General features: G+C 39.6%; 6 protein-coding genes across 6 annotated transcripts in view; 4 read left to right on the top strand and 2 right to left on the bottom strand.

Annotated features, from left to right (window-relative positions):
* The first annotated feature begins 10,010 nt into the window (after nucleotides 1-10,010).
* On the top strand, nucleotides 10,011-57,456 carry LOC108604408 (protein turtle homolog B). The gene is made up of 16 exons (XM_017993875.1): nucleotides 10,011-10,333; nucleotides 26,315-26,438; nucleotides 26,515-26,638; nucleotides 26,737-26,821; nucleotides 27,281-27,391; nucleotides 33,535-33,735; nucleotides 36,297-36,448; nucleotides 36,505-36,649; nucleotides 40,637-40,767; nucleotides 44,960-45,119; nucleotides 46,726-46,934; nucleotides 50,217-50,379; nucleotides 53,303-53,524; nucleotides 54,407-54,712; nucleotides 55,489-55,658; nucleotides 55,767-57,456. The coding sequence occupies exons 1-16, from the start codon at nucleotides 10,219-10,221 to the stop codon at nucleotides 56,634-56,636; spliced, it is 3,288 nt and encodes a 1,095-aa protein (XP_017849364.1). The 5' UTR covers nucleotides 10,011-10,218; the 3' UTR covers nucleotides 56,637-57,456.
* Nucleotides 57,457-108,766: 51,310 nt separating this feature from the next.
* LOC108602537 (succinate dehydrogenase cytochrome b560 subunit, mitochondrial) lies at nucleotides 108,767-109,678 on the top strand. Its single transcript, XM_017990669.1, has 2 exons — nucleotides 108,767-108,857; nucleotides 108,913-109,678. The coding sequence occupies exons 1-2, from the start codon at nucleotides 108,847-108,849 to the stop codon at nucleotides 109,556-109,558; spliced, it is 657 nt and encodes a 218-aa protein (XP_017846158.1). The 5' UTR covers nucleotides 108,767-108,846; the 3' UTR covers nucleotides 109,559-109,678.
* Nucleotides 109,679-117,864: 8,186 nt separating this feature from the next.
* LOC108602049 (UDP-glucuronosyltransferase 2B13) lies at nucleotides 117,865-119,563 on the bottom strand. The gene is made up of 2 exons (XM_017990060.1): nucleotides 119,318-119,563; nucleotides 117,865-119,266 (listed from the first exon to the last, which is right to left on the bottom strand). Exons 1-2 carry the CDS (start codon nucleotides 119,550-119,552, stop codon nucleotides 117,948-117,950), a joined length of 1,554 nt encoding a protein of 517 aa, XP_017845549.1. The 5' UTR covers nucleotides 119,553-119,563; the 3' UTR covers nucleotides 117,865-117,947.
* Nucleotides 119,564-124,058: 4,495 nt separating this feature from the next.
* Nucleotides 124,059-126,604, top strand: LOC108604816 (probable aconitate hydratase, mitochondrial). The gene has a single exon (XM_017994424.2). The coding sequence runs from the start codon at nucleotides 124,150-124,152 to the stop codon at nucleotides 126,526-126,528; it is 2,379 nt and encodes a 792-aa protein (XP_017849913.1). The 5' UTR covers nucleotides 124,059-124,149; the 3' UTR covers nucleotides 126,529-126,604.
* Nucleotides 126,605-143,438: 16,834 nt separating this feature from the next.
* LOC108602016 lies at nucleotides 143,439-144,103 on the top strand. Its single transcript, XM_033293919.1, has 3 exons — nucleotides 143,439-143,682; nucleotides 143,737-144,019; nucleotides 144,097-144,103. The coding sequence occupies exons 1-3, from the start codon at nucleotides 143,439-143,441 to the stop codon at nucleotides 144,101-144,103; spliced, it is 534 nt and encodes a 177-aa protein (XP_033149810.1).
* A 21-nt stretch (nucleotides 144,104-144,124) lies between these two features.
* LOC117134835 (UDP-glucuronosyltransferase 2B10-like) overlaps nucleotides 144,125-144,179 on the bottom strand; it is a 6,405-nt gene continuing 6,350 nt past the window's right edge. The window contains exon 3 of the mRNA XM_033293920.1: nucleotides 144,125-144,179. This exon is cut by the window's right edge and continues 36 nt beyond it. Within this exon, the coding sequence (XP_033149811.1) occupies nucleotides 144,125-144,179 (55 nt within the window).

Consider the following 144,179-nt stretch of genomic DNA (forward strand, 5'->3'; position numbering starts at 1 on the left):
CACACACCTGCGCATGCATATCGCCAGCTAAATCTGCCGTGTGCTCCATTTTTCGTGCACAAAGACAAAAGCCGAACAATGTGAACGCCTGAACTGGGCGAACGTCGAGTGCAAAGCACCCAAAAAAAAAAAAAAAAACACAAAAAAAGCAGCAAAACGTACACACAAAAATAAAAGCAGCGAACTTGTCGCTGCCAGGCAATTGCAAAAAGCGCCTGACAGTCAAATGGAGCAATGCGCTCTGCACTGGGCTGGCGGCTGTTGTGCTGCAGCTTATGACGAGCGAGCGAGGGCGTTTTAGATAGCGCTTGATATGTCACGCTGGGCTTTGAGGGCGGCGGCACTTTAAGTCTGCGCGCCAATCACGTCTGAAAGTCTAAAGTGACTTTAGGCCAGGCTTCAGCTGCTGCTGCTGCTGTTTGTTAGTACCGCCGCTATCAGAGCCAAAGCCAAAGCATTTAACCGGCGGGCACTTGTGCAGCTTTTGACACATGACAAGCGCAACAATGTGTGGTGTGTGTGTGTGTGTGTGTGAGGCGCTCATTAGGCCTTTGTGACGTCACGACGAAGTATTTAAAGTAGCATAATTCCAATTTAATGCGTAAAACTTTGCCTAATTGCAAAATCAATGCGCCGAAATCATATTTCAAAGCACTAATTAGACAAAGTTTGCCACGCTCAAAGCATATTGAGCAATTTTTAATTAGAAATTTCATCAGAATCTTACGCGCGCTTCAATATTAAGTTACTTGCCAATTAAGCGACTGCTCACATAAATAATAAATAGTTAAATGAGTGCTATAGCTCAGAGTATATATTGTGTATATCTGTTAACAAAAGCGTGCGCTCACATTTATTGGCAAATAAAAATCGATTTTGTTTCTGCTGCAAATAAACCAAAGCAGTGTCTTCTACCAGACACAGACAGCAAGCTAATAAAACGAAAGAGTAAACGGCAGCATGTCAGACACATAGACAGCCAGACAGACAGCAAAAGAAATGTTATATAGTACTGGAAAGTAAGCTGCGAACCTTGTGCAAATGTTGATATTTGATGTTGCGTTAAAGCGACTTGTGTCCTCTCTTTGTGATGCCGGCAAAGCAGCCACTTGGCTTTAGATGATTGTCAGCAGTTAACGTAATGCTTCAAGTGCTTTTTCTATAATATATATACACAAATTGTGACGCTAAGCTGTATATTTATGTACAAATGTGTGTGTGCACAAATCAATAATCGTTGTGTTAAATAATTATGCTAATTAGTGTGATTTCGGTTTTGTTAACTGGCGTAACTAATTGACGAAAATGTGAACAGACATTTAAATTTATTGCCTACGCTAAAATGCAGATGGCCTAACAGTCAATTAATGGTAATTTACCATATTAACTAACATAGCATTAGGGCTAAAAGCTTTGCGTTGTATGCAAAATTGAAACTTTTCACAACAGTAAAGTGTCGGAAATTGAAAACTAAATCGTACTGCTTTGGTATCAACATATTTAACAGACAGTCAGACGCTTAGACATACAAAACTGGGTCAGTTGACTAAGACTTTAGAAAGTCGGATATGTCTTATGCATCCGGTTACAAACATTTGCAGAAACTGTTATTATTACAAGTAAACATAGCTTAAGGTATTATTTATAAAAGTTAAAACACAGATTATTTTAAATTGACAAATATTTTATTTATTTAATGCCAAATATGGACAGTCGACGATAAAAGAAAACGATTACAAAAAATATTTAAAATTAACTTTAAAAATTATTTAAAATGATGTTTTTTGATTTGATATTGTGCAACAAATTAAGCTAAGTTGAACTTTTATATTTATTTATTTTTTAATAAGCCTAATTAATTATAGAAAATATACTATAGTAACTAAAGGTGCTAAGGCCATCGACTCGACTACTTAATATGCTAATATTGTCTAAGAATTTGACTAGCAGTTTTACATTATTGTGAGAAAATGAGGTGAGAAGAGAGGTGGGCAGGTATCCAGTATGTCTTCTAATGTTAATGCACCTCGCATTTGGGCCATCTTGGCTTTGATTTTCCTTTTAGCAGCTGCTCGGCTTTATTTATAGCTAAAGCCTTTGAATAGTATGAAAGAATCGAAACTATTCGACTGACTTATATAAACTTTTGTTATTTTATGCAGTATATAATTTGTAATATCATTAAAGTTAGGAGTTAATATTTAGCTTTAAGTCAGATATTGCAGCTAATTGTAAGTTAGAGCAATGAAATTTATGCTTAAATTTTAAATATTTTATGAAATCTTTTTCTTTTATCTTCGACTGTTCATAGTTGACATTAAATAAATAAATAAATAAACAAATTCAATAAATATGCGTACATTGCTCTTTTAATATTAATTTCTTTATTTTAATATTGTGCAGCTGAAGCAACAAATTTTAATTGTCCGCTTGAGCGTTAAATAATGCGCATTGCCTTCAATAAAAACGAAGCTGCTTAACAAATAGCAATAAACGAATAAAGAGCTTGGCCTTATTGCGCTATTTGGGCCGCTGTCATTATTAAACCAAAGCCTTGTTTGGGGTATTGCAAATTCTGGCGAAATCATCAAAGTGCAGCAACATATTGAAACATGGCAAGCGTTTGTCGTGTCAATGGGTGGGGAGGTAAACCACCGAAAGTTGCGCCCATAAATGGATGCTGCTGTGTATCTTGTTTTACTGCATGTGTATGTGTGTGTGTGTGTGTGCTGTGGTTTGTCTTTGTGCGCGAGCGCTTGGCAAAAATTGAGTCAACAAGCGCGTATTCAGTTTCAAAGGCTTATGAACTGCTCTGGGCTGTACTTTGGCAGTTGCCACACCTACAAAGCGCCACACATTGTTGCGCAGCAGCAGCGAACAGCGACGCTGTGTGTGTGTGTGTGTGTGGGGCAGGTAAACAGTTGGCACAAAAACAAGCTACGCAGCGTGTTTGCGCAAAAAGGGGCGTGGCCATAGCAGTGCGCTGCACGTATTATAAATCAAAGTCACGGCAGCAGCCACAGCCACAGCTACAGCCACAGCCTATGCAAAATTAGTTGCGTAAATCCCAACACGAGAAAGCTTTTGACTCTTTCAGCGCCAAACGTGCAACAGCCGAAAAAAAAAAGCCGAGCGAAAAAATTGAAAGAAAACAAATGAACATAACTAAGCGGCTGCCAAGTGGAATGAAACTGAAAGCAGCTTAAACGCCAGTTACAGGCGAGTGTGTGCAATAAACCAACACTAACGCGCTCACAGACACACACACACATACACATACGTGTCAGCTGTCGCCACGTCTTTTGGGAAATTAAAGCGTGTGTGGGGCAAAAAGTGCCAGTGCCATGTTAATTTTCATTAAAATTATATTAACTTGTAACATGGCTGGCTGGCTCAGCAGCCACAAACACACGAACAAAAACGCCATAGCCCCGCCTGGCGAGCAACATTTTTAGTGTCCTTGCAAGTTTGGCGCACATGTGTGTGTGTCCTGTGGGACACTTAAAATATTTAAATGCGCAAAATAATAAATTAGCAATTTTCCAAAAACTAAACGCAACGCCAGAAAGTTTCTGCCACTTGGTAATATTTTGACATTATCTGTTGGGTTAACCCAACCAACCGTTGACCCATGTTGCTGTCCACGTAGCTGACACATCGCGTCGCATCTAAGCGAGCCGCACAACTGGGTCACCGGGGCAATTATTCCGCTGGCAATTAGTAAATAATAAAACCATTAGTTAAATAAGCTATGCCAATAGCTAGGGATGGCTGCACATATATTTAATATTAAGCATATATATTATATGTTTAAGCTATAAATCGTAGCGTAAAGTAAACACTTATGGCTGACAGTTCTATGGCTTTAATAATGTTCGAGGTGTTTGTTTGATGGCGTTGACGAACGTGCACTTTATGAGTAAAGTTGTTGGCTTGGCTGGCTGGCTGGCTGGCCATTTATTATGCTCGCACATAAACAATATTTTATTTAACATTATTGTCGGCATAAGTAGATGTGCTGAAAGAGACTATAAAAATTGTCAGCTTCACATGTGGCTGCGTCTCTCTCTCTCTCTCGCGCTGCCTACAGGCCTGAGAGCTGTGAATTATTTCACGCTTTGCTTTATTATAAAACACTTTTATGTTTATGTCTTCATATAACCAAACATTTTGAGCGTCGCTTTACACACACACACAGACAGCCGCACACAGTTTCCGTTTCCGCTGCGCCATTGTTTCTTGCCTTGACTTTGCCTTGTGCTGCTTTTTTTCATTGCACATCCCACTTGTGCTGTAAACATAAATTTGACGTAGCCAATACACACACACACACACACACACACACGCAGAATTTTGTGGCAACTGCGTGACAATAAAACGCATAATAATAATAACAGCAGCAGCAGCAGCAGTCGCAAAACGTATAAACAAAATCAATGACCAGAAGCTGTAGCGTAATACTGAAGAGCGTGAGTTATGCGACACAGACAGTCAGACAGTCAGTCAGTCAGACAGACTGACAGTTAATGAGTAAAGTGGCGCTGGCCATAAAAATGTGCATCAGTTAATTAAAACCAAACATTTTCAATTATAAAAGCGTGAGTTGTCCCCTTTGCTGTGCTGACGTAACAGCTGTGCGCTTAACAACACTAGAAGACGCATACACATACAAACATGTGTGTGTATGCAGAGATTTAAACAAAACAAACGGCGTTCACGTTTCGTTGCGCACATTTTTCTTGTTATTGCAGAGAAGTAAAAAAAGTGCAGCATACTTATGTGGGCGTTGACAGCAGCTGCTGTTTGACATAGGTGTGTGTGTGTGTGTGTTTGGTGTTGTTAATGTGTGCGCCTGCAATGCCAAGAGTTATTGTCATTGCAGCTGTTGCGGCGGCTGCTGTTGTTATTGTTTTTATTATAGTTGTTTTCACAGCAGGATGTCAACAGACAACAGGCAGGCCTCATGAATATATTAAAAACAAAAATACACACACACACACACGCACACACTTAATGTGCTCGTTGTGGCATTAAAACAGCAGTCGTATAATGTATATTTAAAACATAATTATCAGCATGCTTCAACAGTTGCCAAATTATATAGCGCAGTCTATTTTCAACTGCTCGAACAATCAATCAAGGCAAATGATTAACACGCTTAGCTCGTGTCCATTTTAATTAGACGCTCGCTTAGATTAATGAATGTTAAGACAAAGCCATAACTAGGTCACAGCCTGTACACGTGCATGTCCAAAACAGTAAATTAGTCATTGCCAAAATACTCATAATTATCAGCAGCTTTATTATTTGGCCAAAATGTCTGCCAAGTTAAATTTGGCTATGCCTATTATATATAATAACTGCACGTAAATAGCGTCTAAGTGCGCGCTTGGATAAACTCTCAGACTTGCGCGCGTTCCTTAGATACTTTGCCGCTGTCTCTGTGTGTGTGTCGCAGGCGGCGACAAATTATGGACAAATTATGTCGACCTGGAAATGAGCAGCGGCCATGAAGCTGCCACTGCTGCTGGCTCTAGGCTCATTATATGCCCTAACAAATATGCCGCCGCCCTTGTCGCCACCCCAGTCCACAAATACAGTTTATGCCACCCTCGCCACACTGTTTGTCGTCTGTTTGGCTTTGGCTTTGGTCTGTGCTATATTTAAACCGCAGGAAGTCAGCACCAGGACTTTGCTGAGCCGGCTGGTTAGTCGTTGCTTTTTTTTTTGCCTGCACTATGATCACATATGGCTCGCATGTGTCTGTGTGTGTGCTGGCATTTTTTTTCGCAGCGCGACTTCCGCTCGTTTGTCGCTATTTTCATAATGCGACTCGCTTTGCTGGCGGCCAGTTGCCCGTTGCCGTTGCCGTTGTTATTGCTCTTTTGCTCTGCACTGTCCGCCTCTTTTTTCCAAACTGTTACGTTTTTAATTTAACAACATGGCAGAAATATTTAGGTCGCTCCACTGCCCATGTGGCCCCCCATTTGTTATCGTGCTCAATATTAAAAATGCAAGTTGAAATACATTTCTTGGCAAAAAGCAACACACACAAAAAAAACTTTTTGAACGCAAATATTTTATTGTGGTTGTTGCTGTTGCTGCTGCTGTGTGTGGGGTGTGGTCCATTCGTACATTTTTCTGTTACTTATTTAGTAAAGCTCACTAAAGCGTGCAGTCCAAATGAATAGTAAAAGGCAAAAAGTAGGCAGCTCTTGGCAACGGATAAGCCTTGTCGGCATTTTGCCGGAAATTGAGGCAGCAGCATCAGCAGCAGCAGCAGCAGCAGCAGCAGAGAAACAAAATGAAATTGTTTCAACTGCAGCTGCAGGTGGAAAATTTGCAGCTGAGCTTATACGTTACGCTACGTTACGTTACGTATAGTTGTTGTTGTTGTTGTAGTTCGTAAGTTTCGGGGGGTTAAATGCTTAAGCTGAGTACATGGCGTTGGGGCGTTGTAAATATAAAGCATAAAATATTTAACAGACAGGCTTTTAAAATATAAAAGTATAAAATGCAACTGCAGTTTAAAGTGTTTTTGTGCATGTTTAAGCTGTTGAAATAAAGTTTCGATGCAAATCAAAATGTATTTAACGCCACACAAACACACACACACACAGCAACAAAATCAAACGAATCGTATGACAAAACGAAACATTTGTCAGCTTCAAAAGCAAGTCAAGCGACTAAATTACCTGTATTTTCCACCGTGTGTATTTGACTTGCTTCGCATTTGCATATGCACATATGTGTGGGTGTGTGTGCTCGTGTGCATGTGTGTGTGTGTACTTATTGATTTTGCTCAACGCTGTGTGAGACAATTTTTCAAAACTTTTTTTTGCTTGCATTGCTAGTGAGCGCTCTGTACGTTGCTGACTTTGCTTTGTTATAAAACTCAACCGCAATTCATTTGAATTCAATTGTCAAGCGACTAACGACAAAGCAAAAGCTTGTTGAGGGTGCTTTCAAAAACATAACTGCATGGTTTATATGTGTGTGCCACAAACTGAAGCACTATGTGTCATTGTGGCATTGCATTATGCATTCAGCTAGCAAATTTAATGTGATTTACAATTTAGACAGCGCGCAGACAATGACAAACCTAAAGCGTCGCGTTCTGACCGCCAACCAAATGCTTGAGGGGTCACGAACTAAGTTTATTGTGCACATTTAAATGAAATTGCTGCGCTCAATTTATGCGCTAAACGCCACAAGGCATTCACTACCAACAGCAGCAGCAGCGACTTCAAAACGTGAAATAAAAAACTATCAAACAAACTGACAACAACAACAACACACACACACACACATACATACACCATTATCCAATTCAAACTCAGCGCTCCGACTCGACTTTAGCTGCTTTTTCATTTCAATTCGCAACGTTTGGTGCTGCTGCTGCTGCTTTTTTTTTTGCTGCTGCTGCCTGTATTATTGTTAGTATATGCATATAGCTAGTTCGTTGCAATAGTTTTATGAATATCGTTCCTTTTTTTGTGCCCTGTCTGCAATGTGTGCATATTGTTGGCATAATTGTATAGTTTTTGTTGCTATTGTATGGCTAAGTTGGTCGTTTACTTTTTGTTAGCCACTTGTGGCCTGTTTATTTAGGCTTGAATGGTATATACTACCTATGTAGCCAGCACTAGTTAGCTAGTAATAAAAAGTTGAACAAAATAATGCTTAGAGTGTGTTTTATAAACTAATTATGGCAACTTCAACTAAAGCACTTTTAAGCTTATCAAACTAACTGAAATTAAACGTGAATTAGCTAAGTGATTTGTAGAAAAAGTTGCTTAAAGATCGATTTAAGTAATTTTAATTGGTATTAGTTAGGCGCAAATTATATTTATAGAGAAAATTGAAAATTAATTTTAAAAATCGAAAAGGTCTCCAGTAATCTGAAGATTAAAACCAATTGCAATAAAAGAGAATTGGCTAAGAATTGTATAAAAATTTGATTTAAGATCGACTTAAGTCATTTCAATTATAGCATAATTTGAATTTCATTTAGCATAGCTAAAGCTCTAGGCAAAAATTTTATTGAACGCTCAATAAAATGATTTGTTTCTGTATATGTTGCCAAAAATTTGTTTAAAAATAAGCAATTTGGCAATTGAAAATTAATTTTCAAAATGGAAAAGGTTGCCAAGGGTCTTAGCATTAATCCAAAGCTTAAAACCAATTGTAATTATAAAACCACATACGTAGTCATATCAAGTATACGCAATCAGCTCAACGTATTGATTTCTATTACTTTATTCTATTATTTATAGTTAGCTTAGAATTAAATTATATTTAAAGCTTAGCGCGAAACTAGTTACTAATTACTAATTTGAGCTTAGTCATATCAAGTATACGCAATCAAGTCAACGTATTGATTTCTATGACTTTGCTATTTCTTTAAAATTAAATTATATTTAAAGCTTCGCTCGCTACTAGTTGCGTTGCATTTATATCATATCAAGTATACGTAATCAGTTCTGTGTATAGATTTCTATTAACTTGATGTTTCTTTAGAATTAATTTATATTTAAAGCTTCGCTCGAAACTAGTTGCTAATGCATTTGATGCCTTAGCTTATCTTTAATCATTTCTATGTATGCGCTCACTAACTAGAGGTATGCTTAATACAAAACAGCACTAGTTAGCAACTAACAACTACTTAGACGAACTTTGCGTGCTCTCCCCTACAATCTCTCTCAATAAACACTTGGCACAGCTCTTAATTACCCAATGCAAACTTAGTCAAGGCAAGGCAACTGCCATAGAGTCTCCTTGGGGACTGTCGATCTCAGCGCTAACCAACTTATGGGCGAACTATATACATGTGGGTGGCTGTGTCTGTGTGTGTGTGTGTTTATTTGCCACCTGCACTTGCAGTAGCTGCTGGTTGGGGATTTGGCTGCGGGGGCGCAGCTGTCATGCAAGTTTGTCAGCTTGTTCGACTGCGTGTTAAACAAAAACGTGGCGAAACTTTCAAGTCAAAGTTTTCATGACTCTTTTGTCAATTACCTTTAGTTAGCAAAAGCTGTCAGCCAGGCTAGCAAGCTTAATACACATACATACACACAATATGAAGCTATTGACATTTCGATTGCGTATGTCTGGCATAATTTTATACGGCGATGTTTACATGGCACGTGCTTTGCTCCTCGCACATAGTTGAACTACCGCAATTAATAGGCTGTGCCAAAAGTTTGGCAATTCATTTGTTCAACACATAGACAAACGCACATAGCGCAGCGCCACTTGTGTATAATTTACGAGACTTGTGTGTGTTTGTGTGCCGGACATAGCTAATCTATCATTATTGATTGGCAGCAAGTTTCGCTACGCTCTACGCGCATCGGCATTACATAATGGGGCAGGCAAATGAAAGGCCATTTATTTATGATCTAATCCCTAAGCGCTTAAGCGTTGCATGCACGCTTTTTAATTAACTAACTAACCCACACAAATATCTTTTGCTTTCTCTCTCTCTTTATAGCTGCGTCGCATTGCAAGATTTGCGCTGCATGGCGAAAGGATTTTAAATTAAATTTTCGTGTAGCTAATGGAAACAAGAAAGGAAACGGCAACACGTGCGCGCATTATTTTAAATATTTATAAACATACATGTGCACACTCACACATACGCATACCATACATACCATATTTATATATAAAATATAGTCAGAGCAGCCACTAAAGTTACTTTACTTGCCTCGTCAAATTCTATTAAAAATTCATCTTAATGGTTATGTGTTTTGACAAAAATGTAAACACAACTTGTACAAACATAAACAACAACAACAAGAGCAGCAGCGCAGCTGCTAAAAAATGGGCAAATGTTTGTAAATATTTAAATGAATTTATGTGCAGCGCAAAAGTTTTTAATTAAGTGAAAAAATTCAAATAAAAAAAATCAAGCAAAGCAACTGGAAAAAAAAGGAGTGAAGAAATTAAACAGCAAATTGTCACACATACACATGCGTACACATGCTTAAGCACACACACATGCATAAAGTCAGCAAATCATTTGTTTAGCAGTGTATGTGTGTGTGTGTGTGTGTGCATTTCAAATGATGTTGGCACAAAGCGAAGCAAATTTATTTGCATTTTTTATGCGCATACAGTAGCTTAACAAACTGTACACACAAACTCAGCTGCATATTGTGGCATCTATATATAAAGCGCGTGCCACACATCAAATAACATAAACCATTGGCAGCCAACATGAAACACTTACCACTAATAAGGATGCCGCTGCTTTGCTGCCTCATCATTGCTGCGCTGAGTCTGCGTCTGGCGTCGATTGAAGCTCATGAGCATAGCGATGGATTCAAACCAGGTGAGTTAACATTTTTTAAAAAGAATATATATAAGTAAGCTTTAAGTAATTGAGACAAGTTCGATTCGGCAAAAATTTAATTAAATATATATAAAGTTCACTCAAATGAAAAAGTGACTTGGAGCAACTTTTGCATTATTTGTTTTTATTATTTACTTGCCTTACGCCCCAAATAAGTTTTAGCTAAATATCTGACCTTGCTTTTTAATTTTTTAATCCTGTTTGCTCTTTTGTCTAACTGGCGTTCGCATTTAACATATTAATTTTAATTATGCAGCTCAAGCTCATAACATTTTTATTGCTCACTTAAAACTTTGCAAGTGTTGAGAGTTTCAGTTGCTAAGCTCTCTGCCAAAACTCGCTCAAAGACGCTCAAAGCATTAAAAGCTTTTTTAAAATATTCAGCAAAGATTGCAGGCGGCGCATTAAATTTCAGCAATTTTTCGTGGCTACGTATACGCAATATCTGTTTTCCATTGTTACAGGCCATGTTTTTGCATTCATAAATGATTTCTCAATTAAAAACAAAAAATGCTTTGCATTTTATTTATTTTACGCTGCCTGCCACTAAATTGTTGGTGGTTTTATTAAACGTAGCACTTAACTACGATTTTTATTGCGTGCAAAAGTTGAAGCGGCTTGTTGTTGTTTTTTTTTTTTTAATGGTTAACGCTTACAAATGCGGTAAATAAATTCTTTTTTTTGTGTCGCTGGCCTGCATAAATGAACAAAATGTTTTAAGCGGCATGCGAAAATGTTGAATTAATAAAATTACGCAATTTATACAACTTCATTGTAAAGTTTTTTTTTGTTTTTTTTTTTGGTTTTTTTGTGGTTGTAATTTTCAAAAGAGTCGACATGTGCGCATTGTTTGTTTATTGCTCTTGTTGTTGGCAGTCACAAATCCATAGCGTCACCTGCGCTCACCTGGCATTGAGCCACAGCCACGCCCTGTTTTTGTGGCGTCGACTCCCCAAGGTGGGCTACTTTACTCTGCTGGCCTGGCTGGCTGCTTAAAAAAATGCATAAATTTTCATTTTTATGTGTCTGCGTTGGACTTTACATTAGCTGCCGCTCATTGTTGTTGCTGTTGTTGTTGTAGCTACTGCTGATTATCCCCAGAGAGCTATATAAAAATTTGTTGATGTTGATCTCTTATTTTCGTTGCATGTATAAATTTATGGCATTCTGCTCAGCGTGTTCAAGCGTTTGGGAAATAAATTATGTGCGCACACACACACAAAAAATAATATGAACTGTAACTGTAACTAAAATGAAAACTTATTTATGTGTGTGTGTATGTGTGTGTGTGTGTGTGCTTGAAATGAATCATGATTAAACAATGGAGCGTGCAACACTTTAGCAAAGCTTTAATTTCATTAGTGCACACTTGAAGCTGCGACGCTTACATAATAATTAGTAAAATAAATTTTACCTAAATACACAAGCGACGCAACGGCAACGCAGCAACGGCAAAGAGTAAACACTAGCCAACGTTGCTGGCTGCAAAAACAAGCAGTGGCACATCCTTGTCCAAGGTGCATAGTATGGCCACGTCAAACGCACGTCCATGCTCCACTTAGACTTTGCTGCTTTAAGTCCTTGCTCGTGCTGCTGGCTGCTGATGCTGCTGCTTGTTGGAAAATTATTTTCCATCATTTTTCACGCAAAAAGCGCAAAATTTTAGCGTTGCCAAACACACACACACACATAGACCGCACACACAGTGAAACTCACCGTTAGAGACACAACGCTCTTGTCAACAGGCCACGCTCCGTGTTCATATCGCCTGTCGCTGCCTCTGTCTCTGTCTCTGTCTCTGTCTCTACCGCTGTCCGTGTCGCTGCTGCTGCTAACTGGCCAGTCAGCACAGCTTTGCAGCTGTGGGGGTCCTCGGCAGCTAGGACCTGCTCTAAATGAAATCTAATTAAAGCGTATGGTACGTGCAATTTGCATTGCAGTTGGTGTCGACGTTTTGACATTTTTAACATCGCAAGCTAAGCGTTTGCTCAAGCTTGCAATTAAGTATTACCAAGCTAAGAAATTGTTCAATTCAATATACAATATTTAAATAAATAGCATAGTTTAAGCGTAAAGAGAATCCAACATTATATGTGCAGCTACATTGAGAATTGTTGGGCTGTTTCTGTAGAATATTTATTTGAAATTAGTTTGAGCTTTTACTGACTTATGTATATTTGTTGAATTAAATAGTGCTAAAGCAGCTTTAAATCTAATATATAATGATTTAATAATTTAAGTTGCACAAATTGTTTCTTAACTGTCTGTTGCATTATTTAATGATTAGTTTTAAAATCATTTGTTTGTCTATTACGTTAATTATGCGAGTTCTTGAATATTATTTTTTAGTATATTGATAAACTTAGATTAGAAAAGATTAAGTTAGGTTAGACAAGCCTCTCAAATGGCAACACTGAGAGCTTGTTTGGTCTATTGTGAGTAAAGTTGATTCGATACATAAGGAATGAATTGCCTATGAATCGTTTCTAGCTTCAGTGTTTGCAAATATAATGAACTAAAGCTTATTCAAATTACTTTAGTTGGCAATTAAAAAATTTACATAAACCTTAAACAATTTTGCTGAATACCTTTGAGTGTGATGACAACTTTTAGATCTCAGAATGTTAATAGTATTTGTCTTGGTTAGTTGCGGCTGCACCACATCAATGACAACTGCTGTAATGTCTAATAAAACAAAGCACAATCTACAAAGAACAAAACCAAGTGAGAGTGCAAGCTGAAGCGAGAGGCGAGCGGCGAGCGGAGAGCGGCAGCACCTGAGGCAGCTGACATAACATGCGATTTCTAATTCAATTTCGGTGACAGCACATAAATAAAAGAAACATTTTCAAGTAGCAGCAGCAGCCAAAAGCAAAGCAAACGAACCAAAAACTGTAAAAGCAATTCCTTGACAAAATAAAAGGCGCACAAATGTCAGTTTTCCCAGGCCACAACAGCTACAACAAAATGTTGAATAGCTGTGAGCATGGCGACGAATCGTTTACCAATTTTCTGACTGCTGCAAATCAAACAAAAAAAAAAAAAAGAAAGGAAAACCAACAAATATATCTATGAGAGCAAGAAACAGAAGCAGCAGCAGCAGCTACGGCAGCAACCAAAAAACTTTTTAAATTAACTAAAAAAACACACACACACTCATACATATGTATAGAGTGAAAGAGACAGCGAGCTAGAGAGCGAGCGCAAGTGAGCGACACGTTGTTGCTGGTGTTGGCATTTGGTTTTGAGTATTTTAGAGAAAAGTGGAAAACTTTTAGTGGCATGTTTACAAAATAAACTTCATGTTGCGAGAACGGTCAGAAAAAAAATAAAGAAAAATTTTGATTGCGTTGAAACACACAAAAAAATATACAAGCAAAAACAAGTAAAAAATTATGATGATAAGCTATGTGAGCTTGCAAGTTGCTTTGGTGACTAAAACAGTGGGCAGTATTATTATTATTATTATTATTATATATGGCATAACAGTTTTGACGGCCAACAGCTGACACACATTTTTGCAGGTACACGGCGAAAAACTTTTTCGGCAACTTTTGTAGGCGAAAAAAAAAGTTTATACGTCGTTGTCGTCATTGTTGCTGCTGCTGCTGTTGTTACCATTTTTTGTGCTGACAGTTGGCAAACAAAGCATAATTTTTAATCTGAATCTGGGCATGCAAACATTGTTACATATGCCAGACACACAATCAACCAAAAACACACACACACACACACACATACATATAGAGGCAGCAGTCACACCTGTACGTGGCTTTTAGCCTGATTGTTGATACCAAGAGAGAGAGAGAGAGTGAACGAAAAAAAAATTATGTTTATTTGGCTTTGGCCACGAATTTCCAAAACAATTTTTGCAACTTTGCAAATTGCGCATACGCAGCGTGTGCTGTGCTTAACAGTCAGCTGTTAACAGACGCCAGCCGAACGTGACAATATCATCAGGCGTGCGATTTTTTAGAGCCATTGTCAGCGTTTGTTGATTTAGCGTTTTATAGTTTGCACGCATTTTCAGACAGTGCAGTGATATTCAATTAAAGCAGCTGCACAGCTGCAATTAAGTGTTGTTTAATATGTTAGTGTGCGTGTGTGTGTGTGTTAGACAACATTTATCGCAAGCATATTTGTGCAGTTGTTAAATATTTAAAGCTGTTGTAACAAACTTTGGCCTTGGGCTTGCATAGCCAACTGACAGTTATGGATTTACCGTATATACGTGTGTGTGTGTGTGTAACGGTTTATTAATATGTAGCGTTGTGTGTATTGTTTTTGTGCAACTGACATTTAATGACCACATACAACATGTTACGGTATTTAAAATTCAAGTTCATTGTATGCGCTGCATATTTAAATCGACGTCAGCTGTTGCTGACAGCCCAAAACAAAGTGAAGCGAAACCAGCCCCACTTGGCCCCTGTGTGTCTGTGTGTGTGTGTTTGTTATCAAAGTGCGCTCGGGCATGACAAATGGCAGCCCGGTTTGCCAAGCGGATACGGATGCTCTGCATTAATCAGGCAATACAATGTGCCAGTTCAAGTCGGCGTCAAAGTATTTGTTGTTCTGCAAATTTCTCAACACGAAATTAGTCGCCATAAACAAGGCTAACAAACAAGGCACGGCAACGGCAACGGCACATTCCGGCAGGAAGGATGGCGCTACTTGCACGTCTAATCGAAAGCAAATAAAATGCATTGCATACCTGCATACCATAAACTGTCACTTACCAGGACAGACAGACAGACAGACACAGACTGCATGCAATCCCAATTTCCAAGTTGCACTCGCTCTCACACTGTGGCTGTCTGCCAGTCAGCCTGCCTGCCTGTCTGTCTGTCTGTCTGTCATTGACATGCAAGCCAAGCCCTCGTTTCATATGCAACGTCACCTAACCAACAAACTATATGCACACCCTCAAGCTGCTGGCGGCGCGGCACTGAGCCTTGGGAGCAACTATTAGCCAACGTCGCTGTATGTTTTACCATAATTTGCCAGCAGTTTTAGCCTACAGGCTACTGACACTAGCATGCGCCATCGTTTGTCGTCTCTTATCGAACGACAGACAGACAGATAGACGGACGGACAGACGGACCGACACGCATGCAACGTTTTGGGTTTGCATGTTGCACACACGCTAAACTGCACTGAGCGACTAACCAACTGTCTGTGGCAATTATAAATGCAAAATGCAGCGCCGACTGCGACTGCAACTTGCCACATACAAATTAAAATTGTTTACGCAAGACATTAATGGCGTGTGCTTATTTATTGTTCGAAATAGTTACAAGAAATTGCTTTTAAGCGCTAACTAGGCGCTAGTCACAGACAATTGCAATTGGCAACAAGTTTTGTAAGCAGCTGACAATGTTTCGAATTGAATTTGAAATGCAATTGCAACGCGTTTTATTGATAAGTTGAGCGCAGTTGAAAGTTTTTAATTCATTAGCATGGACATGCAGACCCCAAAGTGCTTAGCTACACAACTATACACATACATACTCATATATGTTAAAATTGCTATAAAATACAGCAAGGGTAGCTACGTTTGAAAAAAAAAATAGCAACAAAACAACTCAAACAAACGAAAAATCCCAAGTAACGTTAACAAAAATAATTGAAAAGGTTTCATTGTGCGCACAATGCCACGTGTGTGGTACACACACATGCAAACGTATACAGGTATAGCACATAAATAACAAGGATCAGGCACTAATCCAATGGCAATGGCAAAGAGCGAGCTTTTGCTACGTATCCAGGCATTGGATTCACTTACATAGCAAAGGGGTAAGGACGGCAACATTCATTGTCAGCGAATGTGGCGCTTTAAATGCTTTGATTTCATTTTTCATTTTAGCAGCAGCACACACACACAATAAACAAACATGTATGTATGTGTGTGTTATAACAATTGCCAGTTGGCTGACTGTGCTCGCTGCTGGCTCAATTCAATCACAAGCTACTTACAGACAGCGCTATTACTCCACATTGCTGCTGTAATGAATTCGAGTGTGTTACACACACACACACACGTATAGCTTGGTATGTGTGTAAGCACACACCTTTGCTGTGTGGGGATTGAGCGACAGCTACGTAATGCGAGCGCTTTGCTATCTCCAAGTGCCGTCGCTGCCTTGCCAACCCCAAAGCGAAATAACGCATTTGGTGTTGTGGTAGAAATAAGCGGGATTAAGAGCGCTTAAAAGCAACTCTCTATGAGATTTTCATGCGCTCTATATATGCGTAAAAAGCAAAAAAATACAAATGACACTGAGCGCGACTCTGAGTCTGTGTGTTAGCTGATTATACAAATTAAACGAGTCTCGCTGCGCTGCTGCTCAACAGCTAGTAAATTTATTATAATATTAATTATTAACTAACGTTAGCGTAGGCGCCAAAAAAAGAGCTAAATGTTATATAAACTAACAAACTGTTAACATGCAAGGCATACAACATACTTAGGCTTGTTGCTTGTCAAGCGTAATTTAAGTGCGTTTTGCGCTTTAAAAAAAAATGCGCATTTAGTTGAGCAAGCGTTCGCTCGTTCGTTCGTTCTTTTGGCCTTGTGTGTGTTTCGTTCGTTCGCTTCGCTAGCAAAGTGATTTTGATTTTGCGCTGCCTACTTACCGGCGCTAATGCGTGCGAACGGCCTGCGGCAAAGCGTAGCAGCAGCAAACAACAAGCAAGCACAAATTGCCGTTTCGCGCTTCAGTTGAGCAGCTTAAAGCTTAAGTCAACATAACCAGCACGAGCGTTGCCTGCGACAAGGGCAACAACATTCCACGAAGCCTTTGTGTAAAGCTCAAGCTAAGCAAAAAAACAACCAAAATTGTTTAATTTTTTTTTTTTTTGCTGTTGCTTTGCGGCATCTTGAACATTTTTTTGGGCCGACTCTTAAAGTTGCACGCGCTTGTGTGCCAGCCAAAATTGCTTTCTGCCGCTATTGCTGCCGTTTTATTTTATTTATTTACTTGCTAACCACACACACACACACACACACACACACACACATATATATGCTTGTGCTGTTGCTGCAAAATGAGGCGTGGGGGACTTTAGTGGCGGCTTGCCTTTTTTTTTTGTTGCTGTTGCTACCTTGCCCGTTGGCTGATTGAATTTTCCAAGCGAGTAATTTTTAAATTGTACTTCGCTTGAAAGATAATTCAATTTTAGTGTACGGTTTCTATTACGGCAGCAGTTGCTTTAAGTTTTGCTAGACTAGGTTGCTCTAATATTAGCTTAGAATTATGAGTGAACAATGCTTGAACTGCAGTTGACCTACGCTATATGCTGAACAAGTTTATTAGTGGCTGCGCCTTAAACTTTAAGCTGAGCGCCTGAGCGCTGCAACTTGCTGCCGCCAGTTTAAGTTGCAACATGCCCTTATCAATGACAATCGTTAAATATCATGTTCAATGCTAAAATGCAGACCAGCAGCAACACACAAAATGCCACAATTTGTATGCATTATGCTTGCCTGCAGCTACAACTTGCAGCAAACACTTGCAACGTTGCTGCTGCTGCTGCTTCAAGCTAAGCCAAAAATGCCACAAAACATTTACCATATATCATGCATTTTTACGTACACTCTTAGCCACATTTAGAGCATGTAGAGCTGTCCAAGGGCACACTGCTCAGCTCACTGTGGCAACTTTCTGTGCGAAACTCGTAATTTACACATGTACGAGTGGCAGCCACACGACAATGGCAGCAACAGCAGCAGCAGCAGCAACTTGCTGTCCATGGCGCGTTTATCTGGCAAAAGCTATGTTTGCAACTAGAACTATAGCAAGTGAGAGAGTGAGCGCTCTAAGCTCTTTTGGCCCGCAACTCGTTACTCTGGCTAACTGTCATGTGTGTGTGGCCCACGCGGCGTATGCGTATCGTTATCCTGTTTTAAATTGTACACTACATTGCAGCTGCCATTTGTCTACTTGACAGCCAAGCAAGGCATCGAAATATTATTTATAAATTCAACAGATTTGCTTTGGCCTTAACAAATAGATTAAAGCAACATCGATTTTTTTTTTATTTTTGTTTGGCAGGAAGCACAAAATTCGACAAACAGACCACCATTATTTGTTATACCAACGACTTCCTGTCTGTGTGTGTGTGCGTGTGTGTAAGTGTATTGGTTAAGCTGTTTATAGTCTGTGTGTGTGTTTTTTTTTTTTCAATGTTTGCGGTTGTTGCTGCGGCGCTGAATTCTCCGAACAATTTACTTCTAAATTGATGAAATAAATTATACAACACACTTATTTGGTGTATTACAATTTCTCTTTGTGTGTTGTTTCGCTTAAATTTCAGTTGCTTTAATAATAGTAGGGCCATGCTTGAGCTAATCTTGTGTCACTTGCTTTGCAGTTATTGCAACTTGAGCAGCAACTTGCACTACCTGCTGCAGTTTCTTCTAAATTGCACTTGAATAAGCGAAGCCAACTTGTGCTTGGGCTTAAGCTCTGCCATTTTCTTTATGCTTTGCTGAGTTTTTGCTGCACATTTTCTTCAGCTGTGTGATAACTGTCTGCCATATATCTTGGGGCCATAAGTTTGCTGTCTTGGCCTGAACTTTGTCTATAGTATACGTATACATATTAATTTGGCCTTAGCTAAATACTCAGCAGACAGAGCCAGACAGAGTTTACCTAGCTCTTGTATACACACTTGTCGTCTTGTCTGCCCATTTTTATCAGTTGAATTTTTAATGATTTTCCTACATTTGCATGGGCACATCTTTTGTTGTCAGCCTCGCTCTCTCGCTTTGTTGGCAAACATTTTTCATGTCGCATACACTTTAAGCTGCCCATTATTAAAATACGACCTGATAACAATTTAGCTTCAAGCTGCAAGTCAAACACAAGAACAGACACATAGACATAGACATAGACCGGCATATTCTTGGCTGCTGCCTTGGCTGGTCATGTCCTTTTGGAGCGTTGAACTTGTCTTCGTATTATGCACAAGTTGGGTCTATTCCAGCTACTGCCGCGTTGGCAACTTTCAACTGCCATTTGATAACTGTCTGAGTGCCTTTTGCAAGGTCAGCTCGACTGAACCGCCACGCTACGAACACACACACACACACATAAGCGTGACGCTTAAATTATACTCACTGTTTTTTGTTTGCTGTTTTGCTTTTAGCTAACCGCAATTCTAGTTGCAACCAATTTGTATAAAAAACTAGAAATAACAATAAGCTTGGCTAGCATGTTCAATTAAAATGTTGCACGCGTCGTATGCGTTATATTTTTTGTGCTATTTTTAAATACCTGACAACCACAAACATCCAGCTGGCAGCTTAATTGACACACACACACAAACAACAAACGCTATGTGCAATAACAAAATTCCTTTTGAAATATTAATGAAATTAATTACGATGCATGCATAACGCGTCGATAGTGAAAAACATTTAAAACTCAGCTTAGACACACGTTTAACTGGAATGTCGAGCTAATATATTAACACCTCTGTGTGCTGGCGATTAATCAATTCACCACAAAATGTAACGAGCGCCGGCAGCTGCTGTGTGTGGGGTAAATGCCACAAATTCCTTTAAAAAATGGCCAACAGCTGTTGCCGTATTAGCCACACACACAGTCAGTCAGTAGAGCCATTGAAAGGGTGCTGCAGCTTGATGGAATCCCTTTGCAACTGCGAAATTGAAAAGGGACTAATGTTGAAATGTATGCCAGTTGTGCCAAAGTGGCCACCGACAGCAGCTGCTGTGGCTAAGCGCAAAATTAAGCAAATTAAAAGCCCCAACGAGCAGCAGCTGCATAGCTCATATGTGCCTGTCAGTCCGTCCGTCCATCTGTGTGTATGTGTGTGACCTAAGTCTTTATGTGCGGAAAAAAGCAACAGCAGCCACAGCTCAGGGTCAGCGCGCATACAAACAAAAATTTTCATTGAAAACTGTACGCTGGGCTGGTTATTTTCAGATTAATATCAAAGTGCTTAAAGTTCCATGCTACATTGCATGCCGTGTAAAAAAATCAGCGCATAAAAAACAGTTACAAAAACTGCAAAAAAATTAAGTTGCATACAAATAAAAATAGCAGCAAACTTGTACGTATACGTAATTTATTGAAAATATTATTTTAACATAATTTGTGCAGCTTTTTATTTGAATGTTGGGTATATATTTTATAATAATGATATTGCTAATTGAGTAAGTTGGAATTATTAAACAATAGCAGCAATATTTGTTAATAATTTCTAGCTTGCATTTTAACAATAAAATCAAAATTAGCTATGCATGAGTTTTGATTATTTATTTTAGGCATTGGCATGCAAAAATGTATTGCGCATAAAGTTAGCAATCTAATGTTATGTTTTTATTTGCTATTGTTCTTTAGTATGCTCACTTTGAGTGGGCGTGGTGTGGGCGTTAGTCGTTTAGCGCGCTTGGAGAGTTCTCGCGGGCAGTTGTTTAAAATTTATAGCACGCTCTTTGGTGAACTGCTAGGCTTGCACAATTGGGCAATTTGGAAAAGGCCAGACTGCCAAGCAAATGACAGTTTAAAGTGCGTGCCCACAACCAACACACACACACAGACACACACACACACATGCGCCATGTAGTTGTTGCTTGTTGCAGTTTGGGTAGGCAAAGTGCTTTGGGTGCATGTTTAATGGCATTTGTTGCTAATCAATGAATAATTTATGGGCCAAGGTTTTGCAGCCTGCTGGCTAAAAACCAATACAAACAACAGAGAGAGAGAGAGAGAGAGTGTATGTATGTGAGTGTGAGTGAGTGCGCTATATACATGAAGGGTGCTTGTTGTGCGTGTTGTACGTTGTGTAAAATCATGTTTTAAAGTATTTGACAGAAAATTTCAGTCCAGCTACTGCAACGTTGTTTGCTATTGTTGTTATTTTTCGTGTTATATTTTGGCGTCAGCTTACACCATAGCCCCCCCTGCTAAGCCCGCAGGCTTATTGTTGCTGTTGTGTCTCATTAAATATGCAATTTTTAATAGCGCAATTATAATTTGCATGTCGTAATAGTTTTTTTTTTTTGCTGTTGTTGTTCCCAGCGCCGCACGCCAAACAATACTTCTTATTTATGAGCAGTTTGAGTGCGCTGCTGGGGCTGGGCTTGGGCTGGGGCTGGGCTTGGGCTGGGGCTGGGCTTGGGCTGGGGCTGGGAAAGCGCAAAGGTGTACATTGTTGCTTATAAATATTTAACAGCGGCTACTTAAATTTTAAACTATGATTAGTTGCATACTTTATGTGCTCTTGCTAAATAATGTAAATGTTATTGATTGACTACGAATAGAAGAAGCAGCGACCCACATAATGTGCGACATAAAAATTTTCCAGCAATTAATCTTGATTAGAGCTTTTCAGCAGTTGCAATAAACACGGCAATAAGCATAACTAACCCAAAGTCAACAACAAAATGTTGGCCAAACTACAAAACACACATAAATTGGCCAACAAGACGCAATAGAGCAAAAACAAAAGCAAGACAACAGACAACAATGTGTGGCTGGCTGTTGTTGCTGCTGGTGTTGGCTAACTCACATGTGTAAGGCATTTAACCGTTAGATAAATGTTGACGAGGTCAATGGGCGCAAAGCGGAAGTTATGGCCACCCAGCCACACGTACATATAAAGTAGCTACCAGCCCAGTCAGCCAGCAACTGCGCTGCGCTAATGGCCTAAAGTTGCTGCTGTTGCTGCTGCTGTTGTTGCTACACGGCGCATTACGTGCCTAGCCAATAATCTCTGTCAACATCAATTTGCTTGGAGCCTGTGAGCAACTGAAACTAATTAAATGGTGTCCCATAAATTGCACATTAAAGCAAATTTATTGCACGCCCAAATCGAAATTATTGCCAAAGTCGCGAAACGTTTAATAAACTTGGCAAGCCCTCCAAAACTTGGCAATCGACAAAAACATACTTTACATTCGGAGCCAGATTGTTATTTATGCGACAGCTTATCAGTCTGCCTTGCCTTGGCTAATAGCGCAGCATAAACTTCAATTCCACACAAATAAAAACTCAAGCTCATGCTCATGCTCTCATACTCATGTGTACGCTAACTAGCAACCTTTATTCCGTTGTTGGAACTTTGGCGTTATGCGACTGATTTTTTGATGTTTGCTTGTTAAAGTTTTCCTTTTTTTTTTTTTTTGTTCGTCATTTGGCATTAGCACGGCTTTTGTTACCTCAACAACAATTTGTGCTAACGAGGTCCGTCAGCTACCAATACACAAGCAAAAGAAAACGTCGCACGTGCTGCTGGCTTCACTCATGCCTAATGTGAGTGTACACACAGCGAAAAACCCTTGGGACGCCACGTGTCATAGCAAAAGTTCTGGTGCAATTGATGTTTCATTCAAGCCAAAGCCAAAGCCAACTGCTAAGCCAAAAATAACTGCAGAGAGTTTCTGCTTTAGTTGTCACTAACATAGCCAGTTGGCTGTCAGTTTGCATATAACGCATACGTCATATGGGACTGGGATTAGTGCGCTAATTTGAATATCGCGACAAGTTGGAATGCTTATGTTTGGATTAGTTGTTTAAGAGTTAAAGCAGCGAGCTTAGAGTTAATTACTTAGTTGAAGCGAAAAGTTGAAGTGAAAGAGAGAGTTAAAGAGTTTTGTTGGGCCAAGGCCTTGTATTAATTTGATTTTTTATAATTTTAAGAATTTAGAAGTTTATTGTGTCACCCTAAAAGCAACTGTTATATTATATAATAGTACTGTAAGAGAACTCAATTAAATCGGTCGTGTTGTTAATATCACCGCCCATCCTCTAAAGAATCTCATGCCATTCAGGGAAACACTCCTGATCCTTCAAGTTTAATTGTGTTTATGTTATGTTAAGATTTAACTTTTATACCAACAATTGTAGTCGATCAGCTGATTAGCAGCGATATCTATAGGCTCTGCTCCAAATACACAAACCTTCGATTCTATCTTTTAACGCACTCGACTTCAAATTGCATAAAATCTTGTATTTGTGTTATAAGAAAGTCTGTAAGATAAACAAACCGTCACCACTTGTGAAAGAGAACATGAAAAAAGTGAATCGCTGCCTGCATATTTGTTAGGCATTTAAATTTGTAGCTATCAATGCAACATCAACTGCTCAACTTCGTTTGTTCTGGCTAAGCATATTTGCTTAACTGATGCGGTTTTTTCTTTTCATTCAAAGTTGTTGCAAAGCCCAACAGAGCAAAGACACACAACGTTAGACTGTGCGCCACATAAAATCGAGTTGTTAGCGCTGTTGCTGCTCAGAAAACATTGTCACGTGGTTTTTATATTTAGTTGGCAGCCAGCAGACAGCCAACAGGGACTGGAAGCAGCAGCAGCAGCAGCAGCAGCAGCATGTGACGTTGGCAATGGCCATATTGCTTACCTTAGTGCAGCTGCTGTTGCTAGTTTTGTTGCTGGTTACATTTTTCTTCAGCGCGCTATGCTCGGCACCCACAAGTCGAGGAGTCATTGCAATAAATTCCTAGCTACGTTTCGTGTTGCATTGTCAGGCTGCCATTGTAGCCAGCTCTCGCTCTCTCTATCTCTATCTCTATCTTTCTATATTTGTATGCATGTGTGCAATTGTTGTTGTTGCTGCTGTTGGTGTTGGCTTTGTTGTTAAGGAAATTGAAATAAATGTGTGTGTAAATGCGTCAAAATGAAGTTTTCAAAATGTTTGTGCCACTGACAAGTGTCAATTAGAAAATGTTCAATTACATTAAAGCAGACAACAATAAAAGCAACAGCAGCAACAGCAATGACAATAGCAAGTAATGCTTTGTTTGCTGCTAGCCACTACATAGAGCAACATTGTCATTGTCGTTGGCATTGTCATTGTAGCGTGCACAGCATGAAGATTAAGTCAGCAGACAGACACAGTCGTCGTCGTGCTAGAAAGAGATGGCTGCACATCTTGAGATAAATGTAATTAGTGGCTGTTTGAATTAGTTGTGAACAAAAGATGTGTAGCTTTTCTTAAATTGTCCAAGTGCGACTCAGCATAAATTATTAATGAAGCAAAGCAAAGGCAAAATAGTATCTCTAATCTTTTATGCAATTTAAGCTTTCAATTCAAAGTTTATTAAGCTGTAGCTATTAGTAAACGCAAACGCACTCACATTTAATTAGCTGTCTGACAAATAAACAAAATTTAAGGATTAGGCGCGCAGGCTGCTCTCTCTCAAGTGCTCAACTGTCTTTAGTCTTTCTCGTCTGTGTCAGGTGAAGCCAAAGCAATTAAGCGAATGATAAATCTATTCGTGCGCCGCACAAGAGCAGAGCTGAGCTTTAAATGTAATTGCTGTCTGCGGTCAGCAGGCCACAAAATCTACGCTATGCTGTGCTATGCAATTGCCGGTGTATGTATCTCCGCTCAACACGGCGTATGCGCAATCGTACTCTCAAACATATTTGTTGGCATCTATAATTTGCTCATTATTTGTATTGAGGGCTGCCTCGTCACCGCCCCGCGGCAACGTTTTATGCTTGCATTGCTCAACATTTGGCCCATCTGTTTGAGTTTTTGTTGTTGTTGTTGTTGTAACTTGGCTGCTTCGTTGGCTAACAACAAATTGAAGGGAAATGATTCCATTTCATGCTAGATTAAACATGTGTCCACATAATTTATCGATTATTTATCATGTGGTCGTCGCCTGTTCATCGCCCTTTTGTGGACAAAGTGACGCAGTGCCTTCCGGCTAGCTATATTACTCCGGCGTACTCTGCATGTATTTGTTTATGAGTCTGTGTGTGTGTGTGTAACTGCGTAGGCCTTTGCTGAAGCACACAAGTGCAAAATTAGAAACAAAAGCCATACCCAAGGCGCTTTTACGCTGCCTGCTTCACACATATGCACACATACGTACAGCTTATGCTGTTATTTTTATGTGTAGTTGTAGTTTGCTGTTTGCTTTTTTTTTTTGCTCTGCACTAAACTTTTTTGCTTGCTGTTTAGTATAGCGTACGCATTGCATTTTTACCACAGAGCGAGCAAACCCGCCGGAGCTGGCCAATGTGGAAAAAACATGAAAATAGCGGCCATTTTGTAATCCGCATGCGGCCGGGTAATCACCTCATTCAGCATCCCTCACGTGCGGCCGCTTTTGTCGGGCTTTTGTGGCACATTGCCGCATTATGTGGTCACCACTATGAACGCCTCACCCATCCCACTCCCTTTGCTAACTCTGCTGCTGTATTTTTTGCCGCCGCGCTGTATTTGTTTTACTTTACTGGTCAACTCTATGGTCAGCGATCGATATTTTAAAGCTTAGCCAAATGATGTGGCTACATCGAGGGCGCCACAATTGCCAGATTTGTCTGCTTTAGACGCATTAGGGCATAACTGTTTGCCACAGCCACATTCGTTATAAAGCTGCGCTACATGTTAGCTGCTAATTTAAATAAAATTTGTCGCATAAATATGCAGGGTTTGGTTATTACAAATATTATTTATTGCAGTGGCTTGCGTATTAGAAGCTTATGTTAAATTAAATTTATGTGTTCTTTAATATTGCTACACTTTAGTTTGTTTATATGGAGCAAGATCTTCACTGTCTCGCTCTACGTTAAGCTGCTGCCGCTCATGTTATGTTAAGTTGCTGCTTCTCATTTTATTTTCAGCTACAGCTGTTAAGCTACGGTTCTGTTCAGTTTGTTTACATCGATAAAGATCTTCACCCTCTCGCTCTATGTTAAGCTCCAGCTGCTCTTTTATGTTAAGTTGCTTCTGCTCAATCTATGTTAAGCTGCAGCTGTTAAGATCTTCATTGTCGTGCTCTATGTTAAGCTGCTGCCGCTCATGTTATGTTAAGCTGCTACTGTTAAGCCACAATTCTGTTAAACGCCCAACAGCCAGCTGCCAATTCTATGTTAAGCTGCTAGTGTTAAGCTCTCGCATTCTGTTAAACTTGCACATCTTAAACATTTATTAAATTTGCTTATTTGATTTGTTCTTGCAGATGGTGAAATCTTGCGCGTGCTTGTCAATAACTCGGCTCAAATCAAATGCGATGTGGGCTCCAGCTTGACCGATGACAAAGTGCTGCTGGTTGTCTGGTACAAAAACAATTTGCCCATTTATAGGTAAGCAGAAGCGCAAAGTCTAAGCGTCTAAGCGTCTTTCAACACATTTCAACATCAACCTCTCCTCAATTGACAGCTATGACACACGTGGCGCCCACGCGGGCACGCCCTCCCATTGGCGAGACGAGGAGGTGCTTGAGGATCGCGCTGTCTTTCGCACGCACAAGGAGCCGGCGGAATTGATTATAAATCCAGTTAAGGTAAGAGCCGCCGCCGCACACGCTATAATCAAAGCCAAAGTGTCAACACAATGCAGCACATTTTATAATTGGAATCATTCTGTCTGTTTGCTGAACAGGAAAAGGATGCGGGCAACTTTCGCTGTCGTGTGGACTTTAAGCTATCGCAGACAAGGAACAGCAATGTCAACTTGGAAGTAGTTGGTGCGTACAAATTGATTAGAGTTTATTTTTAACTACAGCATTAAAGCTTTATATGTTTGCTAATGCTTACATTTATATTTATTTAGCTTGGGCTCATTTACATATTCAAATATTGACTGCATGCTGGCACGTCAAAAATGTTCAAAAAGCAATTAACATTTGCTAATCGCTTAGAAATTTTACGTTTTTTTTTTGGCATGCCAGCTGCACACATAAATTAGCTGAAATGATTTTTCGGTCAGCCGCAAAAATTGTTAATTTATTATTACTAATTTTATGTTTTATATAGCAGCGATTCCCTTTGATGCTGCACAAATGCAATTTAAGCGCAAATTATTTCTGATTTGTGGCCAGTGTCAAACGCTGGGCTTTAAGCTCGAAATGCAGACATGGCTTTAGCCTTAGCTTTTAAGCTAATTGCTATACTAATCGGTTTATATTGTTATTGTGTTTTTACAGTCCCACCACAGCAGCCTGTCATTTATAATGAGCGGCGCTTGCGTATTGATTCGCGAGCGGGTCCCTATGAGGAGGGCGGCAGCTTGGAAGTCACCTGCGTCGTCTATGGCGGTAAGTGGAGCGTTTCTAGTTCAGCAAACTTTTACATTGGCTCGCTGGCTGTTTGGTTTATGCCTTGCAATCAGCAATTAAAGTTTACAAGAGTCGTTAAAAACATAAATTTCGTGCACACGAAACGTATCAGAAATTAAAATCGCGCTCAGTAGCGGAAAAACAATTGAAAGACTTTGGTGGGTGGTCAGAGAGATTCAAACAGGCAAACAATACGAGCGGCATAAATAACAAATAATAAATAAGCCAAATAAAGTTCAATTGTAAGCAATGGCAGCAAAAGTCAAAGCAACAACAGCAGCAGCAGCGGGTGCCCAATTGAAAGCAAATGCTAAGGAGCGGGCGCGCATACACAGAGAGCCAAAGTCAATTTCTCACAAAGGATTAAAAATTGCGGAGGACAACAGCAGCGCACAACAAAGTAAAGCTGGCTGGCTGACAAAAAAGTATAAAAGAAAGCAAATGCTAGTCAAGCCTTTTGAACATGCCGGCCAGCCCCAAACAATGGTTAAGCAAATAAAAATGGGGCCAAAAGGCAGTCAACAGGCAGTGACAACAGGGTCGAGCGTGTGTTTCTCTCTCTGTGTGTGTGTAACACTTAAGTCAATTGTTGATAATGAAACCAAAAACAAAACTAAAACGTGTGAAAAGAAAGCATTGTTTGGCATACAGAGCGAGAGCGAGAGAGAGAGAGAGTCGCAGGCCAAGCAACAATGGCTTGCACTTAAAGTAGTAAGTATGTCACACTCGCTAAAAACAACAGCAGCAGCAGCAACAAACAAAACAAAACAAAATAAAACAATCGCGTGCTTTAACGCTTCCCCACTCTGCTGGCTGCCGCGGAAGTGGAAACCACTTTGAATGGTTTGACATGTCAACGTTGACATAAAATAAATTACCAAGCAAAGAAATAAAATTGCACTCCAAAAACTGCTAACTCCAGCTAAACGGGTTAACTTGAACTGCAAACCACACACAGCGAAAGCGACGCTCGTTGTTTCACTCAAATCGTTCTTTTATTACGAGCTAGCAGCAATTAAATGTTGCTGTTGGGGTGGAAATGAAAATAGAAAATCGGTGACAAGCTCAAGCGTTTCTATTGTCATTGGTCATTGCTGTTGACAGCTGAAATGGGCTGTTGATGAATTTTGCATAAACAGAGTTTGATTCACTTACTTTACTCAATTTCACACAACGGCTGCTCGCCACACCTGCCAGCTATGCAATTAAATGCCCAAATTTGATGCCATTTCAAATGTTACAAGCGGCACTAAATTATGGCCAAATGTCTGGCATTAGACTCAGCGGGCAGCAATCGCCAGCGCAGCAGCCCCCACTCGACATGCAAACGCCATTACAATTTAACAAATTTGCTTTCTTTTTGTTTTTGCAATCAGCAAATATACATAAGTCAAAGTGTAGCTGTGCTGGCGCCTAAGGGTGTGCGAAATCGACAAAGCAGCACTAAATTTTATTGCTGCCAAAGCAGCTGCTGCTGCTACTGAAAACTGGCAACAGTTGCAAATGAGCGCGACACGCCAGCAGCAGCGTTTGCTAGCTCTAGGCTCAAAATAAAGTTATAAAGCCGCACAGTCTGTGGCGGTGCTAAAAATTAGCAAGCTCCAACCAAAAATATAATAACTATAAGGCATTGCCAAGCAATTGCGGAAAGGACACAAAGTCCTGCGCCACTGCTGCTGCTGCTTTTATGTGGGCTGGCTACTAATGCATGATATTTCGCTGTTGGCTGCTTTTCTTTTTATTTTGTGGCACGTCATGAATTTTACACGCGGTGGCTTTCACCTAAAACTGCGCAACAGCCAACAACAGTACGTGCTTTGCTATGTGTGTGTGTGTCTAACGGAAGTGCAGGCGTTTTCCGCTTTTGCCAAAGTGCATCGCTGACACAGTAAAAATATGTATTCTTCTTCTTTTTTGTTATTACTATATATATACAAGGTTGTTGTTGTTATTGTTGTGTCAGCTTGTGGGCTAGAAAATTGTGTGCATTTTATATTTTGTGCTCCACACAATTTCAGCACGGAAATGTAACAATACGTACGTAGTAGCTGAAGAAATTGTTTACCCCAAGGTAAAGGCATGAAAAAATGTTAGCTACTTAATAAAATGCATGCCAATAGCAAGTTGCAGGCCAGTCCACCTAGATGATGAGATAATTTAAGTTAAAGTGTTGAAAAATTATAATAAATGCTGTTGAGGGCTGTACAAAAGCTAATCAGAAATCAGCAGAGATTATGGAACAAGCTGCTTCTGAAATAACTCAAAGCAAATCGTAGTTGCGACTTTTTTTAGTGTAGTTAGTTAGAGCTAAAGGGCAGCAAGAAATCGGCAATTGATTTAAAAATATCTTAAATTATATTTCATACTTTAGTCTTCATCTTTTCTATTCTGTTTCTGTTACTTTTATTTAGAATTTACTAATTTACTCATTCACTCTTATGTTCTCAATTGAAAAAGAAATTAATCTATTCTCATTCTCATTACTTTAACAATTTAATTGCTTTAATGTCATTCAAATGCTAAAATTAGCTTCAACAGCTTTTGCTTGCTGTTGACTTTTTTTGATTTGAGCTTCAAACTTTTTTGAGCACTAAGCATAGGCGTAGTCAGTTAAAATGAAAACTCAACTAAAAGTATTGTCTACTCCTATAATATAAAACACTCTACGTCCATGGCTACAACAATTGCAGGCTCTACATAATTGTAGTACTTATTGTTTAGCCTTTCAACAACTGTACAGAAACAATTTGAAATGAATTGAAAGCTCAGCTTTAATAGAAAACGCATTTAAATTCATGCAACCTGGCTTGGCCCCCGAAGCGCGTGTCCTTAGCAGCCATTGTGTTTGCGTGTGTGTGTGTGTTTGTGTGTGGCAGACAGAGGGTCAAAGTGCTTGTAGTCGTCGTCGTCGGCACCCCCAACAAATGACAACATGGCAATTTAAGCAGAGATTGAATGCAAGTGGGTTCCTGTTTTTGTTTCCTGCTGTGCTGGCAGCTCTTAAAGTCAAGCAGAGCAGTCTTTAAATTTATTTTACAGCTTCCTCAATGCTCGTTTGCTCTGCACAAAAAGCCAAAAGCCAAACAGACACACACAAACAGACACAGAGCCAAGTAAATTTTTAGGGACACTTTTTGGCGTTTGCATTGCAAGGAGCAAGAGCAAGAACATAAAAAATATTTATGTTGCAGTGCATTTATGTAACTATCAGCAACAGCAGAAGCAGCAGCAGTTGGTGTGTTCAGCAAGTAGCAGTCGCTGCTTTTATCTTTTAAAGCACACACCTACACACACATGCAAACAAACTATTTTTTCTTGTTTGCCTACACTTGCACACTCAGTTTGTTGTTGTTGTTGCAGCAGATGCAAAAGATGCAAAGATATGCAAAACTAAACAAGCAAATATTTCAGCATTGCATAACTAAGGCACAACACGCATATGCATGTATGTGTAGCATATAATGTGCACTAAAACAGAAAAGAGTGAGGCGCGCGCAAATAGAACAATAAGCAACAAGAGTTGCCAGCAAACTCAGCCCCAGCCAGCCAAACTGTGTATAAAATTGCATAAGTGAGTGAAAGTATGCAGCGACTTTAAGTTTGCACTAAAGTAGGCAACAAAAAAAAGAAGCAAAACTGGCACGCATTTGTATGCGGCTGCTCATTAGAGCTAAAAGGGTTGGGCGGCTGCTTTGGGGCGTGACAAAGCAATGCTAATGTCGCTGTTGGCATAAAAACCCGCTTTGGGGCAAGAGCAAAAAAAGAAAAATAATGCAGCAGCCGAAGCTGCAAACAGTGACTTAGATACTTTAACAAAATTACAAACATTTAATTTTAAGAAATTTAAAAATTGCAATAAAGTATTCATAGCTTAATTATTGAAAAGTTTGAGAGTTAAAATAGCAATGCATTAATGTTGTGGCAAGCCAAGTGCTTGATACACTTTGATAAGCAGCTACGAATTTATATGTTAATATTAATATACATACTTACTTAAGCTGCTGTGTGCTGAGCTCAGCGATGTAAAAGATTAAAATCAATTCAAAATAAGCGTTCAAATTGAATTTAAAAAAAAATAATTTATTCAATATCAAAATAATTTTTTAAGAATGATTCTCCGCGTAATTTTAGTTGAGATTTGTAAAAAATGAATGCATTCAATAACATTTTAATTCAAGATAAATGAATCAATCTTTTACAACTCTGGCTGAGCTTAAAATTAATTTTTTGTAGGCGTAGAGACTGAATGATATTCAGCTATAAAGGCAAACTGCTTTGGAAATAAAAGTAGCTGGATAGTTCTTATTCCTCATATCGATAGGCAAACAGGGCTATTGTTTGGAGTTTACAATTAATTGTTGAGTTTACAATTAATTCTTTGTAGGCTTATTAATTATTTTTCGTTTTGTAATAGAGAGTGAATGATATTTAGATATAAATGCAAACTGCTTTGGAAATAAAAGTATCTGGATACTAATTTAGCTGCTAGTTCTTGATGCTTATATCGATAGACGAACATGGTTCAAATGCCTTAATTTGTCTTAGAGATTAAGTCTACTTTATGGCCTCATTCACATCTCGTGCTGCTTGCACCACTTTCATTTGCCATAAAAATCTCAAAGTGTATACAAAATGTAGAGCAAGCTGTGCTTTTGTTCTTACTATTTTTTTGCTGCTAAAAGTACACACATATGTTTGTCTAGAGTGCACAGGCATGTTGGCACCTACTGTTGACGCTGAGCAGAGCTCACAGCTTGCTGCATGGCTTTAAAGTGAAAGCAAGAGTTACGCTAAACAGAGCAAATGGCCAGCATGCAAGATATTGGGGTTGGGTTGGGGGTTGTTTTCTTGTCTGTGGCTTGAGGCAGGCTTGCAACAAATGTCTGCACGCTAATTAAAATTTTCGAAATGGCGCCGCGTGCACAAAGCATGAGGCAAATTAGTTAAATTTATGTGCGAATTGCACGCACATTGTTGGCTCGGCGCAGCTTGAATTGCTTTAAAGTGCTGTAAGCCGTTTGGGCAAACAAAACAAAAAGTTGCATTGCCAAATCAAATTTAGGTTATATAGACTGTGCATGTGTGTGTGTTAGAGTGTGTGTGTGTATTATTTTTAGGGCTTTATTTTTGCTCACTGACGGGCTAATAAATCACAGGCAACCATTAAGCCGCTTGCTACACATGCGCTAATCTACTCTCTCTCTCTCTCTCACTCTCTCTTTCTATTGTGGCAACCCAATATACACACACACATATGCTTGTCTAGGTATGTGTATGCATAGAGAACTGTTCACTTGAGTGTGTGAAATATTTTCATAAACAACATAAAACTCAACCAAATGGCAGTTATTAATCAAAGTAATGTGCGTTTAGTTCTATGTACTTGTTTCTATGTGTGTGTGCGCATTTTTCAAAGTCCTCAAATGCAGTTGTCGTTCGTTTAGTTTTACTAAATTTCCAGGTGGATTTAATGGCACTTGACTGGCTTGGCATAAAATAAAACAAAAGCTCAGCTCATCATATTTTGTATATAAATTGCAAGTAAAATAGAATTTATTTATATGGTGCGCATGATAGGCTACACTACAAAAAATGCCATAAGCTTAAGCTAAAGCTTAACAAAATAAAGTTCACTAATAATTATATAACATAGCACAAGCGCCGTATAATTAATTAAATAATAATTAAATATTTTTTGGCTTATGCTTTCGGTCAGTGTATAATGAAGCGTGTCCTACGCTGACTAGCCGCTGCTATTAAATTAATGTGCACTCATATACGGGACACAAAAGCTAATTTCAGTGCTTGATTAAGTTGAAGTCGTTAAGCATGGCCCAAGTGCCACACGCTGCGTATGAGTAATGTGTGTAGATTTAAGTGCCTAACTATGACGTCGCCTAACAAGCGTAACAGCGCCGCAAATTTAAGAACCACAAATTGTACAAATAATAAGCAGCCAAGTTGCTGAAATAAACTGTTATCGATTAAACAAATTATCATTGATTAAAATACCATAAATTGACCCAATTTATGCAGCGCTCATGTTTCATGCATGCGGCAAAACTTTTCTGTACACAAATTAAAGCAATTTAAAATCAATTCGTGTGACGTTTTCATTGCAGGCTCGCCACCGCCAACTGTTACTTGGCTCATGAATGGACAACTTCAGAATAGCGTTGTGGACTACACATACGACGGCGCCATCAACAGCAAGTTGGTGGTACGCAACTTGTCACGCATTCACCAGCATGCGGTCTACACGTGTCAGGCGAGCAATTTCCACAAGAAATACGTTGCCACCAATATAACCATTGAGCTCTACTGTGAGTATAACAAATTATAGTAGCGCACTTAGTTAGCTTTTAATATTTGGCGCTAAAATTCAACTATGCATAAAATTGAAATATTTTTAAATTGAGCTCAGTCCAACTGCAACTAAAAATATGGTGCTAAAAACGCTTTGGCAAACAGTTTATTTATTTATTTATTTTAGCATTTTTTGTTGACCCAACTCCTACGTTTTAAGCGTTGCGATAAAAGTTTTAACAAATAGCTGTGCAGATAAAACCCATGCACAACAGCAAGCAAACAAAAAATAAAAGCAGCGCAGCAGATATATATATATATATATATATATATGTATATATAATGAAAGAGCGCGCAACAAAAAAATGCTATAGATAATAAAATGGCTTATGCAAATATTACAAAATGCAATAGCAATAGCAACAATAGCAATGGGGCAATGGCATTTTATGCGTAACAACTGTACAATTTTGGTAGTGGCAACTGCAGCTGCTTTGGCTAACGTATGTTGCAGCCAAGTGAATTTTCAAACGGATTTATTATATAGCACATAGCTATACATTTTTTTATATGTGCTGCACTTTTTGTGTTTTAAGCAAATTGATTTCAATTGCAGCCAATTTGTGCGTCAGATTTAGCCAACTAACATTAATGCCATAAGCTTTGAATTTGTTGCCCAATTAAAAGTGTACTTTAAATTTAAAGCAGCTGTTATTGTTGACATTATTAAAACATTAAGGCTGTGCCTTCTATTAATAATAATTTCATGTAAAGTGCCGCAATTTTGCCAAAATAAATAAATGAAACTTTTTGGGCAAAAACAATTCCTAAACTCCTGTTGCTGTTGCAAGCGAGCGCGAGAGCTGAGGCTAAATATTATGCCCAAGGCGTTGCGCTAACAGCCAAAGATTGCTCATAGAATTTTATGGCACTTTCGCGCTTCTTTCAATGCCAAAGACAACGTAAGAAAAAAAATATATCTAAAGCAATTGCTGTCTATTTCTACTTAGGTCCCGCTGGCTAATAACAGTAAAAATGTTTTTTGCGACAACAGCTGGTGATGCGCATACTTGATATTATTGCTATTACACACACACACACACACAACGCTATTATGTGTGCATGTGTGGTGTAGCCTGTCAATAATAAAGGCCAAATTATTTTTGGCTATATTAAGTATTGGACATGCCATTGGCTTTTAGACACATGTTAATAAATTTGACATAGCTGTCACATTTACATATACAGCTGATAACAAACTGTAGCTGTGTGTGTGTGTGTGACTGTCAAGCGGCCTTCGTGCTTAGTTAGTACGAATTTTTTTTGTTGCGTGATCCAAAAACAATTTATTTATTTTTTTTCATTGTGCGTGTTGTTTTTTTTTTTAACACACACACACATTTGTATATTAAGTATGACCTTAATTAGGTAATTTTATGGCCACTAACAATTAGATTAATAATGTCACGACTCTGCAGACGCAGCTGGCTGGCATATCCATCACATTAGTGAACAATTCAAATGGCGCTCGACGCTATGCAAATGAAGACAGCGCATGTCATGTAATTACAGTTTAAAATATTCATCAAAATTAAATGCTTATTTACATATTTATATTAAATTAAACTGGCAGAAAAAATAATAATAATAATGCTAATTCGATTGCTGTAAACTGCACATTTTCTACCATTAAAATAAAATTTACAATACGCGCAATTGCGTTGCGCTGCGTATTTTAAATTAAAAAGAAATTGCATTTAAATAAACAAAAATATTATAATAAATATACGTTTTGCGCAAAATATTATGGCAAAATTTGCAAACAATGTGTAAACGCGATAATGAACCTGGCCACATTACGTGACCGTGTTTATATTTATTTTATACGCGTATTTGCCAAATATGCTTTATGCACTTAGCGTGGGTGGGTCGCGGGGTGGTTGGTGTGTTTTTAATTTGGCATGCAAACAATTTACAACCGCAATAAATATTAACAAGATTTCAAAACATTTATGCGTACATTCAACTATAAAATCTTTTTGTTATTGCCTGTCTATTTGTTAGCATTTGAATAATAAACACTCTGATAGCAGCAATTGCAAATTGTGCAATTATATGCTAAATAAGTTGCCAGCATTAATCAAAGTATGCAGTTTGCTAAACATTTTACATTTTTATTGCTATAATTTAATAAATTGCTAGTCTAGTTATTGATTTTGCAGCCCTATAAATATTTCAAGCTAACAAGCTGAGAAACGTTCAAAAGTTCAGCAGCTTGTGCAAAGTAAAAATTGTTGTTCAAATTAAAAGCGTAGCAACTATTTTTAAGCAGCCAATCATACAGCTGCGTTTGTTATTGTTTTTATTGCTGTTGTAGTTTATGGCAGGCAATGTGCATTGTAATTCGTTTCAATTAATTTTAATTGCATTGCCTGCCAATGCGCATAGCCAATGCGATTTTTCACACACAATTTGAATAAATACTGGGGGCAAAAAAAAACAGAATTTCTTTTTTGTTTCAATGACACATTAATTAACTTTAAATATTAATGCGGCCAATGCACATGTTTGCTTGCAGTGCGACCGCTGCTGGTCGAAATAAGCTTCAACAATCAGCCCATGTCGGCAGATCGCAAATACGAGATTGAGTGCCAGGCGATTGGATCGCGGCCGCCAGCCAAAATAACCTGGTGGATGGGTAATCTAGAGATGCATGGACATAGTCAGAAGGTAAGTTTACTTTATTGTCTTTGTATATTGCTATGCTAACCACATTTGCTTTAAAGGTCTCTGAGGATGGCAATGTCAGCACTTCTATTTTGACTATAACGCCCACAAGGGAGGATCATGGCAAGGCGCTATCCTGTCGTGCCACCAATGAACTAGTGCGCAATGGCATACGAGAGACAGCAATGAAACTGAATGTGTTCTGTAAGTAAACTTTAACAACATTTGCTAAAAGTAGAAAATATAAACAGCTTAACAGCTGCGTTCAGCTCTCCCACTCTTAAGTATCACACATTGGTTCTCTGTCTAATACTAAAATATTTATTTTTGTACATCAACAATCAGAGTTTTAGCAACCAAAGCTTGTTTTATACACCAGCAACCAAAGCCAAGCTTTGAACAAAATTATTAGTAAGCAAGGAATTAATTCTTCGAGTTAACTAACTTTGAAAGGCTGTAAGTCATCGAAAAAAAATCCGAGCTTGCTGTTCTACACCATTTTATGTAGGTGTGGTAAATATAATTCAAACAAGTATAAGCATATATGCTTTAAAAAATTATTTAGCAAAGTTATAAGCAAAACACTTGACAAACAAGACAATTTTCTGTGATTATTATTCATTGATAAGCTGTAGCTCAAGCAAATGGCGCTCGATTGCAGAATCTTATGCCTTGTTAGACTCGTGAGATGCATTTAAGCAAAACTGCATTCAAATTTGGAAATGTGAAGATGTTTGATAAAAATTTTATTGTTACCCCTTGCTTAAGTTTCAAAATTGCGACCAAATTTCACATACATAATGAAATACAAAAGATAATGATGCAACTTTGTTTTTGGTTTCATTACGAGCCTAAAACAGTGAAACATTCAATTAATCAAATGATATTTGAGCAAGTTATGAGTAAATAACAAATAATGCAAGCCTGATTTTTGTTTAATTTCAAATAATTCTCATTTCATTTTTATTGTTGTTCAAATCAGAATTATGTACAATAGCAAGCAAAGAGTGTATTGTATATTAGCAACCATTTATTATATAGATGTATCAATTGGCATATACATTTCATATATAGTAGAAGGATATAGATAACGACGCAAAGTAAACAGTCAATTCAGCAATTGTGATATGAAGAAGTCCAATTGAGAGACTCGCGTGTTGAGTTCAAAGCCAACTTAGCCTTCCGCACACTTTACACTGATCTGAAAGCACTTTAGCAACTTTAGCTGCGTTTGGTATTTACTTTGAAGCCGTAAATCTTTAAAAGTTCGTGTCATGCGATTGTCGATAGCATACAAATGTATGGGTCCTTGTGCTTGAGCTGTCCTTAGCCTGGAGCGCCGCTGTCACATAATTACACGCATGTTGAACATGCGCTTTGTTTTATATCGTGGCACACATAAACTAGCTGAGGAATACAAATCGCGCCAATGCCATAAACTGAGCCAAGCGCTTATCACCCGTGTAGCCCGAAATCGATACTGATTTGCATATAAATTTCATAGACATGGGAGGAAGGCGCGCTCAATTTGGGCGGCGCTCGGCTCGAATGTCAAACGTTTGCTTTATGGGCCAAGTCAACAATGTGCGCTCAAAGTTTGCTAATAAAAATTCTATATAAAATATTAAAAAATAAAATTGCAAAATGCGCTGCATATGGCTATATATAGTAAGCCAGCTATGTACTCAACGTATATTGACAAGCAGGCACTTTGACCCAACTCACACACACACACACACACTTAAGTTGCTCCTTTATGTTTCAATAGTCTCAAGAATTTTGTCGTTCGCGCTGCCGCTGTGCAAACAGTTGCCACGTCTATTATCTAGAAGCTTGCCGCATCGTTTTCCCGGTTGCCAAGCAAACTTTTACTCCTTTCAGCAGCAGCGCACAGCAGCAGTCGCTTTGTCTGTGTCTGTGTGTGTGTGTGTGTGTGCTCACAATTTTTTTCGCGTCGCTGTCTGATATAAAAAATTAGATAACAATTTCAATTTCCATGCTCATTTACATGTTTATAGCGTGCTTAAAATATCTTTCGCCGCATCTCTCCACCCTCTAAGCCAGGCTCGCTTCCTGTGATTTCCTTTTGCGCAAGATATTTTTGTGTCTTCTTTAAGCGCTGCGCTTGTTTGTGTGCAAAATTGAAAAACTGAGCGCTGCACTTGATGCTGCAAATGAGCAGACAGCCAATAATTGTCTCATTATTCTGCATTGTGCGACGAGCATCGTAAAAAAATTATCACAAAGCTCTCATCTCTCGCTTTGACCCGAAACGCATAAAACTAAGCAACAGATTTCATTTTACGCATAATCAAATGGCATTAAATGAATAGGAAGAGTCATATCCGTAATAAAAACAATGACGAGGCAAATAGCTCGCACCTTGATGTAAAAATAAATGTGCACAGTGAGAATTTTGTGCATAGAATATTCTATTTATTATTAGTAAGCTTCAAAGCTGCCAATTATTTTGCATTTTAATTTTAGCTCTTTAATTAAATTTGTGAAAATTTAATGCGCAGCGTATCTGCTTCATTAAAAATAAAAATAAGCAAGCGAAGATTCTGGTTTCCTTGTAATTATAAAATTTTGCAGCTGTATTTGCTGCACATTTTAATTATTAAATGTTTATCGAACTTGTTTTGTTGCACTACTTCTTTAACTACTTAGTTAATGCTTCTAAAATGTTGACTTTAGTATGTGCCAATGCATTGTCTAATGAAAAATGATTTCAACAGTTTGACAGTTGTGCAAGTTAATTGCTTTAACTTGCTGAATTTGAAAATAACGCAAGCTGTCACTATATTTTATGCTTACCACAGAGTTTAGAACAATACGCATTATAAGTGAAAATTATTGTGAGCAGCACTTGTGTCATTTGCAATTAATTTTATTTTTAAGCCAATTTCTGCTTGGCTTTGCCAGTTTGCCCGCTTTGTTACTGAAATACTTTCTCAGTTAATGTAATTTATATGGTCAGCAGTGAGCAGTGAGCAGCAGCAGCAGCAGAAGCTTATGGAATCAATTTAAGGGCTGCTAACGAGCAGTTGTTAAACTTTTCGCAGCACACACAATGACAGGCCTCAGACACTGAGTGTGAGAGAGAGAGAGGAGCATGAGTAGAAAGTCAGCATAAAGAGATACGAGCGCCAGTGCATCCGCTTGGTTTCGTTTCGTTTCTAGGGCTGCAACATAATGTGGCAGTGGCACTCAAAAGTCGTTACGTTAAGCTACCATTACGGGTTTCGGGTTTCGGGTTTGCTTTGGTTTGCTGTTGCATTCTTTTTTGTCTCCTTGCTCAACATAGATATAGGATACAGGGTGTGTATCTGTGTGTGTGTGTGTGTGTGTGTGTGTGTGCCATAAAATGCATTAGCCGAGCGAAGTTGACCAGCTTGGCCAGTGACAGTTATTACCACTTAAGCCCATCTAACCGCAACAGTGTGGCCTCTGCCAGCCACTTTTCAGTTTACAGTTAGCAGTTAACAGTTTACAGTTACACAGGCTGCAGTTTGGCTTTGAGCTTAAAGACATTGGTAATGAACTTGTTGAAGCGGCTTTAGCTTTAAGTTTGCCCAGCTTTTACTATATAAATTCAGCAAGTCTGTCACTCGCTGTGGAGCTTAAGGCAGACGATTTTCATTTTCATTAACAAGTCTTTGGGAAACAAGTGCCAAATCGGCTTAAAGAAACTTGCTTATACATAAAGCGTGGCAAAGAAAACAGTAAGCACATGCCAAGAACAAACTACAAAGCACACAATGCACAAAATAATAACAGAACAGAGAGAGAGACAGAGAGCGAGAGAGAGCGAAAGGCTAGCAAGGGGCTAAGAGCGCTGGCAAGACAGTCAAGAGTAGGAAGCGACACTAATCACAGATAAGCGCAGATTAACCCCATTTCTCTTCCTTTTTTTTTTTTTTGTGTGTGTGCTTTGCATTGTTTTGCCTTTTGCTACATTTTCTTTTGCACTAACGTTGCGCTAGAATCTAAAGTTTGACAACATAGCAAACAGCAACAAATTGCACTTAATAGGCAAGTCCAAGACCAAGACCAAGACTAGAGAACATAAGAAACTAAGCAATCCACACACAAACACAAGGCGTTAAGTTGAGAAGAAAAGCTGCAAATGCAAATACAGTTACTGATGAACACTTCCTTTGTATTTGGTATGTTATCTGTGTATTGCAGTTATACCCACCTTACAACTGGACCTGGGCTCAAATCTAAATCCCGAGGATATCGAGGAAGGCGATGATGTTTACTTCGAGTGCAAAGTGCATGCAAATCCAGCCGCTTACAAAGTTGTCTGGAAACACAATGTAAGTAATCCATATGTGTAGCTTTAACTTGACTTGCAATAAGCAAACTGTAAATCAATTTTAAATGTACGATTCAAGGTCGGCAGGCAAATGGCATGCTGATTTATTATGATGCCATCGAATTGACCTTCAAGTGCTCTTCAATAAGCGTAGCCAAGCGTAGTATATACTATATAAGTATGGCTGTAGTACTTCCGGCAATTCCCAAGGCATTCGCGTGCCTTTTGGTTAGGCCTGCAGCTTACTATGTATCTATATTAAGTAGTGGCTGCCACTAAATTATGATGAAAGTGGTATTAAGTGGTCATTTTTACTGAATTATTGGCCAATTATTTTAAGGCAATTGAGTCAAAGTGGTCAGCAGTGTGGCCTTAAGAGCACTTTCGGGTATAACGTGTAAAAGTTTAGAAGGCAAAATCATTTGCTTATTAGTTTTGCCAAGTAGCACGCTACACATACAAAACACAACGCTAAGAGCCAAACTTTTGGCCAGAGATAACAACAACAATGGCGATGGCAATGGCAACGGCAACGGCAACAACAATGGCAAGTAAATAAATGTTATTCTAGGCGCAAGGGCAAGAAACGAGTCAAGTGTATGAATAATATGAATGCTAATTGAATTTATTACAAGCAGCAACACACAATAAACCTGAACAACAATCGAGGCAAACGAAGACCACAACTTTTGCCAAATGATTATAATAAATAAACAACGTGCTCGTTGTTGTTGTTGTTGTTGTGGGCGGGGCCTAAAAAGTTTGTGCGGCTTAAGCAGCGCACAAAAGTAGGCAACACAAATGTACAAAGCACTTGACACACACACAGAACAAGAGGCAAGATGCTAATGAAGTGATTGGCATGAACAAGCGACAGCAGCTTAATGCTGCTCATAAAATGCTAAATACAAGCCCAGTTAAAGAGCTGCTGGCTGCCTTCAAGTGTTTGACAATCAATGGCATTCAATTGTTTTGACAAGCCCGAAAACTGAATGCTAAATGCAAATGAACTGAAAACAGACAACAGCAACTAGCAAATGGAAGTCAATAAATGCACACACACACACAGACACAGTCACTCAAAGCAAACTACACACAGAGTTAGTTAGCTTGACGCTCATTTGCCTTGGCGCAACGTCATAACAATAAAAGTTCATTGCAACTAAAAATAGAAACAAAAAAAAAGCAAAATAGATAATGAAATAGAGGAAATGAAATAAGCAGCAGACAGTCAAGTTAGGCACTGAGCATTAAGGAAAGCGTGTGAAAAAATTCGTACATACAATGGAGAGAGAGAGAGAGAGCGAGAGAGAATGCGAAAGGCAGTTAGTTAATGTGTCTTACATGGCGTATGCTTAATGAGTTCAAGGCTAAGCTAGTCAACTACATATGTATGCATAGTGTGTGGGCATTCATTAAAAGTCAATTGTTAATTGACAACACAGCCACAGCAGCTCTTAGCAACAAAAGCGAACGTAATTTAGCATTGCAAATCGAAATGCAATTAAAAGTCAAATTGAATTAAATAAACTTTTGTTGGCTTCGCACAATTATAAGCTAGATTAATTGTCTGCATTGTCTCTGTTGGCTTTAAATACATTGAAATTCGCCTAATTGCTGGCCTTCAGCTAGTGGCAGTCTTTGGCTCGTGCGTTTAAAACGTGCCACACACTCAACAAAAAGTTGAACATGCATTGCTAAGCATTGAGCATGAGACGACTTTTGTTATTGTCAGTTATTATTCAATTATACATGCTAGCAATTAACGACGAGCTGGCAAATTAAATTAACAATTAGTTTTATTAAACTTGCAGACAAATATACAAAAGTTCTATGTAACTGCGCGCGTGTGTGTATGCGCCTGTGTGTGTAGTAAACTTTTGCATGCTCATTAACAACAAAGAAGCGGTAGAAGTTAAACTTTGATGAAAGACGTTGCCAGAACGATCACAAACAGCAGCAAGAGGGTAAAAAGCAAATGAGTTTGAGACTTGCTTCCAGCAAAAGTTATTTAACTAACATATACGCATATTCATATGCGTCAGTGTGTGCGTGTGCGTGTGTGTGTGTGTGGCAGACCACAGAAATAGCAAACATAACTGGCAAATTTGATTACAGCTTCAAGTCAGCAGCAACTAGCAACCAAAAGTTTACATTGAAAACACTTAATTCCCCAAACTTCCGCAACAACTTTCATTGCAAATTTAATCACAAGCGTTCCTCACGCCCTGCTTGCTTGTTGTTTAGTTAAAATAAATGTAACAAATACCAAAGCAACACAAAATAAAAGAAAGCAAAGAAAAGACACCTATAACCGAGCATTAAGTAAATAGCCAACACTAATTGGGTATTTATAGCTGGGACAGCAGCAGCAGCAGCAGCAGCAACCCTGACAGCTGACAAACAAACATGTCAAGGTGCTTTAGACAGACAAACAAAATGGCTGCGCATAAAATGCGCCATTAGCATTGAGTGGGCGACGGCTGCCAAAAGGGTTGGCACTGCAGAGAGACTCTCTGCCGAGTTCTAAATACAAAACAGAATTTCAGCTGCGGAAAAGCTGCAGCGGATGTGCCTTCAACTATTGAAATAATCCAACGCCTACTGAACCAAAACCATTTCTCTTACTGTGTGTGTCAACCTTGAACTTTATTTACTTTTGTATGCTTGGCGACATTTTTATTTGTTTTATGGCAACAGCAACAACAACAACAACAACAACAACAACTGAGAGCAAAGCCAACAAGGCTGCTGATAAAAAAAAGAAAGGAAAGGAAACGCAAGCCAGCGGGTCGCTGAGCTCAGCAAATGGCTAGTAAACATTTTTGGGGCTATTTAAGTTAACCCAACTGGGAATTGAGCCAGCCAAATGGGGCGGCAAATTTCAAGGCCATGACTATTTGAATTACACGCATGTCGTCTTTAAAATATATAGCCTGTGTGCACAATAGATGCTGAGCAAACAGACAGACACTGTCAATAAATAAGCATACATTTCAATAGTTAAATATAAAGAGAGAAAGCGATAGAGAGTGAGAATTGACTAACTGACTGACAATAGCAGCTAGCGCACAAAAGCGAGCAACACTTTTTATCAAAGTGTGCGGCCCATGACGTTGCATTGTTTCTACTATTCCCAGTCAAACGCGTATGCGTATATTTATATTTGCACATATTCTCAAATGTATTTGCACTCTGTTGTTTATTGTTTGTACTTATACTTACACCCAGTATATTTATGCTAAGGTCACACAGCGGCATTGTTAGCGACACACACACACACAAAACACACTTGTTGTTGTTGCTGTTGTTGCTGTTTTGTTATTTTTGCTGTTTGGCAGTTTGACTTGCTGCCGACAATTTATATACATTTTTATTTATTTCAATGCCATTGCTTTTGTTATTGTTGCCGCTGGCTTTTGTTTGCGTGTACGGCCGCTGTGCTTGTTGTTGTAGCGAAAGGCAAAGTGCGAATTTGTTTTGTTGCTAAATGGCACAACACTCTGGGGAAATGCGTCAAAATCTTGTCGAGTGCCAACGCAGCACAGTGCAAAACGTAGACGCTCTCTCGCTCACTCGATAAGCTTAACTACGCGCTGGCCATTAGCTATTTCGTTAGATTTTACAACGCCTATGTGTGTGTGTGTGAAATTAAAGTAAATATGTTGAGATTTTGAAATGCCAAACACGTGCTAGCCGCTTGGCCCTCGGCGCTAATGAAGCAGCTGGCGTATGTGCTCGCGTTTATGAGTGCCAGGCAAGCCAATTTTATGCGCTAGACTTGTAATAAATGATGGTGTTGCTGACCTTGCGCACAGCCTGGCGAAGGTGTTGGCTTGCATAATAATCAAGCAGCTGCATAAATAAAACCGAAATTATTGCCTACTTGAGTGCCATAAAATAGAAATAAATCAGCTTTAAATAAACGATATACATAGCATAGAAGCTTGAGCTTAAACTGACTTTTAATAAGCTTAGCCACTTGCCAGCTGTCCACAAAGCTCAAAGCCGCTTATGCACTCTCGCTCTGATTCAACTTTGAATGCATTAATTGCTAAGCTCGTTGTTTGTATGAAGAACAAAACAAATGCTAATTAGTCCGTGTATTCAGCTGAGCTGCTGCTTGATGCCTAATTATATGTGGATTTGTTCATTTATTTTACCATTTGCCTTTGCTTTACTGTCATTTGCAGCATCAAATCATACAGCACAACCAGCGTGCGGGCGTCATCGTTAGCAGCGGCGACTTGGCGCTGCAGGGCGTCACACGTCATCAGGCCGGAAACTATACATGCACAGCCTCCAATGTGGAGGGTGATGGCGACTCCAACATCGTGGAGCTCAAAGTGATGTGTAAGTAGCTTAATCATTTACTTCAACAGCAGCAGCAGCAGCAACAACGCGGCGTATGCGCAACAATGAAAGCAGGCCAGCTTTAACAAAAACTTAAGCAGACCAACTGGCAACTTGCACTGCGTTTTGCAATATATTGCATGCCTGCTTTATTGCAGTGGCGGCCCCTTTTCGTTAAGAGCCTTTGACACACAAAAAATGGGCATTATTGAGTGGTCGAGTGCTCGTTTTATTGCGCATACGCCTGCGTTATTGTGCCAGCCGCTGCATTGTGCTCAACATCTTGCACTACTTTGGCTGCCAACTTTGATTTCTTGCAGCACACAAACACACAAAAGCTAACTGGCGAACAAAGCGCCGCACGTCGTTGCTTAGTTGAACATCTTTTGTTGTGAAAGTTTTCTTATTTGCCTATGGCATAAACGCATTTCCGTTGAAAACGTTTAACACACGCAAATTTACAATTGGCAAGGCTTAAGTTTTCGGCCTCTCTGTGCAACAATTGACAATCTTCTGCTCAATTTGCTGACCATGTTGTTGAGCTGTAAGTTGAACTAAGATTCCTGTTAATTATTTTGCTCCCTTTTCGAGCAATTTAGCACACACAATCTTTATACCCAACAGAACATTTCTTTTTTTGTATCATTGCTGTGCTTTCATTATTGTTGCTTTTATGCTTTTATTTCCTGTGTCATTTCCTTTTACTGGTTTTCCAACTGTGTATTTGTGTGACCAGCTTTTTCACAGCTTCAGCTGTTACCCGGGCTCGAGCTTTGCCTTTGTTTCAAGTCAAACTTCCGTTGCTTCGCTCGCACGTTCACTTTGTCAATATTGTTCGGTACTGTTCTGTTCTGTTTTTTTTTTGTCACTACACTACGCTGTGGCTGGGAAATTTGCTTACAGCGTGCTGTGGGCTTTAGCCATTGCTCATGCAACATCGAAACTTGTCAAATAGCACAATAAATTCAGCACTTTGCGTGCAGTTGCAGCTGCTTCAGCTACAGCTGACTGAAGACTTAGCCTGGGCCAAGGATTAGAAGAAATTGAATTTTCGTTGCTGATTCGCAGCGGCTAAACTTTTGCCCAAGTTTTTCTTTCACTTAACGTTTGGTCAGCTTACGTTTTTCTTGCTGTTGCTGTTGTTGTTGTTTGTTGGCATTGTTTCAATGCTGTTGCTGCTGCTGCTGCTGCATTTTTTTTGGCTGGAATTCTGTTTAGTTAGTTACTTGAATGGGCAACAAGGCAGCTTGCATGTGGCCAGGCAAGGATGCAAAAGGACTCTCAATGTTGGTTTTTGTTTATGCCTGTGCCCAGTGCTATGGGAAAGTTTTCTACTTTAGGATTTGAGTGCGGTTTTCTGTTCGACTCTTGGGCGTGGCGCATCGCATGCAAAGGCAAAAACAAGAACAAAAAGCGCACAGATCTGACTGCCAGTCGGCACTTCAACTGGGGGATTTGTGCACTCGAACTGGCGCTTTATTGCATTAAATTTGGCCAAGCAATGCGATTATTGATTTGGGCTGCCGAACAGCAAAATGCACTCGAAACATCAAAGTTTGCAACTGCTTACACTCAACTCTCTCACTTTTTCGCTCTCTCTTTGCAGATAAACCAATTTGCAGGCCCGATCAAAAGAAAATCTACGGCGTAGCACGCAGCGAATCTGCCGAAATCGTTTGCGAAGTTGATGCTTTTCCACCACCCGAAAACTTCAAGTGGTCCTTCAACAACACCGCCGAGACCTTTGATATGCCACAAAGCGGCTTTCGACCCCACTCCGCACAGGGCTCCACGCTCACCTATACGCCAGTTAAGGTAAGTACACAAGTCAATAGACAAATTACGCCAACTTTGATATTTGCGTGACGAGCGACGGAACGTTGAAGCTTCGTTGCATTATGAAAATGACAAACTACATGGCGTTAAATGCTAAACATACGTGTTGTCATTTGCTTGTATGCTAAGTGCTCTAGATTGGGATTGGGATTGGGAGTGTTTCGTTTGGGGCTTTTAAAGTGAAATTGTTATTGACACATTTGACATTTCGAACAAAGCCAGGTGGGAACCTCGGGCAACGAGCAGCGCTCTCTCTATTAAATGACAAAAATTTTAATTAATAGGCAGCAGTTTTGTTGCCTGTTTGGTGTTGCTGTTGCTATTGTGGCACGTGTGCGTGTCACGTAGTTAAACAAAATGTAAAACCAACAACGAGCGCTGAGTTGGGAGGGCAGACACAACGACGACAAAAAGTCAATTGCGGGGGGGTCTATGTATGTACATCGTGTTTTAAGGCCAGCAGGCAAGCAATTTTAATTAAAAATTCTATTAGCGCTGCTTTCTAATTAAAACCCAATGGCAAGCAAGCAAACCAGCAAGCAACAAAGGCCAGCATTTAGTTTGAAATTATTAAAGCAAATGCCATCGACTTTAATGGCAATCATCATAAAGCTTCGTTGGCCAAAAGCCACTGACTACACGCTGACTTTGCCGCTGTCTCTGTGTCTGTCTCTATGGCTGGCAATTGGCAAACATTTTGGCACAAATAGCCATTGTTATGGCCAAAGTCATCGATATGGCTGCCCATTGCGATTGCCATTTCGATTGCGATTGCAATTGCATTCTGATATTTGTGCTTAGCGCTGCTGGTGCTGCTGCTGCAGCTGCCCAGTCAATTGACCCACCAAATTGGCCATCAGCAAGCGTTTCGAATCAATGCGCAAAATTTGACTGCCAGCCATATGGGTATGCAATTCAGTTCAACTCGTTGCCGCTTGCTGTGTGCGCAAATGAGTTTGAGCATAAGCGCTTAACTTAGGTAGTCTAGCAGCTTAAGTTACAAAGGTTAGTGCAGCTTTGACTGTGTCTGTCTGTTTAATATGCTAGCAGCATTTCGTTTGAGGTCTTGACTGATTTGCGGCATCATCAGCAAGCTGAGCGTGAGCTCAGTTTTCAGTCATCAAAGAAAAATTCCGCTAGTCAAACGGCATTCAAATGAGTTCCGCTCACAAACAGGCACAGACTTGATTGCACACACACCCACACACACACACACTCACACACGTATATATGTATAAATCATTTAGCTCAATTGAATATGAAAAATGCCTTCCGTTCAGTTGTCATATATGCTGTTTCCGGCTTCCGCAGGCGCGCAGCTCAAGCGTAGACGTCGTCGTCGAATTTGTGCTTTGGGCTTTTTCTTTTTATGATTTTATGCCAAAAAAACTTTTCAAGGGCTATTGCTTGAGCCAACAGCTCATTAATTTTATTTTTTGCGCTGACATTTCCGACTGCCACAGCTTTCATTTTATAAGCATGTGTGCACAAGCATTTCCGCTGCCGCCGCCCCCACCACCCCAAAACGATGAGCATTTTATAAGCTTTAAAACTGTCAGGAGTAAATGCTCGAATTTTAATTAAAATATATAAACAATATTATTGTTTGCTGTCGGCGCTAGATTAGAATGCAATGTGTTATGTAAAGAAATTCGCTTGAGCCAGCAGCAAGCTGCAATAATATTTATGCTATGCAGCATAAGCACAAGCACAAAATAATAATAATAAATGCAATATGCAACACACAGAGCATTGTAAATTGAAAATGTAACCATAAATGTTGCATTTGTTTCGCCTTAAAAATGCACAAAATTTATAAGGCAAATGCCTTAGCCTGACAGTTGCAGTTTGCAGCACTCGAAAGTATGCAATGCCTTTTGTATATTTAACGACTTTTTGCTTTAGTGCAGTGGAAAATTTATTACGTAGCAGCGTTATTTAAAATGCCATGTACATCTACTATTATTGCTTACGGTCATGGTAGCACACACACACACACACACACATGCATGCATGCACATGCATATTTGGCTAGGTGTTGATGCACAGTGTTGTCAACTGCCAAGTTGCCACCTTTGTGACAAGCACTGTGCTAAATACAATATAAAACGTTATACATATTTTCATTTTCATAAATTTGACATAAATTTGCATAAATACTTGGCTAGCCTTTAAATAACTTTCTCTCTTGCGTTCTCTTGCGCTCTCTCTTTTGCCGCCTGTCACTGACAGCACAGCAACAATTTTCAACACTTTCTTTTGTGGCTTTTTAGTAGATTTTCAATTATAAAACTTACTGTGATAAACTTTAATAAGCAATTTATTTGAAACAGACATAAACTAATTCTTTTTGTCGTGCAAAACTTTTTAGTTGCTCTTACTTGGCTGCTTTCCAATTATAATGACAAGCGCAAGCGTTTGGGACACTCGTTTAAGGGTGAACTGGACTGATAAATAACTTGTAATTTGCGTTGACATTTTGTAGCGCTGGCAGCAAGTGATTTAAATTTTAAGTGAGCACAACTTGCTTGCTCATTAAGTCTGCTTATAAAGATATTCAGTCAGCGTTGCGTTGAGTAAATAGCCAGAGCAGCTGTCTAGGCAAAAGAAATCAATTGTGCCGCAGCGCACTTGACCGTAGCGCAGTTGGAGGATTTCATTAGCACAGCATTTGACAAGACGAATACACAAGGCGCAATAGTGGGAGGGGGGGGGCAGAGCATATGGCCGCCGCAGGCGTGGCCACTTATCAATTTATACAGCTTGGGGACGTAGCACAAACCAAGACATAGTAGCCTCAAGCCAAGCATGCATTAAAGCCATGTTAACATAGCACACACACACACATACACACCTAACAAATTTCGTAGACTTGAAGCAATCCGAAAGCAAACAGCAGCAGCCACAAAATGCTTCATTTGTTTTTAGTGCCAGATTGGGCAAAGTTTTTGTACAATAAATTCCAGACACACTTGGCTGGCTACATATGTGTGTGTGTGTGCGTGTGTGTGGGTAAAAGCTTGCTTATTGACAAGGAATTATATTAATGAAAGACCTATTGACAGCTGCGATCAATCAGCCTGCGTTGACAAGCATATTACGCATACGCCAGCGCAGCCAGCGCTCTTTAAATTTAATAAATTAACTGAGTGCTCTGTCTACTTGCTAATTTGTTATAATAATGCAGCGTACTTTTCTCGACTGTATTTAAGTCTTAAATAACGTTCGTGCTTACAATTATTTTTGATCGCTTCTTTGCAGGAAATGGACTTTGGCACTATCATGTGCTGGGCCGACAACAATGTGGGTCAGCAAAAGGAGCCGTGTGTATTTCATTTGATAGCTGCCGGCAAGCCGGAAGCGCCAACCAATTGCACCGTGGTCAATCAAACGTCCGATTCGCTGGAAGTCTACTGCATTGAAGGTGAGTACGAGTGAGGGAGCTTAAAATGTGAATCAGAATTGGCAGCCAATTTGCTGCTTTTATAATTGCTGATGAGCCAATCAATAAACGAAAAATGAACGACTACAAATAGATAGACATGCTGCTCTATATAAAAGTTGTGGCTACAACTTGAGAAATGTGCTGCATGGCTTGTCAAATGGCTGCAGCGAAGTTTCGGCTACGGCTACGGCTACGGCTACGGCTTCGGCTTCAGCTTGGGGGTTGCGCCTCAGCTCGTTGGTTGGGGGTAGGAAACTCGAAATCATGGTACATGTGTATTCGCAACTATACTGAGTTTCCTGCAGCGCTTTTCAGACTCATTTAAAATACATGAGCAACTTAAGTGCACTTTGGCAGTCAGCAATGCGAATGTACAATATATATATATATATGTATATGTATATGTGTATTGTATGTGAGTGCAACTTCCTTCGAGCTGCAGCCGAATAATAAAAATGCAATGAAAGCATAAAACTAGAAAGGAAACACGCCAACAGATAGCCCCATGCTGTCGCTCTCTTATAGAAATCTTGCCCGCCTGCTTGTTGTTGTTGTTTTCAACACCAAAAGCTCGCTCTTAGCCGAAAATTTACTTTAAATTGCGCCAGCATAAAATGATGAAGTGCCCAGCAACAGACTGACAGCAAAAAGTTAAGCACAAATTTGTGCACAGCACAAAATGTTTTGGCTTGTTATGCATGTTGCTGGCAGTTAAAGTAAAAGCAGCAGCAACTGAAAAAGGCATTGCAACTTTAAATACAAATTCAATTCGCATATTTTATGCGCTACGGAAATGCAAAAGATAGAGAGGCAGAACGCGCAAAACAGAAACAAGCAGCGCAAAATTGTTAACAGCAGCACTCTATGAGTTCAAAGTTTGCTTCACAGTCCACAAAGTTGCATATTAGAGAGTCTGTGTGCAAGAAATTGTCCTCGCAAATTGCAGGCGACTTGCAAGTTGTAACTGTTGAGTTTATGATGCATTTATGCAGCGCTTCAAATGCCCTCAAGTGCAAAGCGTAGCAGCAGCAACTTAAAACACAAAACACAAACACAAAACGAGGCAACATAACGAGGCGGCGGCTGCAGTAAGCGCAACAAAACGCGCATAATAACTGTATAGCTAATGGCAGCTAAGTTTATTGCGCAATACACTGCGTATGAGTAATGAGCTTATCGAATTATCTAAATTGATATTATATATATCAAATGAAGTTGCGCTGCTGCGTTTTAAAGACGCTTGCGTTACGTATACGCCTCGTTAGTGCTGATGCGCTCGTTGGCCATTTATTTTATATACAGTTTGCACCCCGCTACCACCCCCCCGGCTAATTTAGTGGCTGCACATTATTATCATAGTCATCAGCATCATTAAAACTTTAACGCAACTTGCTGAACGGCAGCAGCAGCAGCCAGGGCGATACTTTTTATATTGCACTTTACATTAAAGCAAATGACTGAGGAAATAAAGTAAGAACAAAAAGTAAACCCAATACACAGGCAGCGCTTGCTGTGTGTGTGTGTGTGTGTGTGTGTGCGTTTTTTTATAATAACTCAACTTAAGCTGCGGTCGCTGCACGTTTCGACTTTAATAAGCCAGCACGCAAGTTGGCCAACTTGCCTCAGCTCAGCTCAACTCAACGCGACGTGGCAAGGACGAAAGCTTGCTTCGAATTGAATTCAATGTTCGGCTGCCAGCAGCAGCAGCAGCAGCAACTTGCAGACAACTTGAGGGCACTAACCAGCTACCACCCCCCCGCTAACAATTCCCCAACCCATGCGCGCTCTGTCTCAGTACAAAGCAACGAGCAACGCAGGCAACTAACCAAACTCATCAAGCGTCGGTTTAATATAATAAAATTTCAGTTTATAACATTTTGTTGCCGCTGCTGCTGCTGCTGCTGCTGCTGTTGCTTTATTATTTTTACTCCACTTGCGCAATTTCCATTGTAGCCTGAGCCAAGTAAATAAAATTAACCCATTACAATGGAGTTGTTCTTGCCTTTGTTGATGCGTTGTTATTATTGCTGTGTTTGCCCGCTGCCATGACCGCCTCGATGCTGTGGCAAATTTCATTAGCTAAACGTTTTAAAGTGCGCACAAAATGCTCGCGCTAGTCGCTTCAGCTGGGCGATGGTGGCGACAACGACGACGACGATGCTGACGACCGACCCCTGGCCGCAAACAATGATGGCCACACACAAAGGCCTTTGAAGCAAAGGCGCAGCACATTCTTTTCTCGACTCCATTTCCGTGCAGCCTTTGTGCCCAGGCAGCGGCCAAACAAGCACAACAATGCCAGCTAAATTCATAGCAACATATAAAACATTTTGCAGCAACAACAACAACAATTGCTGCTGCTGCTGCTGCTGCTTGGACTTGGCTTCGAGTCCCTTGTCTCAAGTAGTTTGCGGGGCAGACCTTCAACCTTTTCAAGCGGCGCCTTTATTACAAAATATTTTAACATTTTTCGCAAGTGTTTTAAGCCGACTTTTGTGTCTAAAATGAAGTAGCTTTTGAGCAGCCAGCAACAACAGCAGCAACAGCAACAAGCATTTCGGCAAGAGGGCAGCACATTTGCAATTGACTCTGCGCTTAAGCGGCTACCAAAAGCCCAACTCAAGTGGCTGCCCAGTTCTTTTGTGGTGCTATTAAATGGCATTTAAAACGTTTACTTAGATTACCTTAAATATTTTGAGTGCAGCACTTGAAGTGAGCAGGCAAATGCTTAAATGCTAATTAAGTGTGTATCAATGAAGTCTGTGGCACACTCATAAATAAATCCACACGCTTTAGTCTAAGCAGCTGTCAATAGCAAGCACAAGTCTCAACTTCTATAGCCAATAAGCCGCAGTTCGTGACAACTTTGTGTATTGACATTTCGATTTCGTTCCTTTCGCAGGTTTCGATGGTGGCATGCGCCAGAGATTTCTCATGGAAATCTATGATCAGCAGAGCGGCATACTCCAGGCAAACATAACCGCCAAGTTTGCGGTGCTAAGTGTGACAGGCCTCGAGGCTGGACGCTATTTTCGCATGTATATCTATGCAATGAATGGACGTGGACGCAGCGAGGCGGTGGCCGTGGATGGCTACACGCTTAAAGCCGCTGAGAAGCAAACTGGTAAGTACTCTCGGCCACTAAGCCACATTTAATAATTGGCAGCGAGTCCGAGTCTCCGAGTTATGAATTTTTAATGCATTTTTATGAGGCGTGCGTGTTGGATGCTTTTTTATGAATTTTTTATGTTAATGTTTTTTTATTTTATTCTCATGCTACTTATCGAAAGCCAAACTCTAGCAAATTGCATAACTTTGCATGCCATTTGCTGTGTATACGCAAAGTCTTAACATTATTATTATGATGCCGTCTCAGAATTTAATTACGCTAAACTGCTCAATGAATTGTAAATTCCTCAAGTTGGCAGCAAAAGTTTGCCTTGCACTTGCCGCTAGCCCAAATCAAAATATGCAAGCACTCGGCTTGAGCATAAAAGAGAATTATATATAGAGAAAAATATATGTATGTGTGTATATAAAATGATTAGCATTAATGAATTGTCTTTAGTGGGGGTAACGAAAACGACGCGCAAAAGCAAATTGTAATACTAATTAGCTGAAGCAAAATGCCGTAAAGCAAAAGTTTAAAAAAGGTTTTCCTTTTGCGCCTTTCCGCCGCTAGATGGCAGACAGACACGTTTTGGGGCAAACAACTTGAGCTGCCGTTTTAATTTTTCATAAAGTCATACAAATGGCAAAGTAAATTGCCAAGTAGCGCACTTAATGCTCTGCAAATAAAATTATTATAAAATTTGTAAGCAGCATATGGCTGCTGCTTTAGTCTTGTAGCTGAGATGCTCACACTTTGTTTAGAGCTTAACAATCAGCTCAACATTTATGTTTGGCGCTGTCATTTTGCCTAATTGGGCATTAAAATAATATGAAATTTAATATAATTGGAATACACACTGAATTGTTAGTTTAATTTGTTTCTTTGTCTTTACAGTTGCATTGACCTCGTTCAAGGGCAGCGCACAGGGCGCCGGCAGCAACAACTTTGAGCTAACACCCATTTTGTCAATTGGCATATTTGTGGGCATACTGGTGGCTTTGGTCTGCATTGGCATTGGAACGATTGCTGCATTGAAGCTGCGCTCGCATAAGCATCAGCAGCAACAGAAATTTCAACATTCTAATGCAAAGTTCTCACGTCCGGGCAATTTGCAAATTAAGGATAAAATCTCATTGCCATTGAGTCACTCCGAGGAGATGTACGACGAGAAGAATCCCGATGTGGTGCCATACAGTGAGGGTAAGTCAACAGCCAGTCAGGCAGCCAACCAGCTGCAATTGCAATCATTGCGAATGGTGTTGCTGCTGCAGTTGGCTGATGCCTTAAGATGAATGCGTTGCAACAGCGCTATCTGTAATTTATGGACGTTAGCAAAAGGTTTAACGATAAGCAGGCAGTCAGCTCAACACACACACACACACACAACGCTCGCTGTGAGTTATCTGAAGTGCCAGCAATGGTTGCTAACTGCCCTCATTTTTCGTCGTGTTGCTGCTGAAATATTTAAATGACAGCTAATTGCTAACAGGCTGCCATTGCTGCTGCTGCTGCTGCTGCTGCATCCTTTTAACCATTGTCTGGCTTGTTTGCTTTATGTCTGCTGCTTGGCTTAAAGCGTGTGCACGCTCATTGCTTTAAGTTCATTTGGATTGCACGTTTTGCTTGATTAATGGCAATCAAGAAATCAGCAGCAGCTCTCCACACAGCTCAACAATTTAATCAATTTTCTTAACGTAAAGCAATTTCATGGCACAAGCAACAGCAACAGCAACAGCAAAAGCAAAAGCCAATATAAAGTACAAAAAAAAAACAACACAAGCAAAAATATGTGGAGAGAAAATTGAGCCAAAACTTGAGCGCACGAAAATCAGCAACAGAACAGATTTGAGGGCGCTGGCCAGTCCACAAAACTTTTGCCTTGCCAACAACAGCAACAGCAACAACGGCAGCAACAACAACAAGCTGAAACTTTTGACTAACCTTAACTATCTCGCTCTCGTTCTCGCTTTGCACAGTGGATGGCGAATATAAACAAAAATCAGCAACACAAACGCCATCGGGACATCTCTCAACAACCAGCGAAGCGGAAATCAGCTGCAAGCCTGGCGCCACAGCTAACGCTAACGTTGGCAGCGCTGTGGGCGCTGCCGGCAACGCAGACAGCGGCACCTATCAAAGTAGCAAGGTAAGTTACATTTACACAGCCGCAACTGTCAGCAAAAGTTTTACAGCCACAGCAGTCAGCCACCACTAATGCAACGAAACGAATCTTTCTCACTCTCTCACTCAACAGGACGATGAGCTGCACTATGCTGAGCTGGCGCTTAACAATCCCAATCCCAGCGGCAGCAGCAGCAGCGCCAAAAAGGCAGCACCAAGCAATGCTCAGCAGCTGCCACAGCAGGCGCTGCCACAGCAAGCAGCCGCCGCCATGAGCGGCACATTGCCACACGGCTCCAGCATGCGCAAAATGCTACCAAACCTGCCGGCAACGGCCACGCTGCAGCGCCACAAGCCAAATGCGGGCGGCATGCAGCATCCGCATCAGCATGCGCCGCCACCCACATACGATTATTTCGAGGAGCCAACGATATATGCACAAATAGATGCCTACAAGACACGCAGTGGCGTCGCTGCTGCTGCTGCTGGCATACAGGTGGACACTGGGGGAGTGGCTGGGGTCTTTGGGCCATGCATTTCATCGCCAGGATCACAGGGTACGCCATCGACAGTGTCGCCAGGCACGGTGCAGATGTATACGCTGCCTCCGCATCCGGGCGGCTATCACACTCTGCCGCACAATCATCAGCAGCACCAACAGCAGCAGCAGCAGCAGCAGCAACAGCTGCCGCACAGTCAGTCAAAGATGCCGCACAGCTCGGCTTCAATGATGCAAATGATGCAGCAACAGTTGCAGCATCATCCAACTGGCAACATGCCCATGCCGCCATCCTACCAGCAGCATCAACAGGCGCAGCAGCAGCAGCTGGCGCATGGCCAAATGCTCGTCTCGAGCAACAGCAGCGGCTTGGCCTCCACTGCCGCCGTTGCCAGTCCCAGCAGCTCGCTCTCCGGACTCTCCGCCGTGGGCAAGTCCTATTCGCGTGAGATTGTCACTGTGCGCACACCGCTCATGTATTCGCAGCAGGAGAGCTGCGTCTAAAGCTCCAACTGCAACTCCAACTCCAACTCCATTTGTAAATGTCTTTGCGCTCCTTGAGGTTTGTGTCTAGGCTAAGCATTGCCAAAAACGAATTGAACTGTTAAATCGCAAACTATTTTATGCAAACTTTGCCAGCAGCTAATTTCCATTTGAACTCAAGCACACACACAACTCTAATGCATGTTTATGAATGTCCTACAAGCTACTCCTAGCAATAAATGTATATTTTACAAACAGAAAACGCAGCCATAAATTTAACAAACTGTAACAAATTGCTAATCGATAATGATTAACATATATACATACACTCTGATATAAGCAGCAGCAGCAGAATTAATGAGATGCCGCATGCACAAAATATTCGCATGTATTTTGAATTTATTGTTTTTTCCATACGCAAGCCGCAAGTCTAGCGCATAGGCTTTAATTTCTGAACTTCAATTGGAAAATTAATGGCCAAGTGACTTGTACTTAGTAGCTGTCATTAATTAGCAAATAATATTTGTGAGTGTGTGCATGAATTTCCGTTGGACAAATCATTTTAAATATCATTATAGTGAATGGTTCCTTCCTTACAGTAAGTGTACGTGTTTTTATATACGCAGCAAATCATATGAAGCTATTTTATCAACTTTCTTTTGATGGAGCAAACTATTCAATTTCGAATTTGTAAATGTCTGTGTAAATTTCTTAAACAGCAGCGATAACTAAAAAAAATCACACAATTTATAGCAACTAAGCTCAATATGCGTATACAATTAAAAACATTTTAGCTGTAGCTCTTAAAAAACAGAAATCAAAGGCTCACACACAAATACAAATGACGACAAAAAAAAAAAAAAACGTGAAAAAATCTTCTTGGCAATTAAATGATATATAAATTAAAATTATGCAATTAAATATGTCAAAGCAAAAACAGTACACAATAAATACAAATGAAACATATATTAGCTGCAATTAGTTTAGCATGACTAAGTAGTAGATTTAGATATATACATATTTATCAAATTAATATGCACACATATGATTTTCAAATCAATGTGCGAAATTAATTGCGTATTTAAAAATAAAACTCGAAAGACTAAAATTGTTTTGTTTACAAATATCAAAACATTGTTAAGCTCTAATTAATGTGTAATTGCATTTATTGAAAATATATATTTAATTTCTTTTGTTTTCAATTTTTTAGATATATATACGTATCAACAAGAAAATATTCCATTACTAAATGTAAAGCACTCTGTAAATTATTGTTGCAACTTTAAATTTGTGTTAAATTTAATATAAATTAGCATAAAAACTCTTAACTCTATAGGCTAAATTGTATAAATTATGACGTTGGTAATTTTCAAAACTGTTTGTGCAAAAAATAAATTAAAATTACAATGCAAACGCAGTAGCATTAAGTAATTTATTATTAGCATCAATAAATGTATTTTAAACGTGATTTCTTCTTAAATAAATTTAGATGGAAATTGGAATGCGATCTACTATACAAAAAAAGCAAGAGCGTATGTAAGTTTAGCTAATGGATAATAAATTAATTTATATTTAATGTAAATTAACAAAGCATACCATTTAATGTTTATGAATATTAAGCTATGAATGTATGTATGTTATTTTAAGCACTCGAAATACAAAATGAAAAACCTAAACAACTGAATGAAATATGTCCCCCAAACCGAAATACAAGGAAACACACACAAAACAACGGCGAATAAAAACCAATTCAAAAGAAATAAATTCCAAACAAAAATAATGACTAAATGAAACGTTTTTTTATTAACGCATTTTTCTTAAGTTGCAAACATGACTTTGAGTGCTTAAGGACGCAGCCTTGCAACAACAAAAAGGCAGCACAAGCTATTGCAACAATTTGTCCATTTAGAGCCGCCATTTTGCAACAATTTTAATGCAGGCACACACACACACACATACAGATTGACAATGCAAGGTTGTGGCTGTGTGTGTGAGTTGCATTTGCCTCAAGGGCAGCAGCAGCAGCAGCCAAGCCAAGTAGCCTTTTCAAATTGTGCACTCAAATGGACACAACGAGGGCAGCAGCCAGCGACGACGACGACAACCCTCTATAACGTCTGCGTTACAGTCTGTGCAAACAGAGCGTATGAGCAATATGTACGTGTGTGTGTGTGTGCTCTAAGTGTGTGAGTGTCTATAAAATAGACAGGGCACAACATTTCTTACATATTGCGTTCGCCATTCAACATTTTACTTTTTGTTATTATTTCTTTTTTGCTTTTTGGGCAAACGTTTGCATGTGCAGTCAAGCATAGATCTAACGAAATGAAAAAGTAGAGAAGGCAGGCAGGGAGAGGCACACAACATCAACGAAAGATTTGTGGCTACAAAACCAGCACTGACAACGGTAATGGCAAATGGTCATGTTTGACAACTTCTATGCTGGAAACGACAATTTCGTCTGTCGTCCCTTCGAACTGTCAACCACATGCTCGTTGTGTAGCGCACTTGCAATCTTTGGCAAGTTTGCTGCTGTATGATGCGTTACTTTGTGTCGCTGCTTCAAAATTAAAATGCTTGTTAAATGACACATCTCAAACTGAAGAGAGCTGGCCCAGAGGCAGGCAACACACACACACACACACACACAATCATTTGAAGCAGCATGTTGATGTCTGTGCTCTGTGGTAATTTATGTGCCTGCCAAGAGGGCAGGCAGACTGTTTGTCAAATGAAAATTTCAAAAGCTGCATTTAATTAAGCGTGCAATTGAAATGCATTTGCAAAACAGACTTAAAAATGTTGCACACAGAGCGGCAATCAGTTTGCTTTAAACTGCAGCCCAACACACACTCACAAATATCAGTGCTGGCCCCGCCCGCCCGCATGGCAATCGGCCAGCGCATCAACCTGTCCATCAATGTCAGCGCGATGTATGGCCAACAGACTGGGCCTGGCCATTTGCTATGCAGCTGCAGCTTTATTTGTTTGTTGGCGGCCTCATGCATCAAATTCATGCACATTAATGCAAGCATATTAATAACATTTGACAGCGCCGCGCTAGCGGCAAAGAAATTGCTTGCAGCCAAATATGCTGCTTAATCTGTCAGCTTGTATGACAGGCTATTGCGCACCTGGCGTATGCGCAATATGTGTGTAATTACTAATGGGTGCTGCTGAGCTGGCTGTGTCATATCAACGCGCAAGTAAAACAATCTCATTAACATTACTTTTGAAATGCACACAGCAACTTTCAATCAATTTCCGCCAGCAGCAGCAGCAGCAGCAGCAGCACAAAGCGCAGCAGGCAAATCTCGAAGCAGCAGCAGCAGCAGCAGATTGTAGCCCCCCCGGAATGCACTCAGCGGCGAACACACACACACACAGCTATTGTTGCGCTTATTATTATTGTTGCCGTCGCTGTTGGATGTCAACGCTGCTCAAGTGATAGCATTGTTTTGCGCCATGGATGCAGCTGATGCTGCTACAAGATTCGCACGCTTTGAAGTAAACAAGCAATTTTGCAAAGCAGCAGCAGCAGGAAACCTCTGCAAAGCACCAACTCCCGCTGCAGCTGCAGCTGCATATGCATAGGCAAAAGACTGCTTGGCTGGCTCTGGCTTCTTGGCTTGATCCGAGTCGCACTACGGCCTCTTTGCTGTCAACTGTCAATGTACTCGACTCGACTCGACTCGACGACGACGACGCGTTGCTCCTTTTATTGCAATTTTCTATTTTTTCTATAGTCTCCTTACTTTTTTGCTTGCTTGTACGCTTTGTTTGCCAGCACTCGATGCTGTCGCCCCCAACAACAGCTATGAATTATTTTTTGCAGCTTTTGTTGTTGCTGTTGTTTGTGCATTGACAATGATGAGGACATCTTTGCCGTTGACAACAATGTCATCAACATAATCAGCAGCCATAAGGCTTTGCGCTGGAGCTCGAGCTCCGCCTTAAAGTCAGTGTGACGTACAAGCTGCATAATTAATATTACGCATACGTCAAGTGTGCTGTAGCAACATTTACAACATTTTACAAAACGCTGAGCTTTGCAGCAACGTAGCCGTAGCTTAAATGACAAATGTTTGCCAATAAATTACAGTTATGCATGCAATAAATATTCAAATAACATGGCCCAGGCTCCTTAAACTGGCCACAACTGCTAACTGATGATCTATTAGCCCAGCTCGCAGTGCTTAGTTCCAAGTTGCTTTTGTGCATCCGCTGCGTGTCTTATTAGTTTCAAACTAGAGACACACACTTGAGTTTTATTGTCGTGAGTTTAGCTCAATATGTTTGAGGCTACAAATTAGTTGAGCAAATAAATCAGCAAGTCGCATAGTTTTTGCTTGAATAATGAGCTTATTGCAGCTTGTGCTGCATCTTGAGTGCTTGGCACGTATAGTTATCGTTCTCTAATAAGCGTCGGCGACAGTTTTTGGACAATGCGAGCAACTATCATGGCAGCGGAACAAAAGTGCAAATCTAACTAAAAACTCGACAATAGCAATGAGGCAAAAGTATTTGAAAAACTTTGCGCTGCCGAAGCAGCAGAAAACTTTGCAGCAAAACATTTTATTGCACTCTACTGCAATGGTAACGGGCATATTACGTATACGCAGCAGCAGCAGCAGCAGAGACAACTGCGGGTGGCTGCTCCCAGGGCAAACGTAAAATATGAAATATATTTCAACTTTTGCGCCAAGAACAAAGCAAACACACACACACAGACACACAAATATGTGCAGCAAGGCAGCGCATGCTGCTTACGATGCGGCAAATATGCGGAAAGCAGCAGCAGCAACAATCCTTAAGCATCTGTGGCATGCAGCACAGCTCAAGAAAATTCCAGCTAAAAGGATACACACTACAGCAAAAAAAATAAATAGCGCAATTGAATGCTCAGGCTTTAGTTTTGCAGTTGAGCTTAAGCTGCAGCTTGACTTGAAGTCAGGTAATGGGCGGTACACATTTCAAGGCTAGTTGGCCAAATCAAGAATTATGTGTTTAACACTAATGCACGCACACGGACACGGACACGGCCTTGGCTGCAAGGCAAAAGTTGAATCAGCTGACAACACACACAGCTGTGACAATTGAAATTGCAATTGCTGCTGCTGCTGCTGGTGCTGCAATTTGCTTCAAGGACAAATGTCAAAAGCTCATTTTAGTTGAAAACACATTTTGGGCAGCATATTTATAAATGTTTGGCAGCGTTTGTTTGCTTTGCGTTTCACAGCTGATTGACTCACATTAAGCTGCGACTAAACCATGTGCGAATCTCATTTTCAACAATTTGTCTTTGCTCAAATGCAACCAACGATGTGCGCATAAATAAAGCAAATTTCGCAATTTGAAATCAATAATATGAAAACACGCTCAATACATTTGCGTACGTATTTCAATATTAAATTCTTTGCTTTAGCTGCTGCATTAGATTCAAATTCCGCTAGTGTTGCGGTTGGTTTGCTTACAGCCTGATTATCCTTTGTCTGACGCTGTGCAACGCGGCGTATATAACTAATGCCGCTGCGGCATGTAACAAGCAAATTGTTAATTAATTAGGCATTGTGCACTATGGCCTGGAATTTGTGGCAAACGCTGCAGTTCGCATATAGCCCAAGCAAGTCTTTGTAGTTTGCTATTCTCATTGTTGCCCTGCAATGTTTTATTTCTAAATAAAAAGGGAAAACGGCTTGATATGCAATCAAAAACTTTTTGTAAGTTTGAAATTAGTTGTCTTAGCTGTTTAGTGTTGTGTTCATAGCTTGGCTATATTATATACTTAGCATATTTATGATCAAGAATCAGATTTGATTGCGTTGAGTTAAAGTTGAAGCGCACTGCAATTCAAAAATCTTAAGTCGGCAATCAAATCTGTAATGGAAATTAGCTATAATTTTGTTAAAATAAAAAACAAACGCATTAATATTTAATTTAAAAATAATTATATTCATTTTGAATGTTTATTTTTAATTTGCATTGGGTACAACTAAACGACGTCGCAGTTAATGAAAGCGGAGAGCCAAGTTCAGTAAGATTCTCATTTGAAGACAGTAGCGAGCACCGCTCTCAATTGAAGTCAACAGTCAACCAACTCTTCTCTCAATTGAAGCAACAAACTGAGCTCAATTTGGTCGCTCTCAGCAGCTGCAACAGTCTCGCCTTCTACTGAGCGATTGAGCGATTTTCATAGCTAACAATACATCAAAAAGCAAAAACAAGCAGAGAAGAGATTTCAAATTAAAGTACAAAAAGCACAACCAAGCAGAGAACAGATCTAAAATTAAAATACAAATGCAGCCAAGCTGCGAATATAATTTTATTTAATAATTATTAACTAATTACATGCAATTTATAAACATTAACTAATCTCAATGCAGCTTTGTCTTTGTAAACGGATCATGCAACTACTTCGACTAAAACTGATGTACTCTTAGTACTGCGACAAGTACGTACACCCACACACACACACACATACACGCACGCTGATATTTATGAATGCCCAAGTGTCCAGAGCAGCGACAAAGCTAAAATACTTTGGCCTTGTTTGTTTGCTTAGTGCGGCTGCTGCTGCTGCTTGTGGCGTTGCTGTTGTTATTTTTACTCAAAGTCAACTCATTTCTTTTCATCTAATGCACGCCTGGGATCAATTTGCCATGTAAACAATTTATTGACTGTTTTGTTTAGTGCGCTTTTGGGATACTTGGCCGCTGAACTTTTCTCTCTCTCTGTGTGTGTGTGTGTGCGCCGAAGTAAACAAAAGCAAAGCAGCGCCGCTGCCAAAGCGTAACAAATTGTCTTTAAGTTGCGCTCTATGAATTTTTAAAGCGCGCAAAAAATTCATTAGCAAAAATTTTCGTGAAGCAAAGACGCGTTAATTAAGCAGCGCGCAGTGAACAGAGCGCGCACAGTTTGACCGCAATAGAAGCCTCCAATTAATTTTAATTACAGTATCGCGCCACAAGAAAAGAAAACCGAAGACGAAGAAGAAGAAGAAGACACAAAGCGATTAACAGCAAAGATGCAGCTAAGGCAGCAAACTGTTTGTATTTTCACACCTTTTGGCCAGCAAATGCGCTGTGAAGAAATAACAAGAACAACAAGAACAGGATTCTGACCACAACTTTTGCACACAGTTTGAGACTTGTGTATTTTGTTTTCTTTTTTTTTTGCGTATCTGTTTTTGCTCTATCTCTCTCTCAGAGGGCAGCTTGATATGCTAGCCTTCAGCAGATTGTCTTTGGATTTCTTTTCTACATTTGCTTACACTAATTATGACCCCAGGTGACTGGCAGGCTGACTGGCTGACTGGCTGGCTGGCTGGCAGGCTGTTTGCTCGGCATGGCAGTGTTGCATGTAATTAGTGATTAAATGACCGCCCAGAGGTCAACACAAGCGCTGGGGCGTTTCGCAGCACGCTCATTATCAAGTGGCTTTGCATTTACAGAACAGCTTGAGTGTTACGACTCGACATAGATGAGTTGACAGCCCAGGTAGCCAACAGGTTAAGCTCAGCTTACACATGTTTGCAATTGAGCAATTTGCCAGAAATTCAATACACACAGGCACAGTCAGTGGTATCAGTTGGCAAATCGCACATAATAAGCGACTGTGGCCTCAACGAGAACAGCTTGCTGATAAACAAAATCAGCAGCGTAGGGCATTTTAATTCATAAGCTGACATTTGTCAGCGTTGTTACTTGGCTGACTGAAATGAAAAAGATATTTCATGCTCATTTACATGAAATTTTCATTATGCGCCTTTGCTGCTCAAAACTTATGCATTGCAACAAGCGAAGAGACTGCGAGCGGGGAGAAATGAGCATTTGCGGATTTGACCAGCAGCAGAGAAAAGCCAACAACAAAATCACGTTCGTTTATCATCGCGTAGGAGTTTGCATAGTCCTCGTGCTTGACTATGATGTTGATGTTGATGAGCAGACAGACTGACGGCCAAGGACGCGCGCGCCAGGCGAGCGACTGAATGTGTGTGCGTGTATGTGTGGGACGTTGTGACTAACGAAACGACTGACGACAAAGCGTGTGACAGCATTTTGCATACGCTGATGAATCCATCATCTTTACTCAACGTCACATCATCAAATCCGCGGCGCTTAGTTTTACTTTTCGTTGCCAGCCAGCCAGTCAGGCAGGCAGCCTCCCTGGCTTTTGTGCATGGCAGCCCCGCATATATGCAAATAAAACTGCGCGCAGTCGAAGGCCATGCGGGCCACATCAGACACTCATCATTGGCAGGCAGGCAGCAGCAGCAGCAGCATCAACGTTGCTGGGCCTAGCTGGCGTTTTGATTTGCAGCTCACGCTGCCCAGATAGTTGTTTATGCGGCGTATACGTGATGCCGCTCCAAATGCATGCCTTTATTGTTAAACGCAGCGAAAAGACCCAGAGCAGCGCCCAACGCACAGCACAGTTTCCATTGTCCCATTGTCGTATTGCTGCGTCTATGTTGACAAAGTAGCCGGCAGTCGACTTTGCTTACGCGCGTGCCACGTACACGCCTTGGCACTTAAGGGGATTTGCTTAATTGAAATGAAAGTCGAACGAGCGCCCAAGAGCGCGCGCGCACGTTCGTTGCAAACGCATGTGGGTGGGCGTGGGTGGCTAGCAAATCAACAAACAACAAGCGAAAACAACAACGCATGCACTTTAGCTCAGCCCAAGGCTGGCCACAGTCTAATGCCGCACGTCTGTTGCTTGTTTTTATCACCTGTCTGGCCATTTGTTTAATTAGCCACGCGAAGGTCAAACAATGCTTTGTTTAAAATTGACTCATTATCAAAATTGGTTTCACATTACACCAACATATTGAAAAAGGAGCGCATTCCTAATATCCTTTGCTCAATAGCGTAGCTGAAAACAAAAGAGAAAATGAAAGTGAAGACATCAGAGAGAAGTCAGCTAAATGACTGAAAATTGAAACAGAAATTAAATCGGCTCTGCACAGAGCATTGAATGTTGAGTAGATAGCTCGTCAGTCAGCCAGACTGACTGACTGACAGTCACTGGTTGCTTGGTCAACTGGTCAGTGGAGTGTAGGCCAAAGTCAAAGGTCTTTAATTAAATTACTAGCATTGCCAGTCAAAAGCAACTTTGATCCCTTTTAACGTTCACTACGGTGCTCTCGCTCACTCGCATGTTCTCTCTCTCTCTCTCTTGCTTGCTGTTGCTCAGCATCTGCATTTGGTAAGTTTGTGAAGGACTTGAGTTTGTAATTTGTCTGCTATTCACTTTTCCAGAAAAGTTCTCCCGCCTCCTTTTTTTTTTTTTTTTTTTTTTTTTTTTTTCTGCCAAGGCAGACACACTTTTCATTACTTTTGCGTTTGCCCGTTTGCAGTTTGTTGGTTTTTGTTTTAACTTTTGCGAGGCTGCGTTTCATTTATGACAAACAAACTTTTTAAACTTCGACGAGTGACGTGTGGCCCAAGAAAAGTGCAAAGTGTAAGTGAAAGTCAAACGGCATAAATAAACAGGCACGAATGTCAGTCATAGAACGAACTGGCAACAACTGGCAAATGGAAGTGGGAAATGTAAATGTTAATGGACAATCAAAAGACAAATTAGAATGAATATGAAAACGTTGCGCGGCAGCGTTGGCAGCTAAACTTTTACCTTTGCCATTTCTTTCGTGCAAACGCTAATTGCAACGCTAATTAATAACCCACAATCTTGTAAGAGCAACCTGCGGCCGCTGCCACGTACTCATTTGCATAACTTCTTGGCTGGCGTAGTCTGTGCTATTTTTATGCCAAAGTTGCCTTTTGAAAAATATACTTACAGCAATTAAGCAGAAAATAAATTATGATGAAGTCAAGGCTGCAATTTCAATGAACTCAAATCGAAAAAGAATGTGAGAGCTGCGCATGTGTAAGTCGTAGAGCAGTGATGACCACAGGGCGTATGATTAACGCAGCAAAGCTGATTGCAGCATCAAACGAATAAGGCCAATAAGCAAGCAGCAAAAGCAATATTCGAAATGAACATTAGCCACAAAGCGAAGTTCTTTCAATCTACACACTGTTGACTTTGCTTGCGCCGTTGCACAAGCTGCAGTTAATACGCTACTATTAAAAGCTTGGCTTGGCTTAAATAATGTAACAGAAGTTTGTTGAATTGCATGCTTGAATTTAAGCGCTGTCCACTTCAAGCTTACAAAGAGAATTTAAATAAAAAACACACACACACTCGAACATATATAAAACGCACATAAATCGAAATCTGTCACAGAAAACATGCGCAACCAATAAATTTTCTTATCTCAATAGCAGCGACAAGCGTTAAGCAGAGAAAGCGCAGAGCAGCGCAGCGCAGCGCAGCGCAGCGCAGCGGGCAACGCGTTGCCTGCAATTGAACATGTTGCATATGCAATGCAGCAGCAACTCTTTCTTTATGTGCAGCTGTCTCTGTGTGTGTGTGTGTACTTAATGCCTTTCAACTGCTTCAGTGTTTGTTTGTTGCTTTGCCTGCATCACTTTGTAGCGCATAATGGAAATTATTGCCTCTGCTGCCAGCCGTACGTAATTAATACTTTGTTGTACTACCTGCAATTCATTTAATAAAATTCACTGCATATTAAATCAATAGCAAACTATCAGCTCAGCTCAGCAGCAATTCATTTAAGATTTTAATACGTATGCTAATGCCGAGCTGCTGCGCATGAACAAATGCAACGCAGCTACTTACTTCCAAATCCGTAAATCACACATACAATTATGTAAATAGGTTTCAAAAAAGGGATACGAGCTGCAGCAAAGTTATAGAAGTACATCATTGGCAGAGCCAGAGACTCGACTCGACTCGCCTCGACTCGCAACTAGAAACTGAAACTCAACGAAAAATTTTACTGGCACGTGTTTGGCTTTCTGAAATCTACATAAGCTGGCCTGGCTGGCAGCCAATTTTAGCATTGGGACGACTAACTAGCCAGTAAGTCACAGACATACAGACAGACAGACAGACAGACAGACAGACAGACTTTTGGCCAACGTCCTGCCCAAGAAATGTGCAACTAAACGTTTTGGCTCGCTTGCCTTAAAAGAAATATAGCCGAGTCTATAGCAAAAAAAACTCACACACACACACACATAATACCAAGCGAAAATCATGAAAAATAAAAATCTGTTTTGCCAGCATTTGCATGGCATGCGTCGTACTTTTAGTTTTGTGAAGCCATTTTGCATAACTTGGCATACACAGCGAGGCCCCCCACCCCTCTCGCCACACTCGCCCATTTATATAGTCAGTTTTGCTCAGTTATTGGTAGCTACCTACATATATTTCAAGTTTTTGGTTCGTTGAGTTTCAGTGATTTTGACAGCTAGCCACAAGTGCGAGTGCAGCAGCAGCGCCTAAAAAAAAAGAAGCAAAAATTTTCACATTCGCATAAATTGTGATATAGGTAGCGAGGCTACAAATATAAAATATACAGGCGCAAATGTAAATCTTAAGCAGACTTCAATGCATTAAAAGCTTTATTATTAGACACTAATGTGGTCAAGTATGCGTGGAAATTCGTACGATTTTTTATTGTATTTTTCATTCGCTTTTTCACTTTGTTTGGCCGTCGTCTCATTCATTTTCATCATCGCTTTGTTTATTACATTTGCATATTATTTATTATTTATTTACATTTGTATATATATATATTTTTATGACTTCCTTTGCTAGGCACTGGCACTTTAACTTGCTGATTCCGCTCGCTCTCTGCCTCTATGTGTGTGTGTGTGTGTGTGTTGTGTACGTGTAGCCACGCCCCCCAGCATGCTACGCCAGCTAGTCACAATTGCTGCTGCCTCTGTAGTGCTTATTTCATTAGCTATTCCCTCGAAATTTTTTGTTACTTCTTTTGCTGTATGTGTGTGTGTGTGTGTTGCTTTTTTTAAGGACAACAAGACGCGCAAAAAAATATGCTACACAAAACATCAGAGACAAAGTGGGCACAGAGGCAAACGGCAGGCAGCAGCAGCAGCAGCGACGCTTTAACTACCGGAAATTTCTTTGTACTTCTTTTCATGCTCATTTGTAGGCAGCCACGCCCACGCCAACAATACCGCATAACACGCGCGTCCACACTCACGCCTGCCCAATTTTTCGCTGTTGACAATTTTGGCGGTTGTTGTGGCAACACGTGACTGGGATGCGTAACAGCAGCGAGAGCAGCAGCAGCAGCAGCAGCAGAAACTGAAAAACTTGCCACGCTTCTGACTCTGTAACTCGGTAACTTGTTAGCTGGCCATGAAGCAAATGCGAGCAAATTATCTGCCCTCGCTTTACAGTTGCTGCCGCCGCTTTAAATTGGTGCTGCTGCTGCTCCTGCTCCTCACTTTCTGTTTGGGCCCACTGATCACAATCACATTGAAATCAGTTGCAAAATATTTTGTCATGCAAATTCAATTTAATATTTGAAGAGCCATTAATGCCTCAATGCTTTTATTTTCATATGCATAAAAACACATTTTTATTTTACGCGAAAGCCAATTATATTATTATCAATGCAGTCATACAATGAAAACCTTTCAAAGCTTCAAATTGAAATTCCTTACGATTGTGTTTGTCCCAAATAAATATTTTTCTCAATAATTTAATAACGCAGCGCAGCCTTGACGAATTTTAATGCGTAGCTGATTCATAAAAATTTCTTGCCACTTTATTGATTTTCGATTTGCATTCAGGCAGCTTTTCACAGAATACCATAAATATTAGCAATTCTATTTTTAAATAAATATTTACGCAAAAAGTCGTTCATAAATTGATTTGCATTTTAACCTCCATGCACTCTATAGGTATCTAGACCAGACAACATAATACAAATTTGCAAAATACACTGCAAAAATGTTTGAAATTTTAGTCAAAGGTATTTTAAAGGAAAATTTAAAAAAAAGTGTGACGTTTGGCGGAGTTTAAGCAGTCATATTTAATTATCGAAATTATAACTAAAAACATTTTTTTAGAGGTTAACTACTAATATATAAAAAAAACTCTTTCGATTGAGCCTTAATATTAATATATTATATATATAAATTAATGAAAATTCGGGTGGCTTTGAGTTTATTGATAACAATTCTGTGATTATTAATAATGATTTAAATGCTATCAAAACAATTTTGCTTAAACAATTTCTCTGCAAAAATGCGACCAATAATCAAATATTATAATATTTAAAATTGTTTTGCAATTTATTAATTAAGATAGAACCATACAAATTATTTAATAAACATTTAGAATAATCTAACTGCATACAAAATTATATATTGAACTCGTTTCTAATAATAATTGATGCCAAGATTTTGATTTCATATGGATATAAAGCTTCTTATTGAAAATAAGTTTAATTGGCTACTGCTCGTAATTGAAAGTTATATTCAAAAAGGTTTTTTTTACAATATTGTTTTTTACTTTTATTGTGTTTTTTTTTAATTTTTGGCAAGTGTATTTCAGCATTAAATGCCTTCGATTTCTACCTAACCGCTTCAGCCGCTTTTTTATACTTTTAAATATCTTGGCCACTTTTCTCAATGGCTGGCAACTGATTACCACCTGCTGTGCGGTGTCGCCCCTTGGGGGCAAACAGCAGCGTCGGCCGAGGTGGCAGCAGCCATATCAGCTCGTCTAGACGAGAGTTAGACGTTTTTTATGGATAGTCGATTTGCATTTTTAGCCAGCCAGCCAGGTTAGCGCTGTGCATTGAACCAAGCGAGAGCTCGAACCGTTTATCATCTAAGTTGAATTCGGCCGAAGCCTTTGGGGCGTTGACGGCTAAAGTGTCAGCTTGGCGGTCAAGTTACGCATATGCAATGATGATGATGATGCGGCAATCGGCCCGGCCAGTGCTTACGATTGCTTTTGGTAGACCGCTAGCAAATTGAGAGCGTGGCCAGAGCTTGTTAAACATAGAAAGATGTCGCTCAGCTCAATGTGCGCATAATTTATGGCCGCAATTGTCGATTGAGCAGCTTTGGGCTGCCCGCTTGGGTACACAGATAACGAGTGACGTCAATTTTCGCTAATAAACTCAAGAAGGATTAATTTTGTGATTTATGATGAGCAGCGAGTCAGTTCAAGTTCGAGCATGAAAAATGTTCAACTGAGACAATTAGATTAAGTTGGCAGGCGTATTAATTAAAAAAAGGCGATGCACTTAAATTAAACAGTTAAGGTATATATGACTATAGCTTAGATCAAACAGGCAGCAGCAAGACGCAGGGCAAAGCCCAAAGGCATGCAAAGTTACAAGCTTGAGGGGCAGTTGTTGTTGTTGCTTTTTGTTGTTGCTTGCGTAGACTATAAAAATTGTTTGCTGAGGCATTAAATTGAATGAAAATTTATGATCTTTTCATATTTACTTATGTGGTACCCATGGCGGCTAAAGCGCGCTGCATGGGCTTAACTTCAATGCATGCCGCTGGCCATGTATGTATGTGTGTGTGTTTTATATTTTTACAACTTTATTATGCTGCTGTGCACAGCTTTAAACTGAGGCATGTGAGCGTGAAGCGTCGCTCGTTGGCTGGCAAGCAAACACATTTGCCAAAGTACACAGCAATCAATCAAATTTAACAACTGATATGACTGACTGGCCATATATGCGACCATATATACCGCCAATATATGGGCAATAACTGACCGACCTATAGCTGAAAGCAAAGTGCACTGAATCGTCATTTATCAACGCAAACGTGACAAGTGACGCGCTTTTTACAGCAGCAACTGCGACTGAGACGTTATCTGGCCAACAGCAGTTAGCCACAATGCTAATCATTGTAGTGGCGCGCACTTTGATTTTGTACAGCTTGCCCATTTGGCAGGTGACAAGCGCTTGGCGGCTTGGAATGCAAAGAATTCGCTAAAGCGGGGCCCAGCACGTGCTGCTAGCCAATGGCCTTAGCTTGGCTAAGAGAGATTAATGATGTTGGCTGTTGTGGCAAAGCGAGCGGCATTAATAACGCGACTATATGCAAAAGTCTTAGCGCTTAGTTCATTATTTGTGGGGGGGGGCGTACATAATTTGTAGTTGCTATCAATGCAATTGAAACTTAATTAACTTGACTAATATCAATTGCTCTTGTCTTCGTTGTGGGCGCAACTTTAATTTAAGCTCGCTCTGCTAGCACATTTAGCATATGGCGACCAAGTGGGTCTATAACTCCAAACCGTTGTCATGTTGGACATGAAAGAACCTGCCGCTGCCACTGTTCGTGTCTCGGCTCTTTGGCTTGCATTTTGGCCTGGCCTGTGTGCATGTTCACTTGTCAAAATACGTTTGCTGCATGTTACTCAATGTCGGTTTAGTGCTGCTGCCGCCGCCGCCGCCTGCAGCGCTCCACGCTCTACACTGGCAGTGACAAAACAGCGGCAGCTGCTTTATGCGTTCGCTGACACAAATGCACTGGGACGCTCCGGTCCGCTCCGCGTACATGAAAGACAAGCGCAATGCCAAGCAAAATAATAGCGAAAGACATGAGCAACGACAGACAGTAAAGACGATTATACAGCTGCAGTTGGTCGGGCGCTGCACTGCATCTGAAGAAAATGTCCTTCGCTGTGATTTATTGTGACACTAGACAAGCCTGACATGTTCTGCTAACGAAGCTGGCTGGGCTGGCTACTTCAAACGCTTGTGCAGCGACTCTTTCATACAATCATTACCATATACACAAATCGAGACTCTGCATTCATAAAAAGCAAGCAAATTATTCAATTAGCTATTGCCACTAGCACTTGCAACGCTGCTTCAATAGCAATTGTTTATTTTGTTTAACAATATATGAAATAAAATTTAAACAACATTAATGTCGCTTTGAAATTGTTCACATGTAATATTTGTTGTCTGCTTTAAATTCTTTTGGCTGCCGCGCTTTATTCATTGGCTCTTTAGACTAACTATGCAGTTCAGCTGCTCGCAATCAATTCTTTTTTATTTTCTACATCTTTTTTTTTTTGCTGGCTGCCTTATCCACTTGCTTTTGTCTGCGCACGTCTTTCAAGTCTAATCAACAGCATTTCATCAGCGCAAAGTTTAATTAAAATAAATTACAACAACAAGCGAAAGATATATATACTATATATATATATATATAGTATGTATGTATAAAAGCGAATTTGGCGTTCAACAAGGCGCGGCGCGGCGCGGCTAAAAGGGTTTAAGCCTGTGCAGCGGACAAGCTAAATGCCAGCTAATCATATTTTAGGACTTTTGGCTCGTAGTCCGTTGAAGAACAAAAAAGAAGAGGAAGAAGAAGAAGACATGCTTAAGCTGCAGACTGTCGGAATACGCTGTTATTAGCACTGTCATAATTTCATTACTGTCAACGGTCGCAGCGTTGAATTCGCTCGCGAGCGTCGCTGCTCGTCCTGTGCTCCTGCTGCTGCTGTCTCCTCTAAATTACACACGCGTGGCAGGTCTATTTATTTCCGTTAGCGGTAATCCTAAGCCACAATGGCGCCGCCGCCGCCGCCTGACACGGAAAGCAATAAGCGAGTAATGAGAAACGCCAACTGCCAACGACTTTAAGATATCCTAAGTTATTTAAATTTTTATAAGCAAAGCTTAAGCTGAGTCGCAGTCGCATATGCCATGTTGGGCGCACAACTATTAGGTCTACTTGGCTGTCGCCCATTAGGGGCGCTAAGCAAAATTGTTGATGCTTCTCCGCTTACAGCAGCGAGCGGCACTGGCACTTTCTTATATTTTTCACAGCCAATATATCATTATAATTTGCATTTCCGGCGTTGCCAGCAAAATTGAGTAAGTGGCTAAAAGCAAGGCTGGCAGGCTGGCTGGCTGGCTGGCAGGCAGAAAGTCACTCCAGTGACAGAATCAAAGCTTGAAAAAATCCCTTTCGCCGGCAGCTGTTGCCTCACAAATGTCTCAAGTCGCAATCAAGACGCTTCCATTCAAATTTACGTCGCAACAAATTACCAAGCATTTGTCAACTTGGCACGCCCCCACACCCCAACACCCAGCTAGCTCAGCCCACCCCACTGCCAGCCCCCCAACCTGTGCTAGTGTGAAAAATCTATGCTGGAAGCAAATGTGCCGCGAAATATGTTCACGGGCGCAAAGAGAAAAAAGAGGGTTACGGCTACGCACTTGATGAATTTTTTTTTAGCTTTGAAACGCCTTAGCCGACGGCATGTTGACAGTCGACTAATGTGCATATTTATTTAAACGCCAGTACTAAATTGCTTAATTAGTGAAATTAATTAGCCAAACAGTTAACAAGCTGCCTAAGCTTAAAGCCCAACTAGCAAACATATGTCGAACTGCTCGAGTCGGCGCCACATTAATTTGATAATTGCTGCATGCTTGACCAGCCTTGAAGGGTTTCCTCACATATGCAAATTCAATTAATTGCTTTTTGGCTACGCTTCAACACTGTTGCGTATCTTCCAGGGTTGGCAACAATGTAGCCTGTGCTAGGGCACAAACTATTTTGTTGGGCAGCAGTTTTAAGCACTCACCTTTGACGTGCCAAACAAGCAACGAACCGCATGAAATAATAAAGAAAAGCCAAGACATGGGCAACAAAATTGCAAGAAAGCATCAAGCAAACAAACAGTAATTTCTCACCTATTTATGGGCGTAATAAACGTTTATGATGATGCCTGCCTGCCAGGACGACTAGAAGGAATGGTTAACATTCACTGTTAGATTATGCTGCTGGCCCCTGCATGGGGCAGCAACAAAGTTGTTCGCACTGAAGCTTAAACATTTTCACACACAGCATCAGCTCGAACACTCATTTTCTTTTTTTAGGTTTTATTTTTTGGTTTTTCAGCAGCCAAATAATATAAACTCAATGTGTGTGTGTGTGTGTAACTTTTTGTTCGAGCTTCAGTAGGTGTTGAGTGCTTGTGCAGTAAACTAACAAATATGAGCACATTCAAACTTTTCATAAGTGTGGCTCTTAAGCATAGGCAAAGGTGCAGCTTCAACAGCTGCGAATAAGTGAAACAAGCAAACACTAATTAGTGGGCTTGAGTGTAGATTAGATGACTTGCAGCTTTGTCTGAAAATAAAATAAAATCAATTAAGCATTGAAATTTGAAAGCGACTGCTTAGCTTTATTTAATGCTTATTTATCAAAAACAATATTGGTAATTACACACTTAATATGCATGCATAAATAATTACGCAAATCTAACAACAGATACAGCTACAGCTACTGGACTCAGTACAATTGACTTTGTGTTATTGCAAATGCTGCAAGCAGCGCAATTGTCAGTCTAAAGGGTTAGGCAGGCATTTGGGATTATTGTGGCTACTGCACAGACGCACGTGAGTGAGACACAAACAAACTTTAATTAATTAAAATTCATTGTTGGCCCAGGCAGCAGACAAACCAAATCACAACATTCAAATGGCATATTAACTTACTTAGATAAGCATAAGCCCACACACACACACGCAGTCCATGTCTATGTGTGTGTTTATGTAACTGCTTTAAGTGTTGTGCGTTGTACTTGGGATTGATATTGAAGTCGAATGACTGCCATATTTGGTAGCTTGTTTATGCACGCAATATTTGTTCAACTACCAAATAGCACAACAGCCCAAGCTGACCAGGGAGCTAACACAAATACACACACACACACAGAGTTACATGCAATATGTTGTATTTTGACATACAGGCAGAGCAGAGCAGACAGGCAGGCCCAGTGACAGCGCTTGCAGCTAAATATGTCAATGTAGCTAGACATTGCTACTATGTGTGCTTGCTTATTTGATTTGTATTAACTAACAGCACTTGACACACATTCAGCCAAGCAGCTGCCCATATAAATATCTTAATCATAAGCGTAGCCCACAAAAGGATTTAAAGGGAGCGACAAGTTATTACAAATTTTCAAGAATTTTTACTTCATTTTTCAGCATATTCAGAAATTCATACAAAATAAGTTCGATCAGCTACAAATATTCAAAAAGTTGTAAGGCTGCTGCTTTATTTTATACAAAATCTGTGTAGGGTTTGATGTACTACAAATGTATATTTTTATTTAACGGATATTGATTATGTTAAGTGATATTATATTATGTTATATAATACACAGAACTCTTCACTTTTACACGCACGCTACTGCAACTGTTTTTTTCACTTCTTTCCTCGCGGCACTCTCTTCTACGACTGTCTCGATTCGTTCCTTCTTACTTTACTCGTCTCTTTCCCCTCTGATCTCAGCTTTTCATACGCACTATGTCATCCTATCCTACATCTGTTATAGCTTGCGTCACAATATAATTTATTTTCAATTTAAATTGCTTGTTTAAAATAATAAAATTGTATAAATTTGAGTTAACGAAAGCACTAAATTAATTTTAAATATAAAAGTTCAATTAAAATGTAATCAGCGACTAATATGACAAAAGCTAAGTAAGGTAAGTATTTTATCAATAGGAGACATCAGCAGGCAATGATGGACAGAATTGGCTATATGTAGATCGAGAAATGTAAACACAAGAGAAAGAGTTAGGCTCAGCTTGGTATGAAGCCTATAAATAAAATATGTAAGGAGATGCTAGAGAGTCTCTAACGAAATAAGTTGGAAGAGAGGCGTGGCAGGGACGCTTGTCATATAAAAAGCTGCATAGATTTAGCTTACTTTTCATTTAATTAATATATTGCGATTAAATGCCAAACATTATCATACAACAAAGAGCAACTGAATGTCTCAACTGAATAATCTATTGAAATATAAACTAAAATCTTTCATTCACATATTAAAGAAAGCCATAACGTTAATATCTTTAGTTTCTCAAACAGAATTCATATTTAAATATTCATTTATTTTGGGCAGGGGCTGAGCTGACTACGCCCATGAACTGCTATACAGCCCATGGCTACTCATTACAAGCAATAACTTTACTGTTTGGCAATTCGATCAGTGTGGAAATCTCGGGTCGTGTCAAATACTGCTTTGTGGTTAGCTAATAAAAATTGTATCAAACTACAAATAGTAGTCGTAGCTGATTGCCCAATGGGCAATAAAAGCATTTTATAATTAATTTTCGTTGGCACATTTATTTTCATTATGCTAACCCGAGAAACAATACGCAGACATTGGTTTTATTTCAACGAAAAATGTGGGTCAACATTTTAATGGTGATTGGCCACAAAGGCAACCCTTTCTTTTTATATATAAATATATATGTTGGCCGTTTGCCACACTATAGAAAGGCACAACAGTTGCTGATTTTGGTCAAAATTTTAATTATACAAACAGCTGTGCTAACATTTGATTTAATATTTAATTAGCAACAAAGCTAAGCCGCTCAGCTCAGCAGCCATTTGCAAAGCATTACGGCTTGTGGTAAGCCTGAAGTTGGGCCAAGATACATTTATGAGCCGTGTACAACAAGACAGTAGATGACTTGCCACACAACGTTGACGCTTGACATGTGATTGAAAACTTTGACTTTGTTGCAGGCTGTGGCAGCATTGCGAATTGACAAGTTGCCAGGCTACCGAGAGCCAAGTTAACACACTTGTGTATAGTTTTTAATAAAACCACGTGGCCTTTATTACAAAATTCCCAAGCTAATATGCTCAAAGAATGTGCTTCATATAAAGTTTGGAGTATAATTATTATTGTGCTTTGATCTAAGATGCGTTTTATTGCCAGCAAATTAAAGGAACTTTATATTGTCAGTTGTATAATATTTAATAACTTGATTGCACATATATTTTAAATGAAACGTATTGCAATTAGTCAACTGCCATAAATCCTGCAATGTCCGGCAATTTGCCCATGTGTGTGTCCTTGTGTGTGTGTGTGTGTGTGAGCAGCTGCAGCAATATTATTATAACACAGTCTATGTTTAACAAAAGAGCGTTGCGAGTTTTGTGTCAGCGGCTTTAAACAAGTTGATTAAAGCAAACAAAAGAATTTATGCGTGTGTGTGTGTGTGTAAATACTTATTAATATTACTATGTAAAAAATTGTGTAATTACAATAAATGCGACATTCAACTGGCAATGCTTATCGAGCAAAAAAAAACAACAACAATTGCTGTAATAGCAGCTATAGTAACAATATCAAAATGAGAGACGACATTGTCTGGCGAAGCGATTCGCATTAATGCGCATAAATATGAAATCATGCGTTAAGATCAACAATTCAACAATTAAAACTTAATTGCATTAACATGAAATGTGCATCATCAACAGCGCCTGGCTGGCCGAAGGACATTGCAATGCAATTCCAAGGATTCATCATCCATACATGGCCAACTGTTGTCCGACTGCGAAGCAATCACTTGTGAACAAAATGTACTGATAAGCCCACCAGCCGTACACAGAGTCTTGAAATGAATTTTCAATTATGCAGCAAATGTTATAAATTGCGAGCAATTGCTCGTTGCTGGTTGCTGCCGCCTTGGGCAGCTGCTGTTGTCATAACGTTGACATTTTTGCACTAACGCTGCGCTGCTCTCTATTAGTTTAATTTATATCAAATTGTTTTGTGCGGCATTAAAGCCATAAAAAAGTTTCGCACACACACACATATATTAAAAGGGATCACGCATATAGCTATGCTATATGCACACACTTTGTGTGTGTGTGTGTGTGTGGAGTATGCGCTATAAAATTGTAAGGTTATACTCGTAAAAACCCCAAAAGGTAAGTTAAAGTAAAGCAGCGCAGGTTGCCGTCGTCGTCGTCGTCGCCGCCACAACCTCAAAATGCTTAAATGGCTTTTTTGTTACACGTAGCAAAATACTTTGTTGTCTGTGTGTGTGTGTGTGTGTGTGTGCGCCTTTTCAGCGTTTACATTGCGCTTGGCATTGGCGCACTGGTGTGAATTTATATTACAAACTATTACTGTCAAAAAACACGTTTACATAGCACACACACACGAACTCACACACACACTTAGATACACATGGCAGACAGTTCGGCGCGCCTGCTGTGCTCTCCTGGGAATTTGCCTCAACCCCAAAAATTGCTGTTAGCACCCCCAGAACTCAGACCCAATGTCAAGTCAATGCGTAGCTGGGGTTTTGTTGTAATACTACAAGGTTGTAACATCTTGGCATTTGCTTAAGGACATGTTGCTGATAAACTATAAGGATATGCTTTAAAAATACCAAGCAAACTTAACTTGTACATATGACATTTAATTTGTTGTCATATAAATATAATTAGGTAAAGTTGCAACATAGTTAATAGTAAACTAATTTAACAGCAAAATACACATTTGAATAAATTGGAATTTTATAGTTTTATAAAAAAAAGAAGTTATATAAATAACAATGCTGCGCATTATTTGTCAACGAATTAGTGCTCAATCGAATTGTATTAATTGTTTATATTTATTTGGCTCAAAAGTTGAAAATGGAGTCAGAGACCAATCTAAAGTTGAATGTAAAGAGAGTAAGAGCGTAGAGTTTTTAGCTTTGTTAATAAAGTTTTAGTTATAGTAAACTGAAATTAATTTAGGCAGAAACAAGCGGCAGGCATTTTTATTATATTTACTATTATATATTTATATTGTTTATTTGTTTCAAAAGCTAAAACGAGAATAAAAGATTAAACTTACATTGAATGTTAAGTAAGTGAGCGTGAAAATCTTTTAACAATCTTAAGTACTGAGTGTTTAAAGTATTTATAATAATGTAAACAGCACATAATTTAGTAAAAATAAAAAGTTATACACTATTATATTATTTATAAAAATGTAAGCAAAGTATCGTATTTGCATTTTTTTATATTGTTAAAGTTACTTCTTATTCGAATTGTAACAAGAGTAAAAGATTTCAATTGATCTTAAGAAAATGTGAAGAGAGTGCAAATGTTAAGAGAGTAAAATGTTAGTTGTTAAAGCTTTAAAAAAATAATAATAAATTGAATTAAAAATAAATAAAGCGCAAGGCATTTACACTTACTATTAAATAATTTATAAGCTACAAATCGAAGTATTATATTTACATATATTATTTATTATTATAAGTTTTTTTAGTTGCTTATACCCGTCCGCTTGCTGCTCGCATTTTGCTGGGTATTGGAAATTGCTTTGCTGACACAGTTTGCGGCAATGGCTCTGAGCTTTGGCATTAGGCAACGTGGACGTGGCTGCTACAAGGTGTTAACGGGCGGCCTTATGGACTTGTTCATAAGCTCCCGCCTAAGACTGTTTGTCACTCTTACTGACTAACCTACTGCTACTACTGCTTGAAAGTCTACAATGTGTGTGTGTGTGTGTGTGACTGCGCTGTCTGCGCTGCTGTCTTTCACGTTCATAGACGCCGCATCAGCATTAGTTTTAATGCGTCTTCAGCGCTCAGTTCAACGTTGCTCTCTACCGCATACACTGACCACGTTCAGGGCCACGCCCATGCCCACAAGCAGTTGCACGCTCATGTCTGTGCGCAGCATTGTGGGTTGTAATAATTTACATAAATTTCATTAGCACAGCTGGACAATCTGCACTGCCTTCAACATGCCACACGCTGCTTTATACACATGTTTGTGTGCCGCTCTCTCTCGCTCTCTCTGTTTGTATAAAATTTCATTTAATTTGCAAGTTGTTTAATTTATTGCATGTTTACAATTTGCAATTTGTACAATTCGATTTAAAACAAAAAATAAAATGCCAACAAAGTTGCCAAATGGAATTAAATGTTTAACTCAGCTATGGCCAAAAGTACAGACAGTAGTTCACATTGTTGTTGTTGCTGTTGTTGTTGTTGCTGTTGCTACCATTTGCGTGTCAACGCTCAACGCTTTCACTTATCCTTAACTGTCTGTGTCATTTTAGGTCACGCCCCCCAATGTTTCCCCTGCTACAAACAGAGGCCTGCCACTTGACTTGCCTTTGCTGCTGCCAAACGAGCCTCCGACCTGCCTGCGCCTCACTCCAAATCGTCTGCGCATACAACACACTTTAACTAGTTTGTCCGATTGGCTCACTTATTTGTCTCTCGCATTTCCTTTGTGACATGCACTTTTTTGGTTGCATGTGCTCCTTATGTTTTATTTAACTATAATAACGAAATTGCCAACGCAACGAGCATGCAAAGCTATTGCCAGTTGCAAAGTTTAGAACTTTAGTTTAATATTTTATTTAAAAGGAATTGCAGCTTGTATTGAAGTTCAATGCAGGCTTAATATATTTTATTTAAATTGACTAATTGACTGTTGCTTTTAGGCTCAGGCAGTGCACAATTCTAATTGCTCGTAAATTAAAAATAGTCCTGGCGTAGGCGTTGGCTCAAAAACAAAGCAGAAAAAGTAAAAGCAATTTATAGTCGGTATATGTAGCATTTTGTTGTTGTTGTTGTTGTTGCTGTTGTTGTTGCTGGCGCTTGGCAAAACAACAAAGTAGGCGTAAGCCAAGAATTTTCATCTCGTTGTAATTTGGCTAATTTAACGGCACATTCGGCACGCAAATAGCTGCCAATCATGGCGCCACCCCCTACCACACACACACACATTACTAATTTTACTTTTGTGTGTGTGTGTGTGTGCTGCATTAATTTGACCCTCAAGTTGTTGTTTTGAGTGTGAACTTTTGGCATAGGCTCGCCCGAAAAATTTATGTGCACGTATACGTAATTTATTTATTAACCCCTTGAACCTCTAGCATTAGTCGAAGTTGTAGTTGGCAGTGAACAAACATGACACGAGGCAACGAACAAAATGTTGCTGCTGCTGCTTTGCTGGCTTAGCATCTTGGCAAATTTACACGAATGAAATAAATTTAAATTAGTTTTAACACATTAAGCGTAAAAGGCAGGCGGCCCTATACACAATGTAAGCTATTGACATTTTTGTTGTTGTTGTTGTTCAACCATTTGTTGTTGTTGTTGTCGTTATCTCTCTTGTCGCTGCCTCGCACGCAGTTTGTGGGCGTTGCTGCTGTGACTGTAAAACTGTTGAAACATAGGCAAACATAAACTTTAATGAATTTTACCAAATCCAAACTCCCACTTACACGCACAGCATGTGTGTGAGTGTGACTATGCCTGTGTGTGTGTGTGCAGCTTTTGTTTTTCGTCTCATGCGGCGCATATGAAGCTATTTTGTTAACCTTTCGGCGCCATTTTGTTGGCACAGACCTGCCAAATATTTGCATGAGCGCGAGGCAAGCCAAAAAAAAAAAAAAAAAGAAAATAACAAAAAGCACTTCTTGCTGCTGGCAAAAACATTTTAGTTTGGCGAGAAAATTAAACGCACTCACACTGACACACACACACACACGCACACACATAGACTAGACAGTTACATATATTTTTGGGGGCTGGCATTGCCGTTGACTGCAACTTTTTTGGGGCCACTTCAATGCCAGGCCTCTTCAAACTTGTAAGCCGCAAGTTGAAGCTGAAGTCAGTGTGTGTGTGTGTGTGTGTGTGCCACGCCCTATAGCGCGCTTGTGGCATGGGTAACGCCCTCACATTACGCATAAATTTTGCACTTTACAAATTTGCCACGCACACGTTTGTGGCATTATGTGTTACACTTACATAACGTATACGCATGGGTGTCTCTATGTGTGTGGGTCTTGGCTTAAGGATGGGCCTCTAGCTGCTAGGCAACTAGTTGTATATACATATGTAAAACGTGGCGCAGTTTGTCAGCACACAAAACGCACAAGGTGACAGCACAAACAACTGACTAAACTATAAAGCGAATGTGAGCGACGCGTTTGCTGTAATTAAAAGCGCTGCTTTAAATTTGAAATTAACTACAAGTTACTAAAAATATTCTTTATGCACACACACTTCAGTCTTAGCCGTAGCCAATAGCTGTCAACAATTTCATTAACCCTTTTGCAACTATTAAAAGTTTCACCTCAGCTAATGTTGCTGGGGCGTAGTTTAAAATTTCGGCCTCAGTGCCTGTAAACAAATTAGAATCCGGTGCGTATGCGTAATGGGTTGCCTTGATGTTGTTGTTGCTGCTGCTGCTGCTGCTGCTATTTGTAAATTTGCCACGCTGTCAAAATGTCAAATTTCACATGGATGCCTAAGGGGGGTGGCGGCTGTGGCTGTAACACGCCGACGCCAACGCCGCCGACGCCGACGCTGAACAGCAAAAAAATTAAGCCAAAGTGTAATTGGGCGTCGCTGGGTTAATAGAGGTTGGAACGCGTTTTTCAACGCCCGCCACTTAGTTTTAATTAGTGGGTTAGCTAGCAAGCCCCCAAAGATTTTATGCCACGTGGGAGCGCAAAGATTGCTAAAAGTTAAAGCACTGCTGCCTGATTAGTTTCAATCGCAGCCAGCCAGCAAGCAAGCCAAGCAGGCAAACGTGTGCTCCATTATCCATAAATAATAACAGCCAGCAAGTGGCAAAGCAGCGAGCACCGAACACCGAACAGCGAACAGCACGAAGTAATCAATTGCCCAATAAGCGCAAAATGCAATTGGGCAATTAATTTATTATTAGATCGCCATGGCAGCGATTGCATTAGAGGCGACCCCAAAGAGGCTCAACATTTTGGCCCCGGCAACAAAGTGAATTATAGCAGCATTTGCTACCAACGAGCGGCTGCATTAATGCGCAACCGATTGCCGCAACAAACTGCACAACAGTTTCATAAATTCAAGCATCGATTAAAACCAAAGCGTTGACAAAGAGTTGCGTAAAATGTTGATAAAATAAAAGGCGACAAAGCTTTAATGTTTAAAAATACCTGCAACAAATTAATAAACATTTCTTTAAAATATTCTAATTAGTTAGCAATGCTTTTATGCCAAGACCTTAGCCAAGTTTGAAGTTACAGTTCCGAGAAAAACGCGCTTTAAGCTTTGACTGGCAGCCCAAGTGACTTTGAGCGTTCATTTTATAAAAAGCATGGAGTATGATTTGATTTTAGAATAACATTTTTAATTTTTGCTTCAGTTTTTAAGCTACAAAATAACTCTAGTATACTTATTTTAATCATTACCTATCGTTAGCCAAATTTCATGTTGAAATTGATATTTGTTGAATTAATTTATCAATAACCTTAACTAACTGTACCTGGCATATGTCGCTCCGATTTCTCAGTATGAATTACAACAAACTTTATTATGTCTTTAACACAGTGGCTTCGACTTAAAATCTTCAGCGCTTACTTAACTATTAACTTAACTTAACTAACACTAAGTCAATCAAAATTGAGTTTTAGAGTTTCATCCACTGCTTGAAACAAATGTTTACTCGCTTTAACTAAGAGTGTTATAGCATTATAAATTTATATATTTTTACTTTTTCTTTTCAAAAATATTTGTTTGAATTCATTTTAAATACTCGTTTGTCATAATTTTCTTTTAACGCTTACAAATAAATAAACTCTTAGCTGCTTATACTTGCTTTGCTTTAAGCTTGTTGCTCCAGCTACTTTTGTAACACATTTGCAGGAAATACTGTAGCACTAAGCTTTGCTTTTTTGTGTGGCAATCAGCTGGCGCCAGTTTCATTGCGCTTAAGCCACAAAACCCGCAAGCCGTGTAACATTTATAATTACAAGCAATTCGTACAAATTATAATTATATATATGTGCATGTTGCAAGCCATGTGTATATATGTCTGTGTGTGTGTGTAAAAAATTGTTTATTAAAAAGACGCAGCTACAAGGATTGTTGGAGGCTGCAACCGCAGACTGGCAGCAAATGGCAGCTATTACTTACCAGCGGCATGCCCCAGCTCCAGCCGCAGCTTCGCATTCGTACAACGGCGCCATAGACAACAAGCATTTAAATTGTCAAGGCGGGTAGCCTAGACAAGAACGACTACAAGTACAAGTGGATAACAAGGCAAGCAGTAGAAGAAGGGGAAACAAAGGCTTGCCACACAGACATAACTACAGCACTGAGGGGAGGGTGGGGGGGTGTTAGTCGTAACAGCTTTGTGCGGGCATAAAAAATATTTTTACACGACAGCGTTGAACATATTTACACCTTGTTGTCGCGTCGTTGCCATATGCTTAATGAGCCAACCGGATGAGTTACGGCAGCAGAATGGGCTGCAAGGCTTTGGGTTTGAGTTTGCTTAGCTGCGTAGTTAGGGTGGGGGGTGGGGAGCAACTGTTGCAATCTTTGTTAAATTAACACGTTGGCAAGTGTTGGCTCGACGCCCGTCGCATAAATTCAATTAGCAAAGTGTCCTCAAGTTGCCAGCCAAGCCAGCAGAAGGCAATCGGAGCTGCTGACCCCCCAAGCATGCTAAGCCATAAGAATAAAGCTGAGCCAGAGCGACCCAGCTCGCTTGTCCTTGGCCATTTCCATCATGTTACATGTAGCCGCATATATTGGCATTTGTATTTTGTTAGCCTTTTCGACTCACAATCAGCGCACTGAAGCGCATATCCTGTCAGACTGAATGATTGTCGAGATGCCGCTCTGGTTGCCAGTCGGCAGTAATAGCAACAACAACAACAGCAGCAGCAGCAATGCGATAAGCGAATGAATACATGCCAGCTCTTGATTTAAACACAAACTGAAATGCACACAAATGGAATTCGAGTTTGTAGCTAGCCAGGCCCCAAACACACTGAACATATCCTTGTATTACTTTTCTATATGTTGACTTAATGTGTTACAGCAGCAACAGCAGCAGCAGCAGTAGCTTAGTGGTTTGTATTTATTTAAAGCGCCGCACTTTGTCGTTTTTTGTTTCATTTTTGCGGCAAGTCAATTTACATTTGTTTTTGTACTGATTATGATGTGATGCGTGGCTAAGCAAGTTAATGCATTCGTTGCTTGCAAATTGCAATTCTCTATTGCTGCTGACTCTGCTGCTGCTGTTGCGACAACATCTTTCGATTTGCACCTGCACTTTGCTGCCAGCGACCGCTAAAATGTTTCACTAAATGCTCTGCATGCAAAATTCGCCAAGACTTTCTTCAATGCCCAGCAGCAAACAGTGGCGTCTGCATTGCTAGCAAAAGGTAAGAAATAAATATTTGCATAAGTATAATGTGCCTTGGGAGATTTGCGCAATAGCTGATTAATTATATGATATGAAATTTATAAAAATTTAAATAGTAAAGACTCTCATAAAATATAAATCTTGACAATATTTAGTTTGCTGATCTAAGCTTGTATTTCGATATAGAAAACTTGAAAAACAATAACAAAATAGCTATCTAAATATTTTTTTTAGTACACACTTTTAATAAATACACTTTTGTTGAGCCACTGAGATTTTTCAGTAGCTATTTTTAAAAGGTGTTTGTTCGAAATTAAAACACTTTTTTTACGATTTTCATTTATATTAAATTACAAGTTTATTCTTTGCCTTCGTGGCAATTATTATTAATTTACATCCAAGTATAACTATCTTACTATTCGAATAGTAAGCGAACGATATAGCGATATAGGTTAGTTATGCGAATTAAAGCGACGGCGATATCGGCTTTCGAAAGTGACAAATTCGATGCGACAAACTTGATATAACTATACTAAAAAATGCCCTTAGTAACAAATGCACGCACTAAGAATAGAGCGCATTAGTGCAAGCGCAAAGAGGAGAACGTAAAACTAAATTGCGAGCTTAATATAGATCAGCTGTTCGTAGCTGATGAGTTCAATTTATTTGGTATTGCAAGACCAAACAACTTTTTAAACTAAACTCCAATGCAGAATTAATATCGAAGCTCTAAGCTAAAAGCTTAAACTATAACTTTGTTCACAAGCAAATTAATTTATTTAAAAATTCCTCACTTTATGTTCTTGTCGAATATTAGATTTAAATACTATAATCTACACTTTGTTATTTCGACACTAAACTCAGTTCAGTTCGATCTAGTTCAGCTCAGTTCGACTAAGTTCAGTTCCAGATCTTTTCTCTCACACAATTCTACCATTCCACAAATATATTATACAAATGAAAACTAAATATCAATATTATAAATATAAGAGTAACAATAAATAAAAGACTAAAGTGAATAAATTCATTGTTTTACTCGGATCTCAGCAGTTCTCATGTTTTATTTTTTAACAATTTAATACTGCGGTACGTTCAACTTACAACAAATACTTTATTGCATTATTGGTCTACTCCTTAAAATATTAAAGGAACAAATGGAAATTCGATAAACTTCGCTATCAATGTATTTCCGTTAACTGCACAACTAAATAAATGAAAATATCTGTCGATATATTGAAGCGCTTTGAATAAAATGAGCAACATTTGTGATCAGCTTTAAGTATAATATGCTCATTAAACTAAGAGTATTCTATGCTCTGCTTTCAAACTCTTGGCGACTGTTAAGTTATGCATTTGCTAAGCTCGCTAAAGAAACTGCAAGTTGCAGCTAAGAGCTCGTGCTCTGCTCCGAGCAGCAGCAGCGGCAGTGGCATGGAAGAGAAGTGCAGTTGTTAGCTTCTCGCATGGTGGCAACTGCTGTGACAGGGGACTGAGTACATTGCTAACTGGCCTGCGAGGGCAACTGCTTCGTTATAATTGCCAACATTGTTGCTGTTATTGTTGTTGTTGTTGTTGTTGCACTCGTTGTGTTGCTGTTGCCACCCACAACATCATTGCCACCCCGTTGCGCCACTAAAAACAACCGCAACACAAAACTATTTTGTTCACGCAATGCGAAAAGGTTTCGTTGTTGTTGTTGTTGGCACTCTTGGCGCTGGCATTTGGTGTTACGTATACGCAACGTATGCCGGGCTGCAATTTGCATTTGTATGCACATTGTTGTTAGCAGGCAAACGGAACTGTTGTTGGCGTTGGCGGGGCTAAAATGCAGCGTTTCATTTGGACCGTTGTAATTGCTTTAAACGTCATCATCTCTGGCTTTGACTTGCGTTATTATTATTGTTGTTGCTGTTGTTGCCTTTGTTTGTGTCCCAGCGTTTGTTTGAATTGCGCAAGTTTATTACATTTTGAATATATTTAGTTGTTGCCGCTGGCACTGATTTTCCAATCAAAATTCAATTGAATTTGTTGCCCGCAAAATTTTCGGTCGTATTAACTGCAAGCGCGATGCTGTTTCAGGAATGGGCGGACCCCAGTGCAAAATATAAAGCCAAAGTCACTGAAAATCCGCAGATAAAACGTTTGAAAAAACGCATAGCCATAAAGAAGGCGCAGAGCAAAGCGTATGATGAGGAACTGTTGCGCCTAGAGCTACGCAATTACATACAACGTTTGATAATTAAAGAGCTAGCAAAAACATTGCGAGACGAAGCGGCAGCGAAACCAAAACCAATTAGAAAGCTATCCCACTAAAGCTGCTGCAGCTACAAACTGAACTATGGCGAAACTATGAGTCGCTCGCTCCAGTAAATCTGCGAGCAATAAAAGCGTATAAAGAAGTGCTTTCCATTCACTTTGTGCATGTCTATTTATCGATCCTCTTTCACTTGGAAGGCCATAAAATCAAAGCAGCCCCCGGCAACAAATCGCATCTACTTAAACCCGAAAAAACTTTCACAGCATTAATAAATATTTACAGGCATATCGCGTTCGCGCAGCGAGTGGCCGGAACCGGAGCAGCGCTAAGCTGAGCTGGCAATGAAATCAAATCAAATATGCATGCTGACGCTTGCTATATACATACAGTCAGATATATATATAGCGCTTGCTAGCAGCGTCTGCTTTTAGTTTGTACGTTCGTTCGTTTGTCTGTCTGTCCAGTTGGCTTGGCGTGCTCTCAAGAATTTAAATCATGCGCTCTCTGGCCATGCCGACTTACATGCTACTTACAAGCCAAAGCGCCTATATGTATGCCCATAAAATGTAAGTAGCGAACGCGTTAGCAGAAGGAGTCAAAAGCTGTAAGCACGAAAAATGAAATGGAAAGGTCTCTGGCGGGCAGTTTTGGACGTTTGCCTCGCACACAATATAGACTAGATAGATAGCCCAAAACCAAAACCAAAACAAAAACAAAAACAAAGTTATTATACATATTTTGGCTTGCCTTGCCTTGCCTTGCCTGCCTGCCTGTATTTGTATTTGTGTTTGTGCTCTCTGCGTTTTTATGCACACGGAATTTTTATGAGTTAATTTAATTTATAGTTTTATTATTATGTTCAGCACATAATGCGTGCAGTCAGTCAGTAAGAGAATTGACTGTACTAGACGCTGCTTGCGGCTTAACAGCCTTTCGACCTTTTTGGCCCAGGCCAGGCTCAGGCTCAGGCTCACTGGGCACTGGGCATGAATCTTCTGTGGAAAGCTGCGCACTAGTTCACAGTATGCTGTGAGTAATGCGCACTTTAAAGGCGCACACACACACAACTTGTAAGCAATTTCAAGTAATGCATAAATTTAATTTAAACAGTCTGCTTAAAAGACAAAGCGCACAAAAGTATGCTACGATTTTACACTCTTGATTTATACGCTAATAAAAGCAATTTCGCTGAATGCCAAATGAAAGCTGCTGCTCCCGAGCAGCGAAAGCAACAAGCAACGCGACTGTGACTGCGAAACGGAAACCAAGCGCCAAGATAGTGACTGAGCGAGAGAGTGAGAGGGTGGGGCGGGTATTGGTAAAACAAGTGGCAGCTACTGCCGCCTGCCTTTGACATTGTAGACAAGCGATTCAAGTGTTTTCCCTCTTGTTTTTGTTGCTCTTGTTACTTCTGCTGTCAGCTGAGCAGATGAGCAGCGGACATTTGAGCTAAGCAAAGGCGGTGGCGTCGGCGGCGGCGGCGGCGGCGGCAGTGGCCACTTGAACTTTTATTTATGCAGCAAATTTAATTATTTACTTTGGACTTGCGCGCAGCCCCAGTCAGCAGTCACAGCTCCCAAGTTAGCTTAGACTTGGCTTAATTTTTCGGCAAACATTGCTTGACTTAACTATTAAAGCTGTTGGGGCTGGAGTTTGTAGAGTGGCATGAACTTTAGCTACAGCATTAGTTACTAATTTTATTAAGCAAACGCAGAGCGCTCGCAGCAAATAAAAAAGCTTTAAATTTAAATCAGCAGCAATAGAAACTAACAAAACACTTTGTTAATATTTCAGCTGAAACTCATACAAACGCCTTTGGATATTAAGCTTTAATGAAGCAATAAATTAAAAAATATACAAATACACATACACACACACACAAATATATATGTGCGCATACATTTTTTATGTAGCAGCAGTCATGAAATAAATTCAACAAAAATGCTCGCGCACACATGTGTGTGTGTGTGTGCTTGTGTGCGTGTGTGTTCGCCTGTTCGTTTGTATAAATACATAAACCTTTTTAAGCTGTCAAGTGATATGTCAAAATTGATATCCGAGTCATTTAAAATGCATGCAAATATGGCGCATCAACATACAGAAAAAAAAACACAGCAGAGAAAAATACAAAGCAACAACAAAGAGCACGCCAAAAAAAAAAAAAGGGAACGTATAGTGGGAGCAAAAAGCAGCAGACGAGTCACTCAGCCAGTCAGTTAGTGGGCAGCAATAACAACAACAACAAGGCAAAAGTTCGCAGCGCATTTGCATAAATACGTTTATGTAATGTAAAATGTCAGCGACAGCGCCAAGAACTCGATGTCAACTCACTAACACACACACACACACACGCACACACATGTGTATGTTTTGGCTTTGCAACTTTGGCAGCAAGTATGTAAAAATGCATTTATTTTGTTTTCGCTTTGCAACGCTTTTTGCCACTGCATTGAAATTCATAACACATCTGATGCATAAAGCGCCTGACGCTAGGCTATGGAAATTTTATACATTTTATTGTTGGCGCAATATGAAATTCCCAATATATGTTGTTGTTATTGCTGGATTTATTAATTATAATCTCACTTTCAAGCAACAATTTTACGCCGCTGACCTACAAACTGAAAGTAGCGCACACCGCCGCGTATGCGTAATATAGCTCACAGTACGCAGTAGCATGCTGCAAATTTGATATGTTGCAAGTTTTAAGCTTACGCTATATGACTGACAGTTCGTAGTAAAGATTTTAGCGCATAGTTTTGATTACTTGACGCCCACTTCATCTCTGCCACTTCAGCTAAGCCAAGTTGCTTATTTTGTTGTGATGCATTACTTTCAACTTAACGCGTTGATTATGAAATATATAATGGCCAGGCGCACACACACACACACACACGCATGTATAGACAAGCTGCCAGCGCATAATGTTGCTTATGAATTATTATGAGCCATGCACGCAGTTTGCAACATTAAATGGCACTAAATTTGTTGTTGTCTGCCACGTCTATTTGCAAATTGCGCAGCGCTAAACTTGCAACAAAAACCCGCAACCCCAAGCCCAACACCCTCGCATTGTCTATGCGTTCGCGTATGCTATCCAGCAGCCATATGCTTCGTTGGCCATTTATGAGTGATTTGCTGGCTGCCATTGGTTATGGTTATAGCTTCAGCTTTTTTGGCGTGGCAGTAACCACGGCGCTCCAATTTCACATCGCCAAACTTATATCCAAGTGCATAATTCATTGTTTCGCCCACATTATTTTGCCTGTCATAAGTTGGAAAAGCTGTTGCTGCTGCTGCTGCTGGTGCCGCTGTTATGGCTACAAGGCATATGAAATTAGTTCATTCTGTTGTTGGGCGCTGCAACTTTGCGGTTTGTCAGGCAAAAACTTTTGGCCAATAGCAAATGCAGTTGAAATACAATTAAATTGAATTTGTCGCTGCTAACCGTATATAGCATTCGTATCTCTCTCGTATCTCGAGCCGCAATTTAAAAGTTTTGTCAGCTCCTGCTACTGATATTTCTTTCAACTGCTTGATTGCCATTAACTCCCGACCACGCTACACACACACACACACACACACACAGAACACATTAAAGTTGTCTCGCTGCTCTGCACCTTTAAGCAAATTCAAACTCGATTTGCACTTAAACTAAATGTATTTGCTTTTCACTAGCTGTCACAAACTATTTACGACACGAGACAACGCTGCGTAGTCGGCTGACCAGTGCTGCCGCAGACGAGACAACAAAGTAAGCAAAGATCAAAAAAGAAAAGGCAAAAGATACAGAAGGCATAACAGACAATGCTTAATATTAAACAATTGAATCAAAAGCAATTAATTAAATATTATTTATACACAGCATCAATTAATATTAAAGCTGTAAGCTTTATTCCGAAACAGCCCAAGTACTTATGCATTTTATATGGCAGCTTATAATAAAGTCATATTTAATAGCAACTCTATTTTTGTATATTTACTTTACTTTCGGTAAGCTATGATGGGTAATTTAGCTTATATAATTATTTTAAGAATGAAAAACAATTATATTTGATTTTTACTTTACTTCGCTTTACTTTAATTTTGTTAATAAAAATATAAAAAGTAATATGTTCTTTGTATTTGTCTCAAAACTAGTTTGTGCTCTTAAATTTATTTTAAACTTTGCATAATAAAAATAGAAAGTGGCTATTAACTGTGATTTTATTTATAAATTAAAATATTACTGCTCGTAAGCTACTTCTACTACTGTATATATTATAATAATAATAGCTTATTGCATACTTGTTGCTCACAAAAATTTTTTAGAGCGTATACTTATTATTTATTTCTTTTTGTCAGCCTGAAGGCCTTTATTGCTCTGGCTATACCAAGTGTACCATAGAATTTAATTCAAGGCTACAAATTAAATAAATAAATTTATTTATTTTAAATTTGCTTGATAAATGCTTTGCTTCAATCACTGCTTTATACTATTCTTTCAGCAGTTGTAACAAAATCACAGCTAATTTATTTTAACAAAACAAGATTGATACACATGAGAATTTACTATTAAAATATTATAAATAAAATTGCATAATAATTGAAAAAAATAACTAAAGGCCGACAAACAACTAAATAGATTCTATTCTTTCGCTTAGAAATATTTTTGAATTAATAAACAAATGCATAGAACTATCTTAAAAAAGGCTAGAACGACAGCACTATCAGCTCTGACAGCCAGTTGCAAGTTGCAAGCAGCAAGCAGCAAGCGAGCAAGGAAAGCAGGCAGGCAACCTGTTTGCCACGCCAGAGGCTTAGTTACTTATTTACATTATTCGCCCACGCTGAGCTGAGCGTATTGCAAGTTGTTTCAACTGTCACAGTGCGCTTGGCCTCAGGCAACAATGCAGATCCACTCAATTATCTGCAATGTGCGCAATTTTGTACACTTTTCAATGCTGCCGGCCATTGGCAAGATGCTCTTTGCAGCAGCAGCAGCAGCAGCAGCAGCAACTTCAGTTTGCTGCTTTCACGTTGGCATCAATCAGTGGCAAGCACACAAATACACAAACACACACACCAACATACATATATATATTATATAAACGCTGATTGTTTCCTTTAGCTGCATCAACAAATTTCAATTGTACATAAACTGCAAAATAAGTTGGCATAGTCGAAACTTTGGCTTGACAGTCGCCCGTTGCAATTGCATTGTGCACTCTTCAATTAAATCGATTAATTTGAAATGAACAAAGTTCGACTTTGGCTGCAAGGTTCTTGATTAGCAACGCCCAAGGGAGTTGCCCCCAAACGAACTATCGTTGCAATTTTCTTTATTTATTTAACTATTTTTAATGACAAAATACAAAACAGTCGTTTGTCTTATTGATTGGCAATGCGCTTTTGTTTTCACTGCTGGCAGCAATTAAAAATTGTTACTTAGAGCTTAGCCAATTGTTATTTAAACAGTTTATATGTTTGCTAATTTTATCTACACAATGCACAGCAATTGTTTATTATGAGCTTGTGCAATAAATATTTCATGCATTGACAGTTTTTGGTGCAATAAGCCAAAATAATGACACGTTGTATTTGTTATTGTTGCTGTTGCATTGCACATTGTGCAACAAATGACACCGAAGCAATTTGTATTGGCTAATCACACTAGAGACAGGGCACACACACACACACGCACACACAGACAAAAGGCCATAATCAAAGCCTTTTATACGCATTACCGATACAATTAAGCGCATTAAATGCGAACAATTGGTATGTTTAGCTGACATTGCATGCAACAATGTTGCAGTTGCTGTTGCTGCAGTTGTTTGTTGCTTAAAGTTAGTCACGTTAGTTGGCGCGCATTTCGATTCGTAGATAGTCATTAAAAATGTTTTGCCCTAGTAAAGTGTAACCAGTAAATGCTTTTAGTGCAACATGAAATTCAAATTTTAATTGCTATGGTCGCAAAATTCATAACTCTATGAATTGGCTTGACTTGCAGCAAATGCATGCATTGAATTTAAGTTTGCTAGACTAACAATTTAAGCATTTGCTAGCTTAAAGACTTGCTTAGCACTTAAAACTGTTAACCAAATTGTATTTTTAATTAAAATGCGGCGCAGTAAAGAGGAAACTCTCTATACAAATATCTAATTAAAATGATTAAAAGATAAAAAGCAAAGCAGTTTGACCAAAACACACACACACGCACACATAATGTTACACATATTCCAATTTAGGTAAATGGCAAAAACATTTGAACAGCAAATGTGGCCCCCAAAAATAAAAATAATGAAAATTTGAAGCGCATGTGAAAACCCAACAAAAAAAAAGAAAAATAAAACGAATTCAGCAAATATAATTTCACTTCAAGTTTAGCCAAAGATGAAGAGCAGTTGGGTCGATGTTGTTGCTGCACTAATCTCATATTTAACTGACAAATGAAAAAGAAATTGAGTTCCAGTTGAATACACTTTGGCAACGAACTGCAAATACGCTAGCAAAGCTTTACGGAATTATTTAAAGTTGTAGCTCAGCTGAGTTAGTTCTAAATGTTTTAGGCAAACAACAACAGCAGCTAAAATTCAGTTGCTACACATGTGGCCAGAACATAAAGCACAAGCAATATGGACAGAGCAAAAGTAAAGCAGAAAAATCTTAGCACACACTACAAACTAACTTGACCCCAAAAAAAAAAGGAAACTACAAGAACAAATAGCACAAGAGCAGCAGCGGCGGCAGCAGCAGCAGCGGTCAGCTCTTGTATATGCAAAGACTGGCAGCGTCAAAAGCATTTAAAGTGGGTGGGTGGGTGGTTGGGTTGTAGGGCTGGTCTGCGTTCATATTTTATGCGCATAGCGGCACATGTTTAAATTAACATAAAGCGAAATTGAGCTGCTGCCTGAGCGTGCCTTAAGTTGACATTAGGCAACATAAAATTCACACTCACACACACACACACACACACACACACGTGCAGACACAGAAGCTGAATTTTATATGAGCTCACAGCCAGTGCCACAGCAAAGATTGCCCCATTTGCCAGACACACACACACACACACACACGTACCCAACGCAGAAAAAAAAAGGATTTGTGTGTTTTTTTTTGCGCGCGCGGCCTTTTTACATATTTTTGGGTCAGGCCCACATAACTGTGCATAGCATAATAATGATGCGTTCCCAGTCCAGTGCAGGCCGCAGCCTATTCCCAAACGCAGCCGGCGCGACCACAAATAAAAGTCCAAATAAAGTGGCAAGTTACACATAAAGCAAACCAAAAATAAGAATAAACAGTAATTCAAGTGCATGCCGAACATCAAATACTGTTGACACTTGTGCCCGTTGCCTGAGCCTTTGCCATAAAAATTCGCACGGCCAAGGCAATTTGTATGCATTTGAAATTGTGCTTGTGAAAATTTAACATGCTTAATATTAAATTAATATAGTATATATAATATGTAAACACTTGACGTGGCACAAAAGTTACTTGTAATGCGCATATAACATATTAAGTATACGTCTTAGGGAATTTATCTGCTGATTAGTGACGCTTGAGTGACGCACAACAAGAAAATACGCATAAGCAATGCATAAAAAGGACAGCACATAAATTTATATGCCGCCCCTTTGGCCTTAATAATGAGCACACACACAAAAAAATATTTTTCGATAATTTGCTTTTTTTTCTCAGCTCAGCTCAGCTCAGTTTTTTGCTTTGCTGCGGCTCGCTGAGCAGCAGCCGCTTACATTTGTAATTCACTTTTACTGTCTATTTATGTATGCCCATACAAAATATATATACGCATATATGCGATTTATTATTGAATTGAAATGCCAGCTCATTGGATTATGGTTGTGACTTTGATTTGCTTTAAGCACTCGAGCGTTACTGAAAACCCAAAAAAATGCCATAAATGTTAATTGCAACACACGCACACACAGACAGATACACTGACCCTAGCCTAAGGCTGACAGCTGTGCAGAATGAGCATGACAATTATGGAGCTTGCAAAAACGCACACACACACACACACAGAAAGAGTGAGAGAGAGAGAGAGTGTGTGAGCAAGACAGACATTTGACAAAAGCTACCCTGAAGCCAAGGCCAAAGAATTTTGAAGCATCAAATTCATTAGAGCCGCTTCAAAGTGCCAACGTGCTGGACTGGTTGAACTTTTTGGCAGTAGCTGCTGCTGCTGCTGCTGCTGCCTGATTGGCATTGGCTGCTGTTCCTGCATGCAAAACGATGTTTTAATATGAAATTAGTTGAGTCCTTTGCTTTGCTGCTCTTCCAGCTGCGTGTGTCCACAGGCGCTGGCCACTGTCGCTAGTTGCTGCTGCTTCCAAAAGTAAAACAAATACAAATTGCTTGCCATGTACTTATTTGGTCAACAAATGACAGCACATTTACACACACACACACACGAGCGTACACACACACATGCGGCACATAAATGAATAGAGAACACTCTATGGGCAAAGATAGAGCTGCTGAGGAGCACTGAGAAAACATATGGCCAACATTAACACAACATTGCGACTGTTGACTTACGCAACAAGAAACAGTTACAACTGACAGCAGTTACCGTTAGTCCGACCACTAGACTCTTCAATATGAATGGACGTAGCTTCAGCTTGCTTGTGTGTTGCCCCAAAATGAAGACAGAGTGCAAATAATGCGTATTTCATTGACTTTTTAACTGGACAACGCTTTGTTTGCCTTGCAACCAAAAAGGATATAGAGAGCGCCAGCCACATATTAAATGCGTAAGCATAGCAAGTTTAACTTGGCAACGTAAATTTATTTTCAAATACTTTGCTAAAGAATTTTTCGCTCGAACTTTTGCTTCAATTTTAATTATAAACATACCGAGCTAATTTTTAGCAACATCATCAAAAAATTAAGCAAAATACACTCACAAATATATATATATATATATATAGACCATATGTCAAATGCCAGCTAGCTGAACTTTTTCAGCTGTCAATTAAAAACGAAACTAATTAAAGTTTGCAAAAGAGCCGAGTCGTGTAATTAATCGACACATCGTCTAAAAGTGAGAGCGAAGAGAGCAGCGAGCGAGCGCGCGCTAGAAAGAGGTGAATCAACAACAAAGGCTTCAAGTTTAATTAAACTTTTATATAAACGCCAACGCAAATGCAAACGCGTTGGCAAAGCAAAAAATTATTAATCAATTTACGTTGATGCTGTGATGCGAAAAATTGCATAAAGTGGCAAAGGATTCAATCAAAGCCTGCATGACAACAAATGAACTGTGCGTTGGCCCCAAATGAGCTTCGATTTGTTGTTAACGCGGATCGGTGTCGACTGGGATGACACTAAATGACAAAAGCACTAAAAACAATATGGCGTCACTTCCGGCTAGCATTAGCGGTGTGGCATTGTTTAGGCGACGCGGCGCGTTAGCCATTTGGCATTTGCCATTTGGTGTTTAGTGTTTGGCGTAAATGTTGCAATGTCATGCTGCGTGCGGCAGCTTAACGTGTCATTTTCATTGTTACTGTTGTTGTTGTATTGTTTTTCCATTTTGCCGCTAGCCCGTTTAGCATCATCATCATTAACAGGCATTGGCAAAATGTTTTGATCGATGTACTTATACCTTGCAGTCATGCTATATATATATCTGAAGGGTGGGAGCATTTTAAAATGGCGGCCAGCTGCGCGCCCACAAATTAGATTAATGACCTGGGCGTTGTCCTCAATATATCTCCAACTGTGTGCTCCAACTCCAGAGTCCGCAGCAGCAGCAACTCGAAACGCTCATTATGCGCCGCACGAGTTCGATTTGATGCTCATTTACTTGTTTGTCTGCCAGTGATTCGATTCTTTTTTTTTCGCTTTCTCTCGCTCGCTCGTACTTTTTGCGTTCTTTTGGTCACTTTACTCTTGGCTCACCGCAATAATTGGAAAAGTTTTCATTTGAACGCCATCAACGACACCAACAAGAACAATGGGGCGTGTTACAGCCACAACAACAAAATTGCGGTTATAGCAGCAGCAGCAGCAGCAGCAATGTGCGCTCACTCTCTCGCTCATTGTCGTTGAGCGAAAAGTCATCAAAAGGCTACTAAAGGTTGACGCAGCTCGTCCTCATCGTCCTGCAACTTTTTGCGGCCAGCGCACGCTCATGGATTTAGCACGCAACGGACCACGAAAACGAAACGAAAACAGAGTCGAGACTCAAGCAGCAGCTGTTACGCTTGCCACACGCTGCAGCAGCGCAAGTTGCAGTGCTTTTTGCAGCTGCTTTAAGCTCGAATTAATAAACTATAACTTGCCCTTTTGCTTAGTGTATACACTAGTCGGTTTACTCAGCGCGTTTGTTTAAACATTTCATTATCGGGCAGCCTTTGCTTCCTTCCTGCTGTAGCTGCTGCAGCTGCATGTGTGCAGTTAAATGTAAAAAGTTTCATTTCGTTGGCATTGCATCGTTTATCCAACGGCAAACAGGCGCAGACCTGCAGAAAATCAAGTATACGCACACAGATAATCAAATCAGCCAACGTCGCCATCGTCGTCGCCATTAAAAGCGCACCAAATGCATTTTCGACACGCCTCAGCTCAAGCTCAGCGCCCCGAAACCAAATGCAAACCAATGAAAATGTTTGCCCAGCCGCCGAGAGCAGTGACAGAGCAGCAGCTCACTGGTCATGTGGCGTAGCTTAGTGTGGCATTTGTTACAGCAAATGCTAATGAAAAGTTGCTCATTGCCAGTTGCCAGTTGCTGCCAAAGTTGTGCAAAAGCAAAAGCACTCAAAGTTTACCATTTGAATTGTTGCCACATGCTGTGTGTGGCACCTTTGGCCGACAGCCGCAGCAGCAGCAGCAGCAGCAAATTTGAGCTAGACACAGCTGCTGATTAGCACCTTGGCTAACTGCAGAGAGTGTTTGAAGAAATTACAAAGAAATGAGTGCACAATGTAGCTCTGGGTACTGGACATAGCTCTGGGGCTGGCATTACTTTAAGCTTTGAAATTTTCGCTGGTATTTTGTATCGTCAGCAGCAACAGCAGAGCTGACAACACTTAAAGTTGCAAAAGAAGTGACTGCAACCACAACAATGCCTTGGACCACGTAGCTAGATAGCTTGCCACACATTTTGCGGCAATAAAGCAGCTCAACTCTTGAACTCTGGGGAGAGCTGCTGCTGCTGCTGCAAATTTGCTTACAACTGCAATGGCAATGGCAATGGCAGCGCCATGCAATTTAGTTGAATTACCAAGTGAAACAATGGCGTCTGTTAATTGGTTTCCTTTGTCTTTCAACCCGTGCCCCGTTTGCTAGTAAGCTGTTGTTACTATTACTGCAACCTACTAAAGCAAGCAGAGCTGGGCCATGGCTGCTGCTGCTGCTGCTGCTGCTGCTGTTTGCCAATTGCTGGAAGAATTTGAAATTGTCTTGGCCCGAGCGCAAAATTTATTAAACAAACACAGTGCCAAGCCATGACTTAAGCGCAGCAGCAGCAGCAGCAAAGATTGTGATGCGAGTGAGCCTTGAAGGCAACTAAAGTGCAGCAGGCAGCAACTGCAAATACACAATTTGCATATCTCACTAACTAAGCTCTGGCTGTGCTACAGTCCACTGCTAATGAATGACTTGCTTATCTGCTCTCTATGCTGTAGCATCATCAAAAATCTAACGCTTTAAAATACGTTGTCAGCTCGAAAAGTTTCGGGGCCAAGTTGCTGCATTAATAATGCAATTGATTTAAAACTGTTGTTAAATGCAGACAACGCCTGATGACAAGTCAGGCAGCGGCTTGCAATTGTTAAAAACTTTTTCGCTTGTTGAAAATATGGATTTGCATATTCTCGCATTACCCATGGCCTACTCCACAAAAAAGAAAAGAGCGCAAACTTTTGTCGGCGCCCCAGTTCCAGTCCCAGGCTATAAGTCAATAAGCGCGTGTTGAGCTGCAAAGCGTCACAATTGAGGCTTTTTTTTTTTAGCTTTTGGGGTTTTTTGAAAAATGAACTCAGCAGTCAAGGCTGCGCGACAGCATAATTTGTCTGCTAAAGTTTATTGCAGCGCATAAATCGGTTTTTGTTATGCTGTGATATGGGCGCAGGCTTTGGGGGCAGGAGCGAGAACCAAAGCCAAGCTGACATAGTAAATCAATTATGATTAAAGCTCATTACTGTTGCAATGCACGCGCACAGCACAATTTATAGACAAAACACACACACACAAGCACAGAGAGCGACACACATACACACGCATTAATATAGACAAACTTATTGGCAGGCAACGTTGAGCAACATAGTGCGGAAATTGCATTGCTTTAGCTTTACGTATTTCTCTCTAACACACACACACACACACACACACATGTACAGCAGCTTTATCTCTGTGCTTGTGTGTGTGCGTTTGAGGTTACGCCTCTGTAATCACAATCATTTGCTTTGCTATCGATTGTAAACGCTTAGAGTTCAATTTGTAATTATGCTGCCTGCCTGCTGACTGTTTGTAATTTCAATTGATTGTTGCTACACACACACACACACACATACATTTATATAGAAAATTGCTAAGGGAGCCCACAAGCAGCTTCTTAGCGCAGCTCAATATCTTACAAATACAATGACATTACTGATTTAGTTCAATTTTTTAAGCACAAGCATATAACAGATCATTCTATACTAAGTGGAGTTTAGCATAGAAGGAGAGCTTGAAAATAAATAAAACTAAGCATGCAAACATATAGAATATAGAAATATAGCTAAATTAGTTTTAGAGTTGTATCTCACTTTTGAGCAAATTCTCGTAACAAATGAAGCTCGCATAGAATTAAATTAAAATACAATTCCTTATAAAAACTTACAATTGACTTAACTTTGGATATGAAAAAATCTCTAACCCCAATAGGTATATAAATTGTTATTCAGCCAGACGAAACAGCAAATTGACTGAAGCTTGTCGCTTCAACTAACATGAGCAAGAAGATTTCAGCAACAAAAATCAACTGCAGACGCAGTTACAGAAACAAGGAAGGACCTTTCGTCCGTCTATCTGGGCTATCTGTATGAGCAACACGATCTCTGGGATAAAAAGACATAGACAGCTACAGAAATAATTGTGTTTTGTTTACAAACTGATGAAAAGAATAATAAATAGAAGCTTCTATTTGAAAAACAAAATGTATTTTAAGTTTGACCTAAATGCATTTATTTCCAATAAAAATATTAATCAAATGATGATGAATGAAAAATAGGTAGTTTGTATATAAAAATTAGTTTAAGTTAGGCTAAAATGCATTTATTATCAATAAAAATTTTAAATCAAATGATGATGAAGATGATGATGATGAAAAGAATAATAGATAATAATAAATAGATAGTTTGTATATAATATATATAGCTTGATGCAAAGAATAATAGATAACGAAAAATATGTAGTTTGTATATAAAATTATATATAACTTGTTGAAAAGAATAATAGATAATGAAAAACAGGTAGCTTGCATTTATTTTCAATAAAAATATTAATTAAACTTTTTATTTCATTTTATGTTTTCACATGCAAGTCTTGGCTGCTGCTGCTGCTTCTTCTGTTTGAGCTGCCACAACATCTAGCTCATCTTTTTCATTACACTTGTATTATATTTAGCTTGAGTTTATTTCTTTTTCAATATTTGCTTTGTGTGGCACAATACAAACTCCCAAGCAAACAGAGTGAGGCAGAGAGCGAGACTTGCTGACTGTCGACGGCGTAAATGAATATGTGACACACGCATACCCACGCACAAATACCTACACATAGTATATATGGCTGTGTTATGGCTTGGCGTTGTATATAAATGCCTACTTATAACAACATTTAATTTCAAGGCACGCACGCGTATGGAGCGTACTGAGGCTGTTGTGCCTGCAATATTGAATATCGAAGCGACACACACAGAGACAGCGACAGACAGACAGCCCTGCCACATGCCCTGCCACATTTGCACCTTCAGCAGCAGCCAGGCTTGCTTGTTTAGTGGCAAACGCAACTGGGTTAGGGACTGGGTCGCTTTGTTTGCTCAACTCTGTGCCTACTACACAGGCAGTCAATTTATTTGCAGTACATGCAACACACAGACACACACACACACACACACAGACGTAGAGACGAACATGCCGCTTGCTGTAATAGCTCGTCTTTGCACCTTAATCCAGCACAGGCCTGGGACTGAACTAGCCTATGGTGCTGTTTTGGTTGGCCAAACGTGGCGCTGAGCGCACATAAATCTCGCACGTTGCGCACAATAATTATCCAGTCAACAGACGCTAAATAGCTGCTGAATAAATGGCATGGAATTGGGCAGCAGCAGCAGCAGCAGCATTGAGTGCTTAGGCTTGATTAGCTGACAGTTGTTGCCCCAATGGCCGCCTCAGCTGCAAGTTCGTTGTCTGTGTAGCAAAAATGATGCACCAGTTAACATTTGCCACATGACTTGCGGTAAACAGTTTTAATTTATGTTTTATTTTCTTTTCGTTTTTTTTTTTTTTTTGCTGTGCGTTGCAACTTATTAGAGCGTAAAATCATATAAACGTAAATGAAGTAAGTTTTTGTGCCTGCCAAACAAGCAGCGAACAACTGTTTAAAAATAAAATTTAACAAAATACAACTGGCAAACAACAAGGCAAACTAAGCACGCTACACTCCAACAATAGTAGCAACAACAATTACAATTTAAACTGTGCGTTGTGCGCAAGGTGAAGGCGCAAGAGCAGCTTTTTGTTTTTTATTTTGCAGCCACTGCCAAAGCAAATATGCAAATTGTTGATTACAAACTTTAGTTGCTGTTGCTGTTGCTGCTGTTGCAACTGCTGTAGTTGCTGCTCTTCATATAAATATTTAAGTATCTGCGCAATTGTTGCTGCCTTGGCAACCCGAAGGGCACAGCAGCAACAGCAGCAGCAGCCTTAGCTTGCCTGTGAATTAGACTTTCGAGTATTTTGCATATTTAATTGAAATTGCATTTCTTAAATAACTCACTGTCATTTGCAGTGCTCACACACACACACACGCGCATATGTAACTGTCATTCGTAGCTTTTTATTTGCGCATTTAACAGCAGCTTGCATTTGCTTGCGCTTATTTATTTAGTTTTATAAGAGTTTATTCAAGTGCATGTCTTACCCAAAGCTTGCTTTGTTTATGTAACTCACACACACACGCATATACACAGCAGCAGCAGCAGCAGCAACAACAATAAGCACAACAAAACCCAAACTTATTTGCAATTTGTTTAATCAACACTCAACGCACAAGCCGCTGTACAAAAATTACACATACGCCCTGTAGTTGCCCAAAAGAAAAAAAACTTTTTTGCTTGCTCTCGCTCTCGTACAAAGTCAAATAAACATGCTAATTAAAAGGCAGGCGGCCCAACAAAAAACAACAACAACAACTACAACAACAATGTGCATGCCAAATTGTTTGACCCAATTTAAAGAGTGAAGCCAACAATGGGCTCACAATTGAGACCAGAGACAACAACAAAGCTGGCCAAAATCTATGCGTTTAAGCATATGAAACTTGCATTTACTAAAGCCGCACTTAAATGCCTTTTATTTGGGGCGTTTTTGCTTTGCTATGTTTGGTTTTTAAGTTTTGCTGCTGATGCTAATCCAAATGCAGCTAATGAACGTCATTAGTTCAGCAGGTAATGCAGTAAAGCAACTGCTGCTGCTGCTGCTACCGATGGCAATCGGATTAATAAATGAGCGCAGCACTGCTGCTAAAGAAATTCAATTAGATACGACAGCGCTGCAGCTGGCGTAAGCGCGAGAGAGCGAGAGAGACACAGCGCAGGGCTGACTGAAGTTTAACAACCTGCCATTTTTCTGGCCTTAATACAATTACTTATATAGCTGCTGCCTGCACCCGGATACACCCTGCTGACAAAACGGACACTAGCCTTAACGGGCAACGGAAACAGCTGCCGCTGCTGCTGCTGCTGCTGCTACAGCGGCTCATTTTTAAGGCTGACATACTGTGGTTGCGCTTCGAGTGCTATTGATTTATGTCTGCAGCAATCCAAGTGACATGTGCAGGGGCTTTCAATTGAAAAAGTGGCCTCAATTCAATAACAGCAGCAGCAGCAGCAACAGCAGCAGCAGCTACAGCCATTGCAATTGTTTACTGCAAAATAAATTAAAGCATGCGCTGAAATTCAATAAATGCCGCACTCTTATTCAAAGGCAGAGTTTTTCACTATCTGCATTTCGATTTGCAGTCGCAGCACTCAAGTTCACAAAAGTTGCCATATGGCAACTTCAGTTCAGTATTAAGAAATTATCAGGTCAGAAAGTTGGTCTGGCACGCCAAGTGGCAAGTCACACAACCAAAAAGGTAATTAGAGGCCATGCAAAAACTTGTCCAGCAAAAATATGAAACACATTTGCACAGCGCACACGCCTCTAACCGCTTTTCATTTTTCCACTTCACTTGTAGTGTGCGTGCAACAATTGTGGCTGCAACTTGTGGCCGCCACACGCAATGACTGGCGAGTTAACCACCCCACCCAGCACCAATGCTAGTCGCAAAAGCAGTGGAACGAGTTCAAGGCCTTTGTGCTGCGGGTCATGCACGTAGCTAGGTAAATGTGAGAGGGGGGGATGCAGCTCAGAGTCTTAGAGTTTATAGCAGAGAACTATTTACATTAATGTTTACATATTTTAATATATTAAACAATTTATTAAGAAGTATTCAGCCTGCAGGCCACAGTTGCTCTAGCTACATAATTTTAATATAGAATTTATTCTAAGCTACAATAAATAATAATAAATAAATTAAGAAGTATTTAGAGCTGCAACTTATGCAGTCTTTGTCTAAACTACTTAGAGCTAAAATTTAATTGAGTGCAAATCATAATTAGCCAAGTTATGCGAAATATTGTAAACAATCAAGGCAATTTTTTATTAAGTTTCATATCACTTTAGACTAAGCCGTTGCCTAAAAATTAAGTTACATTGAAATTTGTATTCAAATTATTTGAAGCACAAGCAACGAAAGTTGCATTTTCCATAATTTAAGCCTCCTAATTTGCTAGCCTGATTTAAATGCTCTATATTGATTAACTGTAACTAAATATATTGCCATTATTTTTTGATAATTAGCTACTAGTTCACAGCATGTTTAAAAATACTTCATGCTCAATATGTGCAGCTATTTTATTATTTGCATTTATAACATATTCATATAATTTAATATAAAAATTGTGTTTTTCATATTTTTAAAGCCGCCAGCACACCCAACAGATTTTAATTAAAGCTGCAACTCTTTGCTCTATTTGCATTCATTGTGTTTAGCTTTCTATTTATTTGAATGTGTTGCAAATTTAACTGGCTACGCCTCTGGTCTACGCTATTTCACTTTTAATTATTAAGCACTCAGCGGCACAGTCAAGTGTGCGGGTTATTGTTGTGCCAATTGCTCAAATTGTTGCTGGCCATCAAGTTCAAGCGTTTGAAAAGTTTCGTCGAAGCCAAGACAGTGCTTTATTGCATGGGCATTGGGGCTAATGCATCAGCAGGGGCCAAGCGTTCAGCCCAAAAGGTAAATGGTAACTCTATGCCAGGCCAGGCCAGGACTCGAGTCCTGGCAATGCGTGTTAATGGCTTAGCCCAGAAGTTTGTAGCTAATTATCGACAGTTTGCTGTTGTTCAACTTTGTGTGCATTGCTTTGGATTGAGCTTATGCTACGAAAGTTGAATGAATAGTTTGCGAGCCCAGCCCAGCCAGAGCTAAAACTACAGATTAAAGTCATAATAATAATTTAACTAAACTTTTTGGGTAATTATGCTGCAACTTTACGCAGCTGAGTTGAGCTTCACATATGCTGTGCGCTCAGGCAGCTAATTAAAGCGAGTTGCAGTAGCAAAAAATATATAGAAAGTTGGTTGCATAGTTGTTAAAAAATGTTAATGACTTGGCTTACATTTTTCTAATCTCAGCTGTTATAATCAGTCAATTGAATTCCAGTTCAGTGCACCTGCGTTCAACTTTAGGTAAATGCTAATTAAACTGCCTAAGCCACAATTAGCTTGATTTGCTTTTAGCCAAATCACTGGAAATGTCTCCATAAATGCCCATCATGCTTACTTGGCAATGGACGAGCGCTAAGAGTGAAGACTGAAGAGTGTGAAGCAAATTTTTTATGCAAGCCACACAAAGTGCCGAGCAAATAGCCCGTCGAGCAATTTTAATTGAAAAATATTTACCCACACTTGAGTTTAGCAGGAGATGGGGGCGGCCCCCTTCTGTGACATTCTTATGGCAACACTGCTGAGAATTTTATGCAGTGTATTACCAAAAAAGGCCAACTCTATTTAATTAATGCCCAGGCTGCCTACTTTTGTTGCTGTGTAAACTTCAATTAATATGCGAATTAAATCCGCTTAGACAAAGAGCAGCAGCAGCAACAACAATAACAGGGGACAGCAGCGCAGGCCAAAAGTCAAGCGCCAAAACTGCCAATCAAGCGTAGAACAAACCCCCCAAGGCACCACCCAGCGAGCGTCCCACAGTGATTTGCGACATTTTGTTATTTTCGCTGATGCTGACGCTGACGCTGTCGCTGGCGCTGATGCAAAGCCGACACTCGATAGAAAGAGCGAAGAACATTCAAGTACACTAATTAAGATCAAACGATTCGCAGCAAAATGAGATTTTATCGCAGGGCGGCAGGCATTGTTATAGTGCGTACTATATTCATATTAAAATCGCATAATGAAGTGTCAGCGAAACTGACGCAGCTGCCAAAGCGCCCCATCCCGCCCTCCCGCTCTGTAATCAAAGATTAACGTCAAAACTTAAGATGCGAGTGTTCAATCAAAACGCTCGACTCTTGATTGGACTATAGCCAGCCCACACCCACACAGACACACACACACACACACATAGCGACGTAGCCATTGTCATTTGTGCCCGCTGCTGAGCAGCGCTTTATTGTTACAGTGAGTGTTTGTAAATTACTTGATGGCTCGAGGCCATCAGAAAAGGTAAAAAGCATCCTAAAGTGCTTGCTGGTTGTCCTGACAGCTGCGTAATTAATGAAAAGTAGGCACGTTTTTCTTTTCTCGCTGCTGCTGGAACAATTCTACATAAACTAATTAAAGCATCTTAATAAAGTTAATGGATCTACCCCACAACAGTGAATACTAACTACCTGCTGAATCAATGAGCTGTGGCTACGTTTAGCACTTTTACTCGTATCTGTGTGTGTGTGTGTGTGTGAGTTTGATAATTTCATTTATGTAATTAAATATGATGCCAATGTGACTTGACCTTAATTACGCGTTTGATATGCGCACTAAACTTTGCAATTTGCCATTAAATCTTTGCTAGAAAAAAAACAATTCAATTTGATTATTTGGCCACAAATGAGCTGCGCTTAATTGAAAAAATGCTACATTAAGCAAAAGCAAATCACACAAATTTATATAAAAGTGATTTGGCGTTCAGTCATCAGTAGGAGCTATAGTTTGCTACTGGCTTTTAATTAAAAATTTAAAAAACCAATTAAAAGCCAAGGCAAAGATTTAATAACTGCTACGACAGCAGCAGCGCAAAATGGGTTAAAATTTCATAAATTTAGAAAATATGAAACAGCGTTTGGACAAGCCAAAATATGAAAAAAAAATAAAGAGCGAAACGCAACGCAACGAAGTCGCAACAATGATGGCAGCGGGTTGGGGGGGGGGGCGCGGCGTAAGCGCGCGTTGTAAATGTGGCATGAAAGACAAGGCAGCCCTTTTGGCAGAGAAATGTATGAGAAATGAAATTTTGCGGCGACGGTAACACACACACACACACACATAATCACAGTGGAACATCAATGTCAGCAACAAGAGCGAGAGCGAGCGGGTAAAGTTGTCAGCCAGGGGTCTCAGGAACGTCGCTGCGTTGGCACCAGTTTGAGCGTTTCGTTTTTGGCGTTTCCTGCAGTCACTTGACTGATTTAAAATGTTACCATTATTTATATACGTATATACAAGCGCCCTCTCGCTCTTGCACGCTTTCTGTCTCGCTTGCTCGCTTACAGCTTTTTTCACATTTTTCATCGTTTACTGTGTGGACGCTCTGTAGCTGCAGCTCGACAGCAGCAGCATCGTGCAAGTGACTGACTGCGACTTGGCAGCAGCAGCTACAAGACTATGGCAGCGCAGTTGCTGGTGGGGTGGTGCTGGGCTGGGGTTGCAGCCACCACCACCCACAGTGTGCTGTGAAAAGAGATTTTTTCAAATTAACTTTTCATATATTTATGTATGCTTAAATTTTGTGCGCAACCTTTTTGTCAGTTTTGCAGCAACGCACACACATACGAACACACACACACACACACACACATACATGCGTGTACATAATAATATCAGCCATCATATTTACTTTACTCTACATAGTGTTGGTTTCACAGCATGTTCTTCAATTTGTTACATTCTCGCCTGAAGCCTGCTGGCGCCTGAATGAATGTGTCATAAACGTTTTCAGAGCTTCACAGTAAAACAAAAAAAGAACAAAATGAGCGCAGTTGAACTTTAGATACACTTTCAATAAGGAACTGCAGCAAATAAACGCATGACAGCGTTCGATAATGAAATTCATTTATGAATTTCTGTAGAAAGAAAGAAATAAATGCTTTAGCTTTAATAATTTCAAAGTTCAGATGAACGTTCAGACAGACAAACAACTCAATATACTCACTATATACAACTGTTTAATATATAGTCAAGCCTATACTTTGTCCGCTACTTAGTCTATGCCACATTTTTTTATAAAAATCTCAGTGTATGCAAACAAACGCTAATAAAATAAAAACAAAGAATATATAAGCGCATATTTTGCATATGATTTGAGTATAAAAAAAATCTAAAACTGACACTGACGCTGCCAAAAGTCAACATTGCGTATGCTGAATTTTTACGTTTTAAATATTTTATAATGCGCTTGCAGTGCGCAACGCAACGCACTTTTATATAAAACAGAGCAACTAGCAATTTGTAAGCGTTTGACATGAATCACATTGGCCCTGGCAGCTTAGACAAATATATTCACGTGCACTAAATGTTAAATGTTCATATTTTTATAAGTAGGATATAGAAAAATGTTTCGCGTGTAAGTAGTGCCCATTTTGTGCCTTGATTAACTAAACAGTTTAAACTAATTGCAGGCATGCCAACACTTGCAAGCGTCAGCTGTTCAGTTGCAAATTTTTGGGCAAATGTCTTTATGATAAATTTGTGCAGTGCTCGAAGGCAGCTGAGCACACAACTATGCTAAGCCGCAGTTTTGCAGCGCAGTGCGGACCGAAAACTAAGATTGCCATCAAACTTATGCCTGCGTTTGCAAAGCCCAAGCTGAGCTACGATCAGAAGAATATGCGACTGGGACGCGAGCTGGCGCCACATCTGAAGATCTACAAGAAGCAGCTAACATCAGCGCTATCCATTCTCATACGCATAAGTGGCTGCATTTTGTGCGTGGGAGTTTGGATTATAGGCCTAAGCGGCCTGCTGTGCGATTGCTCGCTTAACGCAGTGGCCAAAGAAATGGAGCAATGCGAACTTGCTGCCAAGCTGCTAAATGTGGGCAAAGTGCTGCTGGCGCTGCCGCTGGCCTATCATTTAGTGGGTGGCACGCGTCATTTGATTTGGTATTTCAATGTGTTTTTAAGCAAGCCACAGATCTATGCAACTGGCTATTTGGCCATTGTGCTGACTTTTGTGTTGGCCGCAGCGATTGCTACACTAGACTTTGGCTCAGATGAGGCGGCTAAGTTGAAGGAGCCGGAGCCTGAGCCGGCGAAGAAGAAATAATTAAATTGTATGCAGATAAATTTATAGTGACTGTATATACTGCTGCTTTTAACAATAACAATATTAAAATTGTGTGCAGTTTTTCACATTACACATACGCCAGGTGTCCGGCAAATGTAATTGTGTGCTAATGTAATTTTCTAGTCGTAGTTGTGGCTGAAAATTTATGCAACGATTGGCTGCAGCTTGTTTGATTTGATAGTCGCTTAGTACGTTATTAGATTTGCTTATGCCTCATAGCGGTTAATTTGAGTGAGAGCGCAGCAGCGTTAAAAGCATTTCACACACACACACACCCACACACACGTTGACATTTTAGAAAACGAAAATTTGATTTGCGGTTCTGTGCGCACAATTTTGTCTTAATAAGTGTGAGCGCTAGCTCTCGACTCTCTGTCCTCTGCTTTGGCATCATTTCAATTTAATAAAATTCATTTCAGTTGCGCGTCTGTGGTTTTTTTATTTAAACAACTTTTGAGACTTGTGTGTGTGTGTGTGTGTGTGCTCGCTTGTAATTTGTTGTGACAGCTTTGTGTAATTTGACATCTCTTCAATGCTCATATGAAAGATTTACTTAATTTTACGCTCTAGACAGCATAACAGAAATCACTTGACAGTTTTTTTTTTTGCTTGCCTTTGGTATTTTGCAGCCATCGTTAGGCTATGGCGACAGCACATCAAAGCCAATTGCATACATCAATCAATCAAAGCGCAAACACAGCATAAATCATTCATTTGCGCGACCTCATCAATATATAAATTATAAAATAAAACACTAATGACATAGTTGGCAATACGTCGGTTCTCATTTTAAAGCACACACGTGTTTGCATTTAAAAGTTAACACAAAGCATAGAAAATTAATAAAGATGCACACAGTTTAAGGCAACTTAAAGCAGCAGAAGAAGCTATAGCTAGCATATATACATAAATATATGTATGCGTATGTATAAACAGAAACCAAGAGTGGAAATTACAGTCAAACGTTTGCGTTTTCCTTTCAAGAAGCTCAATATGCGTGTCTGCGTTTAATTAAGATTGAGCTTATGTGAGTGAGTGTGTAAATGGCACTGCGAATGAGACTGCGCACACACACACACACATACGCATGCACTGTCTGTCCTTGCTAGTGTATAGTATATGAATAAATGTATGAGCAGGCATTTAATTTAATTTTCATTCGGATTGATTCCAATGATTTTACGTTTCATTTTACGTCCCACTGCGATTTCAATTACAACGTTCACACACACACACACGCACAGCAATTGATAGAAGCGTTTGTTTATTTGACTATTTATACGTACTGCAATTGGTTATTTTAAAATTGGTTTGCGCTCATTAAAATAAATCTTGCTTTACGCTTTAACTATATTGCGCTTAATTAACATTTAGCTTAATCAGTTATGCAGTCGCTATGCGCGCAACTTTTACTCATTTCGCTTTTGTTTGTGGGCGGACTTAAAAGTTTATCCACAAGCAAGTTTCTAGGCTAAGCTTTAGCCTGCCACACGGCAAGCCACAAAAACGTATTCGCTATCACAGTCTCTCGCTCTCGCTCTCGCTCTCGCTCTCGCTCTCTCTTCTTCGCATTTAGCATTGCATACTTTGCGGCTGACTTTTAACTTTGCCGCCATTGTTACGCATTTTTTGCTGCTGCTGCTGCTGTCGCCCATTTCGCCAGGCTAGGCCTTGACAACTGTAACAATTGCATTTTGGTTACTACTTTTTTTCTCACTCGCAGCTGCATTTCTTTTAGCAAGGACACACACCAGCAACACTACATGTTCGCATGTGTGTGTTTGTTCGTTTTTCTGCTAAAAAATGCAACGGAAAACCTATTTCCTTTGTAGGATATGAGTAGGAAAATGCTTGTTAGCACCACACACACATACACACACACACATGCATATCTGTGCGTTGGTGTTTGTAAAGTGCCATTTGCATGGCAATATTTGCACAACCTTGAACTTGCTGCAACAAAAATAAGCGCATAAGGCATAAGTGAGTTTGTATGTCTGTTGCACGTTGCACGTTGAGCTAACAATGCTAATTTCGTTGCTACTGCTGATGCTGCTACTGGCCTGCACTCATTTGTGTCAGCTTGCTCTAAAATGACAATTACAATTTGCCAGCCAAAGTAATAAAGGGTACAAACTTTTAATTGCGCATACGCCAGGTGTGAGGCCGACAGTTTGTGGCTTGGTGGACAGCACTTTATTTTATTTCCAAATTTATGCTTGTGGTATGCCAATTAGCACATTTTTGTAACAAAATTGTATAACTTGGCCATTTGGCATTGACAAGCCCTCAAATTACTTTGGTAATTATAAATATTTATGCCTCTCAGCCTCTCAGCAGTGTAACCTAGTACTAGTGGCCCTGTTTCAGTTGTCAGTTTGTAAAATTGAATTCAAGCCTGTGCTGTTTGACTTTTTTGAAAGATTTATAACATGCCCCGCAGTGGCAGTGGCTGTGGCTGTGGCAGTGGCATTGGCCCAAGCCCAAGCCAATGGCCGCGTGTCGATAAGCACAATGGCCATTGGTCCTCGTCGTCGTCGGCGCTGCTCGCTGTATGTCTGTGACATTTACCAATACACAAACAGTTGCACACATACATACACATATATACGTGAAACACAACGCTGGCGACAAACTTTTTAATCAAATTTTTTTTGAAAGCTATTTCTTTGAATACTTTTTGCTTGCTCACACATTGAGACGTCGCTGTTGCATATGCATGCTCAATTGTGTTTGTATTGGCAAAGGACATGCTTTGTGATTTATATACACATCACACACACAAACACAGCTACAGTGGGTGCGCCTGTAAGCCAACAACAATTTTTTGTTGTATTTGTTTGTTTTTTTTTTTTTTTTGATTTATGAGCGCTTTGGGTGACGCCAGCAACAATAGCAGACAACACCACAGTCAACTCCAGGGAATGTTATATATGCATATATATCGCAAAAAATCGAAGCAGCATAAGCACAACAACAATAACAACAAAAGCAATTTATTGAACAGACAACTTTTGTGCAAGTTCAAACGCGCAAGTTATTAATAAAATTCAATATGAAATTAAAGCAACAAAACTATAAATAAATTGATGCATTTTTTAAATTTTACTACAATAGCGCAGAGTTTATTATGTGCCAACAATAGATATTATTTTATAAATATAATTTTATTAGCAGGCCAGCGCTGCTGTGTCTGGGCCAAGTTTGATGTTGACCAATGGTCAACAGCAGCGCTGGCCATGTAGTTGGATATATGAAATTTTGATTGATGGCCAAGCCAGCAGTGTGGCTCAGTGTCTGGGCTATCGATTGTCGCTGTCATAAAAAAACAATAAAAAAGAGCAAAACGAGAGGCTACAACAAATAGTAGTAGAGAAGGCATATGCAAAGCCAGGGCGGGCTTATGCAAATCAAGACATGCCGCACATATCACTTTGTTACCCGGACGCCCAGCAATGCGCACTACGAACTTGTCAAAACTTGTTGTGCGCTCTCGCTAGCTTTTTATACTTTTTAAGAAAGCAGCAGCAGCAGCAGCAGCTGTAATGGGGTGGGGTGGGGTTGCGTGTGTAAAAAATTGCCAGTGCATATTGCTTTCCGTTGTTTGGCAGGCGAGCACTTGCGGCACTTGCCACACTTGCTAAAGCCGAGTTGATTTTTGCATATTTCTGATAGCGACGGCATTAGTCTCCAGTGAACTGGCACATAAAAGCGCAGTTATGGACTGATTGTCGGCGCGCTATATACGACACACCAAAAAAAATAAGAGAGAGCGAAAAAAAACATTTTCAAACTTTTGCTCTATAAGATTTATTTGACTGGCAGCTGGGGGATTTAGAACAACAAGCAATATGGTTTGATTTCTAGTTTGAGTGTGTGTGTGTGTAGCTTAAATCAACTTTAAGCGCCAGCAGTTCACTTGACTGCGCACATAATTGCAGTTTATCAAGCAATTGCATTGTTTAGAGCAACAAGCTGATTTCTTAGCAAAGCGCTCGCGAGCCAAGTTATCCTATTTATGAGTGCATACTTAGCCAGAGCGCTAATACGCAAAAACTCTTCAGTCAACGTGCGGCTTACACAAACAATGCCAGAGATAGGAGCGAGCGCATTAAGGGAATTGGGGGCGGTTCACAATTGAAGCCACTCGAACTCGCTGCTTTGAGTGCCGACAGTGCAGCAAGCACATTGCACACCTTTTGCATAGGTATAGTTCAACAATAATTGCCCGTACTTTAAGTGCGCCATTAGTACTAAATTACAGACAACAAACCCCCAGCCCAAGCCTAGCCCAAGCCAATCCAATTCCACCAGCAAGCAGGCAGCACTAGCTAACGGTGCGGTCTAATTACGCGCCAATGCTGAAAATGGTAAAACTGGAAGCTCTCAACATTCACATTTTAGCAAAAAGTAACCCAACCACCCACCCACACACACACACAGCGCACGGTGTGCCTCGTCGTGTGGCAGCTGCAGTGGCTGGAAAAGTTAAGTGCGCTAATGGCAATTAGAAGTTTACCGAGTGCAGTCAAAAATTGTAACGGCTGCCTGAGCTGAGCGTAGCCTGCAATATTGAACATTTTGCTAATTGCCGTATAATTATTGCAGTTAAAAAATTTAGCACAATTGCCCAGCCAGCCAGCCAGCCAGCCAGCTGAGCCTTGACCAGAAACCAGAGACACTACACCATGCTGGTGGCCACTGTGCCCCTGCCCCCAATTTGCATCAACAACAGACACATCAGCAATGCGTTTTCAACGATCTCAAAGCACAAGCCACAAACATTTTCGGTGCAGACGTCAAGTGTTTGGATAGTATATGATACAGTTCGTGTGGCAAGGCTGCTGCTGCTGCTGCTGCTGCTGCATACGCAGTGGCTGCAACAAATGTAAATATTATTGCAAAATCTTCTAATTAAGATAAGCAAATCGGTTGAGTGGTTTTAATGAAAATCAAACAATGCCTCTGTCCAAGAGAGAGAACCGACCGCTCAGCTCTGCGTCTGGTCAAGTTGATATTGATTGATATTCAACTTTGTTCACTTGCCTGGGCAGCCTCTGTAAGCAGCTCACTGAACCAAATGTTCAAATTACCATTGCCACTAGTCTCTGCACCAAACATCGTTTGCCTATTTTAATATTTAATTAATTTGGTTTATAGCAGTAACAGGCCAAGCTACAAAGCATGCAACATGCTCATTCTAATTGTGCATGGCCAATGGAATGCTATTGGCATTAATCGGCAAACTTCAAATCATTTAACAATTAAATTGCTAATAATTCAGAAACAAAGCTGAGCAATGCGCAGAGTCGAGCTACGATTTGCATAGAGTCTATATTCTATATTCAAGTATTGTATAGCAGTTTTAATTAGTGGGTCTTAATTTCATAGAAAAACTTTATTAAATGTGCTTGACTCTAGTGACAATTGTGGCCAAATTACAATCGATTTAATTATTTCATTTAAATGGCTTTGAAATAGAAAGCTAGAGGATTTTTTTTGAAGAAGTATCACTTAACATAAAAAATTCTAATTAATGGAAATTAATGTATATTTTATAAACATTGAGCACGCAAATTTGGCAATCAAATATATTATAATTAAATTGCTTATAAATGTAAGTAAGTATTTTTTTACATATGTATTAAATAGAAATACTTTTAATAAACAACATGACAATGTTTAATATTAATATGGGCTCAAAATGAATCCAGAAGAACTGAAGCTAGTTGTTAGTCCTTGAACTGAGCTGTGCTACATATTAACAACGATAAATAACTTTATCTTTAACAACTGTATCTTAGAGCTACTGACATTAAAGATGCAGGCGAAATTAGAAGCATTTAAATTGTTTATAATGTTTGTTAATATGGCAAGACTTAAAGTATTAAATGCTTCTAATTTAAGTCTTGCCATATTAACAAACACATTAAACAATTTACATATTTTCTTGGCATTATTCACAAATACTCGACGCTAAATTAATTAAATGAAAAGTGATTGCTTCAATCTGCTGCAACTGTTTGCTGTTCAGCGACTGTTTCGCAACTCTAAGCGACTCTATTAACGGGCTTTACTTTAATACTATTGACTTACCATTTTTCAGTTAGGAAACTTTAAATCTATAAACAATAAAATGTTTTGCAGCTTTTAACAGCAATAGCAGCATTCTCTTCACACTCTTTCTATTGAGGTTAATCTGCGAACTGGCGGCAGCCGACACAGCTCATTTATCAAAGGTCATTTGAATAGCAGCTGTCTACATTTCACTTGCGCTTTGCTTAATATTTAGCAAACGTATGTAGCTTTATTAATATGCGCACTAATGTTATGCGTAACATGGAACATATAAGTGGCGCTTGAGTTGGCCGCGATGCGATAAATGAATGAGGCTGAGGCGGCCCTTGCCAAGTGTGTCACGCCAAAAAGTATGCAACGTTGTTGACGCTACGCCGCGCTTATAATTAAGCCTTAATTGAACGTTGCCAGCGTCTTCGTCGCAGTTCCACGTAAGCAAGTTAATGATGAAATCGTTTACATGGCTTTGACACGACATGCGCCATTGCCCCCCAAACCTAAACTCAAATTGGAATCGGTTGAAGTTTTGAGCTCATTTTCGAGCGGCTAGAAGCACCGTCGCCGCCGACACCAACACCGCCAGATTATGTGCATGTGCATAATCTGGCACAAGTTCATTAAAACATTTGCATAGCGCAGTTTTAAGTGGCGAGTGCCGCAGCAGCTTATGAGGCTAACAGGCTGCAGTTCGCTCGCTCGTAATTTAGGACTACCGACCACGCCCACAAATTGTTTTAGTCTGAAATGTTTTATTTCCAGTCGAAAAGTTGAATATGCAATTTGGGACTGCATATTAACCTGTGCAGCTCCCAACTATTTAGCATAACGATGGCCGCTCATTATGAACCCCCCCCCCCCCCCCCCCAAAGCAGCTTGCACCTGCCACGTGCTGCAGCAACTGCCAACTATTCAATGCGCACTACAGCAGCAGCAGCAGCAGCAGCAGCAGCAGCAACATGCCTGTGACAGCAGGCAACTTTATTTGCGCTGGGTATTTGAACGGGGCTGCTGGCTCGCTGGCCTGGGCAGCGCATCTGAAGTTGGGCAAAGACCGAACGCCAGGCACGTAAAATATGCGCAGTTGTACACGGGTAGTATATGCCAGAGATCACTTGACTATAAACGAGATTAAAAATTCAATTACGCTGGAGTTGGCAAGCTGAACCTGAAGCTGCAGCAAACGAAAAAAAAAAGCGAATGACCAGCAAAAGTTGGAAGAACAACAAAAAGACAAACGCGCGCCCGAACCTCGAGTGCGAGCTGCTCGCAAGTCAAAGCGCGCCATATGGGAGTGAAGAGCGAACACACACACACACACACAGGTGCTGGCAAAGAGCAGCGAGGGGCTGGGGAAGCAACCGAAGTGGTCAGTGCCGGCGACGTTGTCGCAGCCAACGGAAGTTGACAACAATTTATGTGCCTGAAACGGATACAATTTACAAGCCGGCTCACACACACGTGCATGTGTGTGTGTTGGCAGCTAGAAAAGTGGCAGCAGGCATGGTCTAGGGGCCATTAAGAGCGAGAGCGCACAGTATGTGTGGGATGCACTGGCAGCAGCAGCTGCAGGTGTGACCAGCGCCAACTTCAAACGGAATTTTGTGTGTGAGTACTTAGTGCAAAGTGGCCCGGGACGAATTTTAGTTGCTGCTGCTGCTATGCAAAGTGGGTTGGCCACCCACACACACACATAGAAAATAAAAAATAGCACAACGAGCGACACATTTGAATTTCGTTTCAAGTTAAAGTTGATAAAAAGCAAGTGATTTAGAGCAGCGTTTCAACTTTTTTTTTGCCGCCGCCGCTTTGTTATTTATTTACGTTTTTGCTTTGTTTTGCTTGCTCAGGTAACGAAACACAAAAGCAAATCAGTGGAAAAAAACACAGCCCGCAATTAAGCTTGAGTTTTTAGTTGTTAATTTTTGTTTGCAAGCCGAGCTACGCACACTTTGACTTGCTTGCGTTGAATTGTCAATCAAGCGCTCACATATATTACGTATACGCAATGAGTAGTTGCGCTTGTATGCAAATTTTAATGCTTAACTTGTTGATTAGCGTAAGCAAGCAATTTGTTTAATAATACTAGTTAACAATTAATCAATTTACTTTTCATTTTATAAGCAAACAAATAAGTGCAAAAATATTCTGCTGCTTTAGTTAATACGCTTATAAGCTCAAAACGCTTTTTACATTTAATTAATGTCTAATATTATTTATTTGTATGCACTTATACATATTTCAATTGTTATTCATTCATTAATTTGCTCGACCTTTCAAATCTAATCGCATTCTAATGTTTCTTGCGCTTATCAGCGCGCTGCTTGCTGCCGCCGCGTCTAAGCACAAGGCGAAGCAGCCCAGCGCTTAATCTAATCAGCGCATAGAGCAGCAGCAGCGGTGCTGCCAATAGCACAGCAAGCGTATCCAAGCTATGTAGCTGCAGCCAGTTAAGATTACGCGACTCTGCGCGCAAATGTGGCGCGCCCTTGTGCCGCATAACATGCTCCGTCCACCAAATGGCGCGTTCCAAGGCAGTTTCAGGTTGATCGCGATATCGCTCGCTCATTTGTGCAGCAGTCTGCGCATAACTGCGCGTGTGCAACAAAGTTTCGATAGTCTGCTGTAGTTGCTGCGGCTGCAGCTGCTGCAAATCCAAGCCCAAGCCGTAGCCTAAGCGACTGGCGCGCTTGATATTCATAAATTGATCGTAGAACACAGGCAGCCCCAGCACGGGCTTGCCATAGTAAATGCTCTCCATGGTGCTGAGCAGTCCGCCGTGTGTAATAAACAGTTTTACATTGGGATGAGCTAGTACGTCGGCCTGTGGAAACCAAGCGGCAATGTAGACATTTGGCGGCTTAGCTGGCAGCTGCTCGTCCTCGAATTTCCACAGCACGCGCTGCTTGAGACGACCAAACACCTGCAGCAGCGTTGCACGTGTGTGCGCTGGCAAATCCTTGCTCTTCACATTGCTGCCCAGCGAGAAGTAAATGACGCCCGCTGCACCAGCGCCTTCAATAAATTGCTGCATTGCCGCAGGCAGCGGCTGCGACTTGTTCGCAATATGCACGCCGCCCACTTCAATCATATTGGGCAAATAAGGACGCACATGACTGACGCTAAAGTGTTGGCCAAGCAGCACTAGCGCGAAGCTATCAATTGCCTGCTCCAGCGGCATTTTATGCGTGGGATAGTAGCGCTCATACTGTCGCCGCATTTGGGGCTTGACGACAAACCAATGCATAGCTCTGGCTAGCCAGTTGTCAAAATGATTAGCCAAACGCTCAGCATAGTTCATGCGACTGGTGCGTGGTGAAGTCAACATAGGATTGTAGCTAACTGGCGATATATTGCCCATAAGCTGATCGATGTGTGGCTCATTGCCTTGCGATGAGAAGCCCACGAGCGTTGCATTGAAGTGTGCGCCAAAAGCAAAAAGCGCCTCTGTCTGCACCAATTCGGCTAAAACCAAATCAAATGTTTCACCTGAATGCAGCAGCTGCTGCACATTTGCATCCTCCAGTACGCACTCGGAAACAGTAGAAACTGTCTTGGCATACAGCATAGGCAGTTGCCAAGCACTAGCCGCACTTATTTCATCGATTATATCTGCAAAGCGCATATGTAACTATATCTTATTTTAATATATTGTGTACTTACCATCGAATATTGTTTTTATTTTAGGCGCTGCTATAAATCGCATATTTGGCACTGGCTGCATATTCTCAAATGGACTAATGACAGTCACTTCATGTCCACGTTGCGCTAACGTTTTGATATATTGCTCCATGAATATATATTGCGAACGCCCTGGGAATGGAAATGTTATTAGTATCTTAGCAGACTGCGCCAACGGCGACAGCAGCGCGATCAACAGCAGCCCAATTAGTTTCATTTTGACTTGACTTTACATCACAGACTGAAAGCTAGCGCCGACTTTTGTTTAGTTATATAGTTTATCAATTAGTCGCTTTAGCTGCTGCGTCATGCTCAATCGCCGAACAACATCAATGAAAGCAATATTGATAACGTTCTTGAGTGAGTCTTGACTGCTGAGTGAGTTAGTTTTAATAGTAATTGTATATTTAATCAAATCAAATTTGTAATTGCCTCAAAGGCCTTTGACCCGAAAGTTGGCATTTAAACAATTGGGCGGCTTGCTTAAAGTTTCTAAATTATTTAGAAACAAATGTCAACAGCAACAATTATTCTTATATATATGAAAATTTAATGCGCGTTTAAAATTATTTTTAAGTGCATGTCCGGCGGTTAAATTGGCTGCTGTTTATTTTTAAATAAGGTCTAAACTGGGACTGTAGCCCACGCCCCCAACACCGTAAGCAAACTTGGGACTGCTCTACTTATTTATTTTCACTTGAATTTCTTTTTACTTTTTTGGTTTTTCTTTTGCGCACTCCTTTTTTTGTAGGAGTTCGTTTTCCGTTTGTGGTTTTGCTGCTTTTGTCGCTTACACTTGCCCAGTTACTTAATTGAATTAGGTTGCCTGATTATTTTCCACAACAGCAAATTAAAATTATGTTTATATGTTTTCTTGCTTTCTTTCATTTCGATCAACAGCTGCGGCATTCAAGCAATTGTCGCCTGTTTTAGCTGCTTAACAACTCGATAATCAGCAAAGAGCAGAAGCAGAGCATTTAATTTAAATTCTTTGCGCACAGCCCTAAGCAGCTGCTTAAAAATATTTAAAATTTCTCAGAATTATGCAAAGTTTGCAGCTTAAGCTTTAAGCAAAGTTATGTTGGCAACAGCTGCAGAGCTGCAAATGCAATTTAAAGCCTTTGCCCGGGGAGGGGGGGGACATTGTAACAATTTGTGCATAACTAAAAATCATTTTTCATTTGTTTTCATTTCCGTTTTGATTTTTGCATAGTTGCCATAATATGAACGCCTTGGCTTGCACCTGCAGAGCAAAGTGTCCAGTCTCACTATGTGTGTGTGTGTGTGTGTGTGTTTATGCCTGGCAAATGTTAGTTGACAGCTGCTTGCATGCTGATCCTAGAGTCCAGGTGCAGCTGAAGTTGCTGCCCTTGCTTGACTAAAAAAAAAAGTAGCAGATATGCAACTACGAAATGGAATGTCAGACAGCGCTGACAATTGACTTTTATTGCTGTTGACAGGCTGGCAGGCAAAAAGTCAGCTTGCGAGAAATGCATTGCTTGGGTTTGAGATTCCCAGCAGCGACTTTGTCAATTCCCAGCCATTACGTTTGACTTAACATTTCAGCAAATTACGCAGCATTGTCTCGAAGCAGGAGCAGGACTTTTAGTTGCAATTTTTGACATTACGATTTCTATTTGTGTTTTGCTTTACAGAGCTGTCAATGGCCGGATATGGCGCACACCCCCATGCACTTATGTGCATGGCACAATTTCCGGTCTCTAGAAGCAATGAAAAATTCATTACAGCAGCGCTGTAAGCAAATTGTTTAAATTTAAGGCGTTAAACAAAACTAAGCCAAAGTATATTTGCACCTCAGGGAGTTATACACTTTGCATGCTTTTAAGTTCACGCTATAATCCATCCGGGATATAATTATTGTGTACATATTATGATAGTGGCATAAAACCAAGAGTTTATCGCTGAGTTGATGTAGATGGCGCTGCTGCTCAACGAGCTGCAAATGTTAAGGGCTAACACTGTAGATGGGCAATAAATTTGCGTATGCTTAAAAGCAGCACAGCAAAAGGTTATTTACGTAAGTAAGTAAGCTGTTAAAATGGACTCCAAGCTCAATAAAATGCAAAAAACTTGGCTATACTAAAAAGTACTTAAATCTAGCGCTTTAAGTTGATGAAACTTTTTAATTTCTTTGCAGCAGCAGCAACAGCAACAGCAACATAATTTATAAATGAAATGAGCTCAACTCGGCGCATGCAAATTAAATCTAATTATGTGCGGCGAGGCAATTGCAGTCACAACAACAATGAACAGCGACTCAGCCTAGTCGACTTGGCTTTCATTTTGCCCAACTGACCCGCACAAATGCGTCTATTGACGTTAACAATGCGCACAAAAGCGACGACTGCAGCAGCAGCAGCAGCGACTGGTAGCTCGCCCAGGTCCAGGTGTGCGCGCTCGCCAGTTGGTCAACAGTTAGCCCCTAATGCAGCGTCAGCGAGAAACAAAAGAGTTTATACTCGCATAGGGAGCCAAAGTTATGGCTTATGGTTAGACGCACTCTACAAAAGAAAAATCCATATTTATATACATTATGCTCATGCGGGCGGCGGCATTTTGTGGGTGGTGCATACGCCGTGTGCCGCAATTGCGGTAAAATATGTTTGCACAAAAAGGAAATCGCCAAAGCCACGTGAGCAGGAAATGCTGAATTTGTCTGCCCAGCGGCTAAAAAATAAACTCAACTAAACTACTAAGCGGTTTGTAATGTTCCCACAAACAAAAGCAGTGGCCATAGCAAACTGCTTAATTATTTGCTTTGTATTAAAAGCTAGTTAACTATACGTTATTTGTCTTATTAATTAAATTCTAAACTTTATAGGCACGAAATTGATTTCTGGAACACACACGTTGCCGCAATTTTTAGTTGTTTCCATTTGCTTGGTTACGCTTTGTTGCAATATGGCTCAGGCCCTAGCACATCCGTTGAAATTGCAACTGCCGCTCGTTGTCGTTGTCGTCGTCGTCCTGCTTAGCCGCTGTCCTTGTCGTTGTCTGGGCTGGACTTTTGGGAATATTATTGAAAACTTTTACCGCAAGCTGTGCAGCAGCAGCAAAAACAAACGTATTGTTCGTTGGCTGCTGCTGCTACAAAAATGAGGATTAAAACAAAAAAAAATTATTAGAGTTTGTGTTTTATTTTTTTTTTGCAGTTTGCTGCTGCAAAGTTTCAGTTTTGTTGCAACTTTGGCCACAGACACCGCAGCGCACCCACAGCCCACATGGCCACGCCCACACTCAGCGCAGACAGTACATAAATTCTCTGAGCAATTTTCAGGCATTTGCCCAACTGCTAACCAAGCCGACAACAAGTTGTCCAAGTAGCAAGCCAAGCTCTACATGTCCAGGCTACGGCTCCATCTCCGGCTCAACTACACGCATGCCCACGCACAGGTATTTTTTCTAGCTGTCCCTAGTATTTGTTAGTTCAATCGCTGGCAATAAGTTATCATTATTTATGGCCAAAGTTTGCACTCGCTATAACTCAGGCGAGCGCGCGCACTCGCTTGAGCTCTTGGCCAGGCAAACAGTCAGCTGCAAATATATTTAAGCTAATTGCATATTTTTCATTTCGCCAGCAAGGCCATTTGTAACCAGTGTGCTAATCAAACAACGTACGCTGCAATTTGCTGCAGCCTTGACATATACGATGTTGACCCACTGTATAACAACTATTCAATTTGAGGCATGGGGACACCCTTCAATTATACAAAATCATAGCCAAATTGGCAGCTCACACACACGAATGTAAACGCCAAGCAGTTGACAATCAATTTTCGGCATTGTGCTGCACAGTGGGGCTATCAATAGCAACTAAATGCAAAATATGTATCATCAAATAAGGAATAATTCTTATTTTGAAAATAAAACTAGAATTCTTAAATAGCAAGTCAAATTGACAAGAATATAAGCAGTTTGATAATAATATAAATGACTTTAGAACTTCGAGATAAAACAAATTGAATTACTTTTAAATTTGTTAAAACTTAAATGAACACAAATGATAAAAGTATAAATATTTTATTTATTCAGATTAACTATACATTATGAAGGTGTTAGAATAAAAGCATTATATGCTATATCTGTTGCTCTTTTAATTTATTGCTTTGATAGATAAATAATAAGATTCTTGTTCACAAGTTTTTATTTGCTTGGAGATTATAAATAGATGGGACAAAAATAGTTTGATAGGAATAAAAGTACCACATATATTTACACATTATTGTTTGGGAAATCTGAAAAATCATACATAGAGCTTATTTTAATTCAAATTTTGATGGGCTTATACAAAAAATTAAAGTAAAACATCATAATTTTCTAATATTTTAACCGACTATTGAAGACAAAACTTAAATGCAGAATTTGAGTTTAAGCTTTAAGCTAAATAAACAAAATTATAACATTATTAAAAATAAGCCTATATGTGCCATTATGTTACTTAATGTTAACTTAATACTTTGAAGCTTTCATATTTTTTGATTAGCTACAGCCAACTTACAATACTTAGCAGATAGGCTAACATTTCTCTTGCAGACATTCTGATGCTGACTTCTTTAGCTTTTTTATGTATATGACGCCCCACTGTGCAAGTTCTTGCATACAGTTTGGATTATGAACAATCACTAAACGAATTGCAGTTGCCATCTAGCAGGCCTTGGAAATTCAGTCAACAACTTTGAGGCATCAAGTTAATTAGACAAACATTTGAAATTCGTAGCAGTTTCACAATATTTGTGTTCGATTCTTCAAAACGCATTTTATTAAATTTTAATAAGTAACTAGTAAAGAAAGTAATGCACACACACACAATGACCAAACAGCTTTGGAATCATAACACTGAACGGCTGTTGAAATCGGCCATTGATGCGTATTTCAGGAATTGGCAGGCTCACATGGCTTCCAAAGCCTCTAAGGTGGCCATGTCGAAATTTGAGAAGAGCAGTTACTTGCCCTACAGCCTGCTGAACGAGAAGTTGGACTGTGTGCGCAAGCGGCTCAATCAGCCGCTGACACTGGCGGAGAAGGTGCTCTACTCCCATCTGGATGATCCGTCGAATCAGAAGATTGAGCGCGGCACTTCCTATTTGCTGCTGCGTCCCGATCGCGTGGCCATGCAGGATGCCACAGCGCAGATGGCGCTGCTGCAGTTTATTTCATCGGGACTCAAGAAGGTAGCGGTGCCGTCAACAGTGCACTGCGATCATTTGATTGAGGCACAAATATCTGGCGACAAGGATCTGGCACGTGCGAAGGATCAGAATAAAGAGGTTTACGATTTCTTGGCTTCGACCTGCGCCAAGTATGGCTTGGGCTTCTGGAAGCCTGGCAGTGGCATTATACATCAGATTATCTTGGAGAATTACGCGTTTCCGGGGCTGCTGATGATTGGCACAGACTCGCATACGCCCAATGGCGGTGGCTTGGGTGGTCTATGCATTGGTGTGGGCGGTGCGGATGCTGTTGATGTCATGGCCAACATGCCCTGGGAGCTCAAGTGTCCCAAGGTCATTGGCGTTAATCTCACAGGCAAAATAAGCGGCTGGACCTCACCCAAGGATGTTATACTCAAAGTAGCTGAGATACTCACAGTCAAGGGCGGCACTGGCGCCATAATTGAGTATCACGGTCCAGGCGTTGACTCCATCTCCTGCACAGGCATGGCCACCATTTGCAATATGGGCGCGGAGATTGGCGCCACCACTTCTGTCTTTCCATACAACAAGCGCATGATCGATTATCTATGCGCCACCGATCGTGGCGGCATTGCAGCTGAGGCGCAAAAGTTTCAGAAGTCGCTGCTGTCGCCGGACAAGGGCTGCAAGTATGATCAGGTAATCAACATAGATCTGGACAAGCTGGAGCCGCTGGTCAATGGTCCCTACACACCTGATCTGGCGCATCCCATTAGCAAGCTGGGCGCCAATGCCAAGGAGAAAGGCTATCCCATGGACATCAAGGTGGGCCTCATTGGCTCCTGCACCAACTCGTCGTATGAGGATATGGGCCGTTGCGTCACCATAGCCAAGGACGCCATTGAGCATGGACTCAAAGCCAAAATACCCTTCAATGTCACTCCCGGCTCGGAGCAAGTGCGCGCCACCATTGAACGCGACGGCATGATCAAGACATTCAACGAGTTTGGCGGCACTGTGCTGGCCAACGCTTGTGGCCCCTGCATTGGCCAGTGGGACCGCAAGGATGTAAAGAAGGGTGAGAAGAACACCATTGTCACCTCCTATAATCGCAACTTTACTGGACGCAATGATGCCAATCCGGCTACACATTGTTTTGTCACCAGTCCCGAAATGGTCACAGCTTTGTCTATTGTTGGCCGCTTGGACTTTAATCCCTTGAAGGACGAGCTAACTGACTGCAATGGCAAAAAGTTTAAGCTCAAGCCGCCTACAGGCGATGAGCTGCCTGCGCAGGGCTTTGATCCTGGCCAGGACACATACACGGCGCCGCCTGCGAATGGTGAAAGCGTCAAAGTTGCCGTTGATCCCAAGTCGGAGCGTTTGCAAATCTTGGAGCCATTTAACAAATGGGATGGCAAGGACTACATCGACTTGACGGTGCTTATCAAAATCAAGGGCAAGTGCACCACCGATCACATCTCAGCCGCTGGTCCCTGGCTAAAGTATCGCGGCCATTTGGATAACATATCCAACAATATGTTCATTGGTGCCGTCAATGCGGAGAACAACGAGATGAACAAGATCGAGAATCAGAAATCCAAATCCTTTGACACTGTGCCCAAGGTGGCGCGCGATTACAAAGCCGCCAACATTAAGTGGGTGGCTGTGGGTGAAGACAACTATGGCGAGGGCTCCTCACGCGAGCACGCTGCCCTGGAGCCGCGTCATCTCGGTGGCGTCGCCATCATTGTCAAGTCCTTTGCGCGCATTCACGAAACCAATCTGAAGAAGCAGGGACTGCTCGCTTTAACTTTTGCCAATCCCGGCGACTTTGACAAGATCAAGGCAAGCAGCAAACTGTCCCTGCTCAATCTGGCGCAGATGGCGCCCGGCAAGCCCATCGACTGCGAGATCAAGAACAATGGCAGCTCGGACAAAATTCAGCTGAATCACTCGTTCAATGTGGAGCAAATCGAATGGTTCAAGGCTGGCAGCGCTCTAAATCGCATGAAGGAGGTGCTGGCCAAGGGCAAATAGACTGACTCACATTAATCTGTTTATTATATTGTTAACTGACAGTGCTTCATAAGCTAATAAATAAATAATTTAATGCAATGAGTTTACTTATTGCTTTGGCATTTGACCCAATTTAAGAAAATATAAAAGTATTAAAAGCATAATTTGTATATAATCAGCAAACTGCTAAATCACTGCAGTCCAAATATTTTATTTTATTGCAGCCAGGGAGCTCAGTAAATCATTATTGTCATTTTACAATATAAACTTAAGATGTATGCATATTATTTATTATTATACTAGCAACTAGTTCATTGCTTGCTAAGTCGCCAACAGTCCAAACACAACTGACCTGGCAGTGGCCTCGCTTGCTGCCTAAGCTGTCAGCCAGTCTCTCATAAACTGATCTCAGAGTTGAGAGCGCAAGTCGCTCAGAGAACGTGAGCGGCAGCAATTGCTTAGCTTGTAATCAGTCCATGTCGCATTGGGCGTAAGTCTCTTTGCTATCGAGAGCGCCGCTCATGGCTCTCGCTCCTATCGCTTTGCGCTGTTCGCTGCTCTGACTGAGCGAAAGCGACGCGTCGCTGCTTTGTGGGTTGAGTGGCTTCTAGCTCAACCATTTGTTACCTGTATTAAAGGCAATCACTGTCCAATATGCTTGTACTTAAATAATTAAATAACATTTTCTTATGGAGAGAAAAGGCTAATTGTAGATTTATAAAAAAGTTTAATAAACCTTTAATAAAAAAAATCTAATAAATGAGTTTTTTAGTAAAAAAAATAATAAAATACAATATTTTTAATTGAAAATCGTTTGATTTTCGACAAAGTTGTATGAAAAGAACTTTCAAATTTTAATTATAACACAAGCTCTAACCTAAAAGAGAAAGAGCATTGAGCAACATCGAGTTTTTAGTGGTGGTGGGAAGAACCTTTTGGCACTGCAGAGCGTCTTCCTCAGCTGGAAGGTGCAGCCTTTAAGATCAAGTGCTTGGCATGCACTTAAGAAGCAACACTAAGAGCTGCCTGGCATTAACCTTTGGAAGAGCCAACGACTATGCTAAGCAGAATATCACTGAGCAATTTAAATCAGCTGGCGTCCTGGCCACAAGTCTTTAATAATTCGCTTGAGTAGCAAATGAGTTTAAATCAAAGAGTGTTTGTTAAATGTTTTGCACAACTTAAAATGCATTTTAAATTAACTTGACGCTGCGCCTGCAACATAAACTGATAAACACAAGTTATGTGTGTGTGTGTGTCATTAAGTAAATTTTAAAACTAATTAAAAGCTATAAAAAATAATAATAAATTTGCAGCTTAAGCTTGGCAACTTTTTGGCAAGCAGCTAAAAACTCTGTCACGCCAAAAGACAATAAGCAACGCTTAGCAACGCATACACATATACAGCATATGTATGTGTGTGTGTGTGTGTGTGTGCTAGAGAGAGATAGGCTTACACAAATATGCATTTGTGACACTGTGCATGAGTTGGTAGAGCAAATTATTTGCTACTTTTAATTAGTGCCAAAAAGTCATTCACAAAATGCATAAAAGCTGTTGCCAGGGACCCAATGCCACAGTCAATGCACAAGCTCAACAGCAAATACACACAAAGAGAAAGAGAGAGAGAGAGAGAGAGAGAGAGAGAGCGCTGTGCCTGCAATTGGAAGCTAGTTTTTGTGACTATATTTGCACTGGGTCTGAACTTTAGAGTTGTCACAGCCTAAGCCGAAAATGTTTGGTTATTAACTCATAACAATGCATTGGGCTGTTTTGTTTTTTTGCACCCAGTGCATAAAATATGAGCTAAGAGTCTTTTAAGTTAGTTCAAAAAGTTAACGTGTATATTCTGATTAAGCTAACGTAATGTATCAAGTTTATTTTAAGATGCTGATATATGCGCCTCTTTTCCCAATATAGATTAAATGTTGCTGACCCAACAATTCAATTTGAATTGTGCCCCAATCGCATAACAAAGTTATTAAGATAGCATTAGCTGATTGCAAATTTTGTTTAAAGTTTATTAATAGTTGCTAACATTAACAGCGACTGGCTATTGCTAAAGATTTTGGTGCGATTTAATCAAATTAATATTGGGTTTTTTCTTAAAGCTATAAATAATTTGAAGAATATACAGATTCATTTTATTTATAAGTGGTCTCGTCTCGTCGACTGCGCTCGACTTTGCTGCTTTTTTTTGTACTTTGTGTGTCCAAAATTGATTTGAGTTCTGCAGTCAATTTTATTACAGACTCAATGACCAATGTCACACACACATGCACACATTCGTATCAATTTGGCTTAACAATATTTATGCCATATACGTATGCTCTATGTGTAGTCGCTTGCTTGGCTTCAGACGAGTTTATCATTTGCACTTAACTGAATTTAAGCTGCTTGCCTGTTAACTTGACCAAGCAATTCTTTATATTCAAAATTTTAATTGCTTTTCAAATCGAACATTTTTAGCCATAATCGCATTAAGTTTGTGGCTTTGTGGCTTACGTTTTAGCCAAGGGTCAATGCAACACAAGTCACAGAGACTTGACGTTAGTGATAAGTGTAAATCAGGCAAATGACAAGTTGCAATAAAAGAAAGCAAGCGAAGCAATAGCAAAACAAAAGCGAAGCAAAATGCACATAAATTGCGTTTTGGCCGTAAGGAGCTAAGCAATAACCACAAATATCACAAAATACAAGCAAAGCAGCAGTAAGGGAGCAAAAAAAAAACTCAACAATAATCGAAAAATTATTTTCCACACATGCTGCTGCTGCTGAAACTTGAGCTTAGCTGTGGGTTTGGGGCATGGCCGCTTGCCAAAATAAGAGAAACAAAATAAAATGAAACAAACACACAATCAGCTGCGTATGTGTGTGTGTGTGTGTGTGTGCGCGCATTTTGAACAGTACGAATTAAGTTAAGCACTTTTATTTATTATTAAAAAAGTTTGAGCGCAAAGCCATTGGCCAGAGCTGTGTAGAAATCTGCGCATAATGCCAAAGAAAATCCTAAATTTATCGCATCACTTCTTCGCTGTGTGTGTGTGTGTCAATGTGGGGAACATGGAACTGCTGCTTGGGTAGCAATAAGGGGTTAAATGTGCATTATGAACACATCGCATTCGAGTGCTGTGTATACCCCCAACGTACTTGTCGCTGTGTTTGTGCATTCATAATATAACTGTTGATTATTGCGCCAACACGCACTCATCGTAAGTGAAGCAGCAGCAGCAGCAGCAGCGTCTGCTCACAGCGCATATGCGCAATATTATATGATATTGAAAGCAGCACATTGATGGGATGGCAACATCGACGACAGCAATCGAAAGCAGCAGCAGCAGCACATATGATTTTTCTGCTTTTTGTGTCGCCCTAGACAGCAGCACAGCAGACGATGACGACAGCTTATAACTAAAAGCATTCCCTAATGCAAAAATCTCTGGGGCTATATTAAATCGATGTGCTAAATTGTGAACCAGATTATTTATTAGTGTGATGGCAATGCAGTTTACGCAATTCTTAAAGCTCGCTACGTGGGCAAATAAAGCAAATTTCTGCAGCTATGCTAGCTCTATTTGTTTTTACAGCTCGCTCGTAGTTTTTTTTTTTTTTATCAATCATTTGGACAATTTCAAAATCAAATCTCACAAATTCACAACTGGCAGCAAAGAAAATACGCAAACGTACGTTGAGAAATGAAATACATTTAGTGCAAAATGCCAACGCCGAGCAAAAATCTAATAAAAGAATAGCTCAAAATCGGTGTGTAAAAATCAAATAAACGCTTCAGCAGCAGCAGCAGCAGCAGCAGCAGCAGCAGCAGCAGCAACTGCAACTGGTTTCTGGTTTTTTGCTTTAGCAAAAAGTTTGCCTTGCGCCAACTTTTGTGCGTTTTTAAATGGCTAGAGCAAAAACCCGTAGCTCCATTGGAAACACATGTCCAAGCAAGCAGTTGGAGCTGCTGCTGCTGCTGCTGCTGCTGTTTGCGTTTTCTTTTTGGCCATTACATTAAGTTTGCTGTCGCACTGTTTTCTTGGAGTGGCATAGCAAGCAAAGCTTGCCACATTCATACATATCAGCATTAAGTGGTTGCCCATATCTGTGTGTCTGTATCTGTAACTGTAACTGTAACTGTTGGTGCAAGTGTTTGTGTGCTTCTTCTATTTGTGTATCTCTCAAGCTGTGTTTGCGCACACAACGGCTGGCTCTAATGGCCAGCGATTCGTAATATTTTTAATATTTGCTCAATAAAATGTCTGACGATTTCTGTCGTTTGCCGCTTAAACTCATTACATTTATTTGTTTGTTCGTCCCCCGCTCGATAATCCGATTTGTTTCAGCGCAAATCGAATGTTAGTTTCACATAAAATGCAACTATGAGACACTCTTTAATAATAGAGTTGGAAAACTATCGATAGTATTGATAGCAGCATTACAACATCGATTTTCTATTATTTGAAATAAAATTAAAGTTTGAATTTGCAGAGTAAGTTCTAACTGCAGCGCCATCTAGCGGTGCATCTGAAACGACACTTGCATACAGCACAGAACTATCGATGGTATCGATTGCAGCATTGCAACAACGACTGTATTTTATTTAAAGCATGAAAATTTTTAAAATATAGAAATTATTATAACAATTAAATTGTAACAGTAAGTTCTAACTGTAGCGCCATCTAGCGGTGCGTTTGAAATGACGCTTATAGACAGCTAGTGGCGAACTATCGATGGTATCGATTGCAGCTTTGCACCAACGATTATATTAAATTATTATAAGAAATCATATTAACACATTTGATTTGATAATTTACAGCAATTCTATTTGCAGGTACATTAACTATTATTGCCATTGAGGCTTCACAGTAAGTTCTCCCTGCAGCGCCACCTAGTGGTGTATCTAAAACGACCCTATATTCAATCAAGCTGAAATTTTAATTATTAATAGAGTACAATAAAAAATACAGTCTATACACATAATTAAGTGTTATAACTATAAGTTAAAGAAATATTTGTACTATCGGAAGCCAACGATAATTATCGTTTTGAATCCATCGCTAACTATCTATCTCTAGTTGCCACTAGCAACGCGCTAATACTTTTTTACACATTGTCTTGGCTTTAAAGGCAAAGCGCGCGCTCCCCTATTTGTTGGCATGGTGTTTATTTAGCCTGGTGTTGTCCTTAAACATATGTTGAGCCTGGGTATAACAATAATGTGAATCCACACATTATTCTTCATATGGCATGTAATCCTTTTTGTAGTTGCCGCAAATCCTGTTGCTGTGGCTTTGCTTGCAGCTGTTGCTGCTGCTGCGTTGCAAGTCATAAAGTTTAATTTAGTTTTAAGCTTTTCAGCTGGAAAATTGCATAACCAGCGACGCCACGAGAATCTCCACTGAGTGGCGAACACTTACTTTTTAGCAGCACTGTGACGGCTCTTAAGACCAGCAAAAGCAACAGCAACGGGAGCAGCAGCAGCAGCAACGGGCGATGACCACAAATGTCAGTCGGTGATGTCTCGAAATGACGTTTCATGCGCCATTTGAACACGACGCGTTGACCGCCATAACGTGGAATGAAAATTGACAGCGCCTTTGTGGAAAATGCACAAGTGATAGCCGCACAGCATGGGCTAAAGAGAAAGCGAGAGAAAGACAGAGAAAAAGAGAAAGCGCAGCATTATAGCTGCTGGCTGCTCTAAAATTAACACACGTTTAATATGCAAGTCGTGCATAAATTTTCATGCAAGCGAGCGCGCTCTCTCTCTCTCTTTATCTCTCTCTCGCTTTCGCTTACTCGCTTGCTTGTGTGCAAGAGCTTTATGCTTTTTAATTTACCGTCAGACGTCAAGCCAGCAAGGACGACAAGGACCACAACATTGCGGGCGACATGTCAGCACCACAGCATCGCCCGCTTCACAACCAGCAACCGAGTCAGAGGCAATCAAACCTATCGCTTTTATTGTATTTTGTTTTTTTTTTTTTTTTTTTAACGCGCTGCAGGCTCTTGGAACGCTGCTGACCTCCATTGTTGTTGCTGGCATACGTGCAATGGCCGACGGCGGTTCGTTATCGTCATTATCATGGCCAGGCATTAATGCTGTTGCACTTTAATTGGCAATTGAGTTGATGCAACTTGCCAGCCAGCCAAAGTCCTGTTCGACGGCCAATAACCCTTTATAATTTCATTATAAATGACCGCCTGCCAGACAAGCGTCGCCAGTTGAAAATTATTTCCTTCTGCTTTGTGCCCAAATAAAAATCAGTTGCATTCGTTTTTCAAGTAAACATGGCAATTTATGTGCTTTGCACAATTATGCATTCAAAAGAAGTAAAGTATTAGCCACACACAGCAGAGCAATCCATTTGGCTAAAGCTAATTTTGCACAAATCCAGAATCCACTTGGCTATTTCTAAGGTTTCGGGCCAAAGCATAAGCTGGCAACAATTTCTTTTGGCAGCCATCAGCGGCAACTGCTGCCAAAGCGCGAGTCGACATCATCGTCAGCTCAGCTCGTGGCAGCATCTAATTAGATTGTTCTGGCAGACACACAAATTTGTTTTTGTTGGCTGTTGGCTGTTGGCGCCAACGCAGCCCAAAAAATTGTTAAATAATTTAAAAACAAATTAGCGCCAATTTTTGCTCTTTTTTCGCTTGTTATGCTCACAGCACTGACAATGAAAATAAAAATATATATAATTTTCATAAGACTTGTAAGCAATTTCATGCACAACAGTTAAATAAAATTTAATTTGGCAGAAAATGCGCACTCAACTTTCGACTGTCGACAAAATGTGGCAGCAGCAGCAGCAGCGAATTGCACGTATTAAATTGCTGGCGAGCAGCAATTTCTTGACCATCATGAAGCTAATGCAGCCAATGATTAACAAAGCCCACAGCCATCTGAGTAGCAGCTGTATGTATTATTAATTTTAATATTTTAAAGTAAACAGGCCAAGCGGCCGTTCCTAAGAATTTTTGATTGGCTTTTGCCCCTGACCATGCAATCTTCTTCTTCTTCTTCTGCGTATTTAGCGACATTTCTGATAGCTTGACAGCTCACCTTTGAAGCTCAGTTGGCTCTTAGCATTAATTAATAAATTGTCAAATAACTTTTCATTCTTTATACTAAATTGTTTATTCAAATGCACATTACCTAGAGTAGGTCATAAAATTTAAATACTCGTTCAAGTGCCAAATCAATTAGAAAAGTGTTTCAACGCTTGAACTTAGCAACAAATTAGTCAGAACCTACAATTGTATATAAAAGAAATGCTTATTCAATTTCAAATCAATCGTAGACATGACTTGGAAACTATTTTTACTCTGCATCTGTGCCGCTGCCCCAGGAGTGATTTCATTATGGGCAGCGGCAGATTTGGAAAACTAAAAATTCAGATAAAATCATTGCCAAAATGTATGAAAATATTTATATATTTTGCAAAATAATATTTTTACTTAAATGGAAAAGTGTATAAATTATATTATTACACGGAAGTTTTTTGTGTTTATATAAACGAAATTAGTTAGGCTCTGTTATTCGTTACAGTTCAATACCTGTTACGAAATTGAAGGTCAGCTTATATTCAATACAGTTGTAATATAGAAAAGCTAAAGCTATATAAATGAAATGCTTTTTTAATTAATTTTAAATCAATCTTAAAGATGACTTGGAAACTATTTTTACTCTGCATCTGTGCTGCTGCACCAGGAATAGGTTTTGTGCTGGCTCCGGCAGACTTGGATAGCTAAAAAATGCAGATAAAATCATTGCCAAAATGTAAAAATATATTTATATATATTTATACTGGCAATGGGAATTTATTGAATTCTGCAAATAAAATTATTGCTTAAATGGCAAAGTGTATAAATTATATTATCACAAGGATGTTTTTTGTATTTATATAAGACAGCTCAAATTACTCAGGCTTTATAGCATTCACATCATTGCCTGTCTCGTATTTAAAAGAAAGAATTTTTCAACTTTAACCCTCTAAGACTACTTTTCAGAATAATGGAAAAAATTTATTAAAGTAATTTTTTCTAAAGTGAATTGTTGCTCCTGTACTCAAATGTGTACTCGGAAAGTGTATAAAAGATTTTGTTTACCTGGAAGGTGAGAAAAAGTGAATACGTATCTAGAGACACGATTGGGGCTTTAAGGAAACTCTTGTTGCCTACAAATGTTTTAGAACTGCTTGCAATTTCTTTGATTTTGGTTATTAGTGTGACTGACTGAAACAGCTCCAGTAACTGCTCATCTGACAAAAAGGATAACTTAAAACGAACCCGCTTTACCATTTCTTTTATTATTTAATTAAATAAATTATATTATCACACGGAAGTTTCATGTTCTTAAATAAAAGACAATTAGTTAGGCTCAGTAATTCGATACAGCTCAAATTTGTCTGGCCTCACAATTTAGACATCATTGCCTGCCGCCTCGCATATAAAAGAAATGCTGTTTCAATTTTAAATCAATCGTTAGACATGACTTGGAAACTATTATTACTCTTCATCTGTGCTGCTGCACCAGGAATAGAGTTTGGCATGGCTCCGGCAGACTTGGAAAACTAAAAATAATATAATATAATTATTGCCGAAATGTAATTTATTGAATTCATTCTGCAATAAAAAATACTGCACCAATAAAATTGCTGAATAAACAACAATTACTACTTGATAATTCTTATAAAAGTTTAATTTTTTAAGTAAATAAGCTTTAGTTTATCACTGCTGACTGAAATAATTTATTGGTATTCAGCGACATTTCTGAAAGATAGAGAGCTGTTCTTCATATTTTCCTTCTCATATATGTTAACACAATTATTCGCCTACAATATACACAAATATGACATTATTTGCTTCTAAGTAGGTATTTAATTTTCCGCTCAGGCAGCTGTTACAAATATCAATAACAATTATAAATAAAATATACATATTATTTATACATATATACGCAAAGTGTATTAATTATATTATCACACGTGCTTATATAAAACGAAATTAGTTAGGCTCTGTAAATTCGTTACAGCTTCAATACTTGTAACACAATTAAAGGTCAGCTTATATTCAATACAGTTGTGAATATAGAAAAGCTAAAGCTATATAAAAGAAATACTTTTTTAATTTTGAAGCCATATTAAGATGGACATTTCTTGGAAACTCTTATTACTCTGCATCTGTGCTGCTGCCCCAGGTGTTGCTTTTTTGGTTGCTCCGGTTGACTTGAAAAACTAAAAAAAAATGCAGTTGCCAAAATGTATGAATATATTTATATATATTAAGACTGGCAATCGTTATTTATTGAGTTTATTATGCAAATAAAATGATTGCTTCAATGGCAAAGTGTATTAATTATATTATCACGCTGAAGTTTTTGTGCTTATATAAAAGACAATTAATTTGGCTCTGTAATTCGTTACATATTGTAATATACTCAATACAGTTGTAATATAAAAATGCTAAAGCTAAATAACAGAAATGCTTTTTTAAATTGAAGCTATCTTAAAATGGACTTTAAGTGGAAACTCTTACTAGCCAGCATCTGTGCTGCTGCCCCAGGCCTTATTATGATGCTTGCTCCGGCGGACTTGAAAAACAAATAAAATGCAGATAAATCATGGCCAAAATGTATGAATATATTTAATATTGTAGCGCAAATTATCTGTTGGCGGGCCCACAAGATCTTTGCGGTTCAAGTGCTAAGCTACGGTTGGTCAAGCGGAGGCAATCTTTTTGGTTAGCTTGGCGGTAGGCGGTTGAGCGAGAGAGCGGGTTATGTTGAGCCGGGCTCAAGATTTCTTCCAACGACGGATACGGTTGATTATTAAAATGTAGAACACGAAGCAGTTTTGTAGTTTTAATGGCATTTGTTATGAAGGTACTAGAACCTCCGTAGATTTCAGTTGGTATCGTAATAAGTAAGTTAAAAAAAATAACTGTCCGCATTTGGACTAAAAACACGTCGGGTCTACACGATGCCCGGAAGGAAGGAGAAAGAGCCAGGGCTAGATACTAAAAGCGCCCAGGGACGAAGGAAAACCAGGCGTAGGTCCTCTAGGTGTCCGATCGATAACAGAGCTTTCGGTGGTCGTAGGCTGATCCCACCGAAGCTCAGCTTATGGCCTAAGCTGATCTTTTGTTCCAGCGGATTTCGTTACAATATTTTAAGACTGGCCATTGTAATTTATTGTATTCTGCAAATAAAATTCTTGCTTCAATTGCAAAGTGCATAAATTATAGTTGGGGTCCTTAAATTTTAAAACTAACTTAAGCCCAAATATGGTTTGGAAACTATTATTACTGTCCATGTGTGCCGAAGTATTTATCCCAGTAAAAATTGAAAGAGAATGTCCACGTCAAATGGAATTAGAAAAATAACATACAATTCATATATAATCATTGCCAAAGTGTAGGACTATATTTATATATATTAAGACTGGCAATCATAATTTATTGAATTCATTACGCAAATAAAATTATTGCTTAAATGGCAAAGTGTATAAATTATATTATCACACGGAAGTTTTTTGTGCTTATATAAAACGAAATTAGTTAGGCTCTGTTATTCGTTACAGTTCAATACCAGTTACGAAATTGAAGGTCAGCTTATATTCAATACAGTTGTAATATAGGAAAGCTAAAGCTATATAAATGAAATGCTTTTTTAATTTTAAATCAATCTTAAACATGACTTGGAAACTATTTTTACTCTGCATCTGTGCTGCTGCACCAGGAATAGGTTTTGTGCTGGCTCCGGCAGACTTGGCATAGTAAAAAATGCAGAATAAAAATTCATTGCCAAACTAAAAATATATTTATATATATTTATACTGGCAATGGGAATTTATTGAATTCTGCAAATAAAATTATTGCTTAAATGGCAAAGTGTATAAATTATATTATCACAAGGATGTTTTTTGTGTTTATATAAGACCCAAGGGTCTGCAATTCGTTACAGCTCAAATTACTCAGGCTTTATAACATGCACATCATTTCCTGTCTCGTTAATAAAAAAAAGGATTTTTCAACTTTAACCCTCTAAGACTACTTTCTAAAATAATGGAAAAAATTTATTAAAATAATTTTTTCTAAAGTGAATTGTTGCTCCTGAACTCAAATGTGTACTCGGAAAGTGTATAAAAGATTTTGTTTACCTGGAAGGTGAGAAAAAGTGAATACGTATCTAGAGACACGATTGGGGCTTTAAGGAAACTCTTGTTGCCTACAAATATTTTAGAACTGCTGTCAATTTGTATGCAGATTTATATTATCCACACTAGGACTCTACCGTCCAGTAACTGCTCATCTGACAAATAGGATAACTTAAAACGAACCCGCTTTGCCACTTCTTTTATTAATTAAATTTGTATAAACAAAATTCGCACATCTATTAAAGTGATTTCAATAGTAAATAAAAATACCTCAAAGCTAAGAAAATATGAAACGATTTGGTTAAATATGTTAACTTTTACAAACGGAACATATAAAAGACATTTAGTTGTGGTCTGTAATTCGTTACAGCTCAAGTTAGTCAGGCTATACAACTTACACATCATTGCCTGTCTCATATATAAAAGAAGGCGTACAAATTATATTATCACACGGAAGTTTCATGTTCTTAAATAAAAGACAATTAGTTAGGCTCAGTAATTCGATACAGCTCAAATTTTACTTACGAGCGCTTGCAGTATACCAATCTTAAGTCTTTAATATTAAGATACTTTCTAACTTAAAGTGCACACACACGCACACACACACACACATTTTATTTAATGTTGACTTTACTATTTACTCAACTGTATATTTACTGTCTGTTGTAATTTCTTTTGTGCTGCGTCCTATGCTACCAGGAAATTTTACGGGTTGGAATGTGGATGTCCCGAGGCCCAACGACTTGAAAACTAAAAATAACAGCAAAGGAATCGTAAAGACCCACCTCAATTGACTATTGAGAAATTCATTCTGCAAATTAAAAATTCAATTATAAAAAAATAAAAAAAAAAAAAAAAAAAAAAATACTGCATCTCAATAAAGATTTGCTGAAATAACTAACAACAAATAATACTTGATATTCTTATAAAGTTTAATTTTTAAGTACAACAAGCCTTTTTAGTTTGTTCACTGCTGACCTGAAATAATTTATGGGTATTCAGGCGACATTTCTGAGGACTGAGAGCTGTATTCTCATATTTCGCTGTCTCATATATGTTACACCAATTATCGGCCTATATTAAAAGTTTTTGGACATTTGAACTTCATGGAGGTATTTAATTTTCCTCCAGGCTATTGTAAATATCCAATAACTTATTAAAATTAAAATATACATTATATTTTATCATTATTCACACGTGAGTATATATATAAAACGAAATTAGTTAGGCTCTGTAAATCGTTACAGTTCAATACCTGTTACGAAATTGAAGGTCAATTTCAATACAGTTGTAATATAGAAAAGCTAAAGCTATATAAATGAAATGCTTTTTTAATTTTAAATCAATCTTAAAGATGACTTGGAAACTATTTTTACTCTGCATCTGTGCTGCTGCACCAGGAATAGGTTTTGTGTTGGCTCCGGCAGACTTGGATAACTAAAAAAATGCAGATAAAATCATTGCCAAAACGTAAAAATATATTTATATATATTTATACTGGCAATGGGAATTTATTGAATTCTGCAAATAAAATTATTGCTTAAATGGCAAAGTGTATAAATTATATTATCACAAGGATGTTTTTTGTGTTTATATAAGACCCAAGGGTCTGCAATTCGTTACAGCTCAAATTACTCAGGCCTTCCTATAACATTAAACTCACTGCCTGTCTCGGAATATAAAAGAAAGGATTTTTTCCAACTTAACCCCCAAGACTACTTTCTAGAATAATAGAACGAATTTATTTAAAAGTAAATTTTTTCTAAAGTGAATTGTTGCTCCTGAACTCAAATGTGTACTCGAAAAGTGCATAAAAGATTTCGTTTACCTGGAAGGTGAGAAAAAGTGAATACGTATCTAGAGACACGATTGGGGCTTTAAGGAAACTCTTGTTGCCTACAAATATTTTAGAACTGCTTGCAATTTGTTTGATTTTGGTTATTAGTGTGACTGAGTGAAACAGCTCCAGTAACTGCTCATCTGACAAATAGGATAACTTAAAACGAACCCGCTTTGCCACTTCTTTTATTAATTAAATTTGTATAAACAAAATTCGCACATCTATTACATATTTGCAAATATTTAAAGTGATTTCAATAGTAAATAAAAATACCTCAAAGCTAAGAAAATATGAAACGATTTGGTTAAATATGTTAACTTTTACAAACGGAACATATAAAAGACATTTAGTTGTGGTCTGTAATTCGTTACAGCTCAAGTTAGTCAGGCTATACAACTTACACATCATTGCCTGTCTCATATATAAAAGAAGGCGTACAAATTATATTATCACACGGAAGTTTCATGTTCTTAAATAAAAGACAATTAGTTAGGCTCAGTAATTCGATACAGCTCAAATTTGTCTGGCCTCACAATTTAGACATCATTGCCTGCCGCCTCGCATCGCAAATGCTGTTTTAATTTTAAAATCAATCTTAGGACCAGAGTTGGAAAAAAACTAATTATGACTCTTACATCTGTTGCTGCTGCACCAGGATAAGAGTTGGGATGGCTCGGCCAGACTGTGCGTTAAACTAAAAAAAATAATATAATATAATTATTGCCGAAATGTAATTTATTGAATTCATTCTGCAATAAAAAATACTGCACCAATAAAATTGCTGAATAAACAACAATTACTACTTGATAATTCTTATAAAGTTTTAATTTTTTAAGTAAATAAGCTTTAGTTTATCACTGCTGACTGAAATAATTTATTGGTATTCAGCGACATTTCTGAAAGATAGAGAGCTGTTCTCATATTTTCCTTCTCATATATGTTACACAATTATTCGCCTATATAAAGTTGACTTATTTGCTTCTAAGTAGGTATTTAATTTTCCGCTCAGGCAGCTGTTACAAATATCAATAACTATAAATAAAATATACATTTATTAATTATATTATCACACATGCTTATATAAAACGAAATTAGTTAGGCTCTGTAAATCGTTACAGTTCAATACCTGTTACGAAATTGAAGGTCAATTTCAATACAGTTGTAATATAGAAAAGCTAAAGCTATATAAATGAAATGCTTTTTTAATTTTAAATCAATCTTAGACATGACTTGGAAACTATTATTACTCTGCATCTGTGCTGCTGCCCCAGGTGTTGCTTTTTTGGTTGCTCCGGTTGACTTGAAAAACTAAAAAAAAATGCAGTTGCCAAAATGTATGAATATATTTATATATATTAAGACTGGCAATCATAATTTATTGAATTCATTACGCAAATAAAATTATTGCTTAAATGGCAAAGTGTATAAATTATATTATCACACGGAAGTTTTTTGTGCTTATATAAAACGAAATTAGTTAGGCTCTGTTATTCGTTACAGTTCAATACCTGTTACGAAATTGAAGGTCAGCTTATATTCAATACAGTTGTAAATATAGAAAAGCTAAAGCTATATAAATGGAATGCTTTTTGAATTTTAAATCAATCTTAAACATGACTTGGAAACTATTTTTACTCTGCATCTGTGCTGCTGCACCAGGAATAGTTTTTGCTATGGCTCAGGCAAACTTGGAAAACAAATAAAAAATGCATATATAATCATTGTCAAAATGTATGAATATATTTATATATATTTATACTGGCAATGGGAATTTATTGAATTCTGTAAATAAAACTATTGCCTAAAAGGCCAAGTGTATAAATTATATTGTCACATGGAAGTTGCTTGTGCTTATATAAAAGATATGCAATTTGGCTTAGAAACAATTATTACTCTGCGTTTGTGCTGGTTTTGCATTAAACTACATAGCCACGTCAAATGGACTAGGACAATTCTTTCTAATCATGCCCAAAATGTATGAATATATTTATACTGGCAATAGTTTCATTGGCAAGTATGTTCCAGTCTAATATGTCTATTCAGCTATGGAACTATGCTAATAGATGAAGTTGTTGTGAATAGTTGAAGTCAAGTTTTGTTGAATATTCTTGTTAACAAGTAATAATTATTAACTGTTTGTTTATGTGCAGCTGAATGCAAGTATGAAGCAAATGAATTATTCAATCAGAAAACGAAATCATACTAAGCACACACACACACACATATATAAAAGTGCCTTTGTTCTAACCAATGCAGTAAACTATCTGTCATCTTGAAAATTGCGCGTGTTAAAAGCATCTATAGAAAAAAAAGCAAAAGGACTGCAATGAAACGAACTTAATTTAAACGACAAGCCAAAAAATAAATGCTCGTGGAAAAAAATAAAGCTCAACAACGAGCTGCAGCAGCAAGCCAAAAATAACAACAATGCAAACCACAAAGCGAAGTTTTTGTTTGTATGTGTCGCACGCAGACACTGTTGGTAGTATGTGTGTGTGTGTAACTGTGTGTGTGTGTGTCTGTGTCTGTGCATATTTCGCCTGCCAATCAACTCAACAATCGCAATCAATTTACACGCTGCTGCTGCTGCTGCCGCAGTCAATGGGCAGCAACCATGCTGCAGGCAGCTGTGAGGCCCCAGGACATTGTCAGTGTGTGTGTGTGGAGGAAACTGCAACTGCAACTGTCATTTTAAGCGCAATATGGCTATAAACGAGTGCATTTGTGTGTGTGTGTGTGTGTGTGTGTGTGTGTCTGTGTGTGCGTTTTTCATATAATAAAAAGAGTGTTGTAGCCGCAATGCCTTTTTTAATTACGTTACTGCGCCATTAAGGACCGCAGTGTCTGGTCATGAATCAACATGAATAGGGAATGAGCTCAAGATTTGCGGCAAACGCTTACCAAACGCAAAAGTGTCATATGCATGCCACAACAACAAACGCCACGCGTGCTTAAATACGCGCAACTAAAAGTTCCTGGCGATTATGTTTAAATCATAAGCATATTACGCATACGCCACGTACGACAAATTGCAAGCTATTGTTATGCTAAATTTATTTGTGCGCGCCCAGCTATTTGTTATTGTGTGGTAACTTCATCAGGCGCGCGATTGAAATGCTGCAACTTCCACTTCCGTCAACATGGCTGCCAATATGGCGGCATGAGTGCTGTGACTTTGCTTGCAAACAAATCAACTTGAACTTCCGTTTCATTTCGCATTTTTGTCATTTCATATTCTTGCCATGGCACAAAAGTTTCTTTGAGTACTTTCATTTCGTTTCTTGCGTATTTGGTTGAGCGCTGACTTTTGCGTAAATTTACTTTTCACTTTCAGTAAAAGTTTCATTTTGGAAAGCTAACTTTTGGCTCACATATTATGCGCTCACGTGTTTATTCATATTTTTTTTTTTTTTGGCTTTCAATGTCACTGCACACACACACACACACACACACACACATACGTATGAGCGTGTTTACTTGCTGGCAACGGAAACTTTGTCTTTTTGGCATTTCATTTCCTTCATTTCGTAGCCGTTTGCACCTTGAAGCGTTTGCTGTGTGTATGCGAGTCTATTTTGTGTGTGTGTTTAATTTTATGCTCTAATGCCTGTTTGAATTTACCCTACTCGGCATTCAAATTTTGTTTGTTTTCCATTGACATTCTATTTCGAAATCAATCAGTGGGCACGTGGGCATTGTTATATGAGCTAAAAAAACTTTGGCGCCTACATATGTCGCTCGCTGAATTTGCTGTTGATTTGTTTTTTGCTAGACAAACAATGCCAAAGTTGCATATAAATATTTTTTATTAATCAATGCTGCTTACAAGCAAATTTTGCCATTATCTTTTATTTAGTTATCGTTGGTTTTATTATCAGCAGCAATGAGTTTGCTGTGCCTGTTTGTATTCACTTGGCGTTCAAGCAGCTAACAACATGAAGTGCTGTCTGCTTAGCTTGGCCGGCTTGCTGCTGCTTAGTGCTGGCCATGTGCTGAGCTATTCCTATCTAATGGTGCTCACGACGTCTGCCAAGTCGCATTTTTATGTGGGTGAAGCCTTGGCCAAGGGACTGGTAGCTGCTGGACATGAGGTGACGCTAATTTCAGCATTTCCACAGCAGCAACCTATGAAGGGCTTAATAGATATACCTACGCCGAGTATTATTAGCGCTATGGCTGGTAAGTGTCACGTAGAGCTTATCGGCAAATAATTGAACTGATAATAATTTGCAGTTGACAAGGCAAAAATTCTACAAAGAATGAATGTGCCTATGATAAAACGTATGCCACTTTTTCATGCACTGGGCCTGAAGCTCACACGCACTTTGCTGGCAGAGCCTGCAGTGCAGCAGCTGCTGCAAGAGAAGCGCAGCTATGATGCGGTTATCTGTGAGATTTTCTTAAACGAAGCGCAGCTGGGATTTGCTGAGCACTTTAAGGCGCCGCTGATTGCCCTAAGCAGCTTTGGTGCCAGCAGCTGGACAACTGAGCTGGTGGGCACACCCTCCCCGCTCTCGTATGTGCCACATGCGCTGCTCAAGTTTAGCGATCGCATGAGTATGTACGAACGTGCGCAGAACTTGCTATTCACAGCATATGAAAAGTTGCTACGGCAATGGCGCTACTTGCCACAGCAGCAGCAGCTGTATGAGCAGTACTTTCCACACAACAAGCAG

Source organism: Drosophila busckii, chromosome 3R, assembly GCF_011750605.1.
Source record: "Drosophila busckii strain San Diego stock center, stock number 13000-0081.31 chromosome 3R, ASM1175060v1, whole genome shotgun sequence".
In the NCBI taxonomy this organism is placed as follows: domain Eukaryota; kingdom Metazoa; phylum Arthropoda; class Insecta; order Diptera; family Drosophilidae; genus Drosophila; species Drosophila busckii.

Excerpts from the sequence above, each read along its gene's own strand:
- LOC108604408 (XM_017993875.1), top strand. The coding sequence starts at position 10,219 with ATGAAACACTTACCACTAATAAGGATGCCGCTGCTTTGCTGCCTCATC. Across the intron at positions 10,334-26,314 it reads TAGCGATGGATTCAAACCAG|ATGGTGAAATCTTGCGCGTG; the intron begins GTGAGTTAACAT and ends TTGTTCTTGCAG. Across the intron at positions 46,935-50,216 it reads TCACCTATACGCCAGTTAAG|GAAATGGACTTTGGCACTAT; the intron begins GTAAGTACACAA and ends GCTTCTTTGCAG.
- LOC108602049 (XM_017990060.1), bottom strand. The coding sequence starts at position 119,552 with ATGAAACTAATTGGGCTGCTGTTGATCGCGCTGCTGTCGCCGTTGGCG. Across the intron at positions 119,267-119,317 it reads AATAAAAACAATATTCGATG|ATATAATCGATGAAATAAGT; the intron begins GTAAGTACACAA and ends TGCGCTTTGCAG.
- LOC108604816 (XM_017994424.2), top strand. The coding sequence starts at position 124,150 with ATGCACACACACACAATGACCAAACAGCTTTGGAATCATAACACTGAA.
- LOC108602016 (XM_033293919.1), top strand. The coding sequence starts at position 143,439 with ATGAAGTGCTGTCTGCTTAGCTTGGCCGGCTTGCTGCTGCTTAGTGCT. Across the intron at positions 143,683-143,736 it reads TATTATTAGCGCTATGGCTG|TTGACAAGGCAAAAATTCTA; the intron begins GTAAGTGTCACG and ends AATAATTTGCAG.